Source organism: Crinia signifera, chromosome 11 (genome assembly GCF_055691185.1).
Source record: "Crinia signifera chromosome 11, ASM5569118v1, whole genome shotgun sequence".
Lineage (NCBI taxonomy): Eukaryota > Metazoa > Chordata > Amphibia > Anura > Myobatrachidae > Crinia > Crinia signifera.
In genome coordinates this window covers 70,327,286-70,463,099 of record NC_139227.1, presented here as the reverse complement: position 1 = coordinate 70,463,099, position 135,814 = coordinate 70,327,286, and the positions used below count along the sequence as shown (strand labels likewise).

The window sequence follows — 135,814 nt, the reverse complement described above, 5'->3', positions numbered from 1 at the left end:
GACGTGAAGACCCCTTCCTTAGAAGAGCTGAAGTTACAGAAAAGTTTTGTGAAGCTGCTTTGCCGACAGTACAGGGAATTGCGCCATATGCACCGCAAACACCTGCGCAAGGTGTCCTCTCTCTGCAAAGAGCAGAACAGCAGATTCATACAGCTGCAGGGCCTTCGAAGGAAGAAGTTTGGTAAAAACACTAAAGGGGGACAAGAGTGAGTAACATTACTAACATAAACCGCTGTGGTCATCAGTATTGTGTCATACAGAAATATAGACTTTGTAATCTTTGTGAACTTGTGTAAGTACTTGGTTACCGTACTGAGGACTAAATCATTCATATTTAGGTTCTGTGATGCAATGGATTCTTATAGCGGGGAATGTGGATACTTCGGGCTAGCAATGGATTTGGTTACAGCCGAGGGCATTGTGACACCATATAGCACAAGTTATAGAACCATATCATGGATTGCTTATATGACGTCAAAGCCAGTCTGAGGAGGGTATTCAATTTCTCATCTATTCAATGCCGCGTCCGACAGCATTGAAGGCTTTCAGATCAGCATTTTTTAAAATAGAATCTTAATTGTCGAAAACAGCCACTAATTGTCAAATCCACAGCAGATTCCGTCAATTTAGCGGCTGTTCTGACACTCGTAACATTGAATACCGACTATCGAGTTACCATCGGAATGGGTTGAATGACCCTGGATCCGACTGCCAGGAATGTCTCAACAGTCGGATTCGGGATTCAATACCCCCCTGATTATGATAAAAACTATAAAAGGTTTATAGTTTAAAGACCCAGATTTGCTGTTTTTTATGTGATTCTGCACATTAGAATGGACACTCCCATTAGAAGCGCTGAGGACTGAAACTTACAAGTATATACATGTAGCTGTGACAATGTTCTTTATTTTATCTTTTATATCACTCCATGCTGTGATGAGGTCTTTGGATCATAACCGTTCTATTGGTGTTATGTTAATCGCTATGCATATCTGCATATATCTGTGAGTGAACCAACTATTGCTGTATGCTTGCAGTTCATATTCAGAGCAAGAAGAGCAGCAAAAGAAGCTAGTGGATCTACAGGGAGAGCAGCAGAGACACCTGCTGGAGATGAGAGAACTTCAGCATGAACAAGAGAGGAAAATCAAACACATCCACCTGCAGCAGGTATTCCATAACCTAATCCCACCAATGGCCACTCTGCGGACTGCGACCCCATTGGTCAGTGTCTAACAATAAGTGTTTGTCTCTGTCTCAGGCTGTTCAGAAGCTTCAGGATGTGGCCCAGTCTTGTCATTCTGCTCAGCTCAAGAAGTTAAAAGAGATCAATGAAAAGTGAGTTGTGTATTAACCCTTTATTTAATAGAAGAGACCCCACTGCTTGTGACCGACTGATGGGTAAAAGTGGGCATGCAAATTCTAGGGTAGCCGTGTCCTGTCAGCACTGGTTTGTCACGGCATGTCAGTGAGTGAGCAATGTGGTGTCTAGAGAGAGATCATGAAGATAAATGATATTTCAGACAAATACTGTCTTGCTTGGTAAGATAAAGGGGGTATTCAAACCCCAGCAGCCATCTCACAACAGGGCAGATGGCTGCGGGGCCCTATTCAATGCTGTCTTCCCCAACAGCATTGTACAGGGGATCTTGGCAGAACGAGCCCGACTTCACAAGCAGTCGGGCTCGTTCTGCCGAGAACAGTCGGGAATTGACGAGCTCCAAGCTGCAGCTCGCCAATTCCGGCTCGCTGCCACGCCCCCTTCTCGTCACGCGGCAGGCGGAACATTGAATCCTGTCTGCAAATTCTCGGTCTAGCATACCGAGAACGGGACATGGTCACGGCTGTCAGGCCAGCTCAACAGCCATGACCCAACATTGAATACCCCCCAAAGACAGGGTGATGGGAAAGATGGGGAGGGTTAAGCATTATGACATTACACCTGTGCTCATGTCTCATTGTAGGGAGAAGAAAGAACTACAGAAGATTCTAGACAGAAAGAGACATAACAGCATCACTGAGGCCAAATCGCGAGATCGGCAAAAGAAAGAAGGGTCAGTGGGAAAGCGTCAAAACGCCTACTCTCTATATTCACCTATCCTATGTCCCCTAATATTTTCCTCACTTCCACATTCTATCCTACTCTTCTATGTAACACATTATATTTCTCGCAGGGAACTTACTGAGATCAACAGGCGTCACATCAATGAGTCGGTGAATTTTATACGCAGTGTAAGTGGCTTCAGACATTGCAACTTTTCAGTGAATCGTTTGGAAAAATGCTCTTATACAGTATCAGTGGTTCTCAAACTAGGTCTTCAAGAAGCCCCAACGGTTCACGGGTTTTGCAGGTCACCCAACAGGTGGATCGCTAATCAGAGAATTTGGGAATCAAGCGGTTACCGAACAACTGGGCAATGCTAGCATGTGCAGGCAAAGAGTGAGAAAATATCTGTACACATACATGTGGCAGAGTAGCCGCAGTTTGATTGACAGGAAGCTGGCATTTAGGGGCATAGACATTTTCTAGGTGTGTAGGTGGGTGGGTCTCTGACATCAGCGATGACCACTTCCAGCCTGATTCTTGAGCTGATTAGTGAATGCCCCAGACTGACGCAGATGGAAAAAATGTTCACTGGTTCGTTTTTTGTGAATGGATCTGTGAAAATATCGCTATATGCAATGTATTTGCAATTTTGCAAGGGGTGGCCTTTCTTTCTGTCTGGACGGTGGCTTTCTGCTTGCACTCCACTGCAAATTCTCTTTAGTGATCCATGATGAATAAGGCCCTAAGACACACAAAATAAGGAAAAAGTATTCAGTCTGTGTGAAGAAGAAAGGACAGGTCCGATAAGTGTCATGTGCCATTCATAAGTACACTTTATATCCGACTCTGTTCCTTTGCAAATAAAAATATCGGTACTTGTTTCCTAGCACGGCGCCACCGATTTAAATTTTATGCAATCGGGTTGCAAAAATCGGGGCAATCGCATCGCATGCAACCAAATTGCATACAATGCGATTGACCCAACCGACCCGATTTTTTACATTGGAACCAATGTTAAATGGTCCCTGAGACCCGATTTTACATTGGCCCCAATGTTAAATGCCCCCCAGACCCTATTTTTCATTCTATGCCCCCCCATTGTTAACGCCACGATCAACGTGAACCCGAAGAGTACGCGTCCGCCGACCTTTTCATACCCCCACTATCCACGGCGGACACCCGGTACGCGTCCGCCGACCTTTTCATACCCCCACTATCCACGTCAGCGCGGAGTTCATTCTATATAGTGTGGCGAGCGCAGCGAGCCACCGAGCCCGAAGCGTGGCGAGCAGACGCCATTTAACATTGGTTCCTATGTAAAATCAGGTCCATCGCATTGGTTGCATTGTATTCCATTATAATGGCATGCGATGGACCCGATTTTACATTTGTCGGGAAACCTTAAAAAAAGCCCGAAATCGGGTTGGTCGGGTCCCATCGCATACCTTAAGTTAAGGTATGCGATGGGACCCGATGGGCGCCGTGCTAGGAAACAAGTACCAAAAATATCTTGTATTTTGCTATATAATATGTATATAGAAATCTTCGGTACTTGTATACTTTCACGGCTCCCACGATGTGCATCGTACAGGGAAAAATCGCATGCGATCTGATGTGATGCGATGTCATTTTTCACAGAAATTATGGACATGAGTTGACATCATGTAAAATGCACCCCAAATGTAATTTTTCACACTGTACCACCCCCACTATCAACGCCAACCCGAAGCGTGGCGAGCCCGCGAGGTGCGGCGGTACGCGTCCTACGACCTTTTCATACCCCCACTATCCACGTCGGCGTGGAGTTGAGAATAGAAAGTGTGGCGGACACGGATACCTGTGAAGCCCGCGAGGTATCCGTGTGAAGCCCGCGAGGTATCCGTGTCCCCTCGCGGGGCTCGCCACGCTTCGGGCTCGGTGGCTCGCTGCGCTCGCCACACTTTCTATTCTCAACTCCACACCGACGTGGATAGTGGGGGTATGAAAAGGTCGTAGGACACGTACCACCGCCCCTCGCGGGCTCGCTGCGCTCGCCACGCTTCGGGTTGGCGTTGATAGTGGGAGTGGTACAGTGTGAAAAATGACATTTGGGGTGCATTTTACATGATGTCAACTCATGTCCATAATTTCTGTGAAAAATGGCATCGCATCAGATCGCATTCGTTCTCATGCGATGCGATCGCATGCGATTTTATAAAAAATGCACAAAACTACGGGTAAATCGCATCGGATCGCATGCCACTACATATGGCATGCGATGGCATGCGATGGGAGCCGTGAAAGTACACAAGTACCAAATCTTCTGCTAGTGGGGTGATCAAAGGCTACAACCTGCGTCTGACTTACAATCAAGCCCATTAGCTTCTTGCAGAAGGGTCACTGGCCTGTTAGACGCCCACCCCCTTCCCACATGAGCCGCTGTCAGCTGCTTGGTGTACATGTATTGCCCACCCACAGGCAGCTTCACTAAAGGGGCCCATACACAGGGTTGGCCCAAATCGGATGTGTTTGACACCTAATCCGACCTGATGTGTGGTCCTGTGTGCATTGGGTCGGACCCTACAGATTGAACTTGCTGCTGGTTCAATCTGTCGGATCAGGCCCATCAATGGCACATGGCGGGTTCTTTTTAGCACCCACGATGTGTTAGTCAAATCCGTAGGTGTGTGACAGCGGTAAAGTGCCTCTGTCACACACATATTTGCAGCAGTGGGGTCCCTGTGGTGCTGGGCAGTAAGTCAGTGGGATCCGTGCGGCGGCTGGGAACGAAGTAGCGCTATTTGCCGGGTGGCGGTGCGAGAAGCGCTGCTGAATTTGAAAAGACTGGCTGGATGCTGATTGGCTGAGATTCAGCCAATCAGCATCCGTCCAGTCTTTTCAAAATGTTTTTAAATTCAGCAGCACTTCCCTTGCTGCCATCTGGAAAATACCGCTACTTTGTTCCCAGCCGCCGCATGGACCCCACTGACTTACTGCCCAGCCCTATAGGGACCCCGCCCCGTGCCACACGGACCTCCCTGCCCACCACTGCCGGCTCCTCGGGGATATATATGCAATAAATCAAATGCAATTTATTGCATGTATAATTTGGCACATCAAGTGCCAAATAGTAAGCAGCCTTCTAAAGGGCAATCTGGTCCGACTTGTCCTTAGGACAAGTCGGACTAGTGTATGGGGGCCTTAACACTTCAATGACAGCAACAAAAATCTTCCTTTGTTTGAGACATTAGCCCACTCTTCTGCAATTCCTTCCAATTCAGTTCTCCTTACTCTTAAAAAGGTAAAACATATTCTAATGACTTGCGTTCTGCAAGGAAAGTGTAATTGGTTATGCAATTATAGTGAAATATGCTATCAATGATAGAAGCCTTGTTCCTATATTTAAATTAGACTACTGATTCCCATGGTAAGTTTTCAACTCCGGAAATCAAAGACAGAGGAAATAAAGGTGTTGCTTACTGTAGATGATAACATAGGAATAACACTCACATGTTGCATGTCCAGAGGTGACCTAATCACCTATGCATATGGTCTTAGTATTGCTTTCCTTTGTAGTTAGAAGAAGCACAGAACAAGCGCCTGGAGAAGTTACTGGCTGCTCACCAGGAGACCCTGCAGAGGATAAAGGATGAGGAGCCGAAGGTCAGTCTCAGAACAGATTGGAAGTAAGGTCTGTGAGTCCAGTAGGTGTTCCATGGGGGTAATGGGAGTAGATAAGCGGATGCAGGTGCATCGTGGGAGTGTCCTTGTAAGCGGTTGTGTCCAAAGACGCACACAGATCATAGTCATATGGAGAAACTGCACCTGACATAGGGCTTGTGTAAAGGCGCACGTACACTAGTGTGATTTGGACCCTTTTTACCCTATTTAGAAGGATCAGACCAACAAATGGGGTGAAGTCAGATTATATGTACAGGTGGAGCCCCTCTCTTCCTTGGCCGGCACTCGCCAGAACATCCCCGCTGGGGAGCACTGGCGGAGAGGTACTCCATCAGACTGGAACGTGCGTGCGTCTCACATGCACGTGCGTCTTAGTCGCTGGGCAGCGGGACACTGCCTGTCTGCTTCAGGGAGACGGGCAGGGTTAGGGGGAGTGCGGGGAGGTGGGGACAGGCGTCGGGACCCGGGGGAGCTCCATTGGAACGTGGTGCGTGAGCATCTTGTGCGTGTGCGAACACCTTCTGGTGGCTGGCGGGAACTGGCGATAGAATCGCCAGCCCCTACAAAGATGGAGCACGCTCCATCTGTATTTTATCTCCAATCCAATCCTCTGTCCCGTGCGCATTGCATCAGAGTCATACAGTAGATCGCAATGGCTGCCATCAAGATTTGTTGGATCCCGCACCCTTGGCTGGGATCACATACCATACATCCTATGCAAAAGGACCACATACGGTGTATCGTATGCGATCCTGCGCCTGGCGGGGAGTTCCAAGGGAAATAGCGTTTGACTTCTATCTCCTAGAAGTCCCTCTAGTGTTTGGGGGCCTTAAGTTTTCATGGTGTATCAAGTAGTGCATCTAAGATAGAGAAATGAAAATGCACTGGGGCATCTCAGTGTTGACCTGAATCGGGCCCATAGGCTTATATGTTCCAGATTCCATGCCAGCACCCAGCAATACCCAATTATTTTTGTTCCACATGTTACTACTACCCCTGTCCATTTTTCCCCCCTTTCTAGCTGATGACTCAGTTGGAAGAGGAATGCCAAGCAGAGTTCCGTCAGCTCCCCCAGGAAGTACGACGATACCTGCAAGAGGAAGGATGCAGTTGGGGAGGAGGCAGCTCAGGGCCTCCATCGTCCACACAGAGCACTCCATCATCTATCACACGGGGCTGGGGGTCACAGCTAGATGAAGGGGACCGTTTACAAACACCAGAGGACTCAAGTGATGAAGCGACTCGACTCTGACCCCCCAAAAAATCAAGAACTTTTATATTTTTATTATGTATAAATATTCAGAAGATCACCCTTTTCAAAAACAGATGGACTCATAGCCACTGATATAGTATCCTCAAAATGTATTATGGAACCTGTTTTTTTTTATATCAAACACAAATCTGAGGACACCAAGTGCTGAACTTCCTCCTGGGATGTATAAACTGTATAGTCACTGATCTAATGAGGAGGAGACGGTGCGCATATTCCCCTGAATGACACTGTTTGTGCAACACTATGTAAGAGCAGCATCGAGCGAATGTTGAATGTTGTGTGCAAAAGTGGATTGTGTGTATGGGTGTGTATGTGTGTGTGTGTCACAGGGTTCTCCCATTTTATGTATTTTTTACACACATTTTATTTCTCCAATAAAATGGGCAGAAATAGTGCGCTGCTTATTAATATCATTCTTGTCACTGTGGATACATGGCACCCATATCGTATTCAGTGAACATCTCCAAGTATTGTATGAACAGTCCTGTAATGGTCCTGTCCTGGTGAGGGCAAACACGGGACAGGGATGTAACTAGCAGTTATTAGGGCTTACAGCAAAATATACTGAGGATTTGTGGCCAGATGCTCTAAGCTTCAAAAGTGATCAAATGAAGAGTGATAAACAGCCAGCCAATTAGCTCCTGCCTGACATTTTTTTAAACACAGCCTGTGACATGGCAGATAGGAGCTGATTGGCTGGCTGTTTATCACTCTCCATTTTATCACTTTTGTAGCTTAGTGCATCTGGCCACAAATCCCCAGTATATTTTGCTATAAGACCTAATAACTGCTAGTTACATACCTGTCTTCTGACCTGTTTCTACTCTTCCCATTACTGTAACTCTGCTAAATGTGTGGGGACAGGCACAGTAGAGCCATTGAAAATACCTTTAGCACATGTAGATGGACATCTGGAGCAGATGGATATGCTGCTAGACTTCCCTTTAATGTCAGGCCTCATAGCAGCAACATGTGGTGCCATGTCGTAGCTATACCCCCAACAGGAGTTATGTCCCTGTTATAAGGGAAAAGAAAACTCCATGAATAAATGTACTACATTTTAATAACCATTAAGGTGCCCATACACGTTACAATTATTGTATACAATATTGTATACAATATCGCATCTCATCCGATCTCGGTTTTGCGATGACATCAGATGAGATGAGATCTAGTACAAAAAGTATGTGCAGCACGTACTTTTTGTACTAGATCTCATCTCATCTGATGTCATCGCAAAACCGAGATCGGATGAGATGCGATATTGTATACAATATTGTATACAATAATTGTAACGTGTATGGGCACCTTTAGGCCTGATTCAGAGGTGGCCATAGTGCCATGTTTTTGCAGTTGGTTGATGCACTCTGTACTGTTAGTGACCCTGCACATGCATCCTGGTTGATTGCCGGAGCGGTTATACTGACGATTTGGACACCGAGTAGGTTTTGTGGCGGTTATTGCAAACAATGACTGCATCCAGTGGGCTCAGGTCCTTTTGTGCAGAAGGAACCCTGATCCACAATAGGGTTGCACTGATGATGAATGTGTTACTTGTGATCCTAATCGGAGGATTAGAGACTCTGGCGGTGGCCAAATCCCAGCAGCTGTGTACAAAGCCGCCCACCTCTGAATCAGGCTATTGTCACTTTTGAATTCTCATGTTAGCGTGAAGGGCAAATTATGAAAACTGGTCCAAGACCATTATAATGTTGCTTTGTCTTGTTCTATAGTATTGAATAATCAAAGTAATTTGTCAGTTATGCCATAAGAGACATTTGGTTTGTTGCTGTTAGCCTGTAATGACTACCAATAACCCTTAGTGGATGTGACATTGCAGATGTAACAGGCCTTAAGCGACAAGCTTGTTATGTACATGAGGCTGTAAATTGTGTGAGCGTTCATTTATATGCTGTGGTTAGCAACTGTGTACAGACGGTTCTTGGCTACATTAGTGATCAGGGAACGTCTGCTCAGCTCCATGTATGCGGCCACAGTAACGTGTTACCATTTTATACTGTATGCACCACCACTGAGACCAGTCATCTCTGATGGCAGCAGGAATCCAATAGCAGACCTGACTATCAGGATTGATATGTAGGGGTGCAGAATGAGTCAACGACCATCGGGATTCCAACGGTTGTTTCTCCGACATCTGAATCCTCACCATCAGGAGCCTGACAGTCAGAATCCCGACTTACACAGGCTATTTTCCCTTGGAATCCACAACCCCCATAGAGGGAGAATAGAATAGGTGGTGCAAGTGGCTTGAATGCGCTCACCCCCCTGTTGGGCTCCCGGCAGTCGGGATTCCGATGTCAGAGAAACAACCATCAGAATCCAGACTCAGTGAGTTGTAGATACTGCATTCAGTCCATAGCCAATCTCTGTAAGTGCCGCAGATCAACCCAGATGTGGGGATGGGATAGTGTGGGAGAATGACCTGCTTTCATAAGGATGGTCACTAGGCAGAAGATTGTCTCACAATGTTCTATAATGCATCTTCTAGCACACAGGTATGTAGTCGACCAATTCGAGAATACAGTGCAGCTTCTTCTGACCAGTGATTAACCAAGATGTCAGAAGATACCAGGCCTCTTGCAGTGTGTACCAGCCTGTTTGTGGGCTACCTTGCCGTACACATCTACAGAATATGCCTGATATCAATGATCTATTTAAAAGGAGTGGATGTTGAGATTTGGGATAGGCCCATATGCACCACCACATACCATCCAGTTGCTGTAGGAGACCAGATCTCTGAGAAGTGAAAGGGAACTTTCAGGTCATCTCAAGTACTCATTGCATATAGGGAGAAACTCTGGGAGTGGCGGAGACAGTAAATGGACCACACTCATTCCAACCTGCAGGTGATGCAGTACCGTAAATGATGGGGGATATGATAAGCACTGGTGTCTCAGGCAGCGAGTGATCATTCTAGTCCCTGACAAGAAAATTAGACTACAACGGACAAGAACCTTTATTGTGGAACAGAAGCACTGGACAATTTACTCAGCGGCCCTAGATAATGCATGCACACAGATAAAAACACATTCTACATTACTTGTTTCAAGGTATACTTCGAACCAGAGGTTGAGGAAATGTCAGCTTGCTGCCTCCCCTGTGACAGGCCCTTTACACAATCTGTTAGCTGATGCTAATGTAGGGTACACACCAGAACGATAGGGCTCAATCCCATCTGGATCCCATTCCGACCAATTGGATGTAGATTGGGCATGTTTTTGCATGTTTAGATCCGATTCCAATCTGATGCGCATCCCCGCTGTCGTTTGGTCATTTTACAGATCCTACCTGCTGCAGGTAGGATCTGTAAGAGACCCATTCAACAAGATACAGACTCAGATCGGATTGGATGCAGATCGTGTGCTCCAACAGATCGTGCGATCATCGCACAATCTGCTAACGATTTACTAACAATCAGGATCGTTCTGGGGTGTACCAGGCATAAGTGAGAGGTATTGTTGGTATAAATTCTGATGTGGCTAACAGGAGATGCAGTGCTGAGGGCACTCATATACTGTAATAGACCACTATGTTTATATTTGGCAAACTGCATATTGGATCAGCTTCAAGGTCTTCAGAGGGAGGTCAGTGAGATGCTGGAACTGGGGTTTATTGTAGCTTCACACATACTTCCATGAATGGCCAAACCATGTTCTGTGTTTTGTGTTCTCATGGGCTTGAAAAAGTAACTGAGACAGATGTTTATGCAATGCTTCAGGTTGAAACGCTATTAGATCCATTTGGGGCAGAGGTCTATTTGTCCCCCCTGGCCGTATATCCATGCGCTGTGGTCCGTGGTGTGGGCAAGCATTCCATCAGGTACAGACAGTCCTGTTGTAGACGTTCCGAACTTCCAATAGATGGCCTTGTCATCGCACATTTCTCTACAGGTGAGCGTTCTCCATAGTGACCAATCATAATCCACTAATCTATCTGAGCTTCTGATAATACTTCAGGACATATTTACTAAACAATGCAGAATATTTCAAACCGTTGTGGCCATTGGGTCTATAAGGTCAATGATGCAAGTACGTATTTTAGTTCTTGTGGACAGAGCCCTTTGGTAGTGGGGACTTTGGAAAGACACCGCTTAGTAAATAATACATACTGTACTTTAGCACTGTTATCGAGTGACAGTTTGAGGTTGTCATTAAATAAGACATTGCTCATATTGGGGCAGATGTATTAAGCCTTAACAAGAGATAAATTTAAGGGTGATAAAGAGAGATAAACGTCCAGCCAATCACCTGCTAACTGCCATGTTACAGGCTGTGTTTGAAAAAGTCTGTACTTATATAGTGTCATGGCGCCAGCATGGTGCCGTGCTACTTCCGGGTTGTACGCTCGCCACAAACGATGTAAAATAAAGTAACGTAACTCCATGCCAACATGGATAGTTCATACCCCCAATATCCATGTTGGCATGGAGTTGATTTTAGATAGCGTGGCGAGCCACCGAGCCCCGCAAGGGGACTCAGACGCACGGCGCCATGCTGGCGCAGTGAAACTACACAAGTACCAAAAAGTCATTAAGGAGCTGATTGGCTGCATTTATCTCTTGTTAAGGATTAATACATCTGCCCCATTGAATTTTCAATATATGTACTGTATTGACTTAAACCACCATGACTTATTATTTCTATGTGAAGTCCATGGACATATTACCTTTGATCGCATTGTGTTTTGGTCAACTCGTACATCTCTACTGTCTAATGTCGTCACTTTTCTCAGTAAGTAATGATCAGTGAAGCAGAAAGTATGGTGCAGCTATTCTCTTCGTAGGAGTCACCAGTAGGTACAGCCAGAGGCTTAGAAGAACTTGGCACATAAATATGCTGATGGTGCTATTGTTAGAGCAGTGAAAACTAAAGTGCAGTGATTTTAGGTATTTTTTTTTTTTTTCACGTTATTCAGTAACATGATTACCACAGCAGTAATCAGTGTTCTGTTCATTTGGGCACGTCCACTCAAAGCAAAGGTATGACTGATCGCTATTCAAAAATGTTTAGCATTAAGCTGCGTTAATATTTTACCATTTCTGATTGGATGGCGTTCTGGCAGAAATCCGCAAAGTAAAAGGAGAAAAGTTATCCTGTTCCTATCCATTTCTAGTTCACATTGTATGCTATTGTATTGCATGCGATGCGATGCAACGCGATTTTAATATGTACAGGCACCCAGATGCCTGTTTCATATGTGAAATGGCCCCCCAGACCCCATTTTTTATTGTATACCCACCCTGATGGCTAAATGCCCCCCATTGTTAACGCCACCCCACTAACAATGCCAACCCAAAGCGTGGCGAGCCCGCGAGGGGCGGCGGTACGCGTCCTCCGACCTTTTCATACCCCCACTATCCACGTCGGCGTGGAGCTGATTTTATATAGTGTGGCGAGCGCAGCGAGGGGACGCGTATTACTTCACATGTAATTCGCTGCGCTCGCCACGTTTCGGGCTCGGTGGCTCGCTGCGCTCGCCACACTATATAAAATATACTCCACGCCGACGTGGATAGTGGGGGTATGAAAGGTCGGAGGACGCGAACCGCCGCCCCTCGCGGGCTCGCTGCGCTCGCCACGCTTCGGGTTGGCGTTGATAGTGGGGTGGCGTTAATGAGAGGCATTTAGCCATCAGGGTGGGTATACAATTAAAAATGGGGTCTAGGGGGCCATTTCACATATGAAACAGGCATCTGGGGGAATTTACATATTAAAATCGCATAGCATGCAATATGATTGTATCCGATGCGATACAACAGGATTTTTAGGTGCGATGAAGAAAATCGGGCGCCCAGATAATACACAAGTACCCATTTTAACACTAACTATTTATTGTTCTGACTTCATTCTGGTGGGAGCCCTGGCAGTAACAGTAGGGATCATGAAAAGCTCATGCCGACTTTGTTCATGTCGACATTTTCATTGTCAACCTAATGCTTGTGTCGACCGTGTGACACTGTTGACCTTTACCAGGTGTTGACCAATGGCCTATCGACCTAATGCTTGTGGACCTAGGCACTGTTGACCTCACCCCCACTGTTGTTGATGCTATTGGTGTTAGGACACCAGAGCCCATCCGACAAGGTGCATTATCGGTGTTGTTCCCTGGCTCCTGTACCACACAATCATCTCCTCTACCTGCTGCCGCTAATGGGCACCATGCAGCAGTGCAGTTTGTTTCATCACCCAGCAGATATGCACTATGGTGGTGGCCCCCAGGGCTGCTGCTTGTGGTTGTATATCAGAGAACCTGGAGAAAACCCAGGATAATACAACATGCAAATCACATATGAAACAGGCATCTGGGGGCCTTTACATATTGTTGAGGATTGAACATTTATGACCTTAGTGTGAAGGTGAATGATCATGCTAACCACATAATGCTAACTGTACTTTAAACATAATAATGGAAACATTGAATCCCAGAGTGTAATACATATAATACATTTTATAACAAAATGAGTTTCAGTGAGGCTAATTATACATATTTGAGTGTAAATACTGAATTCAGTCAATGCAAGTATCTGCACTCATTTCATTGTCAGAACTGGGGTAATGCTGACACCAGGTGGATGGTTTATATACTGCAAGTAATATAATAGTAATATAATAGGTGGACTTTGATGATAACTTTCCACTATCCACCATACCCATTTTTGTGTGTGTGTGTGGGGGGGGGGAGATATCTAGTAACCTGAAGCACTGGCAGACTAATAGCGCGCAGGCTGCAGGGAGGTAGTGTGCGGGAGGATGGGAAGGCAGTGGCACACCCAAACACTGCACATGAAGAGAAACATGCTGTTCAGCCACTGCTCTGTGTGCTCCGCTACGGGAGCTCCGCTCTCCCAGGGAAAATTAAATGAAATTAATTAAACAAATCGAAGCATCTAGCCAAGCCGCAGTGACCTCAAAAAGTCTTTACATTTGTTCCGTTATTGAAGGATCTGCCGGATCTTTCTGTGCCGCTTGCAGCGGGCTACTTTACTCGAAAGCGGCAAGGGGTGAAACAGTCAGCGCTGTTAATACATTTACCCTGCATATCGGCCTGCTATCTTTAAGATAACAGCACCTATATGGACAGGGACGCATATGCACTCCTGTCATTTACCGCACACCGGACGCATCAGATATGGGGGAGAAGCGGTATCAGCGCACATACAGTGCACGCGAGTGTCCTACATGCGCGCCCCCTGGCAGGAGCTGGTGGATGGTGGGGGCTGGCGATGTAAGTGCCAGCCCCTGCAAGAGCGAGAGGCACTCCATCTGTAACGTACACTGGTACCCCTTCTACCCAAAACGCTGCATAATACATCTACCCCTCTATCAGTTTATATATATATATATATATATATATATATATATGGTACTTGTGAGTTATCCGGGCGCCCGATGTGGTCATCGCATGCCATTATAATAAGCATACGATGCGACGCGATGCGACGCGATTTTCCATCGCGTCGTATCTCGTCGCATCGTATGCTTATTGTATGGTATACAATGGGATGCGATGCGACGCAACGCGATGTTTACACTTCCAGCCCATTTTTAAACCCGCCCTCTGGCACATCTGGCAGAATATCAGTGTGAGGTAGTTTCCAGAGGAGAGAGCAAGTGTTTTACAGAGAGAGATATTGATTTGTTCGTCGGGAGGCTTGCCACCTAGCAACAGCTGGTGGGTTGTAGTGCAAGCCTCCCGACGATCGCTGGAGAAGGAAAAGTGAAAAGAAATTTCACTTACCTTCTCCACAGCCGGGGGAGCGGGCTGATGCCGCCGGAGCCTGTAGGCGCGCGCGCGCACGTAGTACACGGCTCTGGGGCTACTGCACATGCGCGCATATTAATGAGGCGCATGCAAATGAGCTCTGTGACGCGCTCACGCTGGGCACGTGAGCGCACAGAGTATAGTAGCTACCAGCCCGCCCCCTGCTCAGATTTTACCTCAGCGCTGAAGATGGAGGACACTGTGTCTGTCTCTGCTACAGACACTCTCCCTGTGTCCCCTTCAGCCAGCGCTAGGAGCCTCAAACACAGAAAGAGGCTGCCTCGTGACACTTCCTCATCTGAGGACATTATTTTTAAGAGAAGAAAGCTGTTTAACCCTGTCAGGTCTGCAGACACCAGGGACAGCTCTGAGGTAGACAGTACACCTCAGGATAGTGATTCCCCCTCCAGCTCAGCATCGCTACAGGGGAGGAAAAGCACAAGTAAGAGGAGACATGTGAGCAAAAGCTCCAAGAGAGACGCCTGTTCAGGACTAATCGTCTCATTCCCAGGTATTGCCCGAAGTAGGAATACCTCAGCGGTACGCAATAAACCGCAGTCTCCTGCCCACGGGCACACTCCCCGAGCCTCAGAAAAGCATAAGAGGTCTCAGGGCTTACGTAAGGGGGCAAGTAAGCATCGCTCCTTAAGTCCACCTGACTTACAAGATGTACGCAGCCAGGTCTCAGTAGACTGGGAGTCCGAGGAGGTGACTAGAACCTCTGCGTCCTCTAAGAGAGGCGAATATAGTGACCTGCAGATGGCCAGGGTGGCACTAGCAGGAGTCTCACCCCCGAATAAAATGTATTCCTCCCACTGGGCCTTACAGGAAAAGTCCGAAGTCCATAACTTTGCACAGTTAGCCTTCAGGACATCCCTCGTTAAAGAGGATGAGATGGTTCTGCGTAACCATACAGGGATCCCAGATATCCCCGCCCTGTTCGCCCCTGATATTGACCCGGCATTATCTTCACTTATTGGTGATAAGACCCAGAGTGACTCAATTGACAAGCTGCTCAGGAAAATCCAACTGAAGGTTTCCGATGCGGCGGGCCCCCTGCTGTTCGTACTGAACAAGGCGGAGAAAGAGGGCACCGCGAGCAGCTCCTTAGATTCCCTAGTGGCATCAAAGGCAGCACTCCTGAAGGCGATAAGCAGAGCCACCCTTATGGTTGGACAGACTTTTGAGTTTATTTCCAACACCCGCAGGTCCCGTTGGCTGTCCAGAGCAGGGCTAGCCGACTTAGCGCCCAAACCAGCGGAGGTCCCTAACCTTACTGACTCCGATTTATTCGGCCCCGACTTCATAGATGAAGTCAAGATCCGGTATAAGGCACGCAAGTCGTTTGCGGATCTAAAAAGCCACCAGTCTTCCAAACGGCCCTTTCGTCAGGAGGGTCGTTCTGCCACGGCCAGCAGTGCGACCCGTGACTACCGAGACTATAGAGGCTCCACCCGAGGCCACAGAGGAGGCTACTCCAGGTCCCGGAATTCCAGAAGTGCGGCTCCTTCAACCTCCTTCCCCAGGAGAGACAGAGGAAACGGTGAGTGTACCAGAAGCACAGCCGCACCTTGGCCTCTCACAGGCCATACACCAGTGGAGAGAAATTACAACAGACAAATGGTTGTTAAAAATTATAAAACAAGGTTTATCCCTTCCGCTGCTGAGATTTCCTCGCCAGAGAATCCCATGCACAATAAACGCCAGTCCTCTCTTAGACAAGGTTTTAGTCACAGCCTTGTCTCAGGGAAGGATAGAATTGGCGGACACGTCCAAAACAGGTTGGACAAGTCACCTCTTTCCCGTAAGGAAACAGGACGGCTCCTACAGACCGGTTCTGAACGTCCAATCTCTGAACCAGTACATAAGACATCGTACGTTCAGAATGGAGGGTCTAACAGAGGTACCCTTCATTTTGACACAGAACGACTATTGCATAAAAATAGACCTCAAGGAGGCCTTTCACACTGTACACGTCCATCCCAATCACAGAAGGTTCCTGAGGTTCCTCTGGAACGGCACCCTCTACCAATGGACCGTCATGGTTTTTGGTTTGTCCAATGCCCCTTACACCTTCACACGACTTATGAAGGCGGTGATAACACACCTTCGCCAGAAACAAGTCCGATGCATAATTTACTTGGACGACCTCCTAGTCGTACATTCAGAGCAGGAGACACTACTCTCCCAGAGAGACACAATAATATCACTTCTGCTCGGCCTAGGCTTCTCAATAAATTATCCCAAGTCAGTTTTAACACCTTGCCAATCGATTACATTCCTGGGATTCGTAATAGATTCCCGTTCTTTCTCTATCGCAGTGCCGGCAGAGAAATGGACAGACATACAAGCCTTTGTCTCCCACATTATAAAGCGTCAGCTCAGCCTGAGAGACCTCGCAAAGATCATAGGCAAAATGAGAGCTTTAGACCCCGGGTTCCTTCATGCACCCCTTATTTGCAGACACGCTCAGAACCGTCTAGGTTTCCTTATCAGGATAGGCCTTACCTGGTCACACAGGATCAGGCTCACGCCGGTAGTTCGCGAAGAGATACAGAGGTGGACAGTGCTACCCATTCCTCCCCCCAGACCCCTGCAGGATCCTACACCGGTTATCATCATAACCTCAGACGCATCACTCACGGGGTGGGGAGCCTTTACTCGCGACAAGGCTGTGAGGGGCAGGTGGTCCAGGCAGGACTCACAGGCCCATATCAACCTCCTGGAGCTAAGAGCAGCCAGACTAGCCTTAGCGGCCCTAGTTCCCCCGCAGGCTCATCATATTCCCATTCAAGTCCGTCTGGACAACAAGACCGCAGTATCTTATATAAACAAGATGGGCGGCACAAGGTCCTTGCCTCTCTGCCAGGAGGCAATAGACATCTGGGAGTGGGCGGTTCAGAGATCCATCCAGTTATCCGCAATATATGTTCCCGGAGAGCTAAACGAGTTGGCAGACTCTCTCTCCAGAACTCGCCTCACACTAGACAGAGCAACTCTAAGGCCAGAGATCTTTCGCAAGATCGTGACAGCTTTTGGGCAGCCAGGAATAGACCTCTTTGCGACACCATTCAACAGTCAGGTTCCGACTTTTGTGTCCAGGATATGGTCCCAGGGGGCATTCCAGACAGATGCTATGTCATTCCCCTGGACGAACCTAGTCCTCCCATATGCCTTCCCTCCACCAGCCTTGCTGTTGAGGGTACTACACAAAATCAAGTCGGACAGGGTACCCCAGATTATTCTGGTATACCCGATCTGGCCATCCAGAATTTGGTTTCCCCTAATCAGCCAACTACAGAAGGGCCCCAAGATCCCCTTAGAGATCTCGGGAGAATGTTTTCAGGGTACCCAGGACTTACTACAGAAACTGCCACAATGCATGTGGATGGCGACATTGCTAGGTTGTTAGCACACTCAGATCTCTCAGCATCATCAACCGCACTAATCAATGCTTCTCTGAGACCCAGAACCAAGGCTAGATACAGCGCCATAATAAAAGAGTTTATTGCCTGGCAAAACACCAGACCCAATGCTCGTCCCTCAGCACCAGTGAATTCAGCAATTGATTTCCTATCCCATAAATACGATACAGGCTCAGCCTCGGCCACCATACGTTCGTATGGTTCCGCGCTCACCCTTCTAATCCCAGGGTTTTCAGAGAATAGGTTATACTTACGCTTACTCAAAGGTATCTTCCTATCTAGACCATCACGACCACGCTACTCAACCACCTGGGACATTGAACCCTTTCTCAACCACTTAGCCACCATTCCTTCTACATCCGAAGCCCTTAGCCTATCGAGGAAACTGGCTTCCCTGATGGCTTTAGCTTTCGCGGCAAGAGGTGCCGAGTTATCATTAATAGACATTTCCGACCCATGGATGACCGCAACCCCAGCGGGTTTTCACATCATACTCAAAGGGCACACAAAGACAAGCTCTATCCTCAGGCCCCTCGTAGAGTTTGACCTAGTTAGAGATCAGTCTGACCCCGCCCTATGCCTGGTAGATTGTTTGTCGGCATATTTAGCTCTAACAGCCCCGATAAGAGGTGAACTTTCCCAACTGTTCATTACGTGTCGTAAACCCTTTCGCCCAGCCAGACCGGGAACAATCCGGGGTTGGATTGTGTCGGTCATGCGGGACGCGGGTATAGACACTTCACAATTCAAAGGGCACTCCCTCCGCGGAGCCGCAGTTACCTCTGCAGCAGCCAAGGGTTTGCCATTGCAGTGTATTATGCAGGCTGCTAGATGGTCCTCTACGCGTACCTTTGTAAGGCACTATTGGAGACCATCTGATCACCAAAAGGTGGAGTTCCTTAGAGCAACCACCAGGTATGTGGTAGTCTACCCACCAGCTGTTGCTAGGTGGCAAGCCTCCCGACGAACAAACAGTAGTTTGCAGGAATCTATGACCTGCAAACTTTCTTTGTTCTAGGGAATAGGATTGCCACCTAGCAACAGCGACCCACCCTACCCGCCCGTTGCCTTGCTAGGTCTGGTGGTTTCTCTTGCTGCGATGCTAACTGTTTCCTTTCTCCTTTGGTTACAGGCGCTCCAAAGAATCAGAGCAAACAACAGGCGCAGCCAGCTAAGCAACAGAAGTGATCCCAAGAAGTCCGTTTGGCTTCGTCGAAGCACCGCTTGAAGTTCCATTACTGATCGTACCTTATAGTATTTCCGTTGGTTGTCCAGTTACCCTACGGGCTAGATATTTCATCGCGCTCTTGTTGTCGAGCAGCAGTTATTAAACACGTTTATTCAGCATCATTCAGTCTCTTGTCTCTGATTGGGTACAAGTACTAGGTGGTGTTATATTCTATTTCATGTTCTAAGGATTGCCATCCGTAAGCTTCTGTAAAATCTGAGCAGGGGGCGGGCTGGTAGCTACTATACTCTGTGCGCTCACGTGCCCAGCGTGAGCGCGTCACAGAGCTCATTTGCATGCGCCTCATTAATATGCGCGCATGTGCAGTAGCCCCAGAGCCGTGTACTACGTGCGCGCGCGCGCGCGCGCCTACAGGCTCCGGCGGCATCAGCCCGCTCCCCCGGCTGTGGAGAAGGTAAGTGAAATTTCTTTTCACTTTTCCTTCTCCAGCGATCGTCGGGAGGCTTGCACTACAACCCACCAGCTGTTGCTAGGTGGCAATCCTATTCCCTAGAACAAAGAAAGTTTGCAGGTCATAGATTCCTGCAAACTACTGTTTACAGCGTTCTTGTATATTTGTGAGGTGAATTTTTGGACATTTACCCCAATATTGCCCCATTTGGCCCCTTACACCTGCCCCATTTCGGCCCTTACACCATTATTGCCAAAATGGCTTTGGTTGATGGCATCTTCAGCCTCCCAAAAACTGAGGAAGAGACAGTCGTATTCCTGCAGGAGAAAGGGCTGCTCCCATTGACTGCCACATGCCCAAATGGCCACCCTATGCGCCTGTCCCTGACAGAGCGCAAATGGCGCTGCTATATTAAAGTTGCAGCAAAAAACAGAGTCTGCGGGCCTCCCTATTCTATCCTGGGTGCAGGCTCCCATTCATGACTATCCTGCGCTTCATCTGGTGCTGGTGCGATGAACTGACGTCAATCGAGTTCTGTGCTAAGAATTTAAAACTATGCAATAAAAGCACCATTTTCTATAACGCCTTGATGCGGGAGGCATGCCAATGTGACTTAATGGCACAGCCTCAACGGCAGATTGGAGGCCCAGGGCAAATGGTGGAGGTTGACGAAACCTTGTTTGTAAAGCGCAAGGCCAATGTTGGCAGAGTACTCCCACAGCAGTGGGTGTTCGGAGGAGTGTGCCGGGAGACAGGGGACTGTTTCATGGTCGCAGTTCCCAAGCGAGATGCACCCACTCTCCTTGGTGCAATTGTGGAGCACGTGGCACCTGGCAGCACCATCGTCAGTGATTGCTGGCGCGCCTACCAAACTACTGAATTGGAGCGGGCTGGTTACAGCCACTTGCGGGTAAATCATCGCTTTAATTTCGTCGACCCAGAGACAGGTGCACACACCCAGAACATTGAGAGACTATGGGGTTGTGCAAAATGGCGCAACAAACGCCAGCGGGGCACAGCCCGCCATCATCTAGATTCGTACATGCAGGAGTTCGTGTGGCGAAAGTGCCTGGCGGGAGACAACGCATTTGAGCGCATTCTGCATGCGCTCACGTTACTTGATAAATCATGATGTTGATTGATTATTGTGTGCTTTATGATTGTTTGTTATTCTAATTTATTTCATTCATATGTTAATTACACAGTTATTACCTTTAATTCAGTTGTCCTTAATGTGTCAGATATGCATGATATTGATGAATGATATTGGATGCTCACAGCCACTCCACTATCAACGTGAACCCGAAGCGTGGCGAGCGCAGCGAGCCCGCGAGGGGCGGCGGTACGCGTCCTCCGACCTTTTCATGCCCTACTATCCACTAGGGCGTGGAGTGAGAATATAATAGTGTGGCGAGCGCAGCGAGCCACCGAGCCCGAAGCGTGGCGAGCGCAGCCGGATACCTTCACAGGTAAGCGCGTCCCTTCGCGGGCTTCACAGGTGTCCACGTCGCCATGGACACCTGTGAAGCCCGCGAAGGGACGCACTTACCTGTGAAGGTATCCGTGTCCCCTCGCGGGGCTCGCTGCGCTCGCCACGCTTCGGGCTCGGTGGCTCGCTGCGCTCGCCACACTATTATATTCTCACTCCACGCCCTAGTGGATAGTAGGGCATGAAAAGGTCGGAGGACGCGTACCGCCGCCCCTCGCGGGCTCGCTGCGCTCGCCACGCTTCGGGTTCACGTTGATAGTGGAGTGGCGTTAACAATGGGGATGGGACTGACATTGTGTCACTTTTTGGGACACTTTCTGGGGGGTTTTACACTGCAAAAATCGGGTGGTATCGCATCGCATCGCATGCCATGTGGTTAACATGCGATGCGACGTGATCACTTTACATGGTACCCGATGTAAAATCGGGTTCGGGTGGTCATCTCGTCGCGTCGCATCGCATGCCATTTGGTTAACATACGATGCCATGCGATGCGACGCGATGCGTATACGACCAAAAATCGGGCGCCCGGATAACTCACAAGTACCAAAAATATATATACTGTAGTAACCGTCTAATATGTGGCATATTGTACCACGTAGGCATGTTATTCTGGGCTCTCTTGGGACCATTATATTCGTGTCTGAGCATAGCAGTGTGACCTGAACATGCTTTGACCTGTTCATTTATTTATTTTTGCCACAAGTATCTCAGCCTTGGCACGAAGCTTCTCCAGACTAATTGATGACAGCAGTCCTTTGAAATGACTCACACAATGCCAATGTTATTATACTTGGCCTTCTCTCTTTTATTTGTTGCCAAAAAGAATTGCTGAGAAGTTTGCCAGAAAGGGAGAAAATGGGTTTGTAGTTTGTCAAAAATAGATCAGGTCGGTGTTTTAGTCAAACACAACAATAATCCTTCTTATTCCGGCAGCCAGACACTTTGAAGAGACATTAGGAGAAAATTAGGTGGAAAGGGAGATTTATGGTTCACGTGAGTGAAATGCTAATGTGCTGCTAGGAGAATATAAAGCCGTAGCCTTAGTTCGTGCTTAAACCTGTACACAGATTAGATGTCTGGAAGCAGGGGGGTAGGGAGGATAGCTCCAGGAGCCGAGGAGGAGAGAGAGGGTGTGCCGCCCTCTCCTCCCTCCTCTGTGCCTATGTAAAGGAGCCAGGACAAGGTGGGGGTGTAGGGTCGCAGAGGCCCTGCCAGGTTACTGTGCTCCTCCAAAGATGGCTGCCGCCTTGTTGGAGACAGACACAAGAGGTCCTCCTGCATATTTAGCATGTGTCAGGGGAGCACAGAGCGTCCAACGTTACCCAGAAGTGCAGATTCCAGGAGCGTTAGGGCACTGTGTACCTGCAGCCCCCTGGCAATGAGCATGTAGTCCCCCTGGCAATGAGCATGTAACCCACTGTGGCAATGAGCATGTAACCCCCTGTGGCAACGAGCATGAAATACCCTAAGCAAGGAGCATGTTACTCCTGGCAGCAAGCATTAAACCCCTGGAAACTATCAAGTAACACCATGGCAATGAGTGAGAAACCACTGGCAATGACCATATAACTCCTGGCAACGGGTATTTAACTCCTAGCAACAAGAATGTAGTTAAGTAGCACTTCAGGAGGCAGTATGTGTGTAAATGGAACTTGTGGGGGCATTATGTGTGAAAGCAGCACTTTTGAGGGCATTATGATGCCAACGGTATAACTGTGTGCGGCATAATATGTAATAAGCATTATGGTGTGTGGTATAATATGTGATAGGCAATATGTTGTGTGGTACGAAATGTAATAGGCTTTATGGTGTGTGGAATAATGTAATAGGCATTACGGTTTGTGTGGCAAAATGTGTAGGTGGCATTACTATAAGAAGATGTGTTCCAAAACTTACCCTTGCTCTGGGCACCATGTCACCTAGCTACACCTCTGCCTGGAAGATGCAGGGACACAGATTTAGAGAGGCCTGTCCGTGGTCTGGGTCAGCTGTTGAGAACAAATATCCCACTTTGCAGTGCTGCTGAGGGCGACACATGTGGATGGGATTGGGTATAAATTTGAAACGGCTTCGACCGCTGGACCAGATTCCTGCAGCAATCTATCACTGTGTCACTAATACAGTGCTTCTTATTATGCCCTGATCCTGATTTTTGTATAATTTGGGGATGTGGTAAAAACCTGAAAGGTCTGAATCATACATTGAGTCTGTAATCTTTATTCTCTAATATTGCTCCTAAATGGTCTGACTAATGTTTTTTCTGCTCCTTTTCATTTCATATTGATAGCAAATAATTAAAAAAGGAGAATCATCATAACTGTTGGCTATACCTATTACTTACCACCTATGGTACTTGCACCCCTGGGGGTACACTGCAGACTGGTTGGGGGTAGTAGAAAATAATATTGGTTATGGCAGAAGAAGTCTCCTGATGGTGGAAGAAGTCTTTCAGTACCATGGAGATGAATCATGTTGCATCACTTCCGGTTCATCTTCAGCATCATCAGCATCTCCTTGTGCTTTTGTCCAACCAGCAATTCACTAGGAGCTACCTGTGCTGCCCTTAGACATCAACGATCATCAGCCCCGCACTGACACAAGTGGAGGAAGCAGCGGCATTACTCCTAGAGGAGATAGCGGGAACCTCGGAGACAGTACACAGACAGCGACCAGACACAGAGGGACCGATTCCTGACCGCACACTACTCCTCCGCTACTCCTTACTATAAGGACACTCATACTGGTCACTTCCACTTCACTCATAAGTACTGTGGATATTGCAAATTAAGAAAAGCATTATCAAGTGGTACGGGGGAGAAAAAAGGTTGGGAACTGCTGACCTAGAGCACTGCACCATCTTCCACATATTGTTATCTTGTAGGGTATGGGATACATTGTACCATGGGTGGCTCTTCTACTCTTATATATGAGCTTTGTGTAGAGTACACCACTAGCCTTACATAACGTTCCTCGCAGTGCTGATGTACTGATGCTACAGAAATCTTTCTTTTACCCCTTTCACACAGCACTTGTTGAACGGTATATTGCCATTTTTTTTTTCATTTAAAAATGTTTAAGGCTGCAGTGGGAAAGCACCAGATTTTATTTAACGGTTAAAGATACACGTTTCAGAGCCATTTTTTATACAGTTAGAATGGCTCTGATACAGTATTTAGTAGAAACAACAGATTACAGACCTGTGATAGGCTGCCCCCTGCATTCTGACTTGAAACGTGTTCAAGGGATTAAACGGGTTGACTGATATGAATGGTACTTAAACGGTATTTAAAACGGTAATCTACTGCAATGTGAAGGCTCAGCAGGGCCGGCATCAGAAATCCGCCCCCTTGAGCAAAACTTTTTTGTATACTACATATTGAATGTTTTTTTTTTATTGTTACAATATTTCACTAATACCAGAGGAGGGTCCGAGAAAGTACCCTTACAGGAACCAGGGGGGTGCCTTTATAAACCATTGCTAGTCACTGTACTGCCGCAGCTATGCGAACAGCCCCTGAGCACCTCAGAACCTTGAGGCCCCTAACAAGCTTGAGGCCCGGTACAGGTGTCCCCTTTGACCCACCCTGTCGCCTGCCCTGAGGCTCAGACCCATTTTAAATACCGTTTCAAAATTTTTAAAACGTTTAGGCAATGTGAAAGTGGTAGCTGCACCAGAGGGCAAGTACAGCTGGCAACTGGCCACTCAGCAGTCACCCTTTAATTTCTAAAGCCCTGGTAGCCAGTGATTTTATTTATGCTTGTTTGAGAAAACGGGTATTATTGCTGGAATCCTGGCATATAATATTATACCAGTACTTGAAGGTATAGATTTGCATTACAGAATGAAACTGAACAGATAACTAATCACCCAACATTAAAAATCAAATTATAAAGCCTGGTAAAAAATAGTTTTGTTTTATTGGACGACCAACCAATTGATTGATTTATATACTGTTTTATTCTATCATCTTTCTAACTTTATACTAATTTGTATCCAGACTGTTCAATTTCCATCTATAGGCGGAATCAAGTTATAGACCTGACTGATCAGAGATTTGAGATATTCATTGTTACACTGACTCCTGCAACGCATACGTTACACAGAGCATGCATGGACAGGCATTGCTGTAATGAAGGGTGTGGTATGGTGCTTGCCACAGGTTCCATTCTCCCTCTATGTGGGTAGTGGACCTTCACAAGGGAGAATAGCCCCTGTGAGTCGGGATCCCCCCCAGTCGGAGCACCGGCAGTTCATAATTCTGATGTCGGTATACTGACTGTTGGGATCCCACCTGTCGGGCAATCACCTTGCACCCGTAACGAAGATGAACAGTATCACGGATGACACACGGAGATGGTCGCCTTATGGGCGTGTTATGGGAATGACACAGGCGTGTTGCTGAAGAATTTTTATGCTCAGATGCTCAATATTTCACACTGGAGGCCATACATGGAAAATCTGCCCCTGCAATAGGGTTGGTGCATGTTTAATGGTGTGAGCAATGGTGGTGTCTATAGACACACCAGGCGATATTACACCATCCACAGACGCTCATAGTGGGCGTCTCTGTCCTCACACAGTCATACATATGGCAAAGAGGGGCTTTGAGGGAGAATTTGGACATAATTACAGAGGGGGCAACCACCAAAAGACTGAGGGCTGCATTTATCAATCAATATTTGTGGCTAAATCCCTGAAAATTCCCATAGGATTCTATGGGGGATGCAAAGCTGCCACATCGGGCAGCAGCACATCGCATCTCTGGGCTCCTGCCATTATGAGTTGACAGTAGCCCATTGTAGCCTATGGGCTACACACTGCGCTGCTACCAGGGCAGTGTGGTCGGCGTGGGGTCAGCACTGACCGCACATACGCAGACCACCCAGGCTTCCGGCTCAGCACATCGCATGGACGGGCTCCTTTCGGAGGGGGATGATACATTCCGTCGTTAGGGCGGTAATATTCCGCCCAGATCGCATTGTAAATGTGATCAATGATAAATGGACCCCATAGTCACAGCTGCCTTTGAATCAGGCCCAGTGGGGGAAATTTGTTAAGATGGGAGTTATATTGAAGATGGGATGTTGTCCATAGCAACTAATTAGAGTCTATCTATTTTCTTCTAGAAGGTGCTAAATAAATAAGAAGTAGAATCTGATTGGTTGCTATGGGTAACATCCCGTCTTCAATAGAACCGCCATCTTAGTAAACTTACCCCTGTGTGTTTAGAGCTACTATGTTCTTACTACATGTATGTTGTATATTCATACACTTTTTGTTAATATATGTACAGTATGTCTGTTTTAGATTTTACCATTTGGACCATGGTTCCATCATTTTCCTATTGTCTAGGTAGGGTTTAGTTTAGAATATTTATTCACCGGAAGGTACACTGCTTATTAATAATAGAATGTTAACAAGCAAATGGTTACAAAAGTAACATAGTATTTAAGGCTGAGAAAGGACGTTAGTCCATCGAGTTCAATCTAACTTGTAACTACTGACTTGACTAAGTCATATCTATAGGATTCCCTCAGTGGCCAAAAATGTATCCAGTTTTGATTTAAATTCATTAACAGTAGTTTCTGTAACCACCCCCACGGGCAATGAGTTCCAGAATTGTACTGCTCTAATGGTGAAGAATCCTCTTCTTAATCCAGTACGGAATTTATTTTCCTCGAGCCTCAGTACATGCCCGCGTGTCCTAAGTATAGGCCTGTTAGTGAACAAATCATCTCTCAGTTCCATGTGATTCCCAATCCTGTATTTGAACGTACTAACATAATACATCCATGCAGCGGGATCGGTATGAAATCCCGGCGGTCAAAATCCCGACCGCCGAAATCCCGACAAGGGAGAGACGTGGAATGCCCCCCCCCTTGTGGACTTGCTGCGCTCACCACGCAGCGGACCCGGTACCTCGCTATGCTCTGCACACTAATTTATTCTCCCTCGATGGCTTCCTATGCATTTGTATGGGCTTTTTCTTTTTTGGAAGTGCTCTGCTGCTCCCGCCGCACGTGCTGCTGCTGCAGCGTCTTCTCCTGCCCGGCTCCCTGGTACTCTGCGCCGCCTCCCATGCTCCCTGCCCAGCGGCTTCTTGCCCGGCTCCCTGCGCCCCCGCCCGCCCGCTCCCTGGTCGCGGGCATATCCCCGCTGCTGTCCCCCACTCCCATTGTCCCTGCAGCTCCCCGGGAGTTGCATATGATAAATCGCATGTGATTTATCACATGCAAAACTTGGCACATGAAGTGCCATTGCATGTGATCCTCCCGAGGAGCTGCTGGGACAATTGGGTCCGACTTGTCCTTATGACAAGTCAGACAAATGTATGGGGGGCCCTAGAGGGACAAATTGCCGGGATTCTGACCGCCGGGATACTAACTGCATCCCCATGCAGAAATTTAATTTAAAAAATGACAAACCTTCAGAAGTAACGCACAGCTAATCTGTCCTGAGAGACAGAAGGAAATTGCAGAGACTACAGGTTGCAAATATCTATGCCAGATATAGATTATCCCATATCTGAACCAAGAACAATGGTTCATCAACGCTTTTATCAGCAGAGTACCTTCGATAAATCCCTGCTGATTGGCCTATTTCAATAACCAATCCTGGGATTCTCCTATGACTGGCTCTAACTTTGAACATACTGTAGTTTTACACCACTGGACTCCAGTGCTCCATGTGCTCGGCTGTGGTTCTTTGAGTACTGGATCTGCAGCTTCATCACAATCAGTGGTGGCTCGAACCTTATGGCAAGAGGGGGGCTGCCACTAACCGCGATCCGGCAACCCCCCCTACCTGTGGCTGCTGCTCCTCCCGATCCCCACCGCAGAACTTCTAAGACACTTTCACTTGAGGGGCTGGAAAGTGGGTATTGATGGAAGTGTGGGGCTGGGGTGGTGCGGTGCGGGAGCAGTAGGATGAGTTTTTGCCGAGAGTGCTGAGAATCTGTACACCGGCCCTGACAGTATACTTACTATGCGGCAGCACAAACTATAAGTAGCCAATGCTGGTCTTCTCTACGGAGTCTGTACATTTCATTCTAAAAATGATGCTAAAACCTGTGTCATATCGGCCAAGAAATATAGGATTACATGTCAATAATTTCCATGAATATTAATAATGCTTTCATTCATTAAGCAAAAGTCTTTATGTTCGGTAAATGGTAGCAGCAATTATTAAATAGCACTCTAACTTTCAGTGCTATTCATAAACTTTTAATACCAATCATAAATTATTATTAGGTGCTGTTATCTGTTATCAATAAATGTGATCATTTATTAATTAGCTCCAGTGTTGTCGTCTAGTGATTGCAGCATGTACGGTGATGTGTTTCTGAGGATTAGTACATCCCATTCCTGCAATAATAACGCATACACGTGGGAGGTAAAGTACAGCTACTTACAGTACAACATAAAACAATTTGTTTCTTTTGAGAGGAGAAACAGGAATATTTTATTACATAAGTCTTGCACATTTCCACCGCTTCACTTGTTTCCTTTCTGCATTTTGGATTCTGTTGCTCAAATGTATTGACACGTGAAGGCAAGAAAAATGTACTTTATTATTTGATTATTATCTGCTTAACCCAGAGTACATAATGCTTTACATAAAATAAAGTTATATTTACAGCATTGGACAGTATTCATCTGACCCCCTGCACACACATTTTCCACCTTGCTGGGTTTTTACAGCGACGTGGAAACAAAGTGTGCGGCCACCAAAACAGCGAGGCTCGCAGCTAAAATGCAGTGGGCTCCCTGCAAGTCCTGTGCTGGGCAGCTGTGTGGGATAGTGGCGGCCATATTTAATCTAAGTCTGGAGCAAAGGAGGGTACCGAAGCTGTGGAAAACCTTGTGTGTGGTACCAGTGCCAAAGTCATCATGTCTCAAGGACTTCAGTGACTATAGTCCGGTTGCGTTGACATCTAAGCTGATGAAGTCCCTGGAGAGGTTGGTCCTTGACTATCTTCGAACCCTGGTGAGAACGTCTATGGACCCATTGCAGTTTACTTATCAGGCTGGAATTGGTGTGGATGAAGCTGTGATATATTTGATACAGAGGTCCCTACATCATCTGGAGAGAGCTGGGGCCACCGTGTGAATAATGTTCTTTGATTTCTCCAGTGCTTTTAACACCATTCAGCCCATGCTTCTGGGGGGAAATCTGGTTGACTCTGGGGTGGATCATCATCTAATCACCTGGATCCTGGATTACCTTACAGTATGTGAGGACCAGGGAGTGCCAGTCCGATACTATTATCTGTAGTACAGGGGCACCGCAGGGAACGGTTTTTGGCACCATTTCTCTTTACCCTCTATACTGCAGAATTCACATATAATTCTTCAACCTGTCATCTGCAGAAGTTCTCTGATGACTCTGCTATTGTGGGCCTTATCGTAGATGAGGAAGATCGGGAGTACAGAACTTTGCTACTTGGTGTCAGGGGAACCATCTTCAACTTAATACGAGAAAGACTAGGGAGTTGGTAGTAGATTTCAGGAAATGTCAGCATCCCCCCCCCCCCAACTCCTGTGAGCATTCAGGGAGTGGATATTAAGATTGTGAGAACTTACAAGCATCTGGGTTTTCACCTGAACAATAAATTGGACTGGTCTGATAATTCCGCTGTTCTGTATAGGAAGCGGCAGAGTAGACTTTCTGCTGAGGAGACGGAGGTCCTTGGAGTGCAGGGAGCGCTCCTGAAGACCACCTTCGACTGTGTAGTGGCATCGGCCATATTCTACGGAGTGGTCTGCTGGGGCAGCAGTGTTTCGATTGCCGACAATAAGAGACTAAACAGACTGGTAAGGAAGGCCAGTTCTGTCCTAGGAATGTCTTTGGATTCTGTAGAGATTGTGGGTGAGAGGCAGGGGCTGGCTGGCAACTTTCAGCCCAGGGGGCCAACACTAGTAAACGGCCCCGCAACACCCCCCCCCCCCCAATGGTGGGAAGGTCTCCCGAATCACTGCTACAGTCCCTGCTCCCCCCTTCTCCGCTGTATGAAATCCTGAATTTTGTGGGTCCGCGGGGAGGGGAAGGGACTAAAAGTATGCAAATCGTTACTCCATCCACTCACTGTCCACACTACACAGTGTTTTCCCACCCCATTCAATTTCCACAATAAAACATTCCCCCACCCCCCAATTCACCCCCCCAGCGCACACAAATTTACCTTTTCCCTGTTGTAGTGTGGCATGCTCCCTGAGGACAGCATGCTCAGCCTCCCAGCTTCTCGGCGTCATCATGTACAGTGCAGAGTGGCCGGGCAGCAAGTGTCCTCTGTGCCTGTCTCCCTCCCGCAGCCAGCTATGAGCAGTGTGGCCGGGGACCTGAGAGCAGGGCTGAGCGGGGGAGGTGAGCGTCATACTGTCCACCTTTAAACCCCCCTGTTCTCGGTCCTGGCTGATCATGCGGGAGAGCCCGTCGGCTATAATGAGGAGCTGTGTGCCTGGCGGCCAGGTCATGCAGGAGAAGGACAGCAGAGCTCGGCTGTCAGGAGGCGCGCAGTCTTTACCAGCAGCAGCAGTATCTGACAGCCTCCTGACTAGCTGCTGCTGCGGAGGTTCTCAGGGCTGGCACCGCAAGCCGAGCTCTACTGTCCATCTTCTGCATGACCCAGCCGACAGGCGCACAAAGCCCGGCCCGGACACAGCAATGTATACCGGCCCGGGGGGCATGTGGCACCCTGCCCTCCGGCCCAGCCCGCCACTGGTGAGAGGAGAATGATCAGCAAAATAACATCCTTATTGAATAATGCTTTACACCCTCTCAAACATATTTTGATGGATCTCTGTAGCACTTTCAGTGATAGTTTGCTTCACCCTCGATTATCAACAGAGATATATTGCAGGTCTTTTCTACCTGCTACAATCAGAATGTACAACTGTCATGGTCTGTAGAGACCTACATGTTCTTAGATTCTAGATTTATATTGTTTGGACTCTCATGTGTGTTCTTATTATCTTATTATGCTATTTTCACCCTTATCTGTACTTGAAACTTGCTGTAACAATTTCAAATTTCTCCATTGTGAGACTAATAAAGGAATTCTATCTATCTGTCTGTCTATCTATCTATCCTCTGACAGCGAGGAATCCCCCCAAACCTTGAATAGGTTGAGTTGCCGGTGTGAGCGTTGAATGCAGAGGGTGGCTTGTTTTCGCCATTTAACCCCCTGGCCAGACACATTGAATATGGCCCATAGTGTTACAACAAGGGTTTTCTTTGTTTAATCATTGAAATAAGACTATAATAATGGTTGGGGAGTTTTGTTTTTTAAACTATGATCTGTAAGCCTCTTGCCTGTACAGTTAATCAGTTAGGATGCAGAGGGCCCTACCTTGTCTAAGGGTTATGACAAGACTGTGCATACTGTAGGGTTTAACCCTATTGAGATATTGTCTATGCAATCCTGGCCACACTCCCTGACAAGGAATCTAAAAATAGATGGTAACCCTTAAGTTCCAGCATGCTTTGACTAAAAACATATGAATGGCCAGAGGGATCCTGACAAGGGCTGGGTAAGTATACTTACCCTCTCCCCCTTCCACCCTACCCGATGCCTAACCATCCCCACCACAGCCTAACTTTCCATGTTAGTGCCTAGCCACCCACCCCTCAGCCCACCCCTAACTAGACTCCCTTAGTGTCTAACCCCCTTTTTAGTCCCTAACCCCTCACCCCCAGACTAAGTCTAGCCTTCCCTCCCCTGCTCAGCTTATTGCTAAAAGTCTCCAGCATATATATGAGCAGGATACTGGCGTCGGCATTTCCACTGATGTTGGGATTCCATCACCAGTGTTGTGGCCGCCGTTCAGGATTCCAGCACCAGTGTTGTGGCCGCCGGTCAGGATTCCAGCACCAGTGTTGTGGCCGCCGGTCAGGATTCCAGCACCAGAACACATCCCGAGCTGACAGATAGCTGATAGCTGGAAATATATACTGGGGCTTGTAAAAACACCAGAAAATGTTTCTTCTTCACTGTCTATCACATGGAAACTCTCTGTTTAATTCCTGCCTCAATACAATGTCAGTGTTCTAAGGTAGTATAATGTTGGAATACTGTAATATTTAAATATAATCTACTAGAAATATATATCAGGTATAGATCCGCTTAAAAGGAGAACTATCTCTCCTATTACCATTTTTACATATATGTAATTAGTGATATTTTCTTAATACAGATGATGGAATATAAGTGCGAGGAGCTGCTACTGAGTTTATCTATTCCCCTTTTACACCTTAAATCCCTGATCTGACCCGGCATTTGGAACCCGTATCAAAGCCATGTCTGATCCGGGTCTTGCAGCATTTGCACTGCGGTGCCTACCCGCATTGTAGGAGGCGGCACTTGGAGATGACATCATCTCCAAGCGCCAGGACCGTGATCACCCCCGCTGGGACCGCCGATCACCGTGCTGGGGGCAAGCCCAGCACCAAGGTAAGCTGCTGGGCTGCCCCCAGCCCCCGCCCCCATGTCCGCAAGGTGAATGGATGCCGCATACAGGCATCCAATCACCTCCTCCCTGCCTCCGCTGCTGTCTGCAGAGTATAGCAGCGGAGGCTTTGTGTGCCCTCCGCCTAAACCTCCATACTGACCGGGACGCTGCGGACCGCAGGTTGCACATCCCCTATTGATATAAACAGAAGCCAGGTCAGATGACCCAGCGTACCCATTTACACTGTCCTCTACCCAGGTCCTAGCCGTGTTCAACCCAGGTCAGGACCTGGGTACAAGTCCCATGTAAATGGACACGGGTTGACCCATTTACACCGCCGCTGACCCAGGTTTCTGTGGCGGTGTAAAAGGGGTATTACAAATCCAATTTTTAGATTGTTACAGAAAGTTGCATTTTGGGAAGCAGACTTAATATAAAATGTTTCTACAAAAAGTCCCATGTCTTCTTTGTGTTTGGATGGGTTATTCAAAATATGAATGTTGCATTTCTCTGGAAGAGATCAAATCAAAGATACTATATTAATTACTCTTTGTATTGCCCAATAGGAATGACAAAGACATCAGACATATCAGTGACTAGTCAGGTTTCCTGTTTATTGGCAATATGAGGTCAGACCTCCTCAGTGATACAATACATAGTGTGACATCACAACCTTGTCCTGCACATTAACAGGTGTATTTGACAAAATTACAACCCATGACATTAACCCACAACTGCTGGACTTCACCAAGGACATAGATAAACACATTTCTTGGCACTGTATTATTTCATCACACTCAAGACATTGTGTATCACACACTCGGAGTGCGCGCAAGGACATATAACATTGATGCAGTTCAATTCTATTTAAACAGGTGGCTTCCTACTCAGGCGATAGTGCCAAACAACACACTGGGGGCAGAGAACATGGAAATGCTCAACATAACATGGAAAACATTTCTAAAACAAAAGGCCTCGTTTGGTGTAAGCCAGTGGTTCCCAAACTTTCTTGAATCACATCACCCTGTTGTGTCAGCATTTGTTTTCATTGCACCCCAAGGCCAAAAGTTTCTGACAAATGAAAAAGAATATATATTAATTGTAATGTAAGTCTTTCTGATTGTACAATTATTTGTAATTGTCTGCCACTACTGGTTTTGCCTATCACACTGATTGAAATAATTTAATTTGGCCATTGACGACCAACCCAAAGCACCCCTGCCAATGTACCACAGAGTAATGCGGTCAAAATACTGATGCGAGAATCCCGACCGCCGCAATGCCGGCACTTTGTCCCTCTATGGGTGTCCCATAGTGGGAGAATAAAATAGTGTGCTGTGTGTAGCAAGGCACCGAGTCCGCTGCGTGGCGAGCGCCCCCCTTGTCGGTATTGCGGCGGTTGGGATTCCGGCATCAGTATTTTGACCGTCGGGATTCCGACCATCAGGATTTCATACTGATCCCACCACAGTAACCAGTTTGGGAACCATTGATGTGGGCTATTATTTGCCAGCCTGAATGTAAAAGTAAAGTTACAGTCAGCACTTTGAAACCTAATGTGTGTGTTTTTATATGCGCTAGGTGCAACTCAAATACTGTGTCCGCATCCTAAATTCCACGGATAATAATAAAATAAGTGCCCACAGTAAATAATTACCAGCATAGATGCTATAGCTACATAGTGGAGCAACTACAAGCCCTGGCATTCATGGCTTACTTTTTATATGCTGACACCAAGTGAATGCCACTCGTCCCCTTGCATTAGCTGTAATCAGCCCCAGGGCACTTGCGTTGATAAATGATTTTGTTTGAAGATGAGGGGACACAGCACACCTTGTAGTAGCTCTTCAGGAGCCGCAGCAGATCTCAGCTACCTAGAGGTGCAGCCTACTCTGAATAGACTGTATCTCCAGGTCTGCCATGTTATGTATAATGTGCATGGCCCCTATTCTATTAGATAACTGCACATGAAGAGTTAAAAAAAGCAGAGTATTGTGACCAGCAGTTGGACATACATATATCTAAATCAGGTTCAAGTGGTACTGTATTCTGAGACATGATCAGTACAGACACACGACCCCTAACACATACAGTCAGTAAAACATACCTATTACAGAACAATCCGGACACATGCAGTTCATTTTTCCTTACTCGTTAACATACATAAAATAAATATTGTTGTGCACAAAATGCAGTTACAATGCAAACACCATAGAACACACAGTGGAGAATTGCCACTAGATTGTATAATAGTGAGGAGAGGAGACTAATATAAGGTGACATTCTCTTCTACCCTCCAAGAATGTGCAGAAGACAACCCTCCTGGATTCCGTCCATTTCCAAAGTGAAGTGGGTGGTCCAGTGACTTGATGCAAATCATAGCCCTATGCGAAAGGGGGAGGAGATGGGACCTCACTAAAGGGAAATATAAAAAGGAGGTATGGATGATTTATTGCCCACGTACTACCCACTGCACCGGTGATACATGTTAGGAGTAAAGCGCACTTTCTCCAATAGGACTCAATTCGCTTGATGCCAGTAGAAACTATAACTTGCAGTGTTGGCTTTTAAATAGTAGCCATTTAATTGGCCTATTTTTCACAGCACACTGGATGTACAAACATCTTGGACTTGACATAGGTCCACTCTGCACCTATAAGAGATACCTCTGTATACTAGTGAGCTGATATGTCTCATACAGTAGGTTCACTGGGTCTCCTGTGCAATAGCGCAAATGTCACATCAAGAGTTAAATTTCATTGCAGAAAACAATATAACATACAATATGGCTTGCTTAGTGACATGACATACGGACTGTCTTTATTAGCTTCCAGTGTGCCTATTGCTGAAGTGCAGCTAGAAGAAGTACAACTGATTACAAGTATAGAACAAGACTCAATCTCCCCTGGCTCAGAGTTGGTCTTATGGAATGGAATTGGCAGAGTGCATTAATACTCCTTTATCTGATTTTTAAATTCTTGCTCCTAAAAATGAAGTCCAATTCTTTGTGCTAGCTAGGCTGCAAACCTAGGTGCATCCATACATTTACTTAATACATAGCTGGGGACTCACTTGGCCAACCCAACCTCTCCCACCAGTTCGTCAAACTCATGGTCCTCTCCAAATGCTGCCATCTTGCCTATGTACTTTAGGGCATATATAAGCACACCTATGCAAATCAGGGTGAACCGTATAATCCCTAAACATGGCATTTCGCTGTGCCTTGATGGTTTTGAGCTGTGTACAACTCTGTTCATGTATATTTTGTTTTACTAACATAATGCTCACTGCATGTATCCATATTCAAGTCATATGTGTTGACTTTTAGGCTACTGTGTTATGTCTAGGTCATAGTTTTCAAACTTGGTCCTCAGGACCTCAAACAGGTAATGTTTTCCAGGTCTTCTCACAGAATAGCAAATTAAGTAATTAGTGCACTTGTGTTTGGCGACCTGAGTAACTTGATCTATTTAAGAATCTATGGAACGAAATGTAATTGGGTGCAATTTTTTAGACATGTGAGATTTTTGGTCAAGATTTATGAAGCAGTGATAAGGGAGGAGAAGTGATAAAGTGCCTGGTACTTTATCACCGACCAATCAGCTCCTGACTGTTAAATTACAGGCTGGGTTTAAATAGGAGCTGATTGGCCAGTGATAAATTACCAGACACTGTATCACTTCTCCTCCCTTATCACTGCTTCATAAATCTACCCCTGAGTGTGGTATGGTGGGCTGATAGTCGGGATTCCGACAGTCAGTATACCGACATCAGAATATGCCGGTACTCACTGCGAATGCCGTGCTGTGGGCTATGCTCAGTCTGGATTCTGACTGTCTGGTACTGGGGTAGCCAACCCTAGTCCTCGAGAGCTACCAACAGTGCACGTGTTGCAGTTCTCCTCACAGAATCACAAGTGTGCTAATTAGCTCCATCTGTGGCTCTTTTAAAATGTGTCAGTGATTAATGAGTGCAGCTGTGCAGCAGCTAGGTTGTCTGGAAAATGTGAACTTTTGGTAGCTCTCGAGGGCTAGGGTTGGCTACCACTGGTCTGGTACTGTATGTAAACAGTTGGAATTACGAGTACTGACCGTCGGAATCCTGAGTGTCGGGCCGGCATCTGGCTCCTTCTTTATGGCTGACACTTGTGTGAACTTATTTGAACTCCTCTTTCCATTCACACACACTTCTTTGTGACAAAACATTTTCTTCATACTGTGCGTAAAGTTTCGATAAACATTGGTACCAGACACACCCTCACACCACAAAAAATTAACAGATGTTTAATATACAGTAACTGAAGTGCGGATAATTTTGGGCACACTCTTGTTTATATACAGTATAGTGTGTGTGTGTGTATGTATGTATGTATGTGTGTGTGTATATATATATATATATATATATATATATATATATATATATATACTGTTTATACATATATATATATATTATATTGTTTTTTGACGCACATCTGTTCAAGACTAAAATTTTAGCATGCAAAGAGCAAGGCACAGCGAGAAGTGATTAGGATTACTGCGAGTTCAGGATTTACAGTTTAAAAGACAATGTATTTCACAGAGTATTAGTGGGTGTCACAAAGCTCTCTACCCTGCGTATGAAAGCAAAGCTAATCACGTTTGCTGCTACTTATACACAGGTTTTCAGAAATTCTGTCAGCTACTTGAATTACAGAACAAAAACAGGCCAATATAACATAACTTCACTGCACCTTATTTGTGCACCTTACTTTCTAGTATGTTAAGGATAAACCCTATGATACTGTCTGAAACACAAGACCCAAGTTAAGAGGAATTTAATGGCAGATATTGTGGTAAATGTAAAACACTATTCCAGGGTTGCCGACTTTTTCTGTCTCCTCTCCGGGAGAAGCCCGGAGAGGAGACTTCCAGCTGCAGGTCGGGGGGCGGGGCTTGAGCTTTACATCATTAAGCCCCGCCCCCAGGATGGTAAAACCCCCAATTCACGGATCTCCGTGGAGGGGGCGGAGCTAAAATGACGCGATTTTTCCGCGGTAATTCCGGGAGGGTCGGCAACCCTGCACTATTCTAGAGCTCATGAAAACAGACTATGGATGGAGATTTCTTCAAAGTTCCTCACTAGCATGAGCCGCCTACATAATTTGCCACATGTGCATTGATATTGGGAGAGATTATTATGAAGTCATGTATATATATATATATATATATATATATATATACGTACACATACACACCAGGCTTTCCCAACCACGGTCCTCAAGGCACACCATCAGTGCAGGTTTTAGTGATATCCAGGCTTCAGCACAGATGGTTTAACTAGAATCACTCAGGTACTAATTAAGTCACCTGTGCTCAAGCCTGGATATCACTAAAACCTGCACTGTTGGTGTACCTTGAGGACCATGCTTGGGAATGCCTGATATACACACAACAGTCCTGAGAAGGGTGTAGTCCACAAGAGAACAATTTATATGTGCTTTAAGTCTTTTATATATACTTGTACTTTTTATTTTAAAAAATTCAATGTAATACAGTGCACAACATTCTGACATGCTCCAGGTACAAGAACAAGGCACTCACACAGAACGGGAAGGTAACATTGATTATCCCATTGAGGCTTCAGCTAAACGTGACTCATTTTAATATAACAGCTTTTAACAGTCCCTAAAGATTTGTTGTTATATATTTTAATCTCTGAGCTGCCATAATTAAGAAGACATTTAAACAGATATAAAAATAAAATCATATTAAATTACCAAAGTCTGATAAAGGAAAACATACCAAAGAGAAAAGAAGGGACCATAATCTGTAGTAACTTTCCAGCTTCCATTTGTAGTAACGGGTATGGGTCCTTGGACTGGCCAAATTTAGGTCGACATTGGGTAGACACCTGAAATAGGTCAATAATGGGAAGGACGACATGAGTCTTTCACTTTTTTTGTCCCGAGTGTCGACACAGTCTACATGGACACCGTCCAAGTGTACCGTGTCCCCTCGCATGGCGCATTGTGCTCGCCATGCTTCAGGCACGGTGCCTTGCTATGCTTAGTGGTTGACCCAATACATGTCAACCTAAATGGGGTCAACCTAGTGACCATATCCCATAGTTAACCCTTCAGAGCAATGTGCAACATACCACCATAGTGTGCCTGACCTTTCCATCTGACGCCGCCACAGGTTCACCAGTAAATGGTTATTGTTACCAGAAATAGGAAGTGAACGCTCTTTTATAAAGAGCTTAACAAACATAGAGCCAGATTTACTAAGTTTAAAAAGTGATAAAAACGGAGCGTGATAAACCACCAGCCAATCAGCTCCTAAGTTCCATATCACAGGCTGTGTTTAAAAAATGACAGGTAGAAGCTGATTGGTTGGTGGTTTATCACTCTCCAGTTTTTCACTTTCAGGGCTTAGTACATCTGGCCCATATACACATGTACACAAACCACATCAGACAAACACCCCTGGCCACACAATGGTAGCAAGTAACCACGTGTCCTGTAATGTTACACCTCAACATGGCACCACAAAGATCCCACACTCTCCATCATCCTGCATACATGTTTTACGTGTGTATCGTTATACTATTTTCGCAACAAACAGACTTGAAATTCGAACACCGCACCCTTGATTAATGACACAGCACTATTAGACATGTCACACAAATGTCATATGTACATTACACTGCTCCAAACACGCACACGTTATTTATACAGAATATACAGTGAGTTTACGTGCAGGTAACTCAGAAGGGAACAATCTTTTAGCCACAGTGCCAAATATAATCCCATGATATCTCTGCCACCTTCTCTCTGTCGTGTACATTCACTCAGTGCCTGCTGCACCCACTCCTTCCGATAAGTATTGTAGAGTCTCTATATACCTCTGCATATGTCCGACCTCTCTCTATATTTCCCACAGTACCTGCATAAGCGTTCTTTCATTCTCTCTCTACCGATGCACATAACTCAGTTCTTTGCTTGAAATCACGATGTAACTTATAATACAAGAAGGTCAAATATAAAAGGGCATTAACTAACATTTAGCATGTTAATTGCAGCGCTTTCATTTGAAGTAACCTGAATTTTAAGTCTAGTAGACCGCTACTGTCTGACATCACAAAACTCCAACCCCTATGCCGCCAATTATATTGGGGATCTTGTTTGTGGCCCAGAATAAGAATTGCCCTATTGCCTATCATCGCATTTCCCCAATGCCACTGCAATTCCTTACAAAGGAAGACTCCATTTTGGCCATAGTGGTCAGTGGAAGCCCTGAATATGGTTGTTCTGTTTTATCAGTTTGTGTCACTTCAGTTGCCTCAGGAAACGCAAATCCAGGAAGTCCCGGTCTCTGTAGGAGGAATATCCCTCATCAACTGCACCTGGCAGCGGAGAAACATTTCTGGCTGAGACAGTCGGACTCCCATCGATGTAGCTCTTATTTATTGCCTCACAGAGTCATAACAATCCCAACATAGAACAGCAAGAATTGTCCAAAAAAATTTAGGATATAACAGTGCTCTCCGTAGATATGTAGTTATGAAATGCCCATATGCAGGACAAATACTTGTCATATTACCCTTGGTATTGCAATCCATAGAACTGCATCAGAATGAGAATGAACCTGGGAAGACAACATCGTGGCTGAGCAATTATATATTGTCCAAGGCTACTGCCCTTGTTGTTTCATTTGTGCAATTTGTTGGGTTCCATGGAAAGTTAAAACGTTGTATATTAACCAAAAAAAGTATCTGGGGAAGAACAATTTCATGTATGCCCAGTCAAATAAATTCTGTAGGACAACAAAATATTTAAAAGCCGTGGATGTGGCAATAAGCTTCCAATGATGCCAGCAATATGTACACAAGCCACAGCCCAAGGAAAAAAAGAGAAGTCACGATTTTGGGAATTCGTGGTCCTCCAAGTTCTCCACCAATTGGAGGACGTCTACGGTAAAGGAGAACACAGAGGCAGACAATAGACAGACCTGTAAAAAGGGTGACAGAAAAAGCCAGGCTTCCTGGGGCCACATGGAAGCTCTTGCCCTGCCCAGCCCAGTAAATAGAAGCAATGCTCCATGCCACTCCTAGGCCCAGGAAGACATTGACGGCATTGCTACCTGTCACGTTACCAATGGACGCATCGGCATGGGGGTCTTGAACTGCTGCCACTTTGCTGGCAAATGTGTCTGAGGGGGAAAAAAAGATATAGTGATGTAAATACACTGCAATAATATACAATCCGTTTTTTCATGATTTTTATTTTTAGAATTGTCCATAACTTATTAAGGAGAGATTTATCAAAAGGGTCTAAATAAAATGAATGAAGGTGTTGCCGTGGTGCTTAGTTCTTATGTGGAACACTGTTTAACATATATCAGGGTTGCCTACCCTCCCGGCCCCCCAGAAACCCTCCCGTATTTCCCTCCATCTCCCGCGGACCCCCCCCCCCCCCCCGACAAGCGGGTCCGCGGGTCAAGTGACGCGATTGCTGCATTTTAGCCCCGCCCCCACATTGCAATGTCTGAAATACCAGCATTGCACTGTGGGGGGCGGGGCTAAAATTGCGGGTTCACTCTAGAACCTACCCTTTCCCCCTCCCGGGGATGGCCACGGCCCCCCTGCTTCATTAAGCTGGCTGCCCTCTCCCGGAGAGGGCAGCAAAAAAGTTGGCAACTATGACATATATAAGTTTATACACAGAAAAAGCAAGCACAATAAGGAATCTGACTTCAAAGAAACCTCTCCCTTCTACTGCATTGCAAGAATATTCTAGAATGTTTCAGAATCACAGGCACTTTGTCAGATAAAATATCATGTGATTTTCCAATCACAATTGCTCATGTGTCCATTATCTCATTAACACAAAAGAAAGCAATACTTGAATAAGTAGTATATCAATTCCGTGTAGTTGCAAACGCCCAGTATTAATGATTGTTGTGCCATATGGGCAGAGGGTATTAATTGCCAGAAATTGGTACAAATAGTACACTTGTGGTCATTTATACCAATATTACAACATCACTTTAAAAACATTCCATTGTTTTCAGACCTCTTGGGCACAGTGACTCCTCAAGGACATTCCTCAAGGACCTGCGGCTCACTGATGATTGATATTTTGTGTATGCACCCAGTATGGGTCGGCAAAGTCAGACACAGGACAGCCACCGAATATCAGTCTTGGGGGTAGCAGGAGGAGACAGCCTCTGTTATTAACCCTTTGAGTGCCAAGTGAACTTGTCAAAATTGGTGTGAAAATTATTGCCAAACAAACCTTTTTATTCATCATATTGACCGGTAATGTTTACCTTATATACATATGTAGCCGCTGTCATTCAGCTAGGGTCCGGCATTTGGATCGCCAACCGTCGGGAAAGGGACGCACGTGAGTCCCCTTCCTATGGAGCTCCCAGTCGGTCCCTGTCTGCCGGTCCTCGCCCTCTCCCCGCACCCCCTAACTCTGCCTGTCTCCCTGAAGCGGAGACAGGCAGGGTTCTGGTCCCCTGCTGCCCGAAAACTGGGACGCGCGTGCGTCAGATGGAGCACCTCTCCGCCGGCACTCGCCAGCAGGGGCATTCTGGTGAGCCCCGGCGCTGGCTGAGAGACACTCCATCTTTTTTTAACACATATTTTATTTGAACTTATATAACAAATGTGAGCGACGCTGACATCTTTAGCATATATTATTCCCATCTCCCACAGAGATGTTGGCACTCAAAGGGTTAAAAATGTGTTGCTTGCATTGTGTGGAGGGAGGGGCTTGTGACAATTGGATTGCGCAACACGGTGGGTCACACAGACAGCCGATGTTGCCAGAGATTAGTCGATACTGCTTCCTAGGACACAGTTCAGATCAGTAATGCATGAAGGTGCATTGCTCCTGCTGCATTACCATATTAGTGCTATAGATCCTGCTTCTATGTAAGCAACAGCGATAGTAACCCCAGTGCGGGTAATCTAAGAGGCCCAGTCGCCTAATCTATCAATCCATAACATCTGTCTTTTCACTCTAAAATGATCACCCCTAAGGGGCGACCTAACATCTACTTATACCTACAGTAGCATTGTAACAGAGACATATTGGGGGATATTTACAAAGATGGGAGTTCTAGTTTAGATGGAATGCTGCTGCCATGGGCAACCAATCAGAATCTACTTCTTATTTATTTTGCACCTTCTAGAAGATACAGTAATAGATACTATCTGATTGGTTGCCCATAGCAACATCTCATCTGAAATAGAATTCCCATCTTAGTAAATTTGTCCCATTATATTTACTATTAAGCAGTGTTGCCGACCCTCCCGGAATTCCCGGGAGTCTCCCGAAAATCGGGTCCCCCTCCCGGCCCCCCGGAAGGGTGGGCAACCCTCCCGGAATCTGGGGGACCCCCCTGAGCCCCCCCGAATCGCGGCATGTAAATGCCGCAATCCGCGGGTCTCAGAGGAGGGGGCGGAGCTAAAATGGCACAATCGCGTCATTTTAGCCCCGCCCCCTCCATGGATATCAGTCATTTCTACTATTTCACGTGATGGGGGCGGGGCTTAATGACGGCTTCTCCTGGAGAGGAGCATTAAAAAGTCGGCAACCCTGCTATTAAAAGCAACTGAAATCCACGTGGGCTTTTCATGAAATAAATAAGTAGCCTACTGTATATGTAGCATATCATTTAAAGGATACTAATTTGCTGATGAAATAAATGCAGCTCTAATTATACTATAGCATTTGTGCAATTTCTACAAGGACATGTCCCGTACTATGTGTGAATAAACATCCGGTATGTAGTATCTATTCCGCAAGCACCGTGGGAAGGATGGGGGGTCTGCAACTAGCGCTACTGCTACTGTCCCACTGTAATCGGGAGGTATGCGCACTATGGCTTTTATTCTGGTTGACTCGCAAGGCTGCATTTCGAGTCCAACATGACGCTGCTCCCCCCCCCCCTCGCACGCCGTGATCCCCGTACAGCTGCGAATGGATTATTTGCATAATTATCCATTTGCAGCCTTGGGTGCGGGGGACAAATCATTCGATGGTCGGCGACGATCAAATGATTTCTCCGGCACTCGCAGATAAGAGACACCTCTGTGATGTCTCAGATCTCTGAGCACCCTGTGCGGGAAGCAGGTGGGCGGCTCACATCCGCTGAAGTCAGGTACACGACCCCTGCACCCGCGTCATTGGGAAACTTCCAGGGGAACACCCAGCGTTTAACTTTTCTTGGGAACGCCCATGAAACGCTGTGTGCGAGTGCTGCGACTGCTCGCACGCAGCGGCTGCACATACGCATACATAACTATGCGCATGTGCAGCCACCAAAAATCAGTCCCCCAAACGCGCAGGGGACCGATTCAATCAGAATCACCCCCTATATGTAGGGCGGTGACGGACAGTTTTGTGGGAGCAGTCCACACAACGCAGCTGTGTCCGGACCGTTTGGGGGTACGGACATGCAGCCAATGCTGCCCAAAACATGTCCAACCTGTGCCTGACTTCATAGGGCTGCACAGCCGGTACTGTGTAAGCACTTCGCTGTGTAGCAAAGCGATAGCATTTTAGTGATATGCGCTGACACACTGAGAAAGAGACATACTGACAAAGAGACACTAACATGTGGATGCTGACACACAGACACTGATGCTGACACGCAGACACTGACACAAGGACACAAATAGATACTGACACACTGGCATACGTGGACATGTGGCGCTGGCACACACAAACACTGACTCACTCTTGTTAACACACTAATCTATGGACACTGACATACAGGCACTGACACATGGACACACAGACAGACAGACTCTGACACATGGATACACTCACACTGACACACAGGCAGCTGACTCACGGATGCTGATGCAAGGATGGACAAACACTGACACATTGACATGCACAAGCTGACCTCCAGATGCTGGCACATGGACACACAGACAGTGACGCATGGATGCTGACACACTAAGAGCTGATGAACGGACTTTCATGAGTGGTCACACTGATGCTGACACACAGATGCTGATACAGTGGCAGACACTGACACATGGACACTGACTATGTTGCCTTCACATGATGTGTGTCCTTTGCCTGGTGACTGCGCCGGACCAAACCTACACTGACCCAGATCTCTATCAGTGGAATGGTATGTTGTTGTTGGGCCAAAGTTTCTGTGACATGGGTATTGCTGAATGGTAACTGGGCGGAAATCATGCTATTGCAAGAAACAGTCCCATTTTCTGTAAGTGTTTTTTGTGCTGAGCTCTGCTTGGTGGAGCTCATCATTTGTCCCTCTGTACCTTACTCTGTAGGAGCCCTGACAGGCTCAGCACTGCCTCTGATTAAAAACCCTCCCATGACAAGTTAGCTGCTGCTGCTATCCTTCATGGGCCTGAGAAGCATATGATGAGCTCCACCAAGCAGAGCTCAGCACAAGCCTCTCAGCCTCTGACCTCTTGTGCAAAGTGTTATGGGGTTTAGTCAACTCCAAGTAATGCATTGCACAATTGTGCAGTCAGTGTGCCTTGACTCCTGATGCTCAGCACCATTAATCATTGTCACATTGGCAGATAGGTGAAGCTGCAGCACTATCCCACTCCCATGCACAAAACCATTAGCTAAAAATATATATAATATATAATATATATATATGTTTATATTTATACTGCTTTTACTCTGTGTTTTGACAGTGTAATATTCTCCCATGCAGTTTGCGGCCAGTAATGACAAGTAGTAGGAGGGGGCCCCCATTTCTAAAGTGCCCCGGGTCCCCCGAAGGCTTAATCCGGTTCTGTAATTTACTATGTATATTTGTCCATATGATAACCTATGTGTAGTGTATTGTGTATAGGGAAGTTTTCACAGTGATGTTGCAACATTGATAAGTTTACAATACTCACCTACTTTGTGATATTACTCTCTGGGAGGGTGAGGCCCAGGTGGGAGGTGTGGTGCTGGTAATGACATCATTATGACACAGCCCCCATGCTGTAATGCTGCAATTTGCAACAGTATGCCATGATGATACAATTTATCTTGAGGGAGGGGGAAGAGATGTCACAGTGAATACAAGGCTGAGATGAGCATGCCAAAGCTTCTCTGCTCACTGCATCATGTGATTTTGGTTTCCATGGTAATCACATAACACTGCGGAATTATCAATTATTACTATTCATCTGAAGAAACAAACCAAGAAGAATAGGATTACTGAACTGCTTCTAATATCCAGCTATAGTGATTTGTGCAAAGAAATCCCAAACAACTGTTTTTATGGGATAGTTGTTATCATAACTCTGTAATGGGGTTATATCCTCCGTGTACTCCAGAAGTGGCTATGCTCTGACCTGCCAAATTGCAGCTTATTGTAAATTGGCTGCTGCACAGATGCTGATTTATACATCTCTGTCATACAGAATTTGGTAGGGATCAGAGAATCTGTCAGGATTGGCAGTGCTTATTGGTCGTGGGATCATGGGCGGTGATGTTTAGGAACAGGGGCATAACTAAATTGCTGGGGGCCCCATAGCAAAAATTTTAAAGGGCCCCCTAACACTTATTAGGAGGTGGGTGCATATGCAAGTGGCTCCAGCAACACTGTATGTGGCCACATCTGTACACTGCCTCTTACATACAAACTGTATATATATTATGTATACACACACACACACACATACATACATACATACATACACTGTCTCTCACATACATACTGTATATGTATTATATACACACACATACATACACTGATGATTGTATCTCCTGCTTGGGTTAGGGGCGAGCAGCATGGGCCTTTACAGTTGTGGGGTCCGCTCCTTATGCTGTTATACTGCTGATGCCGCTGCTGCCTGTCATTCACTGTGCAATCAGCGGTAGTCGGCAGCAACACACATCAGTGGCATAGGCAAAGCAGGGAGAGCGCCACATCAGTTCGGGGCCTCCATGTTTTGCAGAAGTTCTGGTAGCAGTAAACTGGGGACAATGACAAAACTAAACAGGGTGCAGTGGGATTGCCTTTGGGGCCCCCCAAGCTGTTGGGCCCCATAGCAGCAGTTGGATTTCATGGTGTTCCAAGGAGGTAAACAAGTCTCCCAAATACATTAACCCTTCCAGTGAAGTGGGAAGTATGGAGGCCTGAAGATGGGATTTGTGGAGAAATGTGTCACTGTAATCCGAGTCAGTGCACCAGAAGGACGATTCACTATACCGCACCCCACACCTCTCACCTGTGTCTGCCCTTAGTGATCCCCCTGAGAGTATTAGTAAAATGTTGCCAAGTATTAAGCTACTTAACCAATGTATTTGCATCAACCCTTCACTACCCATTATACCCCCAACATACAGAAATAATAACACGTAGCAGTCCATACCTGGTACAGATGTACCCAAAGCAACAAAGACCACAGCAGTGACGGAGTCTTTGAGGCCAACAGTGCAGCCAAAGTGCGCAGCCAGGTCACCAGTGACAGCAGTGAGGATCCCAATGATGCAGATGGAGACCAGAAAGCAGGCCCAGCCCCCCCAGTATTCAGTGGGGGGCACAAAGGCAAAGAGAACCTTCCAGAAGACGGTCAGGAAATGCATGATGTAGTCACAGCAACTGGGTAGCCCTTCCTCACTGCTCTCCTCATCATCATCATCTCCTGCCCAGGATGGGACATGCAGAAAGGGAGAGGGGGTGGGGCAGAGCCAGAATGAGGCAGGAAAGGGGGGGAAGGACAAGGCAGGAGGAACGGCAAGGGGAAGAAAGAGAAATAGGAAGGAGGAGTAAAAGTGGGGGAATAGAGAGAGTCAGGTCGAGGGGAAAAGGGAGGGAGACAGGGTAGAGGAAAGACAAGACAATAGGGATTTGGTGGCATGCAGGAAGGGATGGACATAGGTGGGGACAGGGGGAAGCAGTGTTAGTTGGGTGAGGTGGGAGAAATGTAAAAAAGCATGTGTGCAAATTAATTACTTGTGCAAAGAGTAGTGAGCATACTGGCGGTTAGTGTGTGACATTTCACTAAGTGTGCAACAATGCCAAGCCTTCTGGTGTGCTAGAGTAGAGTAAGCTTGGGACTATGCTGGCTGTGTTATAGGAAAAGCTTCAGACAGCTGGCATTGAACAGGAACGTGCAGAGAATGAAGATGTACAGAGTGTGCGACATGCTCACCTGCGCTGACCGTGACTGCGCTCACAAACTGCTCTCTCCAACTGCTGCTCCCAACTACCAGCGCCAAGTTTGCCTTTTTAATCAGCTTGTCTACCGTGTTCTATGTGGAAATCAGAGGAGGATATGATGACCCAAAAGTTACATGTGAGCATGGTAATAGCATGACGAATAAGTCATAATAACAGGGCATGATGAGGGCATAGAGACAGTCTGTGTAATGGTGCCCATACACGGTAAAATTTCTGGGTGCGATGAGATCCGCGCTTGTGTCACACATCTCATCGCACAGCTCACCGTGTATGGGCAGCTTACAAAAGGACACAGAAACTTATGCTGACAGCAATAGGAGATGTAAGAGAGTGACAGCATAGAGATGAATAGAATAAGAGAGCCCTGATTCAACAACGCTCGCTAAGCATCAGTCTCAGCCAAACGCAGACCTCCCCCACCGCCAAATCCCCTCGGTAAATGTGAAGGGATGTACGAGAACACATCCCCTTGTATGCGGCTTAAGGGGAGAGGAATCATCTGATGGTCTCCAAAGATCTAATGATTTCTCTCCCCTTCAGATATAAAATTCAGTCTAGACCGACTTAGACCGACTTTTATTTCCTTCAGTGTCCACCGAAGAGGGAGCGGGCGCTGATGTAACATCAGCGCCCACCCCCGCAGGCATCGGCCCGCCCGCGTTCCCAGGGGAATGCCTAGCATTTTCATGGGGACGCCTATAAAACGCTGGGCGTTCCCCTGATTCGACCCCCTGTCTGTCCCCTCTGGAGCAAACAGCTCTGTGAGTGTGGATCTCGCCGAAGCTGTTCGCTCCTGAGATCTGCACATGGGAAGGAATAGTAATGGTAGGCAGCAGAGATAGAGCTTAGAGCATGGTGACACTTGGAAGAGTACTACATATATACATGTATATTACACAGTACTATTTTTCTAGAAAAACAGGTTCAGGGACTCCGGGTCTGGGGGTGGGTCGATGAAATAAAAATAGAGAGAGAGAGAGAGAGAGAGAGAGATGTATATATTGTATTTAGAAACAAAGGCATTCACAGGGGACTTTAAAATAAAACTTCTGTTATGGAAAGTACATTCTGGGCCAGAACAGGTTCAGGGACCCAGTTCCTGATGATGTCATAATTAATAAGAGGTTCGGGAACTGAGTTCCTGCTAGTTCCTGCAGAAAAATAGCACTGCATATATATATATATATATATATATATATATATATATATACACATTTTTTTTTTTTTTTTACCTTTGGCTTTTTATCATTTCTTTACCACTCTTTCCTTCCACCTCACCTTGAACTCATAGGACTCCTCTATTATGACTTCCATCTTGCGGTGTTCACCCAAGCTGGGACTCCCTGCAATATCCTCACCACCTTTGTTAGGCACCACCCATTTTTCACCATGTTCACCTATGTGGAAAAAATAACAGGTTATACCAGTGCATCAGTAACAACAGCCAAAACCTCCTCCTATAAATAAGAGCGTTTTAAACAGTGATTCTTTGCCTATATCCTGGGCTGCCATCAAAAATTGTGGGGCCTGGGACTGACAAAATAGGCAGGACCCCCCTTCCCTTTCTCGAACACCTGGAATGCCTGGTGAGACCTGTGTCTGCAGCACTGACCACACTACTCCATCCATTATACTTTATAAACTCTAGTACTGGGCCCCCTTTCTGCCTGGGCCTGTAAATGGATCCCCCCCACACACACACACTGATGGCTGCCCTGCCTATATCTCAATGGGGAGATGTATCAAAAGTTCTAACAGATCAGGGGGAGTTGCCCACAACGACCAATACGCTTATAGCTATTATGTTATTGAATACTCTTGATGAAAGCTGATTGGCTGGTGTGAGACAGGCATCCACTTGTTCTCTGTAGAAAATTGATACCTCTTCCCTAAATCTCATTGCTTCTGTATCTACATCATTCCTTATCTCACTCATATCTCGGTGCTTTTCTCAATCAGCTCCTGGGTTTCCTCCTCACTTTGTACCTCCTCTTTGCATTTCTGGGTCTCCGAGTTCAATGAAGAAATTCTTGTTTTTTTCGTATTCTTCATCATCGATTACCTTGATCTCAATGTATCTCCTAAAACAGATACATATGTTCAGTAAGATACTATTGTATGTGTTGTAAACTATTTAAAAAAAAATCATCTAATAGGACATTTTTACCTAATTGAAGCTAAAAACAAATATTTCCAGAAGTTAAAACCATAGCACTGAGTGATGCATTATTTATATACTGACATTGGAGATACACTGTATACATAGTTACATAGTATTTAAGGCTGAATAAAGACTCACGTCCATCCAGTTCAACCTTGGTGTATTAGCTTCATCCATTGTTGCATTGCATATGTCATGTGATACATCCTGCCCTGTATAGCATGCATCATGGAGTTACACGTGAGTAAAGGACAACTCTTATTGGTTTATGACCTGGGAGTCCTATTGTACGAGCAGCAGGGGATATGGAGAGAGTTCTTTAGGATCCCTCTCTTGAGATTTATGTGTAAAGAAGCACATAGCATTCAGTATAAGCAATGCCTTCTAAGGTAGAATTGGCTACCGGGTACAAACTCAGGAAAGTTTAACATTATGGAGCTTGAAACATGTGGGGATTGGGGCAACCTTTTTAAAAGGGCAGCCATTTTGATAAATATTTTTCAGTGTACAATAGCTCCCATTAATCCATTCCATATTTTACCTTTCACCAACCTACTATTTCCATCACCTTTTTTATCAAACCTAGGGATGGCCATTGATGGGTTAATTATCGATGGTTGCCATGGATGAAGAAACTGCGAGTGTCCATTGATGGTCACCAACTATGTTATGGAATGCCATCGATGGTTTTGCCCATCGATGGCCATTCCTCTACTTTCAGTGAATGGCCTGCAAACCAATCCCAATCTGGGGGTGTGGCTTTGCAGGTTCGGGTGCAGAGCTATGCCCCGTGTCCCGGCACCTTGCAAAAAAAATATTAAAATATTTGTTTATTTTCTCCCACCGATGGCAAAACCATTCAGCATCGATCATGAACCATTGATGATGGTTGACGGCCATCCCTACTCAAACCCACTGTCAGTACCATCAGGCACTCTCTTTATATAACTATTTATCACTACTCCAGCTCCACTAGTTGCTTATGCCAGTGGTTCCCAAACTTTTTTGAATCACAGCAACCTAGAGCATCAAAATGTTTTCAAGGCACCCCTAGGCCAAATGTTTCTTATTAAGATATTTAGAAAAAATATATATTTAATTAAGTACATTGTGTGTATATGTCACAGTGGAATGCAGTCAATTTGCCGGCGGTCGGGATCCCGGCGGTCGGAATCCCGACACTGGAATCCCGACCGCCGAAATCCCGAAACTTTCTCCCTCCGTGGGTGTCCACGACACCCATAGAGGGAGAATAAAATAGCGTGCCGAGCGTAGCGAGGCACCGGGCCCGCTGCATGCTCCACGTCCCTCCCCCTTGTTGGGATTTCGGCGGTCGGGATTCCAGTGTCGGGATTCCGACCGCCGGCATTACATATCGGATCCGTCACAGTTATGTGGTGAGGGACAGGATTTGCTCTTGTTTGTCCACATACTGTATATTATGATTGGCAGCCACCAGCACTAGTTTTGCCTGTTACATTGACCATTAATAATATGAATTGATCCTGGTCCACCAACCCAAGGCACCCCTGCAAGTGTCCTGAGGCACCCCAGGGAGCCTAGGCACACTGTTTGGGAACCAATGGCTTATGCTGTGTTTCTATTCTAAAACTGTACAATTTGTTATGTGAAACCTCAGACTAAACAGAGAAACCTCATCAAAATATATGCTGACATCTGTAATTATTGTAGGAGTTAGGTAACTGATCAGAATCCCAATGGTCAGAATCCCAACAGCAGAATCCCAACTGTCACAATGCTGTTGGATCCCGGTAAATATTCTAACTTAAACAGTAGCCCAAAATCGAAACCATCGCTCACACAGCCTAATCCTAACCATCCCCTTAGGCAGCCTAACCCTAACTGTCCCCTCCCACAGCCTAACTTTATCCCACCCCTAGCTCCTTACCTCCCCTCCTGCAGCCTAATCCTAACCGACCCTTCTGCAGCTTAACCCTTATTCTCCCAGGCATTGCACAATGGGGGTGGCTACAATGAAACAATTTTGCTAGCCACGCCCCCACACCGGGTGATCCGCCTGCCACCCACGCCCCTCTCCCGCCCCATTAGTCACCCTGTCTCCCCCCCCCACCTCACTGAACTGCCTGCTAGGAAGTAGGCAACTATGCCTATTAGTTCTCATAGGTCTAGTTAGTAAGTGCAATTATTTCAGTGTATTTTATTTCTATGTCACATAGGGGGAAATTTATTAAGAATACGAATGCAAAAAGTAGCATTCGTATTCTTAATACGAATGGCTACGACGGCATACGGCGTATGCTAAGTCGTGTTCCGGAGGGGCATTTACAAAGCAGTCAAATACGACTGCTTTGTAACCCTCCGATAGCATATAAATTCGTATGAACAGTCGTATATACGGCCGCCAGGGCTATTTTTCAGCCGGAACGGTCCGGAACGCCGTTCCTGAAGCACAAATTAAAAATGATGTCATCAGGAACGGCGTTCCCGGAACCTGCTCCAGGCCGCCCGGCATCGCCTGCCCGCTCCCTGCTCCCTGTCAGGGTCCGCCCGCCCGACCACCCGCCTATGTATCCGGCCGCCCGGCCGTCAGCTGCGGCTGCCCCTTCCTTCCTTCCCCTGCACACAGAGAGACAGACGCTGCTGCCCTTGCCTTACCCTGCCTTCCCCTGCCTTCCCCTGTGCACAGAAAGACAGATGCTAGAAGTCATAGTTCACCTCTAGCATCTGACAGGAAGCACAGCTCTGCAACTTCCTAGTGACGCTGCAGAGCTGTGCTTCCTGTCAGACGCTGGATGTGAAAAATGACTTCTAGCATCTGTCTCTCTGTGCGCAGGGGAAGGCAGGGTAAGGCAGGGGCAGCAGCAGCTGACGGGGGTGGGCACGTATTAACCCAGGGTTGCCGACCCTCCCGAAATTTCCGGGAGTCTCCCGAAAATCGGGGCTCCCTCCCGGCCCCCCGGAAGGGTGGGCAACCCTCCCGGATTCAGGGGGGACCCCCGCTGTCCCCCGGATTGCGGCATTAAAATGCCGCAATCCTCGGGCCTCAGAGGAGGGGGCGGAGCTAAAATGACAATCGCGTCATTTTAGCCCCGCCCCTCCAGGGAGATCACTGAATTAGCTGGTTTAACAGCATGGGGGCGGGGCTTAGTGATGTCACGCTTAAGCCCCGCCCCCCTGAGCGGCTACTGAATCGCTCCTCTCCGGGCTTCTCCCGGAGAGGAAAATAAGAATGTCGGCAACCCTGTATTAACCCCTTGGCAACGAGCTGGAACCCCTGGCAATGGAAAATAACCCTCCTTGGCAACGAGCATTAACCCCTGGCAAAAAATATTAACCCCTTGGCAACACATACTAACCCCTTGGCAATGAATGAGCAAGAACCCCTGGCAATGGAAATTAACACCCCCCCCCCCCCCCGGCAAAAAGCAAGAACCCCTTGGCAATGAGTAATAACCGCTGGGAACAAATATAAACCTGTTGGCAACAACCAATAACCCCTGGCAATGCATATTAACCCCTTGGCAATGAGCAAGAACCCCTGGCAATGGACATTAACCCCTTGGCAACAAGCAAGAACCCCTGGCAACAGACATTAACCCCCCCTTGGCAACGAGAAAGAACCCCTGGCAACGGACATTAACTCCTCTTGACAACAAGCAATAACCCCTGGCAATGCATATTAACCCCTTGGTAACGGACATTAACCCCCTTGGCAACTGACATTAACCCCCTTGGCAACTGACATTAACCCCCTTGACAACAGACATTAACCCCCTTGGCAACAAGCAGGTAATTTATAATTTATTAGAAGCCTTACTGTGGGGGGCAACGTGGTGTGGGGATCAGGGATGGCGTGTAATTACAGCTCTACCACTGGGATTATTTTACGGTGTGGGGCATATGTATAATGGGCATCTCTGTGTGGGGCATATGTATAATGGGCATCTCTGTGTGTGGCATATGTATAATGGCCATCACGGTGTGTGGCATATGTATAATGGGCATCTCTGTGTGTGGCATATGTATAATGGGCATCACGGTGTGTGGCATATGTATAATGGCCATCACTGTGTGTGGCATATGTATAATGGCCATCACAGTGTGTGACATATGTATAATGGCCATCACATTGTGTGGAATATGTATAATGGAGCATCACGGTGTGTGGCATATGTATAATGGGCATCTCTGTGTGTGGCATATGTATAATGGGCATCACGGTGTGGGGCATATGTATAATGGGCATCTCTGTGTGGGGGATATGTATAATGGCCATAACGGTGTGTGACATATGTATAATGGCCATCACGGTGTGTGGCATATGTATAATGGGCATCTCTGTGTGTGGCATATGTATAATGGAGCATCACGGTGTGTGGCATATGTATAATGGGCATCTCTGTGTGTGGCATATGTATAATGGCCATCACTGTGTGTGGCATATGTATAATGGCCATCACAGTGTGTGGCATGTGTATAATGGCCATCACAGTGTGTGACATATGTATAATGAGCATCACATTGTGTGGAATATGTATAATGGGCATTGCGGTGTGTGGCATATGTATAATGGAGCATTATGGTGTGTGGCATATGTATAATGGAGCATTATGGTGTGTGGCATATGTATAATGGGAATCTCTGTGTGTGGCATATGTATAATAAGCGTTACGGTGTGTGGCATATGTATAATGGGCCAATTCTCTGCGTGCAGGTTGCAAAACCGCGGTATAAAGTAGTCTTTTCCTGCAATGCTGTGCCCCTTGCAGTGAGGCTACACCCCTGTTTTTTGGGCGCGCGCCTTAGGCATATTCTCCACTTTGCTGCTGGGGATTGTTATGTTACTGCCACTGTTGGGAGGAATTATATGTTTTTCCCTTTTTTTTTTTACTGTAATGCCCCGCCCCTTTTGTAGCTCCTCCCACATCACCGCCCATTTTCTGCCCCCGCCCACAGTTCCTGAACCTATTTTCCTACAAAAATAGCACTGATGGCCGCTAATACGAATTTGTGGAGGCAGTCTGCACGGATCAGTCAGATCCGTGCAGGCTGCAAGGTGTAAAAAAAAATAGAGAAATAAATAAATAAATAAAAAAATCGGCGTGGGGTCCCCGCCACAGCTGTAACCAGCACCAGGCTGAAGGAGCCGGGGCCGGTAATTAATAATCAGGGAACCCGACAAATAGGGGTTCCCTGATTTTTAACAACCAGCCCCAGGCTCCAGGTCCGGGGCTGGTTCCCAAAATACGAGGGACAAAATGACTAGGGGTCCCCCGTATTTTAACCCCAGGCCAAACCAGCCAGCAGGGTAATGTCACAGCCGGGGGGAGACTTTTTATACAAGTCCCCCCGGCCAAAGCATTAACCCCCTGACTGGTCAGCCTGGCCAGGGGTCCTGGGGGAGTGGGGACCCCCCAATAAAGGGGTCCCCCCCCTCCAGGACTTACCTGACCAGGCTGAAGCCTGGTGCTGTCCCCGGTGGCCACCGGGCTAATTTGAGTGTAAAAAAATAAAATAAAAAACTATTGTTTTTTACTGTGGAACTCTGAGTCTCAGCAAGCCTCCCCCGCAAGCTGGGACTTGGAGAACCACAAGCCCCAGCCTACGGGGCATTAAAGGGCCCACTGGCACTTGTAGTTCCACAGTAAAAAACATAGTAAAATAAACACACTGACACACAATAAAAATAAAACTTTAATACATCGAAAGCCCATACATACTGATACTTACCTATCTTGAGCCCGTAGGTAGGTCCCTGGGTCTTGGTCCGGTACCTTGTCCTGGTCCGGATCCATGTCGGCATTCGGCTCCATGTCAATGTCCATGTCGGCGGCATCTGTCAGCGTCCGGCCCGGGTCCAAAGAAATCCATGGGGGACCTATGGAAGGAAATCCAACTCACCCAGGTCCTCCTGTGAAGATCTGTAGTCTTGATCTGACGTAGTCCTGGTCTTCTGTCACCTTCTGTGACATGCCGGCGACTCCTGCAGCTCCCCGCATCGGATGCCCCTTTCAGACCGCACTTTGGAAACGGTATATTGCCGGAGGGGAGGGGGGGGGGAGGGAGGCGGCGCTGAAGGCTGCACTGGCTTTGACCCTGTATTTGGAAAGTTTCCAAAAACGGGTCTGCCCAGTAGCGCACGCAGGGGGGGTTTCTGAGTACCCAGAAACCCCCCAGGAGTCTAAGGGCCATATTCTGAAAGCTGAGGGTCCCCTCTTTCCATGGGTACAAGAATTTTAAAAATCGGCCCTTGGGAACTGGAGATATCTGACTTCAAAGCAGTGGTCCCCATCCAAGCCTGTTAATTGCTCTTCCCAGTCAGATATTTCAGATTCTGTCTAACTTAGGGTTTTTCTGAGGGTATATTCCAAAAGTTGGGACTCCCCCCCTTTGTTGGACACTTGTAGCTTGTCTCTACTGTTCCCAGAACCAGAGATATCAGCCTTCCAGCAGCTGGTTACTGCTCCAGCTCCACACACCTGGTATGTAGTTTTATATGCTCGTTGGCAGATTGCTCTGCCTCCTGAACTCTGATACCCTAGTCCCTAATACCATTTGGTAGGTGAGATTCTCTAGTTTAATTCCATTAAAATCTAAGAAATCTATTTCTGGGAACTGGAGATATCTGCAGTCAAGCAAGCTGCCTTCCCACCAGGAAATTATGAATAATAAGCCCACTCCACTATACACCCCTCCTCTGCGTATTAAACATCCTCTACCGCACTGGAAGTTATGTATCAGGGCCCCTTCGATCAGCCCAATGCCCCCTTCTCCCATCCCATCTCCCACCATCTGTGCAGTAAAGGGGTAATTAGTGGAAATTACTGATCCAGGCCCTACATGCTGAGCGGTTGATATAATACCCCCTACCACCCGTGGGACATCAAAGCTTCCCCCACCCCTACCGCTGGAGAATCGGTAGGGGCCCCAATACATTGCTATGCCCAGGGGTCTACACTGCTGTTGACGCCTCTGTATGTGTGTGTGTGTGTGTGTGTGTGTGTATATATATATATATATATTTTTTTTTTTTATTATTATTATTATTTATATACATTTGGTCTGTCTATAATACTGACCACGCATATACTGGGACACCTAAGTGTCCATCTCCGTGCTTTGCTCCGCCCCTCTGGAAACCCCCTTCTGAAAATCCTGCGTTTGCCCCTGCTGCCAGTGTCAAAAAATTGGCACTTAAACGGTAATATACCGTTTAAGAGGTGTGGTGTGAAAGGGGTTTTACCTGGCAGACCCGTTTTTTAAAACGTTTTCAAATACAGGGTCAAAGCCAGTTATGCGGTCTGAAAGCAGCAGGACTGTCAGAGGCGCAGAAATGTTTCATCTTCCGCGCCTCTCCACTGAATGATTCTATTGGCCGCTAGGTGGCCAATCAGGAGCTGAGAAAGTCGGCTCCTGATTGGCTGCCTAGCGGCCAATAGAATCATTCTATGGAGAGGCGCGGAAATTGAAACATCTCTGCGCCTCTGACAGTCCGATGTGGGGAGCTGATGGAGTCGCCGGCATGTCACAGAAGGTGACAGAAGACCAGGACTACGTCGGATCAAGACTACAGATCTTCACAGGAGGACCTGGGTGAGTTGGATTTCCTTCCACAGGTCCCGCATGGATTTCTTCGGACCCGGACCGGACGCTGACAGACGCCGCCGACATGGACATCGACATGGAGCCAAATTTTAAAGTTTTATTTGTCAGTGTGTTTATTTGACTATTTTTTTTACTGTGGAACTACAAGTGCCAGCGGGGCCTTTAATGCCCCGCAGGCTGGGACTTCTGGTTCTCCAAGTCCCAGCTTGCGGATGAGGCTTGCTGGGACTCATAGTTCCACAGTTAAAAACAATAGTTTTTTATTCTATTTTTTACACTCAAATCAGCTCGATGCCCACCGCCCAGGGGCATCGAGGACAGCACCAGGCTTCAGCCTGGTCAGGTAAGTCCTGGAGGGGGGCCAGGCTGACCGGTCAGGGGGTTAATGCTTTGGCCGGGGGGACTTGTATAAAAAGTCTCCCCCCGGCTGTGGCATTACCGTGCTGGCTAGTTTGGCCTGGGGCTGGTTCTTAAAATACGGGGGACCCTTAGTCATTTTGTCCCCCGTATTTTGGGAACCAGCCCCGGACCTGGAGCCTGGGTCTGGTTGTTAAAAATCGGGGAACCCCTATTTGTCGGGTTCCCTTAATTTTAATTACCGGCCCCAGCTCCTTCAGCCTGGTGCTGGTTTCAGCTGTGGGGGGGACCCCACGCCGTTTTTTTATTTATTTTTCTATTTTTTTACACACTGCAGCCTGCACGGATCTGACTAATCCGTGCAGGCTAAAGCCAAATACGACAGGAAAAAAAAGTGTACTTTCCTGCCGTATATTCGTGGCAGTTTCACGCCAATTAGCGGCCGCATTTTCAATACGGCCGCTTAGTAAATCAGGAACCACCATTCTTTTTAATGGTGATTCCTGTCGTATCCTATCGATGGTGTAGACATTCGTATTTGTAAATACAAATACAAATGTCCCATCCAAAGGTGTACAAATTTCCATATTTTCTGGATAGTAAATCCCGAAAATACGAATGTGTAAAAAATAGGTGTATTTCTGAATACGAATACACCTATTTTTTACTAATTCATCTTAGTAAATTTCCCCCATAGTGTGTGTGTCTGCTATATTGACATACACATAATTGCCAGGATTGGCCTTGCAAAATCTAAGTATACCAGTGAAGATAAAAGCCACATATCTCCTTATTTTGTTCTCATCTTTTGAAAATATGAGAGATGTTAACATATGACTGTAGCCCACTGCACACGCTCTGGACGGTTCCAAGTAAGCAGAGGAAGTAATGCATTGTGGGATAAACCAAAAAGTAAACAGTCTCTTCCCTGCTTTTACCCATTGCACACAGACATAACGCTTTTCAGAGATTACATTATATCTAGTACAAAAGAGGAGAACTTTGTGGACATGTCTGTATGGGGGGATGCACTAACATCCGCGCCCCCTTACCGCCGCCCATCGCCGGCTACCGCAAACATAATTATCGCATACGATCTAACACATGCGATAATTATTACAAAAGACAACTCTTGCGTTAAGAGCTGTCTTTTGCGTTGACCCGGCGATGAGCGGCGGCTCCCGGCGGCTCCGCCCTCCCTCTCTTACCTGGCCTGGATGCTGCTGCACCCGGAAGAGGATGTACAGTGCAGGGAGGTCATAGGTCCGGGCAGCACAGCTCTGTGCTGCCCGGACACAGGTGAGCGGGGGGTTGGTGCGGGGTGGCCGGGGGTCGCGTTAGAAGCCCATAGCCTTCTATGGGGCATCGCCAGATTTTTCTGGCGATGCCCCCTGTCGCGGTATTCTGGCGGGGGATGCTTAGAGGATCCCAAAATGTGGTAAAAACCCAGATAACGGAGTTTTTACCGCATTTAGTTTAGAGAGTCTCCCCCACTGTATGGGGACAGGGGGGGCGGGGTGGAAACAATTTATGGTCTAAATGGTAGCCAGTCTACAACTAATGGTCGACAGGCACACGGTCAACATAGACAAAAGATCTACGCAAGTAAAAGGTCAACATGGAATTGGTCAACACATTTTTGGGATGTTAATTTGTACACTTTACCATTCCTAATCGAAGCCCACCTGAAGGGTGAAGTATAAAAAAGTCATGTCGACCTTTCACTTGTGTCGACCTTGTACATGTGAACATTTGGTGTTGACCTGTTGTCTGCCTACCTAGACACTACTGACCTGTCCACCGCATACTCTGGAAACATAATAAGTGCAAATTTGGATGCTCCCGAAATGCAGCCAGCACAGCCACTCAGAGCTTCCTGACCCCCGAGGATCCTCCCGGCACTGCCAGTTACCAGTGCATGATGTCATGCGCTCAGTGGTTGGGGCCAGCACAGGGTGCTCTGCCTTAAGGGCCCCATACATCAGCAATTAATGTGTGACAATTTTCAGATATGGAGATGATGCCACAATTAATTTTAGATGTGTGGGCTCCCCCTTTTGGCAATCCCAATCAAAATCGCCAATCGATTGCTTAATCAGGTTTTTAAACATGCTTAATAATCTGGTATTATCTGCAGATCTTTTTTATATGTGTGGGCATTCCCAATTCATCTTCTTCATCTATTTACAATATGAACAGCTGAAATGACAATCGATTGGGCAATTTCCAGATATGAAGATGCAATCTTTAGATGGAAAAATCTGCCGATCACTGAAATAAATCTGTAATGTGTGGGCAAAGTCAGATAGATTGTAAAATGCATTTATCTGGCCAAAAAATCCCTGTATCTGGAAATCCATAAATTGTGATTGCTGATGTATGGGGCCCATTACAGTTAGAGCATTGCTCCCACCCCAAGTATTCTGCCTTATGAAGCTCCACTCTTTACAGCCCACATTACAGTGCAGACAGTGGTGGAACTTGTCGGTTGTGAGCCCAGGTGCAGAAATATTATTTGCCCCCCCCCCCTCCTCCACCCCAACCCAAGTTCACAATATGCAACACAGCAGTGGGTGACAGGGAGAGGCAGAGGAAGGCAGACAGGGCAGGCTAAAGGTCTGTGGTGGGCCCTGGACAACATAATTGTCAGGAGGCAGTGCCCGATAGGCAGTCAGCGGTGGGGTCCCTGCAGCGGATCGGCAGTCAGCGGTGGGGTCCCTGCGGCGGATGGGAACTAGTAGTGCTACTAGTTCCAATCCCGCCGCAGAGACCCAGAGCCGAACTTCCCATTAGGCACGTGCCTAGGGGCGGCACATGTTTGGGGGCGGCACATGTTTGGGGGCGGCACTTGGATGCCTGTGATAGTACTGTCAGCCTGAAATGTACCAATAGCTGCAAAATATCCACTGTGCTGTCCCACATTCCATCTTGAATGGAGTGTAAATGGATAGGACATGCAGATACTGTCACTGGAAACTGTCCTACTTAGTAAATATGTATACATAGTAAAAAATTGGCTATCAAATGCGGGCATATATAATCGATACAAATAATACAATTGGGGGGGGGCGTTATTGTTGTGCCTAGGGGTGCCCTCACCCCTAAATCCACCCCTGCAGAGACCCCGCCGCTAACTGCAGTGCCCAGCTGCCACTATCGCAGCAGTGCCAATGTGGGGGCCCCTGATGTGTGGGGGCCCCTGGGCGACTGCCCTTGTCACCCCGTGCTGGCACTGGAGGCGTGACAGGTGAGTAGCGCCATATATTTAGGAATGTTTCTATACATATGGAGGCATTTCTGTCACTACTCCACGGCTACTATTCCTCCTCAGCGAAGTTGTTTAATTAGAATTAATTTATTAAGGATGGACCAAGCCAATTACAGATGGTACATACAATACTCATCCCTTCCGCCAGATCGCCATCTGCAGGTTTCTGGTAGATGATGATATGGCGGGCACGAAAGGGACATGGACACGCGAGCGTGTCACATGCTTGCATGCCCATTGCTGAGAATGGGGTGCATGAGCGGCTCAACATGCACGTGCACCATTCTGGCGGAGCATAGCGGATGGCGTGATGGGAGCCGCTCAGATGATCACGGCCCCATCTGTATATACAAGCAGTACTACCTGTGTAAGCCGATACTGTGTCATAGGTACATTGTATAACTGTGCACAATATACCCTTATATTTGTTCCTTTATTGTATTCCTAGTGGCATCAAAAGGAGGGTGCAGAGAGGTGCCGACTCCTGCTCAGTGATAGGAGCCTGGTGCACTGTAACATTGGGGGTTATTCTGGTTGATTCACAGCCTTGCAAGTCCACCAGACACCGCCCACCAAATGCCGGTACATCAGCCCACCCCTTACACGCCACGTACGCTCGCACGGGCTGTGAATGGATGTTTAACATAAACATCCATTCGCTTGCTGTGGGGGAACACTCACATCATTCCATGGTGGACACCCACATCATTCCATGCTGGTCAACCATGGAATGATGTGGAAGGCCCACGCACATCTAAGGTTGCTCTCAGGTAACCTTAGATATGCAGGAAGTGGGCGGGTAGCTGACATCCGGTGATGTAAGTTGCCCGCCTCCGGTACCCACGTCACGGCCAATCTCCATGGGAATGCCCAGCCTTTTTTTTTTACTGGAACACCCATAAAATGCTGGGCTTTCTCATGTGCATAAGTCATATCTGTCGCCACCCCCCCCCCCCCCCCACACACACACACACACTGTCTTGGGTGCACGCACCCGGCGAACTGTCTGTTCTCTGTGGCTGCACACACCCGGAATATACACATGCGCAGAAATGCGGCTGTGCATGCGCAATGTGTCTGTTTGCGCGGTCCCTTGTGCGAACAGACCAGAATAACGGCCATTTTGTGCAGCACGTGGCTCCTGTCACAGTGTAGGAGCCAGCAACTGCTCCCCAGAGAAAGCCCACATCTCCAATACCACCAAAGTGCTAAAAATGGGGTCTGGCCCACGAGGCCACAGCCCCTGCCGCATTGCTACAACCCGTGCCTTCAATGCGCAAACAGCATATCCATTTTCAATGTTTGTCATCTGAGGTAGGGACACCACTGTGTATTCCCTTTTCTTTTTTGCAAAAACTTAAACATTTTTTACAAAAAAAATATAAAATTGTATGCAAAAAAAGACAAAATAACATAATATTCTGAAGTCAGCCAATGTAATTGTGCATCAGCCAGGCTGCGGCATTCCTATTACAGTTTCCTCTGCAGTAACATTCTGCAATCATTCAACCTACCAATAAAATAGTGATTGATATAACTAAAGGCAACAAAAGACATTAAAAAAAGATTACTTATATAAATTACTACTATTATTATATCACCTCAGGATTTGTAGGGTATTTAATACTTTAATAATTACATTTTTGTTTTATCCTGCCCTTGGGGGGGTTATACAGACCTGATCTCTTCTCTGCTAATTTCCGCAGCCTTGCGATCAGATAGCCGCGGCTGATCCGTTTTAAATAGGCTTGTGAAAATATCGCAGATCAGCGAATAGCTGCAAATCCATTCACGACTCACTGACCATCTAATGATGTTTCCAGTGTGTGCAGTCTGCGTGACCCAGGATCTACTAGGCCAGACATGTCCAACCTGCGGCCCTCCAGATGTGCTAAAACTACACATCTCCCAGCATGCATTGCCATCATTCTAGAATTCCCTAATAGCCAAATTGTGGCAAGGCATGCTGGGATGTGTAGTTTTAGCACATCTGGAGGGCCGCAGGTTGGACATGCCTGTACTAGGCTGATGCGATAGAAGGAATCAGGCTGATTGAGGCTGGAGTTGGTCAAGGCCCCCAAAGGCCAGCTTCCTGTCAATCAGCTTGCCAACTACTAGCGATTAAAGATACTGGATTTGTTTGCTGAATGGTCCGGCTTATGCGCACTGTGAACCGTATGATGAGCAGTTGACCGATAATCGTCCAGGCTGCACATTTTCAGCGATCAGTGGTGAATAACCTTGATTAGAGGTTTTCTAAAGTTGCTCAATTTGGGCAGATGTCAGACTTTAAAATAAACCACCACAAATCTAAGGCATTGCCCAGCACAGATTCAAGCTGTTGTAGAGTAACTTTTAGGCTCATTTATCATTCAATATTTGCCGCAAAATCCCTGGAAGGTTAGCCACAAATAATAAGTATCCCCAATTGTATCGGGAGGGGCCGCAGCAGGAGTCTCCGCTCCCTGCTGCGATCCCTCCTGCTCCGCCGGCAGCGGCATGACCTGTAGGTTTCTGTGGGGGAAGCGATACTGCACGATGAGTCAGTACCAGGCAGCATCGCATCGGGTCCCTGGGCTCCTTCCATTCTGAGATGACGGTAGCCCATTTAAACTATGGGCTACAGACCGCATTGTCGGCGGGGCAGTGTGGTCAGCGGATCGTGCATTACAATGTGATCCTGGGCGGTAATAATCCGTAAGTAAAAGAAAGTAAAGTAAAAACTTATGTGCTTCAAAATAAAGTATTCTATACAAAATAATCTATACATACATTTCTGTCTTAAACTAAGATATTATGAACTTTTAGACAACATATTGTACATTTGATCTATGGTAATTAAACTTCAATTTTGTAGATACATTTGCAGTGGCAAACGCAGGATTTTCAGAAGGGGGTTTCCAGAGGGGCGGAGCAAAGCACAGAGATGGACACTTAGGTGCCCCAGTATACGCCGTGTCAATTAAAGTATTATAGATAGACCAAATGTATATAAATAATAGAGATCAAGAAGAAGCTCTAGGACACTGGCGCATTAGGTTACCCTATATAGAAGGTGTTTAAGTGAAAACCTATTAGATTTCAGAGATCTACCTGTAAAATCTTTAGGGTGGCTGGCCAATTCTCTGGGTGCCGGCTTGGTGGACCGGAGGGTTTTTAGATAGAGAGTATGGGGAGAATCAAGGCGCCTTATAGTAGACTAATATTTCTCAACAGTAAATATAGACGTATATGCAAAGATATACTATAAAAAAATGTGTTTATTTAACCAAAATAAAAGAATATGGATATAAAACAAGGTATTTTTTGTATACACTTAATTCATACAATGCATAGAAACAATACATATAACACTTATACACTGGGTTGGGATGGGCAATGGGGATGGGAAGGGTAAAATGGAAATGACACAAGAGTGGGAGGTAAATAAAAAATGGTATTTAAAACAAAATGAACATATAAGAACAATAGGTCTATCCCCTTTGTTTAGGAAGTATGGTTAGTACTTAGCTGGGTATGGGGTAAGTGAAAAAAAGTTCGAAGTCTTTTTCGTAGTTGGAGACCTGGAGGTAGTGCTGCAGACTCTTGGCTCAGTGGCAGAAAGGATTGGAGGGTAGTCCCGACGCGTTTCGTCCACTTGAGGACTTCTTCAAGGGGAGCAATAATAATAATAAAATTTTCTGATGGAAGGACAGTTTGCTTGACTGCAGATATCTCCAGTTCCCGGAAAAAAAATTCTTAGACTTTAATGGAATTAAAAACTAAAAAATCCCACCTACCAAATGGTATTGGGGACTAGGGATCAGAGTTCAGGAGGCAGAGCAATCTGCCAACGAGAATATAAAACTACATACCAGGTGTGTGGAGCTGGAGCAGTAACCAGCTGCTGGAAGGCTGATATCTCTGGTTGTGGGAACAGTAGAGACAAGCTCCTAGTGTCCATCAAAGGGGGAGAGTCCCAGCTTTTGGAATATACCCTCAGAAAAACTCTAAGTCAGACAGAACCTAAAATATCTGACTGGGAATAGCAATTAACAGGCTTGGATGGGGACCACTGCTTTGAAGTCAGATATCTCCGGTTCCCAAGGGCCGATTTTTAAAATTCTTATACCTATAGAAAGAGGGGACCCTCAGCTTTCAGACCAGGACCCTTAGACTCCTGGGGGGCTTCTGGGTACTCAGAACCCCCCCCCCCCTGCGTGCGCTACTGATTTGTGTCAGATTGGATGGATGTACATGTATTGTATGCATGGCTATTGGGCAGGGCCGGTGCAAGACTTCTCGGCACCCTAGGCAAAACTTCTACCTAACCGCCCCCCTCCCCCCCCCCTGCATGCACCGATACTCCCCCTCTCCCAGGACCCCAAGCCCACACTGCTACCAATACCTACTTTTCAGCCACTCAAGTAAAAGTATGGAGGTGGCATCTTAGAAGTTCCACAGCCTCCACCTGTGTTATGTACAGCAGGGGGTGTCTTACTCATAAAAATCCTTCATTTTCTGATAAGCAGAATTATTGCTGCCCCCAGATTCCCCCCAAACTCCTGGTGCCGTAGCTGTCCAATGGTAGAGCCGGCACTAGGTGGCTTGAACCTGTCCCAACCGCAGGCCAATGGGCAGAGAAGACTTCCTAAACACAAACCTTCCTTGTCCATCAATGTGTGACATCACAGGGGTGGGGCAATGCTGCTTGGGTGGTACCAGGGTAATCAGTTTACAGAGTGCACATGAGGGCACATCTTGATACATGTGCAATGTGATTGTGGCACATATGTAGTCTGCTGAAAGTGGAACATCAGCATTGTTTACATCTCTGAATCAGGCCCCCTGTGCAATGCATATAGTCCCCCTTTGCAGCATTGACATTAATAACCCCAATAGTACATATTCTGGTCATTATTGCACCATGTACCATAGTCTGCCCACTGCCAGTGTTGTACTGGGATGTAATTATGTTGGCACAGTCCGATTTCATCCTGTCCCTGGGAGTGATTGCAGAGTACTCACAGCATATGTGCTGCCACATTCAGAGCTCCCTGTTAGCAATATATTAGCTGTCACTATACGAATAAGAAGAACACAGACAGCCCCTGTTATGGTGTAACCACCATTGGCACATCAGTCACTGGACTCCCTGGACGGGTATACTGTACACATCACAGTGCTGCAGGTCACTGTCTGCCTGTCATTCTGCGATGTCCATGCACAGTCAAGGGGGGCAATTTGCGCTGCTCACTTACCAGCAGGAGAACTGAGCTGCTGTGAGAAAGTTGGAGCGCAGAGGAAGTACAATGCTCTGACTGTCATGTCATCAACTATCCCGGGCAACCTTCCCCCGCTCCTGGCGCCTCTGGTGATAAACAGTACTCACAGCAGGTACTGAAACTGAACCGACTGACTGAGAAGGGGGGGGTCAGGAGGGGGAGGTGGTGGTCAGGAGGGGAGGGGCGGCCGCGGGTACTATGCGATTATAGGGATGAACAAACACAAACTGGAGCTGGCTCATCCCTCACACTCTGCATGCAGCGCTGCTTACTTTATGTGCAGCAGTGGATGGGTTTGGTCTGGGGCGTCTAATGCTAGCTGCAGAGTCCCTGTTCCTCGTCTCCTAAGAAGAGATAAGCCTTCATGTTCATGAGCTGCGTGTACTGCCGCCCTCTAGTGGCCGGCGCCCTAGGCAATTGCCTAAAGCTGCCTAATGGTGGCGCCGGCCCTGCTATTGGGGTGAAACAGGGTTATACCCCTTTCACTCTGCAGCTCTTAAACGATAAATTGACTTTTTTTTGCCTTTTAAAACGGTTAGAGCTGCAGTGTGAAAGCTCCAGGGTGCTTTAACCATTTAAAAAATACTTATATATTTCTTAAACGGTTAAAAAGCAGGGTCCTAGCCGTTCCAGAGTTGTTTTTTATGCAGTGTGAATTGCTCTATTTCTATGGTTTGAAACGTGTTCCTTAGGGGTTAAACGGGTTGAATGTTTGAATGGTACTTCACACTATTTTCATGCTATTTTCACCTGTAATGTGAAAGGGGTTTAGTGGCTCAGACACGTTTTAAATACCTTTTCGAAATACCTGGTCTTAAACGTTTAGGCAATGTGAAAGCAGCATCAGTTTCACCAGAGACTGATCGATTTCTTTGGTCACCGCTGCCCTGTAAAGGGTTAAGATCAGAGAGTGTTTTGCAGTCAGGTAACAGAACCTGGTTTATTGCAAAGTCAGGAATGGGTCTCTCATGTGTTCCTGATGAGCGGTGATCACTGCCCTGTACAGTGTACACACACTGGGCGGCTTTCAAGCTGAAAGCCGCTCAAATAGTTGTAAGTCACCCAGTGTGTACGGGCCTGTAGTTAAGCCCCATATACACTAGAGGATACACTCCAGAAGCCATATCATTAACGGAGCTCCTGGTCAATTGATTTAGGGGGTTATTCTGATCATCGCTGGCCTGGCCGTTCATCTGCTGTTATTACCGCTATGGAAAACCACCCACCGTGGGGAAAATCACAAAAATGTGTGCATGCACTGAGTGTTTTTCAGCCCAGCAATTTTCCCCATAATCGTTGTCCATACACGCTGGCCAAAATCGCCCCGTGTGTATGGACCTTTACTCCAAGCTTATTTAGCTTTTGCTGTTATGACTTAGCATCTGCTTTTTCCTGGAAATGTTACATTTGTTACAAATATCCTATGGATGTCCCAGGAAATAATGCCTAATCCACCCTGCTCTCTTTATCCTACTGTAATTTAACAATGTGCGGACATATTTCATCCAAGGATCGGATCTGCGAATCATAAAGTGCCAAACAAAGCATTCACAATATTTGTTATTTCTATATAGCAAAGAAGACATTAGTTAAATAATAACAAAATCTGTTCTGAGTAGCCATTTAAGAATATTCAGAAACTGGGACCAATGAGCAGATACCGGAAGTGACCTCAGAACACTTAGTATAAATTGCTCCGCCCACCTGTAGGCCACTCTTTTCAAACCCGGAATAAGGGAAGTGTTTTTTCCCAAAACATGAGTGTTTTATAAGGGGCTTTATGACCAGACTAGCACTAGGGCCCTTATTCTGATTGATGCGGATATTCCCGAATTCTTACGGTGCGGTCCGCACGCCAGTCAGTGCGGCCGCGTGCGGCCATCGTCCGTAGAAACGCCCACGTGTCCTCCGCATTCGGACGGACTCACTCTTTAAGAACAGGGCGTGTTTACGGACGACATACAAACCATGCGTGTGCGGGGGAAACACTCAGATTCTGCACGGTATTACAGAGTATGCACGGTGATACCGCATCCGAATGGATGGCAAGCGGTGCATCCGCACGGAAGCGGTGTATTTACGCAAAATTACCCACTATTATGTCTATTCTGCAATACATCACATGACCCACTTATTCAATTACCTATCCTCCTAAAAAAAGGTTTATTTGGAATTGGAATCAATTACATGCCAATATATCCTTACAACCATGCCTAACACATGCATTGCACACATTAACCCTTACAGCAATTGAAGTGCAATGGTTTGTATTTGTCCCTGTGTAAAATATTATAAACAATCTACACATATACTGTTTAATGTGCAAAGAAAACCAACAACTTCGAACTTGCATAAAATATTTATTTTTGGAACAATGAAACATTTCAATATAAAGGACGAAAAAAATAAAATTAAAGGAGCAAGTCCCGGAGGTCCTGCAGGTCAGCAATTAGGAGCCGCAAATGGTGGCCCATCCGCATGAGGGCCCCACGGACACCCTCATCTGCTGGTGTTGTGGCATCTGTGGGCATGTCAAAGGGGCAAAAATTAGTCATGATATTCATGCATACATTTCACATACTGCTACATAAATCGCAGAAATGCTAGGTGACATATATATATATATATATATATATATATATATATATATATATATATGTGTAGAGAGATAGAGACACACATAGATAAATAGATATGACACATACATATCTACATACATGCAAACTTATTTAATAAATACTGTGTTTTTGTCCCTCTATCCTTTACTCTGCACAAGACATAACAGTCATAGTGTTTCTTCTGATTCACAACCCACCCATGACTAACCAATGACAAGCATGTCATGTCCTCCGTCAATAACAACTTGTCACAATCTCCTCAGTATAAGTTCAGTGATGGTTCGTGGCATGGGAGTTATGCAAATGTCAGGAATGCACAGTACACATCCTCAAAATCATAATTCAGTCTAAACCCAGGGCCGGCGCCACCACTAGGCAAATCTAGGCATTTGCCTAGGGCGCCGGCCACTGGAGGGCGGCATTTCGCCCCCCCCCCCCCATGCCGCGGGGGTACCTGTCCTGCGGCTTTGTATATAAAGCTTGAGGCGGCGGCAGCGGGGGGTCCCTGCAGTCAAGAAATAACGAGAGCTATCCGTCTGGCTACGCGGAAGCGCTTCTGTTGCGTAAACACTGGCCGCACGCTGATTGGCTGAGATTCAGCCAATCAGCGTGCGCCGTGCGGCCAGTGTTTTCACAACAGAAGCGCTTCCTCGTAGCCAGGCGGATAGCGCTCGTTATTTCTTGACTGCAGGTACCCCCCGCTGCCGCCGCAAGCTTTATATACACAGCCGCAGGACAGGTACACCCCCCCCCCCGGCACCGGGGCGCCCCCACCCCGACTCGCCTGGGGCGCTCCGGTTCCTTGCACCGGCCCTGTCTAAACCAACCTACAATTCTGTGAGGGGAAAAAAACAATCTGAACTACAGGGGGTGTTTAGGTAGAGGAGGCTCCAGGGACACTGTCAACTTGTGACTCCATTCCAAGGTAGGCCGGCCCATACTCCATTTATAGCATACATCATATAGTTTAGAAATAACATTCACCTAAAACATATATTCCGCTATATGATGGGACAGAATCTACGCTTGCAGCAGGTGAATTTAATCCACAAATGATACACTCATCCCTTTACTCCAGGATCCTGTTTAACTACAACGGTTATGTGGCAGTCAAAATGGAGCTCCAAGCCATCCCACAAACCTGTGTAATTAAGAGGTGTCCAGGATGAAAGGGATGCCTTGGACACCCCATCTAACCCGTACCTGTATCTGTAGCTACCCACTTTGGGTTATGTATTAATAGTATTGTAACAAAATTTATCCTCACCAGTGCTACATAACAAATACCAGTACAACTAATTCATGAATGATGCATTATGTATACATACCGATCTGTTCGGCCTCCACCGCCTCACACGCCTCCTCCCCCTCTGATTCGGCCGACTCCGGGACAATCCTGGGCTCCTCAGCCACCTCCTCCGCCACCAACACCTCCTCCACATCCTCCTCCGCCACCAACACCTCCTCCACATCCTCCTCCGCCACCAACACCTCCTCCACATCCTCCACCACCACCTCCTCAGGCACCTCCTCCTCCTCCACCACCTCCTCCACCACATACTCCTCCTCCACCATCTCCTCCACCACTTGCTCCTCCTCCTCCACCATCTCCTCCACCACTTGCTCCTCCTCCTCCACCTCCTCCACCACTTGCTCCTCCTCCTCCACTTGCTCCTCCTCCTCCTCCACAAGCACATCCTCCTCCTCGACCACCGCCGGCACCTCCTCATCAGGCTGTTCCCTCTCCTCAGGCACCTCCTCCTCGGCCTGGGCTGCCTCGGCCTCTTCCCGTGCCTGTCGTGCTCGGGCTCGTGCTGTGTGGTAGAAAACAAACATCATTGTCAATGTAGGGTCATTGGGGCACATGTATTAATCCATAACAAGAGATACATGGAAGGGTGATAATGATCGAAAACAATGCTTGAAAGTTGCTCCTTACTGTTAATGGACTCCAAAATGTGACATATAAGGTATTATGTGATTGTTAGTAATTTGTTCAATCATGACAACCCTTGCATTTATCAATGTTTAACACATATTAGATCTGGCACATTGTATGCATCAGAATCAAGAATGCTATGTAATTACATATAAAAGCCACATGACTGCATGTTAACCAGGAAGAAGCACACATAACAGTCTATGGACTTTTAAACCCATGGACACCCAGTTATCATTAGACAATTTTTATTGTTTATATATGCTATGATGTAAGTGCGAAATTTCATAGCGAAAATACTCACAAACAGCTATCTCCCTCCTAATCTCTTGGAGTAGCTGGGGCTGGCGCCTGCGGAGGTCGGACCAGCGCCTCTCTAACTGGCCGATGCTCCTCCGCACCCGGGTGCGGGCGTAAATACGGCGCCCTGCCGCAGCATAGGCCCGCCGCTTCTGGCCATTTGTAATAAAGGGCCCTGCACGGCCCAGCCTTGTCTCCATGACGGAGACCAGAGCCCTAAGTTCCGCAGGTGAAAATGGCTGTGCTCTGCGTGTCTCCGCCATGTTAGCACTGGCATCAATCAACCAATCATGTGCTGTCATTGGTTTATCACAGTTATTTGTGTTAATAACTTTATTGTTCATCTTTACATGAACAGCGTCTCTGCGCCAACACAAATGGCGAAAAATTCGCATGCCTTAAAAACGGTAGTGCTGATGTATGGCAATGAACAAATCTGATATATATAAAACACAGTGTGTATGCACTTTGCAAATCGAATAACGCATCGCACCGCCAAGCAACGCGTGCTATAGCTTGGCAACGCATAGCTGGACTTCGCATTACTTACTCTATGCATCTATGTGTATGTGTACATTTATGATTAAAAGACACATACACATACTTGCAGGTATCCTGAGTCCACCATTATACACCAGCGCTGCCTGCCTGCCTGCCTGCCTGGCTGCTCCTTGAAATTGCTAAACATGTTAATAAATTCAAATATAATATATATATATATATATATATATATATATATATATATATGCAAACAAATCATACATCAACACAGACAAAAGTCACCACCACATTAGAGAATAAATCAATGTACTCACCAGACATCAGTGATAGTATCAACTACAATAATGAAGATATAACAAACACATAAGATCCCTTGCACAAGGTATAATAATGGCCACCTATATTGTACTTCCACCAAAACTAAGCACATATGATAAATATCTCTTATTTCTTTGCCATTAGGAGGGCAGGCTGGCTAATTGTCGTTTTGTAAGACTGACAACTAACACACTGTACTTATTTGAAGGGGTGATTTTTACAACAATTGGTGTGTTCTGGTCAACTATATAAAATGTACCTGAAGAATCTTTGCACCACAGAGTCCCGCAGCTGGTATCCCCTCCGGCATTCAGGGGCGCGGGATGGGCGCATGGGCGGATCTTGCGGCTCAGATGGAACCTCCCACTCATCAAAGGGTATCTCACGCCGCACAGCAATGTTATGCAAAAATACACACAGGCCCACGATCCTCGACACCATTTCAGGCGCATACTGTAAGTCACCACCAGTGCGGTGGAGCACTCTAAATCGACCCTTTAAAAGACCAATTGAGCTCTCCACCACTTGCCTGGTGGCAACATGCGCCCGATTGAATGCCTCCTGTGGGCCCGGTGCTGGGGAGCTGTACGGCGTAAGTAGCCAGGGCGTACATGGGTAACCGGAGTCACCCAGAACCCACGCATCACGGCCTTCCAGCTCTTGTAGTCTTTGCCAAATCCCGGTTTGTCGGATAACATGAGAGTCATGGGCACTTCCGGGAAACTTCGAGTTGAAGGAGAGAATTTCCATGGATGGGCCACATACCACCATCACGTTCAGTGAGTGGAACAATTTGCGGTTCCTATATATCTTCTCACTTCGAGATGGAGGCACAAATGGTACATGGGTGCCATCCACAGCCCCTATCACATTAGGGAAGCCAGCAATTTGATGGAAGGCCTGCTGGCTTATGCGCAGGGTCTCGTGGCAAATGTCATGGCCATGAAGTGCCCCTTGCGCCTAAACATGGCCGACGTCACACGCCTCAGGATTCGGCAGAAGGCCGGCTGAGATATTCCAGCAAGTACTGCCACTACTTGTTGGAATGATCCTGAGGCGCAGAAATGCAACACCGCCAGCAGCTGTGTGTGAGGCGGAATTGCTGTCGTGATCCCGTGAAGAGGTTCCAGATCACTCTCTATTAACGACAGCAGATCCAGAATGACATGTGGCGGTAACCGGTACCTAGTAAGTACCTCATCATCGGGCATACCAAACAGAGTCACCCGTGTGCGATAGATTCTAGCACGTCCTGGCCTCCTTGGGCGACGAGTGGGGAGAGCCGCAAGTGCCCTTAGCCTCCTTGCCATGAATGCCATCATTGCTTCAGCAACCTATAAATAAATGAACATAAATAATGATGCACCTATGCACATAATGGCCATATCCGACAACAAATAGATTTGTAGGCTTCAATACGTACAATAGATTGCCGCCCCGTGAAATCACGAATATCCATTTGACTCTATAATGATGTAACAATAATATGAACTCAATACACACCGTCCTAAACACACAGATGCTTACAACATCTAACTACTATACACTACTTGAGTATCAAAGGTGTCTGCATTTGTTGCCGACATCATGTACTATGAGACATTTCAGCTATTGCTGGGACATGTTGTCCTGCAATAGATGGACACACACAGGTTTAAGACCTGTGAGTGAAATAGTGAACATGTGACATGTTGCAATAATGCTACAAAGCCTTTGCTGGCCCAACAATCTGTAGTCAGTGAGGCAATGGTGCATACATTCATACACTTAAATTGTTAATGTATATCATATCTACAAGGACCATGGAAGAGCTTACCTTAGACCCTGACAACTACAGATCTGGAGACAAATGATTCTAGCAGCAATTCACTATTTATAGGCCTCTCACATGTGTTGTCTATAACAGTAGTGATGAGTATTGCATGACTTGTGGGCTGGATTTTCTAAGGGATTGGGCTACTTTTAGATTGCAATCAAACTCAACAATACCACAGTAGTCATGAACCAAATGTCATGTCATGCTACCAAATAGCATGTATATTGTGCGATAGTCACAGGTGTATCAGAAGATTCTATGCAATGTTAGAATTGGTGACCAATATTTCATGTAGAAGTTTCGCCAGGTTTTACACAATGGCATTTCCGCAACTAAAAAAAACGCCCCGTACGCAGGCGGCCGTTACGCTCGCGCACGGAACGCAGCTGCCGCTGATGGACGCAAAACAGGATACACAAACAGTATATAAAGGTGTATTAGAATGTGACAAAGTTGCTGCTAACATGTCTGGATCGCAATCAGAGGTGGACCAGGAGTTGCAGCTACTGTTTGACAGGATGGACTCCAGCACCTCCTATGTGCCACTGCACAGGCAGCCAGTGGGAAATGATGAGGCTGCTGGCCCTTCTACAGCAGGGCAACCTGCACCTGGCCCTTCTACAGCAGGGCAACCTGCACCTGGCCCTTCTACAGCAGGGCAACCTGCACCTGGCCCTTCTACAGCAGGGCAACCTGCAGCTGCCTCATATGCAGCCTCAGCAGAATCATTTGGAACACAACCGGGGACTTCACAAGATACTACCATGGCCAGCACTTCAAGTACAGCGACACGTGCCAGTGGGCGTGGGCATGGACGTGGCAGGGGGAAAAAGAGGCCAACAGAGGAACCAAGTTCCAGAAATAAGGCATATGAAGCACAGGAGCTTGCCATCCTGGTTCCGCGAGCACGTGATTGGATTGAGTGTCCACCGGAGAAGATGACACACACACGCAGATGGAAGATTTGGGAAGACATAACGGCAGAGATTAATGAAGTGGCGCCACAAGTTCGTGAGACGGAGCACGTCAAGAAGAGGCAAGTTGTTTTGTCATACATGTGCCCAGTAATAGACAAGTAATGTTTGAATTCATGCTTAGATGGATTTGGCAAATGGCCGGTGAGGTTGGTACGATACACAGACATTATTGCCATGTTATTTAGTTGAGAGTTAGAGTAGGGTGAGTGTGAATGTGTATTGTAACGGTTGATATCATAGTTGAATGTAATGTTATCTTTTTGACATTAAGCATATGTCGTAATATGTAGCACAGAGCAATGGCTGCAACAGCAAACATCTGGAGTGACTTGTATTAATATGTCAACTTACATTGCAGGTGGCACGACTTCAAAACCAACCTGAAGAGGAAGATGACCAAGCGGTGGGAACACAGCCAGAGATCTGGGGCCGGGCCCATGCCATCAGGGCTAGAGTTCACCCCCCTGGAGTTGATGGCCGAGTGCTGTGTAGCAGTTGAGGAGGTCAGGGGGGTGAGCACGATGGATAGCGAGGCCCCAGCTGAAGTGTTTGCGTCTTTTCTGGAAGGTAAATATTTGTCATGGCATAAGCTTGTGCAAGTAATTATCTTAGAATGTGTCCTAATTGTGTTTATCATTTTCAACAGACACCCCACTGCTTGGTGAAGAGTCTTCTCAGGAGGTGGAGGAGTCCGTGCCACCTGGCCCCAGTGGTAGGCTTGTGCAGCAGCAGGCATCGGTCCAAGCCGATTATGCCAGCTTGGCCCAGATGCTTGGGGACATTAACCAGCAGGGAGAGTTGGCATCAGAACGGATGCGTAGGACCGAGGAGGTCATGGCGAGCTTGGTCAGCACCCAGCAGTCCATCGCTGGGAGCATGCAGGCCATGGCTGAGGCGCATCAGGCCATGGCTGCAAGTGTTCAGGTGCTGGCCGAGCAAGCCACGCGTCAAAATGATCTCCTCCTCCACCATAATGAGCTTATGGTGGAGCTAGTTAACAGCAATAGGGTCCTAATGTCATCCGTTTCTGGTGCATTACCACCAGCAACACTCCCTGCTGGCAGGAGGGGTAGACCATCCACCCCCTCACCAGCATCTGCTCCACCTGCCCCAGCATCTGGCCGTGGCCGAAGAGCTGCTGCACAGGCCAAGGAGCCTACCAAGGGCAAACGTGCTCGCAAATGAACTTGTGGCTGCATTAATCTCCACCGTTATGTGATCCCAAATCTTTCATTGTGCTGTGTGTGTCAGCTTCTTGTGTCCAATCACGTGCTGAGGGTAACCAGATGAGCCCTTGCTTCATATGTCATTTTTGGTTCCCCTGTTGGCCTCTTTTGCCTGCCATTACTGTCAGCTGTACTTGAAGTGATGTTGCTAAGTCCCTTTGTGTTCCAAATGATTCTGCTGTGGCTATGAATGTGTGCAATAATATTTATTTTGTATTATAATTTATTTCGGTACATTCCCGGCATGGTTTTTGGTATTTTGTATTTTTTTTTTTTTTATATTGCTTCACAGTGTCATTGTCTGTGAAATGTATTTAAATAAATTTCTTTAGTTAACCAAAATTGTGTGGTTTAATTAGTACATGTAGAATACACATGTGTATTGATAGTATTAATATTCAGTGATGTCCATTCTTAGCAGTTTAAAAGTGTGTGACAAGTACAGCATAAGTGTGTGTTTAGTAAAGGTTCCTTGAAGCAGCAATGGTTTCAATTAAAGCACTGACAAGCGTGCCATTAGTGAGTAATGAGTAAAGGAGTCGATTGTATTGGGTTCAGGTGTTAATGCTTGTAGTCATTAGGCGTTCCGTTCGCCTACCGCAGGACCGAGTGGTTTCCGCAAAGCAATACTTGCTTATGGACACCGCACATTTCTATCGGTTTTGTTCGCGTGCATTCGGAGTGCTATCCGAATGCACGCCCCCCAACATAAGTGCACTCCCCCGTGTCCGCCCATGTTTCCTCCCAGTTTTGCCCACTTTGAAACTACGCCCATGTGTCATTCCGCATGACGCCCATAATACGCCCATATTTCCAGACTGATTGCGGTGCACAGTTTTGTACGGGATTTGCACGAACAGGTACGGAGTCAATGCGTGGCACATGCGCGTTGCGTTCTCCACGCATGCGCAGACGCCGTAAAGACGCTATCCGAAAGTATGCGGAAAAATACGCATCAATCAGAATAAGGGCCTAGGAGAGATAAGGTAAGGTCCATAAGCTATTTTCCAACATCAAACCAATCCAAAAAGGGCATAGCTGCCTACCCTCCTGCATTCTGCAGGAGACTCCCTGAAATAACAGAAATCTCCCTCTCTCCCTCATTAGTCTAGCAATCTCCCTCACTTCACCTAGCCCACATATTACTGTTACATTTTGGGGGAAAAGGGAATGAGAGATAGATACATTTACATTGAATCATCAGCACCATTTCCCAGCACTTTACCAAGTATAGTAGCTCTTACTAACGGCTTTGGGGCTCATCTACATTTGTATATAAGTCATTTTACAAGATTCCGCTCAGATGTAGCAGTACACACCCACGCTTCTAGGTGCCACGTTCACAATCTGTTTTCACAATCTCTCCATATTTGGAACTAGACACGCCCTTTGGGTGGAGCATGACACACCCCCTTAATGGGGTGCTGTGCAAAATTCTACTACCAACTATAATCTCCTTGAAACTAGTTTTCAAAAGTAGGCAAGTATGAGAAAGGGTTACAGAGAGAGAGAGGGTGCAAATGCACTATGCTATCATTACATAATATATAATAAGAGGTTGTTGGTATATCATTGGCCAGTGATATTGGCCTGCCCACCAATCGTCCAGGTCACCTCTTGTCGAGCAGGTCCCTAACACTCTGGGGTCACCACCTGGGACGCAGGGAACCCCGAAACACGATCCAGCTAAGGACCCCCCCAGGGCATCACAATAAAGAATAGGGGTAGTAAAGTGGTGAAATTATAAGTATGAGAAAGGGTCTTTGTTTGTATTATAGCTGAAGTGTGTGCCCTTATCTCCTTGTGTTTATTCTTGTATTCTTGGGATCAACACCCCATTTTTAGATATTGTATAAATACACTTTTTATATTTTCAACTCGAGTGGCTACATTGTAAAGATACCTTGATAGGAGTTATCAAACGTCTTACATTGTGAGTATGGGTATGCCCTCATCGGATACTTATAGCTATATAAAGATACCATGATGTGCTTATAATATACTGTTGAGATAACAGATCCCATCCCCAAAATGGAAGTTTTTTTTTTCATTTATTTCACCTCTCTATAGATCCAAAAGGGTAGCGCCATACTACCTCAATTTTCAACCAATCAGAATCTACTTATTTATTTAGCACCTTCTAGAAGATAATAGTATTTGATTGGTTGTCCACAGCAACATCACATCTGAAATAGAACTCCCATCTAAGTAAATAAACCCCATACTGGTCTTTTCTATTTTTTATCACACAGATTTGTATGTATATTTTCCCTTTTGTATGTTAATGTTGTAATAAATATGCACTGCTAAACTTTTACAGATGGAGTCGCTCTCATCTGAGCGTCTCCCATCGCGCTGATTGCCGCCCGTGGCCCTCGCCATCCGTCAAATGGGGCACGTGCATGTCGGAGTTGCTCGTGTGCCCCATTCACAGCAATGGATGCACGAGCATGTGAGATACTTACGCGAGCGTGTGAGATGCTCGCACATCCATGTCCGCTGACGCCCACCATCTGCCAGATACCAGAGGATGGTGCGCTGCTGGACTGAGAGAGAATGGCCCCATCTGTAGGGCCAGGGGCACTAAGCTTCAAAGGGATAATATCGAGAGTGATAAACAGCCAGCCAATCGGCTCCTACCTGCCATGTCACAGACTGTGTTTGAAAAGTGTCAGGCAAGAGCTGATTGGTTGGTTGTTTATCACTCTTCCACTTTTGAAGCTTAGTGCATCTGGCCCCTAATCTGTCTATTCTATTATTATATATATTTATATATCTATTTTATTTGGTTCAGTTTTTTCAAACTGTTTATACTGTAGTATACCTTTTTACCCATCAGGGGAATATGATATCAGTGGTTGCTGAACCCCCTATCCATGTTTATATAGATATATCTATGTAAACATCTGTATATGCCGGAGAACAACATGTGTCATCAGTGACATTGTACAGTATCCTTTGGATTTTAATGTAGTTCTGCTGCTAACGTGTAAATCCACTGATGCATAATTCAGCAGCTTGGTCCACAGAACTTCAGTGACTTATTGCAGCTATTTTCCTCCTCATTTACTGCCTCGTGTCTACATGGATTTATGCTGCTGCATCTCAGAATACCCCAGTAGAGCAGCTGTATCCCTTTGCTTGCTGACAATTTCATCACTGATTTCCTTTAACAGAAATGTTTTGGGTTTAACATTTTCGACTACACTATATTTTTCTGGGGCATTTTTTTCCTTTGGTATTTTATCCAGGGTTTACCCAGAAGTCTTAGGGGCGGTTACACTTACCTCTGGGGCTCCTCATCCCCCCCCCCCCCCCTAGTCCCATTCCAATCTGCTGAAATTTATCCCAAATGTGTGTATATATATGGGGCAGTATGGATGGTGTACTGGAGCTCACAGCACTGAGGTCATGGGTTCAATTCCCATCATAACCCTAACTGTGCAGAGTTTGCATATTCTCCCCGTACTTGCATGGGTTTCCTCTGGGTACTCCGGTTTCCTCCCACATTCCAAAAATATACTGGTACTGTAGGTTATTTGGCTCCTAACAAACATTAACCCTAGAATGTCTGTGTGCGTGTACATGTGGTAGGGAATATAGATTGTAAGCTCCACTGGGGCAGGGACTGATGTGAATGTTTAAATATTCTCTGTAAAGCGCTGCGGAATATGTATGCGCTATATAACAAACTGCTAATAAATAATAAATAAATAATGCTCCCTATAGCATTAAACTTTGAGTGCCAACATTGCTGTGAGGGATCCTCGAAATATCTATTTAAAACACCAACACCACTCACAGCGACTGGTTTTTTTTGTATAAATAAATACAAGAACAGCCAATTCAATTAATTGAATTTAGTTAAATACTGCACCCAAAAATAGAATAGTCGCTGTTAGTGGCGCTGGCATTTTTAACGCACCTATTTTTTTTTGACAAATTCCCTTGGTACTCAAAGGGTTAAAGGAGTAACAAACAAGTTTTTGGGGACCACAAACATAAAAACTAAGACATTAATGGGGTTGTGCAGTTTAGTGCTGGAACACTGACTTCCATTCTGTTATAATCTACCATATAAATGCATTACAACAAAGGATAATTATTTTTGGGCGAACTGCAGAACCCGTTGGAGTATACATAATCAACAGTTACATCTTCTGACCTAGTTACAATAGGTGAGGAACTACATTATTTCTATTTTATTTTTGTTTAATTATACATTTTATTCAAAACACTACCCACACTGTTATCAGATTTAGTGCCCCATAAAGCATCAAACATCATTGATAAAAGTCATGGGAACATGCATCAGATCCAGAATGAAGTATACTGTTTATGCTTTATAGTTAAGTGGTAAAAATGTGCCAACTTTATTTATGTTTATGTTTAGAGTCTCATTGTTCTAACAATGTAAGCAATGCATAATGTAGCATTATAGAGATTACAGCATACTTGCCTACTTTTAAAGGCTCCTCTTTAAGTGCTGCTGACCAAGGAGACTGTCGGCAGCACTTCTAAGGGCAGGGTCTGATGTAGATGTCTTTAAGCCCCACCCCAGAAAAGCTGCAAATTGCGGCAATTTATCCTTTGCCACCAAGGAGATGCGGGGAGGTCCGGCGGTATCTGGGAGGGTTGTCCACGATTTTTGGGAGCCTCTCGGCCATTCCGGGAAGGTAGGCAACCCTGGATTACTGCTCCTACCTCCAAACTCTGTCTTCAGATTTTGACTGCATCCCAGTGGTACTTCACCTCAAAAAGGTGAGGAGGATTTAGTCTTTTATATATAGAGATGATGATTAAAAGCAGATACACAATTTATTTGTTTTACAGTGTGTTTCTTTTAGATGCATTGAAAGTTTCATTTGCCCCCCCCCCCCCCCCCCGAGGTCCGGGGGAGCAAATGATGCGGTTTGCATCTTTGTAGCCCTGCCCCCCGCTGTGCAATACCTGAAATACCGGCATTGCATGGTGGGGGTGGCCCGGAAAGGGCAGCCAGGAAGTTGGCAACTCTGGCGTGTTAGAACAATATCCAACAACTGTCAGGATTGAGTGCTTTCGCAGAGTGAACCATCCACATAGCAGGGAAAATCTATATAATTGTTCCCACATCTCCTCTTTATCTTGTTAAAAAAAATCACACTCAGCAAAATGAAATCTCATTCTTCTGCTCTGTAAAAGTACTATATTGTACTTTACTAGAGCCATCTTTACTCTGACCTACTCCCATAACCCCCTCCCCTATGGCCTGCTCAACTGTCTGTCCTCTGCAACCGCTGCCACCACTCTGTACATCTATGCACATGGCAGGAACAGAGCTGATTCTGTCTGTACCTTGTGTAATGTATTGTGTATTGAAATGTAGTTTGATGAGGTTATGTAGTACGTAATAGATAATTCTATCACATTGTGGATCTCCGGATTATATTTTTGGAGAAAGAGTTCTCATCATCCTTATTTAATATACAGGGTAGTGGAAGGGGATGTGAAGTTATTGCCCCAAGGATGTTGTCACAATAGATAAAATGAGATTAAACGGATGGATTTTGCTGTTACATTGGGAAGAAATCTAGATGTATGCTATTTTTTCTATTTTACGTAATGTGCGAGAAAAAGTAGAAGTAACAAGTTCAGACAACGAAAAGCCTGAGGACTCTTTGATTACCAGATAACAGATATCTTCATGGAAAATCATTTCTGAATTTCTTTATTGGGTAGCAGCGTTCCTATGGTCATGGCCTCTCAAGTAGCCAGATCCGTGTTGCTCTAGATATCTTCTTCGGAGCAAGGGCTTCAAGAGGGCAAAGTAGCACATGCTGAGTTCCTGGGTTCAGGCTTCTTTAAGGGACCGACAATGTAGGAAGCGGTTAGGGTCACAGGGTCGACTCAATGAAGCTGAAGGTTAACGGGGCTCAAGTCAACACCTGAAATAGATTGCCATGGCTAAGGTCAACAGGGTCAGAAGGTCAACACAAGCATCAGGACGACAATGGGAAGGTTGACATTCAAAAGGTTGACTTTTCTTGTCCCAAATGTCAACATAGACAAAGTCTAGGTGCACCCCCCCCCCTATAGACAGTCAGCACAGCCCACAATAGACAAAACAGCCCCCGTAGATAGTCAGCATAGTCCCCCCATAGACAGAGCAGCCCCCCTAGGCAGACATGTCAGTGTAATTCATACCTGGCCGGCAGCCCCCCTGCACCACTCACTGCCAGCTTGTGTCACTGGTGTTCAGTACACAGCGCTGCTACTGTGCACTGTTCTCTCCTCTCAGGCTGTAAACATGGGAGATCAGCCTAAGAGGAGCTACTCCCCCTGAACCTCAAAGAGACTGCAGTTGCAGAGAGGAAGCCACGGACACACTGACACCAATGCTCAGCTCAACGTTGGACCCCAAAATTTAGAACACCACTGCACGATAAATCGGCAGCCAGAGGGAGGTGGTTAGGTACTTGTAAAACCACAAACCACCCCCCCCCCACACACACACACACACACACACATGTGTCAACATGTGTGTGTCAACCTTTTGACTATCGACCTTCCCACCATCTAATGTTTGTGTCGATCTTCTGAACCTGTCGACCTTAGCCATGTTGACCTACAGTATTTGAGGCTTCGACCTAAACCCTGTCGACCTTCAGTGGTTGAGCTAATGTAAGTTGACCTTCATAGAGAGGCAGCACAGCTCGTAGTGATTTTAATTGATAAAATTTTTGTTGGGTGTGGCCATGCCACCAAATTTTGCCCGTGCCTCCCCCATCATCCATCATTGCTCTCTATGGCCCTGCTATGTTGTCCACAGTTAGCAGAGAACTTTGGTGGCTATGTATAATACTGTAAATACACTTTTAAGTTTCTCACTTATGTATGAACCGTTCAATGTACTGTAGGAGATCTCTAAATACTTCCTGTCCTAAAACCGTATATTAGTCCATCTTAGAAGGTCCTTAATGCTATCATAGGCTCATAAGTGACTTTTGGAAGAGGGTAAAAGGGATTCATTTAGAACCCTCCGCTCCTCACAGCATGATCTAGGCTGGCAACAAAGGGAAAGGGAATGTCATATCCACGAGCCAGTGGGTGACAGGAAAGACAGTAAGTGATGAGGAGAGACAGATGGTAACCAAGAGAGAGTGACACGGAGAGGCAGTGGTTGATGGGGAGAACGACACGGCAAGAGGCATTGAGTGATGGGGAGAGGGTGATGACTTGGAGAGGCAGAGGGTGTCAGGAGAGAGGGTAATGAGCAGACGGTAATGCAGGAGACCGGCAGATGGTGAAGCAGTGGTTGTTTAGGAGAGATAGTGGGTGATGGAGAGGCAGTGGGTGACAGGGAGAGGCAGGGGATGATATCAAGGAGAGTCAGAGGATGACAGGGAGAAGGTGATGTGAGATGCAGTTAGTGAAGGGGAGAGGGTGATGGGAAGAGGCAGTGGAATACTCGGAGAGGGTGACGGGGAGATGCAGTGGTTAGCATCAGGCAGTGGGTGAGAGGGAGAGGGTGACTGGGAGAGGCAGTGGGTGATGCCTTGTAAGTGTGAGAAAAACAAAAGGCTGAATTTCAATATGAACTTGTGTGCACCTCTGAAACTGTCCCTATATGATCAACGGTACTTGGTTGTCCACATGACTAAAGGGGCCCATATGCCATACTTCTACGATCCCCAGGGCCACAGACCTCCAACATGTGCATATGACAACAGATACATGCCCCACATTACAACATGGCCACAAGTCATATGTAGTAATAATATACGTCTATATTCCTAAGAAAATAATACAAATGTTTTAACTTTTTATGATGCAATAGGGCTCATAATGTAGGGGGCTGGGGTGTATATGATCACAAGGCACTGGCTACACCTCTGCTTCTCTTGGAGAGATGCCAGGCCTGTGTGACCCTTACTCCGTCCTGCCAAGACAGCATCACATGATGATAGCTGCATATAATATTATAGATAGTCAGTGGGTACAGCCCAGCAATAGAGAACAGAGCCGTAATGACAGTGCCACAATGGCGGCAATCCAAGTTAGTTTGTGAGGTGTAACAGGTAAGAAAGACTAAAACAGCATCTTCCGGGCGTACAAGTTCGAGTACAGGAGGCATACAAAAGTACAAGAGTCGGGGTCATGGCCATTAGTTGGTCCAAGCGGCAATCACACAACAGAGCCATTGTACACAAACAGCAGTCAGTCCAGGCAGCAAAGAAGTAGCAGAGCAAATGTACACAGGTATTGATCCGGAACAAAGGCAGAAAAGCAGATACGTTGAGCATGGGATCACTATTATGAAACGCTATTACAAGTCAGGATCCACTTTAAAGAAGCAAGCACCAATCAGCACACAGTATGAGACCAGACTCCGCATAAATGGAAATGCATCCAAGACGCATGGCTTACACTAGTAATACTGCAACTGATAATGAATAACCACAGACAGCATGAAATCCCAAAGAATAACACGGTCACCTGCTGTTCCTAACAACAAAGCTGCCTTCGCCCTCCCGGAATTCTGTATGGAATCAGAACAGTTATGTTACAAAACAGAATGCCTTTTGCTGGTAACAAGTGGCAGGAAATACATCTTAAAGGTAAGGATTGTTGCACTGTTCAAAGGAATAAAGATCAAAGGAAATATCTGATTATGAAGAACAAGCTAAGAATGAGGAGCATCACATAGGCCCTTATTCTGATCGGTGCGGATATTCCCGCATTCTTACGGTGCGGTCCGCACGCCACGGTGTTTTGCCGCGTGCGGCCATCGTCCGTAGAAACGCCCACGTGTCCTCCGCATTCGGACGGACTCACTCTTTAAGAACAGGGCGTGTTTACGGACGACATACAAAGCATGCGTGTGCGGGAGAAACACTCCGATTCGGCACGGTATTACAGAGTATTACAGAGTATGCTCGGGAATACCGCATCCGAACGGGAGCCAAGCGGTGCTACCGCACGTAAGCGGAGTATTTACGCCAAACAACCCACTATGAAGTATCTTCTGCTATACATCACATGACCCACTTATTCAATTACCTATCCTCATAAAAAACTTCTTATTTTGAATTGGAATCAATTAGATGCCAATATATCCTTACAAGCATGCCTAACACATGCATTGCACACATTAACCCTTACAGCAATTGAAGTGCAATGGTTTCAATTAAAGCACTGACAAGCGTCCTATTAGTGAGTAATGAGTAAAGGAGTAGATTCTATTGGGTTCAGGTGTTAATGGTTGTAGTCATTAGGCGTACGTTCGCCTAGCGCATGAACGAGTGGTGTCCGCAAAGCAATAGTACACTTGTGGACACCGCACATTTCTGCCCTTTTTGATCGCGTGCATTCGGAGTGGTTTCCGAATGTACGCCCCCCAACATAAGTGTACTCCCCCGTGTCCGCCCATGTTTCCGCCCCGTTTTGCCCACTTTGAAACTACGCCCATGTGTCATTCCGCATGACGCCCATAATACGCCCCTATTTCCCGAATGATAGCGGTGAACAGTTCTGGACGGGATCTGGCCGAACTGGTACCGAGTCAAGGCGTGGCACATGCGCGTTGCGTTCTCCACGCATGCGCAGACGCCGTAAACACGCGATCCGAAAGTATGCGGTAAAGTCCGCGTCAATCAGAATAAGGGCCATAGAGACAGCTCCTAGTGCAGTGGTGGGCAACAAGCAACCCGCGAGTCCAGTTGTTGTAAAACTACACATTCCAACATACCCTGCCAGCCGGGATGCAGTTTAAATCCCAGCGGTCGGGATCCTGGCGTTCAAAATCCTGACGCTGGAATCCCGAACGCCGAAATCCCGACACTTTCTCCCCCAGTGGGTGTCCACGACACCCTCGGAGGGAGAATAAATTAGTGTGCCGAGCGTAGCGAGGCACTGGGCCCGCTGCATGGCGAGCGCAGCGAGCCCGCAAGGGGGGGGGCGATCCACGCCCCCCCCTTGTCGGGATTTCGGTATTCGGGATTCCGGCATCGGGATTTTGAACGCCGGGATCCCGACCACCGGCTTTTCATGCCGAATCCCTGCCAGCCATAGTTTTGCAATTTGTCAATGATAAACTGTTGCAAGGCATGCTGGGATGGATGCTTATTGCACACCCCTGTCTAAAGCCTATTCCTGTGGTTTAAATGAGGGCAACAAATATTGCACTTTGGCCCGAATTCAACACTGCTCACTAAGCAGCGGTTCTTTTATTTACGAGCGCTAGTACGAAGATAGAGCGGGCAGCTGAAGTCCTGGGACATCAGCCGCCTGCCCCCAGCAGGCAGGAGCCAGTCGGCATACCCATGGGAGCACCAAGCATTTTCATGGGGACGCCCATAAAATGATAGGGGTTCCTATTTGCAAGCACCGGATTCTCGACCGTCTGTCCCTGGCCCTCCGTCCCCGTAGCGAACGGCACGGTGGGTGTGTAACTTGCCAAAGCCATTCGCTGTTGGACCTTGCACATGTGCAATCAGGGACCATCGGGGCTGGTGCTGCTTTCGGACCGCTATGAGCAATCCTGAATCAGCCCCTATGTTTGCTCTGTAGTAGGGTTACATTTAGGGGTATATGGTCACCAGGTCAACAAGATGAAGGTCAACATGCATTGAATCTCCCACTGAAGGTCGACATACAGTACATGAAGGTCGAGAAGGGGTTAGGTAGACAGGGTTATTAGGTCGACACATGCATTAGGTTGAAATGGGCTAGGTCTACAATCAAAAGGTTGACATAGGGGGTTTCACTTTTTTTGTGCCGACATGCGGTATTTCATGCCTTACCATCCACTAGGGCATGGTGGGAGACTAAACTAGTGTGCCGAGCATAGTGATACACCATAGTATGGCGAGCGGAGCAGTGCACTTTTTTTAGTGCCCATGTTGACTGTGTCGACATTCGGGATAAAAAAAGTGAAGAACCCTATGTCGAAATTTTGACTGTCGGCCTTGCCCATGTCGACCCATTGCCCATGTCAACCCACATACATTCCACTTTGTAGGCAGTAAGCCAGCTGCTGTGTACCATTTACAGAATCACAAGGACTTCAACATCAGCCAGACGTACCGCCACCAGTCACGGCCAGCCGTGATCAAAGAGGCCCGGAGAACGCCATCCATTGCCGGGACTAGCTCTGGGGAGCTGCTATAAGTGGCAACGGCACAGGGCTAATAAGAAAATTGACTGCTTTCATTGCTGTGCTCCCAGCTGTGCCGGAACAGCAGAACACCTTTAACCCAACACCAGTGCTTACATATCTCTACAGAGAGCTATAAACATTGTATTTATTTTTTATTGTATAGTTTGTTAAGCTATGATCAGCTTACACATTTGTACAGTGAGGACTACAGCATTTGTTTTTACTTAATAGCTGCTGTTTAGTTACTACCCATTGCAATGTATAATCGTAGCGGTGAACCCGGCTCCCTCACTGCCAGGTGCTCCGCTACAGTTATACATTGCAGCGGGCATCGCTGCAGCTGCCTGACCATTGTACTGCACCCCTTCCTATTTTTCTGCAAATGTGTTTCTGGCACAAATTACCAAAATGTATAGCTATGCCACTTCCATTTATGATACATCATTTATTAATATGACAAACGATATATAGACCAGTATAGTGTGTAGGTAGCCTTACTTACAGATTGTTTCAAGTCTGAAGGATTGTTAAAAAATGAATCAACAAGGCGCCTATTCCTTGCTGTCTTGACCAACCTCATTGAAAAGGCAGAGCGACAGAACGGGCCCCACTTTAAAAGCGTTGGGCCTGTTTTGCAGAGAGCGTCCGTGAATTGTCACGATCACAGCCGGATCTTGACAATCCATGGCAGTTTACACAGACACAGGGCCGTCTTTTCATATGGGCTTAATGGGCACTTGCCCAGGGGCCCCAGGTGTATAAGGGCCCTGTGCTGATAGCTGAGGATCCCTTTTTTCCAGGGATACCAGAATTGTGAAAATCGGCCCTGGGGAACTGGAGATATCCAACTTCAAAGCAGCAGTCCACATCTGACCTGTTAATTGCATTTCCCAGTCATATTTCTCAGGTTCTCTCTGACTTAGAGTTTTTATGATAGTATATTCCAAAAGCTGGGACTCTCCCCTTTCTGTCGACACTAGCAGCTTGTCTCCATCATGCCTAGAACCAGAGATATCAGCCTTCAAGTAACCGGTCCCTGCTCCAGCTCCAAACGTCTGGTGTACAGTTTTATATATTTGTCAATGGATTGCTCTGGCTCCTGATCTCTGATCCCCAAGTCCCCAGCACTTCCTGAAAGTTGGGACTCTAGGTTTTTATACTATTGAAGGCTAAGAAATCTATTTCCAGATAATGGCGATATCTGCAGTGAAACAAGCTGCCCTTCCACCGCAGTAAAGGAGTAGTTAGCAGAAGTTACTGCTGCAGGTCCTACATGTTGAGTGGATGATAGACCACCCGTGGGACATCAAAGCTGCTGCTGATAGCACCCCCCACCCCTAGGAGGGGAGAATGGGTAAGGGCCCCAGTGCATTGCTTTGCCCAGGGGCCCACACTGGTGTTAATGTGGCCCTGCACAGACACGCCTCCTTTTCGCTAATCGGCAGGTTGGACATTGAATCCTGCCTGGCAATTTGCGATCGAGCAAATGAAAAAGGGCCAGGTCATGGCTGTCGGGACGTAACTACAGTCGTGACTGGTGATTGAATACCGCCAAAGAATGTTTTTGTTTTTTTAATTGTACCAAAACTATTATTTATTTTAGAATAATACAGTACATTGACAGTCAATTCCAACTCACCTATTGGTCATTGCATTTAATCCTAGACACAAGGAAAATGTGGTGGTGGCTTCCATGGACCCAAGATTGGCAGGCTGCTCATGGCAAGGCGAGTATGAGCGGAGAATGATAGTTGGCACCCCACGGATGAAACGTTTTATTTCCGTAGTTGTGCAGACTTTCAATATTCATCGATCTGCGGTGTGATTTGTGTGCGAGGAATACCTTATGGAAGACATTACCATCCCCTGTGGACAGTGCAGTAGGCAACCACAGGTGTTTAATTATCAAAATTGTCTGTGGTAACAGACAGGAAACACTGGCTCAAATCACATCCACATTCAATGTAGGAGGTACACAATGCATATCCAGATGGCTAGTGCTATATTCTTTAGCATCCATGGGATATGGGAGCAGAACACCCCCCAGATTGCAACTACTAACACTACAGTACTTGACACAGTGGGGGAAATTTACTAAGAATGCGAATACGATGTTATGTATTCGTATTCTTAATATGAATGAATACAAATGCATACGGCTGTTTTAGCCGTATGCAAATTCGTATTCCGGAGGGGAATTTACAAAGCAGTCAAATACGACTGCTTCGTAATCCCCGCTGTCGTATTCATTCGTATTAGCGCCCGTATATATGGCTGCTAATACAAATTTGTATAGGCAGTCTGCACGGATCAGTCAGATCCGTGCAGGCTGCAGTGTGTAAAAATAAATTTAAAAAAAAAAGGCGTGGGGTCCCCCCCCATGGCCGTAACAAGCACCAGGCTCAAAGAGTTTTAAAAAATCAGGAAACAATTTGAGTAGGGCTCCCCAGATTTTTTAAAAACAGCCCCAGGCCCCAGGGCCGGGCCTGGTTCCCAAAATACAGGGGACAAAATGAATTGGGAGGTCCCGTATTTTAAGAACCAGCCCCAGGCCCAACCAGCCAGCAGGGTAATGTCATAGCTGGGGGTCACTTATTATATAAGGTCCCACGGACAAAATATTAACCCTACCAACCAGTCAGCCTGGATAGGGGTTCTGGGGGAGTGGGGATCCCCCTCCAGAACTTACCTGCCCAGGCTGAAGCCTGGTGCTGTCCTCGGTACCCCTGGGCTGTGAGTACCGGGCTGATTCAAGTGTAAATAATTTGAAGAAACCATTGGTATTGCTGTGGAACTATGAGTCCCAGCAAGCCTGGAATGCATACTGGGACGTGGAGAACCACAAGTCCCAGCATGCGGCCCATTAATAGTTAAATAAAAGCACACTGACACTAGAAAAATAAAACTTTAATACATGCATAGCCCATACAACCTGATACTCCGTGGGACCTTATATAATAAGTGTCCCCCGGCTGTGGCATTACCCTGCTGGATGGTTGGGCCTGGTTCTTAAAATACAGGGGGAAACCTATTAATTTTGTCCCCCGTATTTTGGGAACCAGCCCCGGCCCTGAGGCTGGTTTTAAAAAAATCAGCAGAGCCCTACGCAAACTGTTTCCTGATTTTTTAAAACCAGGCCGGGGGACACTTATTATATAAGGTCCCACGGAGTATCAGGTTGTATGGGTGATGTATGTATTAAAGTTTTATTTTTCTAGTGTCAGTGTGCTTTTATTTAACTATTAATGGGCCGCATTAATGGGCCGCATGCTGGGACTTGTGGTTCTCCACGTCCCAGTATGCGTTCCAGGCTTGCTGGGACTCATAGTTTCACAGCAATACCAATGGTTTCTTCAAATTTTTACACTTGAATCAGCCCGGTACCCACAGCCCAGGGATTTGAGGCTAGCCGGAGCTTACATAGTTAGCGTAGTCAGTGTGGCATCCCTGTCAGTATCAGCATCGCGTTCCTGCCCGAGCTTACGTAGTTAAGGTGGGCATACATCAACCCGATTTGGACCGATTTTGGCCGAATGCGATCAATCGGCCCGATAAATCAGTCCAAATTGGTTCTTCATGACATGGGGTCGGGTCCGATGCGCGGTCCCGTGCCTATCGGACCCGGCCCCAGGGGTCGGACCGGCGGGACATACGATGTAGGTCAGTCGGGGCGGTGAGGAGCAGTGGGGGCAGGCGGCTGGGGAGCAAGCAGTGGGGCAGCAGTGCGTTACCAGATCAGTGCTGGGGCGGGCGGCGGTGACCATCAGTCTCACTCTCCACTGTCCAGCGCTAGCGGGCGGGCAGCCGCCCACGGCTATTACATCTTTAAAATAACATGTCAAATGACTGCCCGGCTAATGATTGGCTGAGATAGAGCCCTCTCAGCCAATCAGTGGCCTCCCTCCGCGGCCGCTGATTGGCTGAGCGTGCTCTATCTCAGCCAATCAAAAGTCGGAGAGTCATTTGACACGTTATTTTAAAGATGTAATAGCCGCGGCTGCCCGCCCGCTAGCGCTGGACAGTGGAGAGTGAGACTGATGGTCACCGCCGCCCGCCCCAATCTGGTAATGCGCTGCTGCCCCACTGCTTCCTCCCCAGCCATCCACCCCCACTGCTCCTCACCGGCCTGCAGCTCCCTGTTATTTTTTTTACATGTGATAAATTGCAAGTCCTAATCGTATGTGAGTTGCCGGGCGGCTCGGGGGAGAATAGGGTCCGACTTGTCCTCAGGACAAGTCGGCTCTATGTATGGGGGCCTTTAGTGTATTCAGTCAGTGTTACTTAGTTAGCGTAGTCAGTCAGCGCTTATTACATTGTGTGGGAACCATTGATCATTTTAACCTGCTTGACATGACAGGTGTGTATGTGTTCCTGAAACACCCCCACTATCCACGGCAGCCCAAAGTGTGGCGAGGGGACGCGGTACGCGTCCTCCCGACCTTTTCATACCCCCACTATCCACATCGGCGTGGAGTTGATTTTATAAAGAGTGGCGAGCGCAGTGAGCCCCGCGAGGAGAGGGGATCATGCGAGTGCCGGCGCTGTGTGAGAGGCCTCACTAGGCTTGCCAGGGACCCCGGGAACAGAGATGCAGTTCCCGGCAACAGTACGGTGAGTAGCTGCCTCATGGGGCAATACGCTGACTACACAGGGTTGCCGCGGAGTCACTACGCTGAATGCGCTAGGCTGCCATTGGGCTACGCTGATAACGTAGCTTAGGCTGCCACAGTGAAACTACACAAGTAAGGCAGCCGTTGGGCTACGCTAATAACGTAGCTTCAAACATAGCGTAAGCTGCCGCTGTGAAACTACGCTAGTACCTTTACAAATATCCAGAGGTCTTCTGTTCACTAGTGAGAATGAAGTCACATTGAGTTGCTGCACTACGCCGTGCTAGTGGGTGTCCAACACCGATCCCTTTTCCTTTCTCACTTCAGTGTACACCATTAAATAGGTCACACAGTGGATATGCTATCTTGCTGATTTTGTCATGGATAACAGCATACCACAATGATATATCATCTTCCGTTGGAGGGATCCTTCTTGGATCCTTATACAAGTGTGTATTTTGATTAGGTGCATTTCTGTGAATTATTGAATATAGTTTAACTATTAATTTTTATATGCATATCTGCTTTGTAAATAATACATACATATTATTTATTTAGCATAGTCACTGTGTTTATATATTTTTTATGTTATTTCTTTATCCTGGATACCCTTAGCTCTAATACTGGGCTCTCTTACGGGTGTATTTATCAAATCATATTTGTGTGAGTTTTCAGGGGGTTTGTTTACCCACAAATATTAGGCACTAGTTTAAAGGCCCGTCCGACGGACGGGCGAAAGTTTATGCTTATGCAATTCTTGTTCGCTAATGCTGTGCCAAAAAAACAAAAAAATCATGAAATCAGGCGAGACGTCGTCAACACATAAATTAGTGTTGGATTAGTAAAATCAATTTTTTGTTAAACTGCAGCACAGATCCTGTGAACATTTAATGGAATTATATATTTTTTGAAAACTTAAAAAAATTGATTAAATAAAAAAAAAAACATCTGACATTTAAAAACACAAACATTTTACACGCAGGCACACTCAAGTAACAACATTTTATTGCAAAACCTCTCGATTTTGTTGGCTTAAAAGTTTTACCAGACTTTAACAAAATCTTCCCCTGTCTCAATTATCCACAATTAGCACTTTTACATAACTTGACTTTTAGCCCTGGTAACGTAAAGCTGTCCATGACTAAAGACTGGCTCTTGTAGATTTGTCCAATGTCTGTCCTTGAGACTTGTTGCTAGTCATGGCAAAGGCCAACATGACAGGAAACTGACTTCTCCTCAGAATAAATGGAAGATCTGGATTTTATGGGTGCTAATATAATTTGAGGAATAAGTACACAATTTCCTTTGGCTGAGTCAGTGATCTCCAGTGTTCGATTCACAGACCTCTCTGCCAATGAGTCACTTATTAATTTCAGTTAGTCAAATGTTTTGTAAAGTGAAAATGTTTTTAATTTAATGGACCCTTATAGGCCTTTAAGGGTCCATTTAAGGGAGTTTATTGTGTTGTATTCAGAAAGTCATAAGCTTTCCAACGACATATCATAATGTATGAAAACGACAGAAATATCATGGACCCTTATCACAGCACCCTTAAGGGCTTGTCCGATTAAACCCATCTTCGAACTTATATTGTCCCATAAGATGATATGGTAGTGTGCAAAGTTTGAAGACGATTAGTTAAAGCATTCAAGAGTTATTGTGGAACATCCATACGCACACACACACACACACACACACACACACACACACACACACACACACACACACACACAAACATCATTCAGTTATAGTTATGTAGATGCATTTGAGTTATCTACTATGATTTTCCATTTTTGTTTAAAAAGCAGGTTTTATAGTATCTATGGGAGCATATTCAGGGCCAAATCTGCCAACATTCTGTTGCTTTGTCCCTTTAAATTCCAACATCTCTGTGAAAGTTGTGCAAAATATCCGCTAAAAATGCCGGTGTCGCTCACATTTGTTATATAAATTCAAATAAATAATGTGTAAAAAATGATTCTAATTCCTATATGAGGTACACATTACATTCATTATGATGAATAATAGTGATTGCTTGGCAATTTTTATACCTACTGTATTTTGACAAATTCACTTGGCAATCAAAGGGGTAAACCCAGAAGCCAGTGCCATCTTCAGATGCATGTGCAGTACTACAGTGTAAGGAATATCACTGTATACTTTATACAGATTGCTAGGATAGACTCCTTTTGGAGCCCTTGTCCCAGTGTCTCGGGGATAATGCATTTCAGCGATCAAAGATTCCTTATTGACACAAATTGCAATGATAAGGAATCTGTCATATCGGGGACACAACGGCAGTAATAATAAATAAGCCATTTACTCCCTTTGTATAACTATAACACTGCTACTACTTACATACCCAAGATTTATCAACTCTACAGCCTATCCCAAGATGCTCTAATCCAGGGGTGGCCAAACCTTTCCTCAAGATCTACCAATGGTGCATGTTTTCCAGGCAACCTGTGGATCTATATTAGGAATGAATGCAGCATGTTTGAAATGTGACAGTTAGTATTGACTGAAGCTGTGCACCAGCTAGGGGATGTGGAAAATGTGGACCATTGGTAGATTTCGAGGACCGGTTTGGCCACCCCTGCTCTAATCCCTATTCAGAATGTACTGGAATGAGGAGACCTAGGCAATCCCCTTAAATGAGCAGCCAAAAGTTAGGGTATTTCACAGATATATTTTAAGCATAATAAAGGAAGAAGCATTCAATAAATGTATTCTAGATGTTATGGTAGCCCAGATAGACGTATTAGGATGTTTCCCACTGCTAATGTCAGATGTTGGTGGAATAGTGGCCACAAGAGAACTATGCTTCATATCCGGTAGTCGTGACTGATAGTTACTCCCTGCTGAGACATGGTTCATGGTCTTTTGCATTCAATATACAAAGCCCAGCTTCAGAAAGATCCAAAAATCCTCTGCTAACAAATCTTTATAAAGAAAAAGCGGTACTTGTTTCCTAGCACGGCGCCCCCGATTTTGATTGTATTACATCTTATACAATCACATCCCATCGCATGCAATATAGCGGCATGCGATGCATGTGATGCGATCTTATTTTTAATTGTACAAGCACCGGTACGCGTCCTCCGACCTTTTCATACCCCCACTATCCACGTCGGCGTGGAGTTGATTTTAGATAGCAAGCCACCGAGCCCGAAGCATGGCGAGCGCAGCGAGCCCCGCGAGGGGACACGGATTACTTTACATGTATTGCGCGTCCCCTCGTATTACGCGTCCCCTTGCGAGGTTCGCTGCGCTCGCCATGCTTCGCTGCGCTTGCCACACTATCTAAAATCAAGTCCAAGCCGACGTGGATAGTGGGGGTATGAAAAGGTCGGCGGACGCGTACCACCTCCCCTCGCAGGCTTGCTGCGCTGGCCACGCTTCGGGTTGGCGGCTGGTCCTGGTGGTGGCATTGACTTTGGGGGGCCATTTAACATTGTAAGGACCTATCAGGGTGCTTGTACAATCAAAAATTGCATACGATCGCATTGTATGCCATTGTATGGCATACAATGCGATATTTTATTGTCCAATATCGCGTCGCATCGCATACCATCGTATACCTTATTTAGTGTAATGGTATACAATGCGATGGGCGCCGTGCTAGGAAACAAGTACCGAAAAACCTTTATTATGTTTCCTGTCTTCTAGTGGTGACCACTAAATTGGAAGAACCCTTTTCCTTTGCTTTTAGAAACTGAAAAAACACATCTGGCAGTACAGCACTGCAGAGAAAAACATATTGGGTGACATTTAATAGAATGCGATTTTGATCGCATTTTTAGAAATCGCACCATATCGCCGCAAATCACACTTTTAGAACTCGCATTTTTCCCTTGTAATCCGCATATTTAATGAAATGCAAATTCGCGGGGAAAAATTGCGATATGGTGCGTTTTGTGGCGATTTTAAGTCATGGAAATGTGCGCATTTCAAAACATGCGATTTTTGGTTAAAAAAAATCGTGAAAAAAACAGCGTGGGGTCCCCCCTCCTGAGCATAACCAGTCCCGGGCTCAAAGAGCCGGTCCTGGTTTCAGAAAATCACGGGGCAAACCAAATAGGGGTCCCTGGATGTTATAAAACCAGCACCAGGCTCAAGGGCCGGTCCTGGTTCCCAAAATACGGGGGACAAAATGAGTAGGGGTCCCCCGTATTTCAAGAACCAGCACCGGGCCCAACCAGCCAGCAGGGTAATGCCACAGCTGGGGTGGGGGGGGGGAGACTTTTTATACAAGTCCCCCCTGTGTTAATAAATAAAAAAATGGCCCCCAAAGTAGACTATTTTCTACTCTTTTTTTCACATTATTTTACTTCTTAAAATGCACAAATCATCCATTTGACACCTTTTAATAGGCACAGTACTTTCCTAATGTCCACTAAATCTGGGTACACATTGGACAATATCATCCATGACGATATCGTGAACGATTTCCCTTGAGCTGCCTGGAACTCCCTGAGCAAACAATACAGTGCATACACATTAGATGATATCATTCATATTATCGTTATCTCCACCTTATCACTTCTTCGTACATCTTCCCCACAGTGCATCTCTACAATGGTAATATCTGTCCCTACCTAAAGGTCCATCTGGGCGATTTTGCCCAGCATGTATGGATAACGATTATGGGAAAAATTGCTAGGCTGACAAACGCTCCGTGAATTTCTTGGTGTCGGAACGACTTTCCATACTGGGATTTCATTCCCTTAGAAGGAATTTTTCTTTTTACGGTTAGGGCAGCCAAACTATGAAACTCTCTTCCTGGTGAGGTGGTGTCGGCAGACACAATAAATACGTTTAAAATAAGGTTGGACAAACATTTATTGGTTAAAAACATCTAGGGGTAGAAATAATAATCATAATCTGTCTTTAAAGATATCAGAATACACTACGTATAACAAGGGATGAAGCTAATAGATCATGCACGCTAAGACCAAGGTTATTTATTCAGCCTTAACTACTATGTTACTATGTTACTATGGAAAGCCGTCCACTCCCTCCCTCATCTGCTGGTAATACTGAAACTAGTAAACTGAGTGGCTTTCAGCTGAAAGTCGTCCAGTGTGTATGGGCCTTAATACAGTACATCTGTCTTGATATCTCTCTCTTCTTCTGGACGCTGTTTTTATAGAAGGGAATTATCTATCCTCTCTTCTAATGGGTATTCTGGTCTATCCTCTTAATGGAGGCAATGATCTTTGGAAAATGTGGTGAGGTCTGCTATATAACTACTTTGTTCCTCATACACTTAATGAAGGGTGATGCAGCCCAGCAACACTACTTAATTCCCGTATGAGTCAAATGTAAAATGCTAACTTTAACCTGCATCACAGCTTCACTATTCTTTGCTTCCCTCATCTCCAATTATTCTTCAAAAGGCCCTTTTCCGATCCTCAAGTGATCTTCGTCTCTCCTGTCCTCTCATAACCTTTTCCTGTTTTGTTTGGAACGCGTTACCTAACTATCTCAGGCTGCCTCGCTGCCTCCAAGCTTTAGAAAGTGAAAAAATAAATAAATAATGAAAAGCAAATTGCATTTCTTCATTAAAGCTTAAAAACATAATTCATTATATATAATCCTCACAAATGTTCCGTTATATTTTAAACTCACTATGGGTGGTCTTCAGTATGTAATCTCTTTTGTGTCTGTTAATAACTATGTAACGTTCCTAGGGCCTAATGTCCTAATTCAGATTTGTAACCTAACCCGATTGCTAGCTTCAGGGCTGCCATCGGAAATTGTGGGTTCTGGGGCTGACAAATTAGGCAGTATCCCCTAACCTTTCTCACCTGGAATGGCTGGTGAGGCTACCAGTGTCTGCAGCACTGGCCACACTGTTTATGACAAAATATACTATATAAACAACAGTTCTGGGCCCCTTTCTGCCTGGGCCCGGGACTGGAGTCCCTGCAGTCCCCCCAGTCCCACCCTGAAGGCTGCCCTGGATAGCATACAAGTCTAATGTCGGACTGAGTGCTCTAATGCAGTGCCCACTTAACCCTAGCCTGATCGACATGGCATTTTGGAGCAGGGAGGAGGAGGAAGGGAGGGGGGGTTACCAGGTCTGTCTCCAAAAACTGTATGTGGTACCTGGTCCAAAGGTCAACAGTCGACTATTGTCAGGTTGACTTTTTGCTTGTGTCAACATTTTCGGCCAAATGTAATAGCCTATGAATTCAGCAGCTCTGTAGGATGCCGGCTGAATGAGGTTTTCAGGGGCAATCATTTACAAAGCATGGTTCTGTCCTGTAAATGACTGCCACTTTAAAAAACCTTGACATCCCGCACAGCCGCCGAACTAGGAGGCTATTACATTTGGTTACAATGCGTTGATCATTTGGTGATGACCTAGACACTGTCAACCCTTTATACTATACCCCTTTATGCAGGGGCATAACAGAGGATGAGGCCTGTGGTCAGCCTTCTCCTTCCGTCCCACTCCTCTCTAGTCGGTAGCAGAGGTGGGTTTAGACCTCATGGGGCCCTAGGCACAATACCAATTAGGGGCCCTACTCAAATAACCCTTAGCACTATATTTTTGCTGATGATGGCATCTATTAGTATCTTGCTGCAGAGGCGGAACTACCAGGTGCAGTGGATTAGGGCCCCAGAGAACTAAGGGGCCCATTGTTGCCCCTTCCACCCTCTTCCTGTCACCCACTGTTTTTCTCTGTCACACTCTGCCTTCTCTGCCTCTCCCTGTCACCCACTGCTGTGTTGCATATTGTGAACTTGGGTTGGGGTAGAGGAGGGGGGCCCAAATTATAACTTTGCACCTGGACTCACCACCAACAAGTTCCGCCACTGCCTTGGTGCATGCCAATAAATGCTCAGCTGCAGAAACATCAGCATTGCATAGAAATCTGAATCAGGCTGTAGGTCTTTTGGAAACAGGCTTAATATCTGTGTCGCACTTAAAGTAAACAGACTGCCTTCACTTTACAAACATTTTTATCCTATCAAGCAGCATCAAACGGACTTCTTTGGGAGTGTGGGCAGGTCCATGTGATGTCATGATGTCATGCGGTTGTCACGTAATGCTCCCCTGGGAACATTTTGGATGGCCTGGATATATTTATGGGGCCTGTTTGGACATGCTGGACACTAGGCAGGGGCCTAGGTAGCCTTGTGGAAACTTCACCTCTGACCATCAGCACAATTATCTGAGCACTAGGGTTAAAAGGCTGTATTTCAAAGGCACAACTGCCATTTTCCTGAAGATTTCCTTAGTGTGCATGCAAAAAATGCCAGGAAAATGGCTCCTTCACCATTTTCCAGGTGATTTGAGGGGAGGTAGACTCAAAGGACTGCACACACTACACCCATTATAGATATGTCACAGCCCGCTGCCTGTATGATAAAAATGTTGAGAGGATATGTAGTCATATTGTTGCCAATCACAATGTCTATAGTTACAATGACAATACAGTAATATCAAAAGGTTGTGAATGTCCACAATCAATTTAAAAATGTAAACATGGCCATCATGTCAATATCATGCAGATAAATGATGAACAGAACAACATTAGCATTACAGTTAAGGTAAAGCTGCCATCAGAGCCAGACATTCACAATGTCAACCTGCAGAATGGCATTGAAGAATGTACTACACAATGCCTTGGAAAGAACTCTAATTCAAGACTTGCTGTTCTGATTGGATCCAAAATCCAGCTCATCAAGCTGTCTTTGACTATGTATAGCGGAGTTATGCTGATACAAGCACTGACAGTGATGGTGAGTAGGAGGTTAAGGGGCATGCACACAAGGAATCTTTAACTCCCATTTCTAAGTGATCCCGAGTGTCGCTATCACCAGCAGAGATAGATAGTGGAATAAGTTAAGTCTTAATCTTATTCCTCTGCTGTCACGCAACTCCTGATTGGCTGATAGTGAAATAAGCTTTCTAGCTGACAGTAATTAAATCATTAATGTGGTTGCTGTATATTATAAAGCCACATATGTAAATTTGCATTACTTAATTGATATTTACATTTTTGCTAATATTTACATCTGGAGTTGACATATTGCATTTTTAACAAATGTTGCCATTTTTTTCATTACTTTTTATTTAATTTAATTTGTATTGATAATTAATAATATTTTACATTCTAAATACAACTTTGCATTTACAGCTAATGCCATCAAGGCCCTATTATGCTTTCCTGATGTAAATCAGATGCACATGCGAGTACGGTAGAAATGGTCACATTGCGAGAATCATCCTACTTAACATATTTTATAATTAAGTTACTAACATCTACTTATACAGCCCCGGCATATTTCTTTGCACTTCATAATTGGATGTATGCACATAAAATGTGATATTTCAATTTAAATAATTATCTATGGGCCCCATTTCTTAACACATTCAATCCAGATGTGGAGGTTTTCTACTGACGAGTTGGTGAACCATAGCCCCTTTACCCCTTAGTTAATATTTTGGTCTGGTTGGAAACTGATGTAAGCAATCTCAGCAGCAGCCACCACCAGTGTGCAATATTTGATGTGGATCCAACCCTCCCCTTTACACCCCCATCCACTAGAGCAGGGCTGGGCAACACCGGCCCTCCAGATGTTGATGAACTACACATCCCAGCATGCCTTGCATCAGTTTCAGCATGGCCACATAGCAAAACTAATGCAAAGCATCCTGGGATGTGTAGTTCATTAACATCTGGAGGGCCGGTGTTGCCCAGCCCTGCACTAGAGTTATTTTGTGCAGAGCTGTCTTAACAGCATTGTAGCCTCAAGGCAAAGCAAAGAATTTAAACCCCCCCTCCAAATAAAACATAACACACCCCTCCTGTGGTCCCAAACCATCTCTCCACTTGCTTTCATATAGTGAATGGCTGTCAGAACTCTGATTGGTGGATAGCTCCAGCTATCTACCAATCATCATGCTGATAGCCATTCACTGTTTGGCTACAGTTGAAAGGAAGGTAGAGAATGCTGGACTATGATTGGTGAATAGCTCCAGCCATCCACCAATCAGCATGATGACAGCCATTCACTGTCTGGCTGGGTGCTGGGTAGCAGGAAGAGAATGCTGCCTGATTGATCTGTTTGTGTGTGATTCACAATCATGGTGATGAGGAAACATTCGCTACTGCCTTCCAAGAAGCTCAGGAGGCAGATACCCACAAACCAATCTGCCCCAGCTCGAAGGCCCCTAGAATTGGTGGACCCCTGGTCTGTTGCCCATTGAGACCTATGTTAAGATGGCCCTGATTTTGTGATAAAGTAATTTTGCTTTAAGCATGGTGAGCTGTTTGTTGTTCTACTCGTGCCTACAAGTGTAATACAGGTTTTGCCATGTCTAGATGCCAGGAGTACTCTGCAACATCACCACAGGCGGCAGGGTGTTGTTCCAAGCACCTTGCAAGCCAAATACCAATGCCAAGGGGCAGCGATGGGGTTCTGGGTCCCTCGGTTATGGAACTGCTTGTACACCCCTAGTGACAGACATCATTTTACCAAATCCAATATGTAATACTTATGCTAACATTCATGGCCATAAACAGAACTGCACCAACCACATATTTTTTACTTATTCCAAATGATCGCCAAAGTCGAGCATTCTGCTCTGCGCACGGTCTGTGTCTCATCCTCGCTCATTGTTCCCATACACAAGTAGAGGAGGTTTTTTCTGCTTGCAGGCACAATGTAGAATTCCGTATCTCATGGCATTGCTCTTTCCTAAAAACCATTAATCATTCCCTGGACCATAACAACTCGCCATTTCAGGACTCGCACAAGCAAACAATTTCCCTAGGCTATTCCACCCAATTGCTCTACTTTCTACAGAGTTTACACAAAATGTACATGTGTTCTATTTCTGTATTCTCATAAAATATCCTAAACCAACATTGCTGTGCGATTAGATCGTATAGCACCACTTAACACTTTTAGCAATTGCAATCTAACAAATGGATGTATATGCAGTATGTGGCACTAAGCCTATTTTCTTACAAGTTGTAAGCTTGTGAGCAGGGCCTTTTTGTCTGCAATGCATATTAATACTTATTTTATTGCTGTGTAGGTTCCCAAGTGAAAAAGCGCTGCAGAGTGGTAATAAATAAGCCACACTTTATTATTCCCTTTACTAGTTCATGTTCATTTTTTAACCCCCCCCCCCCTCCTTATCTCATTCCATCTAACTCCCAGCCCCTTCCTACCCAAAACACTCTCTCTCTCTCTCTCTCTCTCTCTCTCTCTCTCTCTCTCTCTCTCTCTCTCCTTGAGCACACCTACTGAATACTGAGCACCATCTCTAGGCAAACAAATTACGTGCGGTGCCTCTTAACAGGGTTTCCCCTCTCCCAGGCTGACTGACCAGAAGACAGTGACAACATCACTCTCCCCCTTCTCCCCCCCCCCCCCCCCCCCCCCCCGTTTCTGCAAGACTCTTATTTCTATCTTTCCTAACGCCTCACTGGTATTCCTGCTCAATTATTATCATCTTCTATAAAGCCATTTCCCTCTTATAGTTTAACCTGTCAAAGTTGTTTGTTTTTTTCAGGCTTTCTTTATCTCTTTGCAACAGATTTTATTATTATTTTGTATACTTGAACTTTGTTAATCGTTCTGCCCCCTCTCTCTCTATTCTCGCGTTCCGTATTAATTTGTTTTATCACTGAGGCCAGATAGTGAAGCAGATGTCACACAAAAGCTATACTGTACACATCTATTATAGTGCATTACTGTTCGGAGGCCACTGTGCTCTTGTAAACATTTATGGGGCACAGGTACTACACACAAACATACATTATAAATATAGATGATATTATATCTACTCTTTTTTTATCTCTCCAACAATATATTGAAATACAGGGGCTAATACAGAGCAATTGTCTTAACCAAGTAAACAGTTGTCACCTGTAAATAAAGTTTATTTAATAAATAAATTATTTAGTTTTTATATGTCTTATCTGTTAAAGCTACAGTATATTGAGATGAAGGTAGCATAGGTTTGATCATTTCACTTATTAATGTATATTAGTGGCATCTACTTTAATCATTGCTCACATTACAGATGTACAATACACAAGTTAAAGTAAACTGTACACTTCCCGGGGTCAGTGACAACTGGTGCAGCCATTAGACCAAAAAAGGGGCATGAATTCAAAGAAAGGGGCATGGCTTTATGTAAAAGTCCTCCACCGCCATCACTATAGGTTGTGGCTGGCAGGAGCGAAGCCCAAAAAAAAGGATAGAGGTGGTACCATAAGTGGTTGGGGTAGAGGTGGGGTGGCATTAAAATTGGTGTAGGCATGACCAAGTTTAAGTGGGTGTGGCCAATTGCATGACATAGTGTGACCATGTGTACAATGAGAATATCGGTAGTGTCTATGGTTGAGTTTGAGGTAGGGTCTGTCACTGAGCTTAGGCCCTTCTCACACCCAATGGCTGCATCTCCGGCCCCCCATCTGGCAGCTGTGTTTCCTGTGCCCCTGTTCATCCATTTTGTATCTCTGGAATCTAGAACCTGTGGTGTATATAGTTCCTATTGCTGTGTAAGAATCCAGAGGAAGGATTTAACAGATCTTATTTTCTTGTGTGTAAATTGGCGTATGAATATCTGGAATGTATGTAGTCCCTTCCCTGCAGTTTATGAGTAAAGAACCATGCTGAACTTCCTGTGTCCTCCTTCATGAAAGTTTGACGTAATATAAGTCACAGACTTAACAGAACCCGGCAACTGTGGCTTTGAGGGGAGGAAAAATGGAAAGTGTCTGTCCATGTGTCTGTGTTAGCATCTCTATGTGTGTGTCAGAATCAGAGTGCCTGTGTGTCAGCACCTGAAAGTGTGTAGGCATCAATGTTGAAGTGTCTGTGTGTTATTGTCTGTGTCAGCATCTGTCAGCGTGTTTCAGAGTCCAGCTGTCAGCGTCTGAGTGTCTGCATCTGTGTGTCAGTGTATCTTCATGTGTCCATCTGTTCATTTGTCAATATCCACATGTCAGAGTTTGCATATCAGTGTCTGTGTCAGCATATCTGCCACCATGTGTCAGCATCTGTCTGTGTCAGTGTCTATGTGTCAGAATTTGTGGTTCAGCTTCCGTGTGCCAGTGTCTGTCTGCGTGTCAGCGTCTTGGTGTTGGCATATCTCTGTGAGTAAGCATCTGTGTGTCAGTGTCTGTGTATCAGCATCTGACAGTGTGTTAGAATCCTTCTGTCTGTGTGTCAGAATGTGTCTGTGTGGTGGTGTTCATGTGTCAGCATCTGTCAGTGTTTCAGGGTCCATCTGGCAATGTGTCAGTACTTGCATGTCAGCATCCATGTATAAGTGTCTGTTTGTGTGTCAGTGCCAGCGTTTGTCTGCATGTAAGCATCTGTGTAAGCATTTGTTTGTTAGCTTTCATGTGTCAGTGTGGTATTTTCCCTGCACAGAAACAAAATAACTCACCCAAATCTAATTTTCTCTGCACATGTTACATCTTCCCCCTGCAGTGCCAATGGTTTTGTCCATTTGAGAAGGAATTTGCTGCACAATATCTATGAAATTGCATAAGCGATCGCATGTGGCTGGAGTGCTGGCGGCAAAAGCAATAGTTGTAGCGCAGCGCTGTGCAAGAGCACTGGCGAGTGGCAGGGGGTCAGCAACTCCTGCACAGAGAGAGCTCTCTCAGCCAATCAGCAACTGCCTGAATGTGAGAGCTCTCTTAGCTAATCAGAGGGCCGTCCAGTGTTTTAAATTGTTTTTTCAAATTCGGACGCCACCGCTGACCACCACCATCCGCCAGCGACGCCTACCACCAATGTGGTATCGCAGATGGCATGTGACATTGGGTGCTGGAAAAAAGCACTTTGGGCACCATATGATACAATCAGATGCGATGGGACATTGCATTAAGATGTTGCATTGCATCCGAAAGCATATGTGATGGGACATGCCGGCGCTGGCCATCACTGACGTCACAGACCCTCCTCAAAAATGACTGGGTTTTTTCTGACACACCCAGAAAACGCCAGGTTTCTGTCAGTCAAACTGCGATTACATTTTACGATTTATACGCATTTTCTGTCTCTAATTCCCCTCCTCCATGCGTGATGCGAATGGTACGCATGGGCAGTAGTTCGATAATAGCTCGATTTGCAAATTCTCTATTTAGTGAGCCATGCTGAATTATCCCCATTCCCAGAAATAGCAACAATACCATAATGTAGTACAGAAAGGAGAAATGCCAGTAAACAGCCAGCAAAGATGTAAATCAGCACATAAAAGCCTAGTAAGACTTCTTACGTATGAATGCATTGATTCCCAATCAGTTTGATGAGTGTAATTTTATATGTTGCAATGTCAGGCTCAGTGTGTCACAATGATTTAGTTCAATGAAAATAAAATAAATTCAATATATTAAGAATATAGAAAATAAACATGGGTTTCTTTGAATTCTTGTATGAAGCAGATATGTGACAATATAGAAACATTTTGAGAATTACATTGTTAATAATTTCAATAGAAAAACATTAAAAGAATTTCCAACGGGTCCGTATTACAGAAAGGCGCCTATGACCACTCAGCGGTAATTAATTTTTTTTGTCTACCTTAAGCCAAATATTCCCCTTCAAGTTCTTACTAGAAATTTCCACTGTTTCATAGGAGCAAATAAACAATACATTTATTTAAGAGGTCTGTAAGACTGCACTGGCTTCACTGTGACTAGCAGTGACTTCCTATTGGAAGTCCAACCTGCCAGTAATCTAAGGAGATGTTCCCTGCTGCTATGGCTGCTATGGCTGCAGCCCATAGAATCTGGGGTATGCGTATAAGCAGTGCCGAGGCCGATACTGCGCAGGTGCCGGGACTGTGATTTAGCTTCTATGGGCTGCTGCCCAAGCAGCCAAGAGAAACTGGGGGCATGCATATACGTAGTAGTGAGGACAATACTGTGCATGCGTCCCAGTTTCGTACTGTGGAACGTGGTTCCCTGGGCCCAGGCAAAAAAGAACAGTTACACTTACAGCAAGTGAACATCAACTGAGGAACTAGGGGGCAGATTTATTAAGCTCAGTGAAGTGATAAAGTGTCTGGTTTTTATCACCGGCCAATCAGCTCCTAACTGTGAAGTTACAGGCTTGGTTTGAAAAAATGACAGGTAGGAGCTGATTGGCTGGTGATAAAGTACCAGACACTTTATCACTTCACCAAGCTTAATAAATCTACCCCTGTGTCTGGTGCCTACACACTGGGCGTGTTTGCCCAGAGTGTATGCAGACCGATGATGGGGAAAATCGCTGGGCTGAAAATAACCCCTCCAAGCGATTTTCTATGGAAAGCCATCAACCCCATTGGTAATACCAGCAGATGAGCGTCGGTGGGGCGCCAATAATGTGGGAATGGACATCAGTGCTTACCACTCATCGCTGGCGCATAAACTATGGCTTAGTAGTAGTGAAGTAAATGCAAAAGTCATATTACCGCATTTGTGCAACCATAATAATGTAAAAATGGTCATAAAGGCAAGAAAGATTATCGCTCATTTATAAATGCAACACTTGCTTTTTCCATACCAAATTCTATGCAATACAAACACCTGCACATCTACAGTTTTTTTTCCATAATAGTTGTAAGTCCAATAACCTTAACGCATTTCACCGCACTGAGGTATCTGGCGGTTTCTTCAGAAGGTTTTTTAAGCCATCTTTTTTAATTGTAAGAGGATCAATTGCTCATTTTTTTGTGGAAAATAGTGTTTTTCATTTTTATCTTTATTCGTAAATGTATATATGTATTTGTGTATTTTATTGTCCTTTAATAATTATGCTGTTTTATTTTTACTTTGATTCATATTTGTAATAAATCATTTATTATTGAATTAGTGCGCTCTCTGAGAGATAACTCTCGTATTCCAGATGTAACATGTGCAGAGAGAATTAGATTTGGGTGGGGTTTTACTTCAAAGTGAGATCTATATTGCAGTGTAAAAATAAAGCAGCCAGTATTTACCCTGCACAGAAACAAAAGAACTCACCCAAATCTAATTCTCTCTGCACATCTTACATCTGCCCCCTGCAGTGCCAATGGTTTTGTCCATTTGAGAAGGAATTTGCCTTTGCGAGTGAACCAGAATAAGGGCCATAGATCTTTCCATGTGTTTTAGCTTCAGAAATAATGTTATCCAGAAAAAGGAAGAGCTAATGTAGAGTTCATGTGTATTCATAAAAGCATAACATATTTGGGATGTTACAATCGCATTTTAAAAAAAAGTTTGTGTATATTATTGTTATTGCGATGATACGCATCCTCTCGCTGTGAAATATATCATATATATTGCACTCATTTTGCTGTGTGCCTTCCAAGGTAAGATGTGCGGAAAGTAAACTATACAATATTTGTTATGAGATAAATCAGGTTGACAATCAGTGAATGCCATGCATACCAAGTCCAATTGTAACACACAATACGTTGGTACTGTACAGAAAAAGTTAATAAATAAGGTTAATTAATTCACAATCTGCAAAAGAACCTCTGAAGATCAGGTCTCCGCTTTTAGAGGAATATATATTAAGGTAAATATTGCGGTCAATTGTACAAAAATGTACAATTTTGGAAGACTGTTGAATCTTATAGTATCTGAGCTAATTATTTTGGTGGTACTGCAGCGTATATCAGAGAAATCTGCAGTGGATTTTTATTTGGAAGTCATTTTGTAAGGAAATGGCCTATTTACCAGGCAGAAAACCGGGTAGCTATTGCTTGCGGATGTGCAGCAGGCCAGCTGAGTGCAATCCTGGCAGTAAAGTGATAGCAAAACTTCACTGGGAAGAACCCTTATATCACTAAAACCTTGACTGTTTGTGTGCCTTGAGTAAAGGTGCGTACACATGGACTATTGGAGTGTGCACTGGCGATAAATCACTGGGTGCGCGCTCCCGTTTTTAGCCCCCTTATGATCGCTGGTCGCAGGAGCTTGCTCCTGCGACCAGCTGATGCCCTCTGTGGCTCCCACGGCAGAGGTTGCCTTCCATCAGCGACCATCTCTGGTCGCTGATGAAAAGGAGACACTGAGCAATATATTGCCCCCGTCAGTGGAAGAACTCCTGGAGGCAATGAAGTCATCTGCTGCTGGGCGCCAGCCTTAAAGAGGGCACTGGCTCCATTGCCTCCCGGGGGTATTCCCTTATTGTATGAAGCAGCAGCCGTGTGCCCCTGGTATCCTTATTGTATACAGCGGAAGCGGCGCAGCGCCCTCCCACCCCTCACCAGGCTGGCTGCTCACTGCTCTGCAGAAGTCGCCTGACATCCGCCAGCGGCCTGAGCAAGTGAGAGCCAGCTAACAGTGACTGGGAGCTGGGAGTCAGCTGCCGGATCCCCGCCGGGCCTCCACATGTGGTGCGCCCGGCTCTCCCCTGCTACCACCGGGTCCCTGGCAGCTGTCGGCTCTCCCCCTGCTGCTGGATCCCCGCTGGGCCTCTCCTGCCTTTCACCGCTGAATCCCTACTACACACCCATCAAGTAGGTTTTAGTTGAATATAGTTGAATATCCCCGACCCTGTCTCCCCTCTCCCCCCCCCCCCCCATTGGTGTAATATTTATCTTTTATTAATATACAGATGGAGCCAACACCATCTGAGGGGAACAGACTTGGCGCGTTCATTGCTGTGAATGGGGCACGTGCGCCTCATTCACACTGTGGTGCCCCAAAGCATTTGTCAAGAGCCACAAAGATGACTGCAGCTCCATCTGTACTTGTTTGTGATTTTTATTGTATAGAAACATCACTGGGACCCTGCTGTCACTCTCCATGTCTCTTTGTCCCCACAGTCAATCACTATGTCCCGCTGTCACTCTCTGTCCCTACTTTCGCTATCCCTGTCCCTGCCTATATATTTATTTATTTGGGGGCTGCCAACATTTCTCTTGCCTCCGGGCACCTGGGACGAACTTACACCACTGGCCCCCGTGTGTACACAGCTTAAGACTCCGGATCTGGCTCTCAGGCAACAAGTATAAGGGGCTATACTGTGCAGTGTAATGTGAATAATAAACGCTATTGTGTGGTGTAATGTGAATAATGACACTACTGTGTGGTGTCATGTGTAAAAGGGGTACTACTGTGTAGTGTAATGTGAATAATGGAAACTACTGTGTGGTGTAAGGTAAATTGGAACTATTCTGTGGCCATGCCCCTTTCCTGTGAATCTACATCCTTTTGTTTTTGGTACCACTTTTTGCCGTTGACTGTCCGTGGTTCAAAGATGGAAGGGGAAGCCCCAATTCTCTTTCTGGAACAAAATGTCTAGTTAAGTCACTGCCAAAATGTCTAGTTAAGCACTTGCAAATGTTGGGGGGGCATGCTCTTTAGGGAAATGGCTGAAAATAACAGTACTCCCTCTTTAACACTGGTGTCTGGGGTAATTCAGAAGACGGGATGTGGCATACACAAATGGCTCCTAATATAATGGACAGGGTGTGCATTGTAATCTACCTCCATACTGTTCTGTCTGATTAATGTGTCAGCTCTTAATCTGATGGGTGCCTCAAGTCTTGCTCCAGGTTTCTGAATGCCCCTATTATATACTCAGTATGGGAAATCTCATTAGCTCAATTCACTGTCAGTGCTATGGGCATGTGTGAGTGTCCAGAGGATTTAAAACACAAATTGAGATTCTCAACTAAATTTGTCAGAATGTCTATTTGTGTAATTACAGTTCATGAAACTATAATCTACTATTTATTACTGTAATACTATATCTAGGGAAATCCCTAATCATCATCTAACATGCCTGACTACTACTGCCAAAATCTACCTCTTCATCTGCTAAATCACTGAGAAACTCCCAAAAGAGCATCAATCCCAACTAAGCCAGATCTTTCATTTTCAATATTCTATTATGCCATTGTATATCTTAAAACACATATATGTTTAAAGTAACCCTTAAAAATAAGATTAATTCTGTGTATGCACACATTTATATTCTGAAGTTTAAGGTGATACATTATATTACTGAGTGATGCCATTTCTCCATCTTGCACATATCAACGTGGCCCCATGCAAAATATCTGCATAACCAGCAGTGGCGTAGCTACGTTTTGGGCGCCCCCCCCGCCATTACAGTGGTATTACAGACAGTGGTTCCCAAACTGTGTGCTGTGGCACCTAGGGGTGTCTTGGGGTACTTTCAGGGGTGCCCTGGATTGGTGGTCCAGTACCAATTAAAAATATTTATCTATCTATCTATATCACAGGTTCTCAAAGTCGGTCCTCAGGACTCCACACAGTGCATGTTTTGCAAGTCTACTCACAGAATCAAGTGAAATAATTAGCTCCACCTGTGGATCTTTTCAAATGTGTCAGTCAGTAATGAGTGTACCTGTCGGATGACTTGGAAAATGTGAATTGAGTGGGGTCCTGAGGACCGAGTTTGAGAACCACTGAGTTACATACATGACTACACTGCTTTGCCTGATGTTGGAAGATCATGGCGGGATCTAATTCTTGAGGCCTTTCTTGAATTTTTAGCCATTCTTTCCGTGAACCTGGTGTGGAAACAATATACACTTGTTTATTAACAGATTCTAGTGATTCAATTAGCACCACAGCAGTTGATTATTCTGTTTGGGCCCTATTTATGTAACGTTGGAACCCTTTAATACGGTATTACCATGCACGTTTTTAGAAGTATATTTCTCTCTCTCTCTCTCTCTCTCTCTCTCTCTCTATATATAGACATCAAACATGTAGGTTTATCAGTATTTTTTCTTCTATATATTGCACATTATGAACATAAAAGTTACACCTGTAAAGAATTGCCTTTATAATTGAAGACAACCACCATTTGTAGAACTGTGTTCAGATAAAACTACTGTTTCTATGGTCTGAATTCTATGTATCATTTTGATTATTGGTGAATTTATATGCGCACTTCTATAGTCCATATTTCTACCTATTCATGTTTCCTCTAATAACAGCGAGGTGACATAGAAGCGCTTCTAGTTTTATAGTGCATCTAGAAGGGTCAGAGCTAACTATTCCTCACCTCTTTGAGGTGAAGTACCACCAATGACCACTGGAAGCCACTCGATGGACCTTTGTGTGCTAAAATTTGTTATAAAAGAAAGTGAAAGCTATTTTTGCAGGGACACTGATCTGTTTCAAACTTGCTGGATATGGAGAGAGGGAGCTGTGAAGACAGAGATTGGAGGTAAGAGCAGTTAGGGACTGATGTTGGGGTGGAGAGTTTGTAGGATAAAAACTGTCACAGTTTAAAGTAAAAGTAAAAACTATCACTGCTCAAAGTGCAGAAGCCATCATTTTGACAGGTTTTTAACTAGTAGTCAATGTGAGGCAAACCCGTGCTTGTGGCTGCCAATCATACAATGGATATGGGTCTTAGGGTCGACAGCACTAAGGTTGACATGCATTGGGTCGACCACTGAAGGTCGACATGGGCCAAGTTTGATACCTGAAAAGGTCGACATGGGCTTAGGTCAACAGTGAAAAAAAAGTGAAAAACCCCATGTCCACCTTTCTACCTGACGACCTTGCCCATGTCAACCTAATGCTTGGGTCAACCTAATGACCCTGTTGACCTAAACCCATGTCAGCCTTTTCAGGTGTTGACTTTGGCCAATGTTGACCTTCAGTGGTCGACCCAATGCATGTTGACCTTAGTGCTATCAACGACCGTATACCTATATAATATGTGGACAAACATAAAGCTTGTCTCTTACCAAATAACTGAATCTAAGAATGAGATGGAAGCACATTTCACTTCATTTAATATTGTTTTGTTTTTTTTATTTCTCCACAAACTTTAGATCTAGGGTCCGGATGTCGTGGAAAAAAAGTCCAGTGCTCTAGGGCCCAGTGATTCAAAAAAGTTTGGAAACCACTGGTTTAAGAACCAGAAGATTTTTAAAAGATCCGTTTGTGTACTAAGCCTTGGAGGGAGATGAAGAGGGCGCAGATAAAGTTAGGAACCAATCAGCTCCTAACAGTCATATTACAGGCTGTGTTTTAAAAAATACAGGAGCTGGTTGGTTGGTGCTTTATTTCCAAGACTTATTACATAGACCAAGCAGTGCAATTTCTACAGCTTGAAATTCATTTCAAAATCTCATTACACAGCACAAAACTTAAAGTGGTAACAGCTGCCTTCTGCATTTCAGAAATATCGCTGTCTTTGTACACTTCTGCACAAAAAAAGCTACAGCAATGATGAGAAAACGGCACAGCCTTATCCTGGAACTTTTTTCTTTAATGATTCATAATGATCCTTATAAAACAATGGGCCTGATTCAGTTGATCACAAAAGCAAAATCTTTCTCAAATGGGCAAAACCATGTGCACTGCAGGTGGGGTAAATGTAACACGCATAAAGATTTACTGTGCACAGCCAAGCACAGCAATTCCAACAGAAGAGTCTGTCCATTTTCCAGGATGGCATGCCATCACCGCCGCTAAAGTGAAATTTCCTAACAAGACCTTTTCCCAAAAGGTTACACTGATATCCAGGGTTAATTTATTCCACTATAAACAAACATTCAGCTGTGAATGAAATTATTTTAGAAATTAAAAAAAGAAAACATCTTTAGATATGTAATTTCCTTTTTTTAGTTGTTCACAGAAAAAACATGAGAAAAAGCAGGTGCAATCTCTAAACAATAAGTTACCAATCAGAACACTTATAAGAAACTCTGCAATTTAACATGGAGTAAAATTGCTGTTCTTACATAATATTGGACACCATAGGCGTGCGCACATTAAGTGGGAAATTTACTAAGATGGGATTTCAATTTCAGATGGGATGTTGCTATCGGCAACCGGATACTGGGGGGAATTTACTAAGATGTGTATTCTACTTCACATGTGATGTTGCTATGGGTAACCAATCAGATCCTGTCTACTATCTTCTAGAGGGTGCTAAATAAGAAGTAGATTCTGATTGGTTGCCCATAGCAACATCACATGTGAAGTAGAATTCACATCTTAGTCAATTTCCCCCTAAGTGTTAGGGGTGCACAGGCAGGGGGGTTCATGCTGGCATCTGACAGGAGCGCGCAGGGGTGTCCGTCCGTGCCGCGGGGGTACCTGCGGCACTATGTATAAAGCTGGTGGCGGCAGCGGCGGCCCTGCAGTGATTAAGAAATAACTAGCGCTATCTGCCGGGCTATGCGGCGGTGCAGGAAGCACTTCTGATTTTGAAAACACTGGCCACACGCTGATTGGCTGAATCTCAGCCAATCAGCGTGAGGCCAGTGATTTCAAACCCAGCAGCGCTTTCCTCGCTGCCGCATAGCGCTAGTTATTTCCTATTCACTGCAGGGACCCCGCCGCCACCAGCTTTATACACAGCGCCGCAGGTACCACCGCGGCATGGACACCCCTGCCGGCTCCAGCACCTACGCTCACCTCCATGCGGGGGGCGAGGGGCGAACTGCCGCCCTCCAGTGGCCGGCGCCCTAGGCAAATGCCTAAAGCTGCCTAGTGGTGGCGCCGGCCCTGATCGCCGGCGCCGGCCCTGATCGCAGTACAAATTTGTTCTCAAAATGGGCAAAACCATGCTGCACTGCAGGTGGGGTAGATGAAACATGTATAGAGAGAGTTAGATTTGTGTAAGTTATTTTGTTTCTGCGCAGGGTAAATACTGGCTGCATTATTTTTACACTTCAATATAGATTTCAGTTTCAACACACCCCACCCAAATTTAACTCTCTCTTTCTGCACACGTCTGCCCCACTTGCAGTGCACACTTGCAGTGCACATGGTTTTGCCTATTTTGAGAACAAATTTGTACTGCGATCTGAATAAGGGCCACTGTGTAGAGTTAAGGTGTGCAGTCCAGCATCCGCCCTCCCCCCTCCCTTCCCTCCCATATATTTTTGAGGTTTTGTCAGAACATTCCTGGAGTCATGCAAAAATCATAGCTACAGTATTACAGGTCATAGTCAGCAGGATGCCAGAGTATTACACATATTTCTTATATCTTAAACACAGTCATGATTTGGAAATAAACATACTCATCTGCAAATTTCATAGTGAATGGTTTTGTATTTAAGCTGTAGCTTTCCAATCAACCAGTGTATTTTATTGTTGGGACCCAATTTAAATTCAATCCAATCTTAAAGTTCTTTGCCTATCATGTATGAATAGAATGTTAATAAGCTTAGTTTTTTTTTGCATTTAACACACATTAGAATTCCATTATTCTGTATGCATAGCATGCATCATAGCTTCAGCTGCAATACAAAATCATGGCCTGCTTAGTAATTCATGGCGCATAAAACCTGTGAGGAATGGGATACAATATATAAGTTCTTACCAAACAATAGGCACACAGGCTTGCTACAACCATTCGGTAAATGTGCTTGTATTTATAAGTAGGAAAATTCTATACTCACGTGGTCTCATCATTTTGGAATTCCACTTTCCCAGCCATTTCCAGATAGTCCTCTCCAGCTTTTGCAGTTCCTTCACTGGTCCTGTAAGGTATCACAACTTTTCCCCTTGCTCCTGATCCCCTCACGACTTTTGCCCTCATGGTGCCAACACTCTCACTCACCCGCATGCTTCCTGACTCAAAGCTAAATATACCAGCGTGATCATCATCAAATATAGTCACCGTGGCTCTTCTCCCAGTCCCCAGCCTTATTCTACCTGATCCCTCCCTCGCACCTCTTGCCCTGCGTGGATTGATCAACTGCACATAGAAATGTTCATCTTCCTCAAATACATCATCATCAATGATGCCCAGGCGTAGTTCCTTCTTAGTTTCTCCAGGCTGGAATACAAGTGTGCCCTCTGCCAACTCATAGTCTGACCCTGCATTGGCTGATCCATCTTCAGTCCTGTAATCTACCTGAACTGCCCCTTCACCATCTGCTCTCTTGCACAAGACCCACACGCTTACTGTTCCACAATTCTCAAAACATTGGTAGTGTGTGTGTTCAAATTCCAGCTCTGTGCAACGTTCCTCTTCCTCCCCTCTCCCACCACCTTCACCATCTCTGGATCCACCATCTGTCAAAGCCCTCCTTGCTTGATCGGCTGCATGCTTCTTTAGTACATTGCCTGCACCAATCATCATCCTTGTGGCCTGGATCCTATAAAATGCTCTGCTTTTTTGCTGCTGCACAAGTGCCTGGTAATTGGCCAACTCCATCAATTGTTCCATGTCTTTACCAGGATATCGTTGACGCATGTCTTTAAATACTCTGGCCATATCCCTCCGTTCCTCTTCTTCTTCTTCTTCCTCAAAATCTGTGCTTCGTTCACCTCCAGCTATTCTCAACTCCCCTACATCCTCTTGTCCCCCTGTGTCTTCTGCGCCTACCAGAACTCCTCGACTTTTGCCAGCCCTATACTTTGCTCGACCTTTCCTTCGTCCTGAGTATCGGTAAAACAACAAACGTCTATCTGCCAGCCAGGCCTGTAGAACACACACTGGGAAGAAGAAGAATGTCAGGAGAGCTTCCCACACCTCAACCTCTCCTGGAGAAGACCAAGACAATATCAGGAAAAGCCAAACATAGGCAAAAACACTCCAAAATGCAGTGACTGCAAAGACACGTGGATGACGAATGCGACGGCTCTCGCCATCAGGGACTACTGACACGCAAAGGCCTATTATCACAAACATGTTGAAGGCGGCTGAGCCTACGATGGTGCTGGGGCCCATATCACCTGCTTCGAAGCCTCTTCCAACTACCTCAATTATGGAAAGCAAAATTTCTGGAGCTGAGGAGCCTAACGCCATTAATGTTAGGTTTGAAACTGTTTCATTCCACAGACGTACACTTGTCACCGTCACCTCCCCATTTGGTCGTCGGAATGTGATCCTGCGTTCTTGTGAAGTGATGACTTCAATGGATGCCATAAAGCGATCAGCTATTATGGACATTCCCAGGAACATGTAGACAAGGGCCACAAAGTAAACTATAGCACGTGCTGCCCGATCACCTGTAGATGGAGGATGTGGTAACCATGCAGGCAGGAGAACACCATCTGCGCACTCCCCATTTTGTTCAGGGCTTGGTCCACAGGTGGAAGAGTTTGAAGAAGAAGTAGAAGCAATAAGGGTTGAAGGGAGGAGCAACAAGGAAAAAAGGAAAAACGACATGGTAGAGAGAGAAGGAAAAGGAGGGATAGGGAACTGTTGGATCACCTGAAAAAAAAAAAAAAACACATTTTGGTAATTGTGTGTGACAGTGACAAAGGTAACAAAAAATATTTTACATAAGATGAAAATTAGAAATGTGTATGTTTTGTTTTCAGCAAACCACCCTCAATTGGTTTGGTTCAAATTTGGTTTTGGGCTCATTTAAAATCATTAAAAATCGCTAAACACTGATTAAAATTAAAATAATAAAAGAAAGCAATAAAAAATTGATAAATACTGTTAAAATCATGTCATTTGGACCTGTTTACATGCAATCCAAAACCCGAGTTACAGTAGGTTTCTAAATTTGAGTTCCAAATGATAACAGCCCTGAGCCGAGACTCGGTTCCACTCGGAAACCCAAAGTGATTCTGAACTGGGACTCGGTTTGACTCAGAACCTTTACATTCAGGAAAACCAAACTGCCCATCTCTAATGAAAATGAAAGGAATATTGTTTTACATGTATAGTCTATATGGTTAAATTATACACACTAGTAGATGAGCATCTAAGAGCCAAATGTAATGACCTGTGGTCTGTAGAAAGAACAAAGATCTTGGGTGATTTATCTGCAGGATTTAAAGCCCAGCTGATTTGGCTTAAAGTTGCCACCTAAATGTATGAAGTCTGAGATATTTGCGCAAGCTACAGGCTATTACATTTGTCCCTAGATGTACAGTATATAGTAACAGAACAGAGGGGGTTTAAAGGCTAAAAAATGTCTACAGTCTTATGCTGGGTACACACCAGGACGACTAGGGCCCGATCCCCTCAATCTAGATCCAATTCCGACCAATTGGATGTAGATTGTGTGCTGATTGGGCCCTTTTCTGTCCTGGTGTGGACCGATACCGATCCGATGCGCGGTCCCGCGGGTCGGTCGGTCGTTATTGAGATCCTACCTGCTGCAGGTAGGATCTCAATGACGACCATACAGCCGGGTGCGGGTCGCCATCGGATCGGACCCGCTCACGGTGCACATCGTGAGTGGGTCATGCCCCCCCGCGTCACCGTGAGCGGGTCGGACGAGACACTGACGACCCGCTCACGATGTGCATCGTGAGCGGGTCGCCCTGGTGTGTACCCTACATCCCTAAATGATTAGCAAAATATACAAAAATTATTCCATTTATCTCCTGGTCTGTTTCCTTTCATCATTGCTCCTCCTTCACAAACACTAATGAGGCCTGCATCATTGTTTTCAGGTAATCTCTGAGGCACGTATATTATTAGAGTTGTTTGGGAGTACAGTGCCACACTGCATACAAATGAACAGGTCTTGACCTATTTCCTTGGTAGTTTTTTTGTGTTCTGCTGTGTTTCATATGTTAACATAAAAAATGCACATATGGCCAGCACGGGCAGTGTAATGGTTATCATTTACTGCCTCACAGCACTGAGGTAATGGGTAATAGTGTGTCGAGCGCAATGAGACACTGTGCCCGAAGCATGGCGAGCTAAGCGAGCCATATGAGGGGACGTGGTACAATTATACAGTGTACATGTCGATATAGGTCGACATAGACACCAAATAATGAAAACCTCCCACGTTGTCCGCATTCGTGTCGACCATGCCCATGTCGATATAAAGCATATGTCGACATTTTGTCAATGTCGGCCTAGGGTATGTCAACCATTCTTAGGTGTTGACCTAGTCAATGTCGATGATTAGTGGTCGACGTAGTGACTGTCGACTTAGACATTGTCTATCTCTTCTCAACCTTTTATTTTGCGTATAATCCCTGAATGAACTGAATGATAAACATTGCACCTCCTATAGGGCCAGATCCATTTTATCAAAAGTGATAAAATGGAGAGTGATAAACAACAAGCTAATCAGCTCCTGCCTGACATCTTTCAAACACAGTATGTGACATGGCATGTAGGAGCTGATTGGCTGGCTGTTTATCACTCTCCATTTTATCACTTTTGAAACTTGAAAAGTGCATTTGGCCCTCGGTGTGCGGGGTATGTACTGAATATATTAAATTGAGTTTATGTGTATGTGTAATCCTGACAGACCCAGAGCAAGGCTATACAGGTTATAAATGACAGATGGAGAAAATCCCTCTTCTGAGAGCACCAATGACAGACTGCGGGCCTCTCCTGGGTCTATGAATGACATCTTTTCCCTGACAATGACAGTGAAGGAATTCCCCAACAGACGTTTTTATTTAAAGATAGGAGCGGATCCAGCTAGACAGTGCATTGTTGAACATCTTGAATACAGTGCACAAAATGGTAGGTGTGTGTGTGTGTTTGGGAATTTCCTGGCTCAACTTTAATGTTACACACTGGAGTGACATTGGGGTGATTTGCTTTTACCTATCAACAAAGCATCTACATCGTCTTGTGTGTACGGGTGATTTGCACACTCCCACGTCACATGTGACACCGTCTGGTTGACCATGCTGCACGGCCAACTGGGTGATTTGGAATGCAATCTGGAGTATAATATTTTGGCACTTATTCTGGTTCACTTGCAAAGACAAATTCCTTCTCAAACGGACAAAAATTAACATAATGGTGCGTAATGTCTAAAAACCGAGCTGTGATAACAATAAGATCTTGGGACCTGGGGTACACAAACTGACATGGTTGTCATCTCCTAAAATGGAAGTCGTCAATATATTTTTATCAGCCCCTAAAATAAACCCAGTTATTTGTCTCAATACTATCTGTGCACTGTAAACTCTCCATAATTATTTAAGTTTATGACCCAATCAGTCATTAAAATAAACATTTCAGTGTAATCTAGCTGGAGACCCTTAATCATATACCAATGCTACATACACTACATCTATAAGCTTCTATCTTCCTTAAGTACCATATTGCCTACCTTCCTTCATCTAGCTCTGCCTCTTATACTGTGGCAAGCCTTTCTGTATGTACTTCACCAACAGACAAAGGGCCAGATGTACCAAACTTCAAAAGTGAGAAAACGGAGAGTGATAAACAGCCAGCCAATCAGCTCCTGTCTGACAGTTTTCAAACACAGTCTGTGACATTGCAGGTAGGAGCTGATTGGCTGGCTGTTTAGGACTCTCCATTTGATCACTTTTGAAGCTTAGTGCATATGGCCCACAATCTGTCTGCATTGCTTTCCCATAGGGTCTCTTCCCACAGGGCCTGTCAATAGATTCTGTATGCACAGAAATCTAGATGCACGCGGACCCTGAACTGAAATGTTCCTCACATTTTGGCCCCATAGAAATTTCAGACATTGTCACACACTTGACCACTATGACCCTTGTAGAGTCTTCACACCCACGGACAATGAAATCCAAATAGATTATCGGTAAAATCCCTGATACAGTTTTGTTATACAGTTTGACAACGCATTTAATGCTTGCTAAGCATTTTGAAGTCTAAGACCTAAGTCTATCAAGTTCAACCTATACGATCTCCTGCGATGACCCCGATAAGATTTAAATGAGCCGAATAAGGCTATTGCTTATGTATACACCAGGATCCCTGACGACTGGAATACTGAGTACATTACAGTTCCGGTGAATTATGGTTATATCCTTGTATTCTTTTTTTCAGCTAGAATTCATCTAACCCTTTTTTAAATGTCTCCATTGAGTCTACCATCACAACATTCTCAGACAGAGTATTCCATAACTGCCCTTACTGTGAAGAAGCCCTTCCTTCACTTGGTATGAAACTTCATCTCCTCTAATCTCAAAGAATGACCACAAGATCACTTATTCTGTCCTTGATGAATTAAAGGAGCCCACTTCCATTACCAAAAATACAGAGGGACTCCTCATTCTATCGCCTATACCTAATTAGTTCCCATTCTATGCCTAGAAAACTGTGGCATAAAGAGGGACCATAAGATATAGTCCCTATCCTATGTCCAACACTCCTAGGGAGAGAACCCCAAAGTTTGTCTCTGATACAAGGTGCTGACCCAGCCCTGCGATGTTTATCGGGTCCTATCCTTTGCTGAAATAATGATGGTGCCTTTACTCTATCACTACAGGTTTATCTGTCCAATCGTTGTCATGCTAAGAAAACCCCTGCCTGACCTACTAAGGAACCTTCAAATTATCCCTGGAACGTTGAGAGAGCCCATATTATATGTTTAACTCGCAGAAGGTGCCCCTATACACATTCTGACACACTGGAATTCTGGACACATTGAGGGTACACCACCCTAACCCTAAAACTCTAGGCATCTTCCATGTGACATAATGAATAAAAAAATACCAATTCTGTTCCTACTTCCTCAGGGATCCCTGTCCAATGCTTGACACACAGAAAGAGACCATTGATTATATAAGAGTGAATCTTTGGAAATAACCTTAAGGAGAAGCCCTGTTCAGTCCATGACATTGACGATCTGAGGCATCTCCTGCCCTGCCATCGTCTTTCGCATAAAAAGAGAAAACATGTCAATGATTAACCGTGTTCTACTCTGGTACTCACACACACTACAAAGCACAACACTGAGGAGACAATATCCCACATATGACACTGACATATGAAGAGGCCCTACCTCCACACCTGACACAAGGAAGTCCCTGACACTTAGCAACTGAGGGAATCCCACCTCTACCTCAAACACTGACAAACCTAGCAAACGCTTTTCCCAGGCATGACACCAACATACTGAGAGATTCTAAATTATTTCCAGACACCAATGTACAAGGCAAACATTTGTTCCATAGAATACACCAACATTCTGATTGATTTCCGATTCTACCCATATACTGACAAAGCTATAACACTGTGCCAACGCTTGACACCGATACACTGAGGGATTCCGAATTCTACCCAAACACTGACATACAAAGAAAACATGTTTCCCAAGCGTGACAGTGACTTGTTGTCTCTCATATGGACATAATGATAGACTCTTATAAGTCTCGGCCAACAAAATAGAGAAGTCAAGACAGACAGTGATATTTCGTCAGGATCCTCAGTCTACCATGCTCATGACAAGTAAACCCCTAACCTGATATATTTGGGGAGCCCTCAAAAAACATATTTTCATTTGACATTTCTCATACTGACTTTTCTGATCCAAGTAAGCCCCTTCCCTACAAGTGACACTGTCACACTGAGTGATTCCTGTCCCATGGAATATTCTTGCAAATTAGAATGACAACCCATATTTTATGTGACACTGACATGCTGAGGAACCACCTGTCCAATGTCTGACAATGACATACTGAAATAACTCCTTCTTAATGCTTGACACTGACTTATTGCAGGAGCCCCTTTTCTACGCCTGATCCTGACATTCTGCACAACCGCCTGCCCCAATGCTGACACTGATGAACTGAGGAAGCCCTTTGCCTATCTGGGAGCAGTCTGTGTACCACTGACTGCCTGAGAGAGCTTCCCCTGTCACATACTTTGAAAGCTACTTGTGTGTGACACAGACAGGTTGATTGATGCCCCTCACTGTACCTGAAGTACTGACAGACTTCTCTCACTGTGCTATTGTAAAACTGAGCTGTCTCATTCTGTGACATTTCTATCCCTCCACCATTGTGTTCATTTATATTATAAGTCCTTTTGCCTCTATTTCAGATCTCTTTACCTATAGGTAGTTAACACTGTAATGGACGTAGGCGGTTTTCTTACTGAATTCATTCTTTCCCTGAATAATAAGCTTATAATCTGCTCAGTCTGCCGTGTCCCATGTCTCTCAGAATCTCTTTCTGACACTCTCTCAGCTATAAGTTGGCTAATTCCTCACCCTCATCCCTGTATCTTCCTCACATTTTCCTTAGTTAATTAGCTTTCTATGTGTGGATGTGTCTCTCGTGATCTCCGCTAGCGCCTAACGTCCCTCTCATTCCCTGACCCACTATCCTAACCCAGCTGGTCTTTTTGTATACTTCTATCTATTTCCCTTGCTCAACCTTTTGTCTATTTCAGTCAATTACCCCTTCTCACCTCCTTTCTCTCCATCCCCTTCTCCGTATCCGCACCTGGCTCTCTCCTATACAAGATTCCTCGATAATTCCCATAATACTGGGGGTTTATTGATTCACTTTCCCCCTCTCCTCTGCTTATACTGCAGACCTCCTCCCCACCCTTCCACTCTTCCCTCTCCCCCAAAATTTGCAAAGAGTCATCACCTTGTGCATCCACCGTTGTGCATCCCCCTTTCAGCTGCTCGGCAAGCTGGCATGTGTGAGAGCAAGCATGTGTGAGGAGAATATAAGTCTGCTAGCATGTGAATAGGCATGAGTGTATGCGTCTCTGTCAGTGCCACACAAAAAAATCTCGGTGTCCCTGTATACTGCAGCTATGAGCATATACACACACACACACACACACACACACACTGCACTGTGAGGAGGGAGAGGAGGGGAAGCGAGAGTGTGAGATAGAGGAGTGTAGGAATGGAAGGGAAGGATGGCAGAGACGGAGAATGTATGTGTGTGAAAAGGAGGGGGTGAGAATAGGGACTATATATACGTGAAAGAGACAAGAGCGTGGGAAAAGAGAGTAACAATGTATGTATTTTATATTATGGAATATAATACAGCTCTAGCTGCTGTACCAATCTATGGCAATATACACACATGCACACACAATGTATAAGATCCTGGATATACTGTAACCTATCCTAGTGTATCTATGCAGTATACTATATGTACGTAGAGAATGTATATCAGCAGATTTGTATGCTGATCCAAGCACACGCATTGGATGATAACCCTATGCAGACTGATACACTCTCTCTCTCTCTCCTATATACATGCAGTCAATCTCCATATGCACAAAGTCAATTTCAAATCCAGCTTATAAATGAGACCATTTTCCCCTGACAGTGACTGTAACAGGCGTGACAGGATTTATATCAGGCATTAATCCTTTGCCTGCCAGGGTATCATTTAACCTTTCACCTGCCACAGCATGACTTTACCCTCTATTGCAGCATGATTTATTGACACGTCCTACGCAGCATGGAGTAATCGTATGACCCCATGTCTCTCATAGTGTCCCTTATCCCCTCTAGTACCCCAGCATCCCGGCATTAGGTGATTCGCAGCATCAGTTAACCTGTCCTCAATGTAGCACAGCGTGATATAACCCCTCTTCTCTGACAACACATTTCTACCCCCTCCCAAAGCATCACTTAGCGCCTTCCAACACATTGTGTAATTCTTATTTTCGTATAGCTACATTTTATGGCGTATCAAAACTTCCTTCCACCGCATCAGACATTTCACAGCTTACTTAACCCTTCAAGCACCAAAGCCTTATTTACTTTCTGGCAAGTATTCTGGCTTGCACATGATTATGTAATGGCATCGCTAAACACATTATCTATTTAAACGGTCACTAATTACAGCACATATTAAAGTCTTGCCAAAAATGTGTCTCTCCTAACACAGCATCTTTTAACCCCTCATCTACTAAAGCAGTAAGTATTCTCTTTCATTCTGTTTAACCTCTCTCCTGCCAGATTATGTTGTTACAAACGCCACCCCCCACTTGTCTCAGCATCTGCTGATGTGTCTATCTATGCTGTATTAGCACATGCTTGACACCAACGTATCTGACAGAACAGCACTTTGCCCCTTTATGCTAAAGCATCAGTTTCCACTTCATCAATGAACTTCCAGGTCAACCATTTAAAACGGGCTCAAAGAAAACAGAGGAATGTACTTTTAATTGGATAACCTGGAGGCTCTAGAATATGCTGGATGTAATTTTGCATAGTTGCCAACAACTGAATATAATAAGCATTTTCTTCTGGATAAATGCATAAATATGTCATTAGAAGGATGGGGTCTTGAGATATGCATTGTGATTTGCAATCTTAATATCATTACAATTGCTTTTTTTAGTAGAAATAAATAATTGGAATTGAATCTTATGCATGTAATATAACAATTCCCCCTTGGCAATACCAACATGTTACTTGGTACTGGAGTCAATTTGGTTACTTGGTACTGGAGTCAATTTGATTTTGACGTGTGAATGATTGCCGCTTTAGAAAAACCTGGAGATTTCTTACCAAATCTCTCACTTTCTGAATCTCTCATCCTATTAACCCCTTCCCGACATTTGACGTACATTTACGTCATGGTCGGGAAGTACTTCCCGACACATGGCGTAAATGTACGTCATGGCTTGTAACTGTCACCGCGTCTATAGACGCGGTGACAGTTTCAACATGTCTGCTGTCCCTGACGGAGGTGATTGGTGCTGTAAAGTACAGCACCAATCACCGCGGGGTGTAAGGGTGACACTGGTGTCACCCCACCTCACCCCGCCCGCCCCCAAAGGCCGTGATTGGTTCGTCGGACCGACGGACCAATCACAGCCAAGGAGGGGGATTTAAACTAACGGTGACTGCACTGCAGACGCCATTCCGGTCTGGAATTGCGTGCAGTGCGGTCACCGTGCCTAGCTGCCGCAGTATACTGACCTGAACCGAGCAAAATACTTACCTGATCACTGCTTCATCACTGCTTGTAGTGTGCTGGATGCTTCCTGGATCCTGTTACTACTTGTGACTTCCTGTGTTGTGAACTTGTGCTGCTGCAGTGTAATAGCGTTAGATAGAGAGAGATAGATAGAGAGAGATAGAGAGATAGAGAGAGATAGTGTCAGAGAGTGCTATATTTTGTGCTGCTGCAGTGTGATTTAGTTATAGATAGAGAGATAGAGAGAGAGAGAGATATAGAGAGATAGTGACAGATTGTGCTATATATTTTTTATATAACTGACTGCTGCCCCCCCTTTTGTGCTGATCAGTATAAATTAACTGATCAGCAACTTTTTGGGGGCGCAGGTTTTTTTTTATATATATATATATACCTGTCAGTGCTGCTGCTGCAGTGTCATAGAGTGATAGATAGTGAGAGATAGAGAGATAGAGAGAGATAGTGACAGAGAGTGATAGAGACTGCTATATTTTGTGTCTGCTGCCCCCCTTTTGTGCACCCCCAGCAACTTTTTGGGGGTGCAGGGGTTATTTTTCATATATATAACTGTCAGTGCTGCTGCTGCAGTGTCATAGAGTGATAGATAGTGAGAGATAGAGAGATAGAGAGAGATAGTGACAGAGAGTGATAGAGAGTGCTAAATTTTGTGTCTGCTGCCCCCGCCTTTTGTGCTGATCACTATATCTGAGGTGATCAGCAACTTTTTGGGGGTGCAGATGTTTTTTTTTTTTTTATATATATACCTGTCAGTTGCTGCCAGTTGCACTGTCAGTTGCACCAAAGGTTGTGCACCTGCTGCCCCTCACTGGTAATCAGTGTCGCATCACTGATCACCTTTTTTTTTTTTTGAGGCTGCTGTGGGGTCTTTTTTTAATTTTTTTTTTACACACACTGTGATTTTGTGGGTGTCCTGTGGCCACTGTGCGCTGATCAGTGACGTACATCACTGATCAGCTTTTTCGGCACAGGGTTGATCTTTTTTTTTTTTTTTGATCAAATTCCTGTTGCCTTTGAGCGCTGTTCAGTGACGGACGTTACTGACCAACATCTGTGCTCAATTTTTGGCGCAGGACCTTTTTTTTTAACCCCTTCAATTTTTTTTTTTTTAACCCCTTCAATTTTTTTTTTTTTAACCCCTTCAATTTTTTTTTTTGTATAAAGTATTTTTTTTTTCTGCACTACATACACACTACACACTACATACCCCCCGGGTTGAAATAAAGTTTGTACCCCCCCCTACACTATACACGTGTTGAAACATTTCACTACCAGTAACACAAAAATAAAAATGGCATCCCAAATGTCATCCCAAATGTCATCCCAGTCATCCAGAAGAATGTATTCAGCGGAGGAGGCATATGCCATGCTTGCCTCTGACTCTGACACAGCCAGTGATGCAAGCGGGGAATTTGAAGGCTTCGTCTTAAGCTCCTCTTCCTCCTCTAGTGATGAGGGACCCCCTCAAAGACGCCCCCGTAGAGCAGCTGAGACCCCCCCCCCCAATAATTGATCTCGTATGGACCCCACCACCAGACAATTTTGAGCCCCAGGTTCCTGAGTTTTTGGCCATGCCAGGAATCCAATTTGATTCCACAGGTCTCAGAGAAATTGACTTTTTCAAATTATTTTTCTCTGATGATTTTATAAATTTAATGGTGGACCAAACTAATTTATATGCCCAGCAGTTTATTGCTCAAAACCCCACGTCATCATTTGCTAGGTGGACCCCTGTAGATGCAGTAGAGATGATGACGTTTTGGGGTCTGGTGTTTCATATGGGCATAGTAAAAAAGCCAGAAATTAGGCAATATTGGAGTACAGATGTTCTGTACAGCACCCCATTTTACCGTATGGCCATGCCCCCGGCTCGATTTGAGACGATCCTTAAATTTTTGCATTACAACGATAATGCACAGTGCCCACCCAGAGATGATCCCACCTTTGACCGGCTATTCAAAGTCAGGCCGGTCATTGATCATTTCAGTGCCAAATTTGAAGAGATGTACATCCCAGATAAATTCATTTGCATAGACGAGTCCCTTATACATTTTAAAGGAAGGGTTAAATTCCGCCAGTACCTTCCCAGTAAGAGGGCAAGGTATGGCATAAAAATGTATAAGCTGTGTGAAAGCACCTCAGGGTACACCCACAGGTTTAGGGTATATGAAGGGAAGGATTCAAGAATTGAACCGCCAGAATGCCCCCCCTCCCTCGTAGGTGTTAGTGGAAAAATTGTCTGGGATTTAGTGCACCCCTTCCTGGATAAAGGTTATCACCTCTATGTGGATAACTTTTACACCAGCATCCCCCTGTTTAAGGCCCTTGGTTCAAGAGGTACAGCAGCTTGCGGTACTGTGCGCAAGAACCAAAGAGGCCTCCCAAAAACGCACATTGCCCAAGTAATGAGAAGGGGTGAAAGCAGGGGAATATGCACCGAATATATGTTGTTGGTCAAATATAAGGACAAGAGGGATGTCCTTATACTGACAACAATTCACGGAGACAGTACCACCTCCGTCCCTGTACGAGGTACCAGTACCCACACCTCAAAACCTAATTGTATCCTGGATTACAATAGGTACATGGGCGGAGTGGATCTTTCAGATCAGGTACTGAAGCCGTACAGTGCCCTGCGGAAAACAAAAATCTGGTACAAGAAGCTGGCCGTGTATATCATCCAGATGGCACTGTATAACGCTTACGTGCTATTCCGTTCTACCGGCCAAAGGGGGACATTTATGCACTTTCAAGAGGAAGTCATAAAGGGCCTAGTATTTGGGAACCAGCAGGCAGAGGGCCCCAGTACTTCTAGTACTGGCCCCCGTATTGTACCAGGGCAGCATTTTCTTGATGAAATCCCCTCCACTGGAAAAAAGGGCAGGACACAAAAAAGGTGCAAAGTTTGCTATAAAAAGGGAATAAGAAAGCAAACTATTTTCCAGTGTGACACTTGCCCCGACAAACCCGGCCTATGTATAAAGGAGTGTTTTAAAATATACCACACATCTATGGATTTTTAGGTTCATCATTTCACCGTGCTTCGGGGGTCTTGCTAATGCCACATAGCACCCACCATTCATTCCACCAGAATCTGAGCCGCAAAATCCAAAAATCACTCCTTCCCTTCTGAGTCCTGCCATGCACCCAAATGGTATTTTTTGGTCACATGTGAGGCATTGCCATACTCGGGAGAAATTGGGGAACAGATTTTGGGGTGCTTTTTCTCCTTCATACCTTATGAAAATGAAAAATTTTGAGCCAGAACTGCATTTTTGTGTAAAAAAATGTAATTTTTCATTTTCACTGCCCAGTTGTATCAAAATTGGTGAAACCCCTGGGGGTTTGAAATGTACACTATACCCCTAGATGAATTCCCTGAGGGGTGTAGTTTGCAAAATGGGGTCACTTGTGGGGGGGTTCCACTGTATTGGTGCTTTGGGGGTCTTGCTAATGCGACATAGCACCCACCAACATTCCACCAGAATTTGTGCTGCAAAATCCAAATATCACTCCTTCCCTTCTGAGTCCTGCCACTTTTTGGTCACACATGAGGCATTGCCGTACTCGGGAGAAATTGGGGCACAGATTTTGGGGTGCTTTTTCTCCTTCATACCTTCTGAAAATGAAAAATTTTGAGCCAGAACTGCATTTTTGTGTAAAAAAATGTAATTTTTCATTTTCACTGCCCAGTTGTATCAAAATTGGTGAAACCCCTGGGGGTTTGAAATGTACACTATACCCCTAGATGAATTCCCTGAGGGGTGTAGTTTGCAAAATGGGGTCACTTGTGGGGTGGTTCCACTGTATTGGTGCTTTGGGGGTCTTGCTAATGCGACATAGCACCCACCAACATTCCACCAGAATTTGTGCTGCAAAATCCAAATATCACTCCTTCCCTTCTGAGTCCTGACACTTTTTGGTCACACATGAGGCATTGCCGTACTCGGGAGAAATTGGGGCACAGATTTTGGGGTGCTTTTTCTCCTTCATACCTTCTGAAAATGAAAAATTTTGAGCCAGAACTGCATTTTTGTGTAAACAAAATGTAATTTTTCATTTTCACTGCCCAGTTGTATCAAAATTGGTGAAACCCCTGGGGGTTTGAAATGTACACTATACCCCTAGATGAATTCCCTGAGGGGTGTAGTTTGCAAAATGGGGTCACTTGTGGGGGGGTTCCACTGTATTGGTGCTTTGGGGGTCTTGCTAATGCGACATAGCACCCACCAACATTCCACCACCAAAAATCACTCCTTCCCTTCTGAGTCCTGCCATGCACCCAACTGGTATTTTTTGGTCACATATGAGGCATTGCCATACTCGGGAGAAATTGGGGCACAGATTTTGGGGTGCTTTTTCTCCTTCATACCTTATGAAAATGAAAATTTTTGAGCCAGAACTGCATTTTTGTGTAAAAAAATGTAATTTTTCATTTTCACTGCCCAGTTGTATCAAAATTGGTGAAACCCCTGGGGGTTTGAAATGTACACTATACCCCTAGATGAATTCCCTGAGGGGTGTAGTTTGCAAAATGGGGTCACTTGTGGGGGGGTTCCACTGTATTGGTGCTTGGGGGGTCTTGCTAATGCAACATAGCACCCACCAACATTCCACCAGAATCTGAGCTGCAAAATCCAAAAATCACTCCTTCCTTTCTGAGTCCTGCCATGCACCCAAATGGTATTTTTTGGTCACATGTGAGGCATTGCCGTACTCGGGAGAAATTGGGGCACAGATTTTGGGGTGCTTTGTCTCCTTCATTCCTTGTGAAAATGAAAAATTTTGAGCCAGAACTGCATTTTTGTGTAAAAAATGTAATTTTGCATTTGCACAGCCCAGTTGTATCAAAATTGGTGAAACCCCTGGGGGTTTGAAATGTACACTATACCCCTAGATGAATTCCCTGAGGGGTGTAGTTTGCAAAATGGGGTCACTTGTGGGGGGGTTCCACTGTATTGGTGCTTGGGGGGTCTTGCTAATGCGACATAGCACCCACCAAAATTCCACCAGAATCTGAGCTGCAAAATCCAAAAATCACTCCTTCCCTTCTGAGTCCTGCCATGCACCCAAATGGTATTTTTTGGTCACATGTGAGGCATTGCCGTACTCGGGAGAAATTGGGGCACAGATTTTGGGGTGCTTTTTCTCCTTCATACCTTATGAAAATGAAAAATGTTGAGCCAGAACTGCATTTTTGTGTAAAAAAATGTAATTTTTTATTTTCACTGCCCAGTTGTATCAAAATTGGTGAAACCCCTGGGGGTTTGAAATGTACACTATACCCCTAGATGAATTCCCTGAGGGGTGTAGTTTGCAAAATGGGGTCACTTGTGGGGGGGTTCCACTGTATTGGTGCTTTGGGGGTCTTGCTAATGCGACATAGCACCCACCAACATTCCACCAGAATTTGTGCTGCAAAATCCAAATATCACTCCTTCCCTTCTGAGTCCTGACACTTTTTGGTCACACATGAGGCATTGCCGTACTCGGGAGAAATTGGGGCACAGATTTTGGGGTGCTTTTTCTCCTTCATACCTTCTGAAAATGAAAAATTTTGAGCCAGAACTGCATTTTTGTGTAAACAAAATGTAATTTTTCATTTTCACTGCCCAGTTGTATCAAAATTGGTGAAACCCCTGGGGGTTTGAAATGTACACTTTACCTCTAGATGAATTCCCTGAGGGGTGTAGTTTGCAAAATGGGGTCACTTGTGGGGGGGTTCCACTGTATTGGTGCTTTGGGGGTCTTGCTAATGCGACATAGCACCCACCAACATTCCACCACCAAAAATCACTCCTTCCCTTCTGAGTCCTGCCATGCACCCAACTGGTATTTTTTGGTCACATATGAGGCATTGCCATACTCGGGAGAAATTGGGGCACAGATTTTGGGGTGCTTTTTCTCCTTCATACCTTATGAAAATGAAAAATTTTGAGCCAGAACTGCATTTTTGTGTAAAAAAATGTAATTTTTCATTTTCACTGCCCAGTTGTATCAAAATTGGTGAAACCCCTGGGGGTTTGAAATGTACACTATACCCCTAGATGAATTCCCTGAGGGGTGTAGTTTGCAAAATGGGGTCACTTGTGGGGGGTTCCACTGTATTGGTGCTTGGGGGGTCTTGCTAATGCAACATAGCACCCACCAACATTCCACCAGAATCTGAGCTGCAAAATCCAAAAATCACTCCTTCCTTTCTGAGTCCTGCCATGCACCCAAATGGTATTTTTTGGTCACATGTGAGGCATTGCCGTACTCGGGAGAAATTGGGGCACAGATTTTGGGGTGCTTTGTCTCCTTCATTCCTTGTGAAAATGAAAAATTTTGAGCCAGAACTGCATTTTTGTGTAAAAAATGTAATTTTGCATTTGCACAGCCCAGTTGTATCAAAATTGGTGAAACCCCTGGGGGTTTGAAATGTACACTATACCCCTAGATGAATTCCCTGAGGGGTGTAGTTTGCAAAATGGGGTCACTTGTGGGGGGGTTCCACTGTATTGGTGCTTGGGGGGTCTTGCTAATGCGACATAGCACCCACCAAAATTCCACCAGAATCTGAGCTGCAAAATCCAAAAATCACTCCTTCCCTTCTGAGTCCTGCCATGCACCCAAATGGTATTTTTTGGTCACATGTGAGGCATTGCCGTACTCGGGAGAAATTGGGGCACAGATTTTGGGGTGCTTTTTCTCCTTCATACCTTATGAAAATGAAAAATGTTGAGCCAGAACTGCATTTTTGTGTAAAAAAATGTAATTTTTCATTTTCACTGCCCAGTTGTATCAAAATTGGTGAAACCCCTGGGGGTTTGAAATGTACACTATACCCCTAGATGAATTCCCTGAGGGGTGTAGTTTGCAAAATGGGGTCACTTGTGGGGGGGTTCCACTGTATTGGTGCTTTGGGGGTCTTGCTAATGCGACATAGCACCCACCAACATTCCACCACCAAAAATCACTCCTTCCCTTCTGAGTCCTGCCATGCACCCAACTGGTATTTTTTGGTCACATATGAGGCATTGCCATACTCGGGAGAAATTGGGGCACAGATTTTGGGGTGCTTTTTCTCCTTCATACCTTATGAAAATGAAAATTTTTTAGCCAGAACTGCATTTTTGTGTAAAAAAATGTAATTTTTAATTTTCACTGCCCAGTTGTATCAAAATTGGTGAAACCCCTGGGGGTTTGAAATGTACACTATACCCCTAGATGAATTCCCTGAGGGGTGTAGTTTGCAAAATGGGGTCACTTGTGGGGGGGTTCCTAAATTTTAGCATCTTATGGTGCCTAGAAACCTACATGGTGCCTAAAAAATAATCTCATAAAAAGGAGGCTCCAAAATCAAGTAGGTGCTCCTTCTATTATGAATCCTGTGGTTTGGTCAACGTGCACACTAGGGCCACATATAGGATATTTTTGAAAAAAAAGAATTGGGGGAATCAATTTTTAGTCACATTTCTCTAGTAAAATGTACTGTGTTCCTTAGAAAAATGTATTAAAATTGCAAATCTGCAAAAAAAATGAAATTTTTAAATTTCACCTACACTTTGTTTTAATTCCTGTGAAACACCTAAAGGGTTAACAAACTTCCAAAATGCTGTTTTGAATACTGTGAGGGGTGCAGTTTTTGAAATGGTATCATTTATGGGGGTGTCTCACATACAAGTCCCTCAAAGTCACATCAGAACTGAACTGGTCCCTAAAAAAATCAGTGTTTGAAATTTTCTTGAAAATTTGAGAATTTGCTATTCATATTGTAAGCCTCCTAGTGTCCAAAAAAATTAAAAGGAAGTTGAAATAATGATGGAAACATAAAGTAGACATATGGTCTATGTTAGTTATTAACTATTTTGAGTGGTATGATTATTTGTCTCACAAGCAGAAAATTTAACATTTTGCAAATTGCTAAATTTTCCATTTTTTTACGACATTTTGGTATTTTTCACAAAAAAACACAGACTGTATCGACCCAAATTTACCACTAATTTGAAGTACAATGTGTCACGGAAAAACAACACATTGAGTAATTTTCGCCCGCTTTTCAGATTTGATCCAATGGAAAAAACAACATTAATTATAAATCATCACCGGCCGGATATAAAAACACTAAAAACCGTGGTTACAAACAGATATTATAAGTATAGTTAGCACTGGCAGCTGTAAGTTCAGAAAACTTTATCTCCTTTTTGAACATTAGCAGCATGAATTTTTGTGCACATAAACAGCAGGATCTTATTGCAAGCAGTTAGTATAAAGCTGTGTATACACGGGCGCTATATATTTCTCAGTGTCTCCTTTTCATCAGCGACCAGAGATGGTCGCTGATGAAAGGGAACCTCTGCCGGGGGGGCAGTAGAGGGAATCAGCTGGTCGGAGGAGCAAGCTCCTCCGACCAGCGATCATAAGGGGGCTAAAATAGGGAGCGTGCACCCGATGATTTATTGCCGGTGCACACTCCAATCGCTGGCAATATGGCCGCTCAGTGGCTCAATGGCTCTCCAGGAAGTCAGTCTTGCCTCCCACAGTGCTATACAGGCTGCTAGTGCTTTATCCTATTTGCAGCCTTATCCGGATTGAGGTACCTGGTTTAGAGTATCCCTGGCCAGTGGTGGTTTAAATGCTCATACAACACATATATATCAGGGTATATGGTCCGGCACTCGCTTTCTCAAAGGAGTGGTGCTGCGGTGCCTTCCCCAGGATACTAGGTCCAATATGTAGCGTGGGAATGAGGGCGGCACTCTTCAGTCTTGTTTGATGCAAGTAAAAAGTAAGTAAAGTAAAAAAGTAAAAGAGATGAGCGGCGGGCACTTTTTCGGGTTTTGGTTTTGGATCTGGATCTCCCTTCGTGTTTTGGATCTGGATTGGTTTTGGAAAAACCACCCTTGCGAGTTTTGGTTTTGGATCTGGATTTTGTTTTGGAAAAAATGCAAAAAAAAAAAAAAAGATTTTGGGCCTAAAGTATTATTAAGCTCAACAACATCAATTTCCACTCATTTCTAGTCAATTTGGATCACTTCACAGCTCACAAAATTGTTTTTATTGACTGTAGTTGGGCCAAAAGTTTATACCGAGGTAACTGGATGACTAAGCTAGGCGACAGCAGTGGGCATCCCATACATGTGGACCTTACACTTCCAACCTGGCACATCTTGGAAGCAGAGCAGCACTGCAGGGGCAGACAGGGTAGCATTTTAATAAACTACCCCCCAAAAAAGAGCAAAAAATACAAAGAGGTGCAAGATGAAATTGTCCTTGGGCCCTCCCACCTACCCTTATGTTTCATACAGGACATGCACAGTTTAACAAACCAATCATTTCAGCGACAGGGACTTCAGCGGCAGGGACTGTCATATGTGGCTGAAATGATTGGTTTGTTTGGGCCCCCACAAAGCAAGCTGGCAATGGGCATTGCACAAACGGGCTTTACAAGATGTCATTTTTAAAAAAGAAAAAAATGTTCCAAAGACAATGAATATATGCCGTCACACTGGACAATGGATATATGCCGTCACACTGGACACTGGATATATGCAGTCACACTGGACACTGGACACAGCCCATTACACTGGACACTGGATATAGTCCGTCACACTGGACACTGGATGTTGTCCGTCACACTGGACACTAGATATATGCCGTCACACTGGACACTAGATATAGTCCGTCACACTGGACAGTAGATATATGCCGTCACACTGGACACAGCCCGTTACACTGGACACTGGATACAGCCCGTCACACAGTCCCTGGACAATGGACACAGCCCCTGGACAATGGACACAGCCCCTGGACAATGGACACAGCCCCTGGACACTGGACAAAGCCCCTGGACACTGGACAAAGCCCCTGGACAGTGGACACAGCCCCTGTACACTGGACACAGCCCCCGTACACAGCCCCTTGTACACTGGACACAGCCCCTGACACACGACACAGCTCCTTGTATTATGGACACTGCACATTAACATCATGTAACATCGAGGGGGGGGGGGGGGGGTTGGTTCAGCACTCATGGTGTCTTGAAGTAACATACTCGCTGATACCAGAATATTTAAGCAACATTTCAATGCCTTTATTGTGGCATATTCGTCAGACTATATAAGATATGAACACTGTCTTACCTTAAATAAAACACAGAGTGCACAGGCTGAAGCTCAAGGGTGGGACCAAAGTACGACCATCACCGTGGGAACAACCAATCATTAGATGGAAATAACAAAGCAACATGTAAATAATCGATAATACATGCATATGATACATTTCACAATTTATATTCAACCCTCACATTTCAACAGTGGCTTACTTTTGCACTCCCCCTACCAAAATTCACCCCCCCATACAAATATTAGATTTTTTTATTACCTAAATGCTCATTGCCAGTAGGTACATGTTCATTGCCAGGGGTTACATGCTTGTAGCCAGGGATTGCATGCTCAATTTCAGAGGTTTCTTATTTATTGCCAGTGTTTCTTTGCTTGTTAACAGTGGGTTACATGCTCATTGCCATGGAGTTACATGCCCATTGACAAGAGCATCTTGTCTCCTTCAATGGGGAAGCCATTTTTGGAGAGATATTTTCAGCAGATAAAATACGGCTAGGCCAGACCCATTGGAATCTGCAGAGACCATGCACCCCACAGCGCTAGCTCCCCCAAGCCACCGCTTGGGCTGCAGTGCCACTGTTACAACATTATCTGTTTTTTTTGGGGGGGGGGGGGGGAGGGGAACTTATGAGGCCCTGAGCCTTTATGCACAAAAGTTCTAAAGTCCTAAACCAATGCTCAATTTCTTTAGAACATCAGCCTATAGTAGCCACCATTATCAACCTTTTATATAGTTAGGCTCTTACCTGCGCCTCCTCTTTCTGTAAAAAATTGACCCACTATAATGTGTCATTTCTGCTGTCATCATTTTGTGAGATCTTTTGCTGTACATTTATCACCCTCTCATGTGTCATATATGTCTGTGAGTCCTGAATTACATAGCATATTGGATTTTAGCCAGGGAATTGGTCTGGAAAATGTGGCTGTAATCACCTTCTGGCAAGGTCTTTCTGCATCCATTAAGGACGAGTTGGTCTCCCAGCCACTCTGGATGATTTGATCACCATGTATGATAAGGTAGATCTGAGTTTCAGAGATTCGGCGGAAGTTCATCTGGATCCCAGCTTTCAACGGAAACGGGACAAGACTCTGCGGAGAACTGTAGGAGCTCATGTAGAGTTGGACGCATTTGTATACAGAACACTT

General features: G+C 45.5%; 2 protein-coding genes across 6 annotated transcripts in view; one reads left to right on the top strand and one right to left on the bottom strand.

The window, feature by feature from the left end:
- The window catches only part of PLCB3 (phospholipase C beta 3), a 130,788-nt gene extending 123,413 nt beyond the window's left edge, over positions 1–7,375 (top strand). For 2 of the 3 annotated variants that reach the window (XM_083163976.1, XM_083163975.1), the window contains exons 27-33: positions 2–206; positions 1,038–1,170; positions 1,262–1,338; positions 1,965–2,054; positions 2,175–2,232; positions 5,603–5,689; positions 6,729–7,375. In XM_083163976.1, coding sequence (XP_083020102.1) covers positions 2–206; positions 1,038–1,170; positions 1,262–1,338; positions 1,965–2,054; positions 2,175–2,232; positions 5,603–5,689; positions 6,729–6,959 — 881 coding nt within the window. In that variant the 3' untranslated portion in view covers positions 6,960–7,375. Of the gene's footprint in view, position 1; positions 207–1,037; positions 1,171–1,261; positions 1,339–1,964; positions 2,055–2,174; positions 2,233–5,602; positions 5,718–6,728 lie in introns of all 3 variants that reach the window. The other variant, XM_083163977.1, reaches the window with a different exon arrangement.
- Positions 7,376–40,194: 32,819 nt separating this feature from the next.
- Positions 40,195–122,503, bottom strand: LOC146045152 (sodium/calcium exchanger 1-like). Of its 3 annotated transcripts, none has more exons than XM_083163849.1 (7): positions 122,241–122,503; positions 114,386–116,148; positions 49,924–50,018; positions 49,216–49,334; positions 47,909–48,008; positions 47,126–47,398; positions 40,195–40,956 (listed from the first exon to the last, which is right to left on the bottom strand). In XM_083163849.1, exons 1-7 carry the CDS (start codon positions 122,247–122,249, stop codon positions 40,580–40,582), a joined length of 2,736 nt encoding a protein of 911 aa, XP_083019975.1. In that variant the 5' UTR covers positions 122,250–122,503; the 3' UTR covers positions 40,195–40,579. The 3 variants fall into 3 exon arrangements, with proteins under 3 accessions (XP_083019975.1, XP_083019974.1, XP_083019976.1); XM_083163848.1 differs by lacking the exon at positions 122,241–122,503 and adding an exon at positions 122,056–122,166; XM_083163850.1 differs by lacking the exons at positions 47,126–47,398; positions 122,241–122,503 and adding an exon at positions 122,056–122,166.
- Between the last annotated feature and the right edge of the window lie 13,311 nt (positions 122,504–135,814).

What these genes read in the sequence shown, in the direction of transcription:
- LOC146045152 (XM_083163848.1), bottom strand. An exon ending in CGCAGTCACGGTCAGCGCAG is followed by an intron (nt 47,399 to 47,908) that starts GTGAGCATGTCG and finishes CATCCTGGGCAG; the next exon opens with GAGATGATGATGATGAGGAG. An exon ending in TTTGGGTACATCTGTACCAG is followed by an intron (nt 40,957 to 47,125) that starts GTATGGACTGCT and finishes TTTCCCCCTCAG; the next exon opens with ACACATTTGCCAGCAAAGTG.